This window comes from Pelobates fuscus, chromosome 2 (assembly GCF_036172605.1).
Source record: "Pelobates fuscus isolate aPelFus1 chromosome 2, aPelFus1.pri, whole genome shotgun sequence".
In the NCBI taxonomy this organism is placed as follows: domain Eukaryota; kingdom Metazoa; phylum Chordata; class Amphibia; order Anura; family Pelobatidae; genus Pelobates; species Pelobates fuscus.
In genome coordinates, this window is record NC_086318.1 from 225,109,016 (window position 1) to 225,215,056 (window position 106,041).

At 42.7% G+C, this 106,041-nt stretch overlaps 2 protein-coding genes and 3 non-coding genes across 5 annotated transcripts; 1 reads left to right on the plus strand and 4 right to left on the minus strand.

Moving 5' to 3' along the window:
• The first annotated feature begins 35,864 nt into the window (after positions 1 to 35,864).
• Positions 35,865 to 74,053, plus strand: ACAT2 (acetyl-CoA acetyltransferase 2). The gene is made up of 9 exons (XM_063443221.1): positions 35,865 to 36,020; positions 39,244 to 39,378; positions 39,567 to 39,748; positions 43,110 to 43,227; positions 45,949 to 46,092; positions 46,565 to 46,687; positions 49,813 to 49,967; positions 55,395 to 55,505; positions 73,683 to 74,053. The coding sequence occupies exons 1-9, from the start codon at positions 35,966 to 35,968 to the stop codon at positions 73,854 to 73,856; spliced, it is 1,197 nt and encodes a 398-aa protein (XP_063299291.1). The 5' UTR covers positions 35,865 to 35,965; the 3' UTR covers positions 73,857 to 74,053.
• A 798-nt stretch (positions 74,054 to 74,851) lies between these two features.
• Positions 74,852 to 90,419, minus strand: TCP1 (t-complex 1). Its single transcript, XM_063443219.1, has 12 exons — positions 90,230 to 90,419; positions 86,165 to 86,250; positions 85,023 to 85,151; positions 82,291 to 82,388; positions 80,967 to 81,077; positions 80,630 to 80,811; positions 79,318 to 79,444; positions 78,795 to 78,970; positions 77,578 to 77,701; positions 76,692 to 76,884; positions 76,240 to 76,403; positions 74,852 to 75,203 (listed from the first exon to the last, which is right to left on the minus strand). The coding sequence occupies exons 1-12, from the start codon at positions 90,291 to 90,293 to the stop codon at positions 74,990 to 74,992; spliced, it is 1,668 nt and encodes a 555-aa protein (XP_063299289.1). The 5' UTR covers positions 90,294 to 90,419; the 3' UTR covers positions 74,852 to 74,989.
• Positions 79,093 to 79,223, minus strand: LOC134593897 (small nucleolar RNA SNORA20). Its single transcript, XR_010090308.1, has one exon. It is a non-coding gene; the product is annotated as a small nucleolar RNA SNORA20 (small nucleolar RNA).
• Positions 83,634 to 83,769, minus strand: LOC134593898 (small nucleolar RNA SNORA29). Its single transcript, XR_010090309.1, has one exon. It is a non-coding gene; the product is annotated as a small nucleolar RNA SNORA29 (small nucleolar RNA).
• Positions 88,102 to 88,237, minus strand: LOC134593899 (small nucleolar RNA SNORA29). Its single transcript, XR_010090310.1, has one exon. It is a non-coding gene; the product is annotated as a small nucleolar RNA SNORA29 (small nucleolar RNA).
• Positions 90,420 to 106,041: the final 15,622 nt, after the last annotated feature.

A 106,041-nucleotide genomic window follows, 5' to 3' on the forward strand; every position in this document is an offset into this window, starting at 1 on the left:
TTTAAGTTTTGGTTTCAGTATTTGTGAGTTAACTGAAACAAACAAGCACTTTCTATTTTAACATGTTCTCAGAAAGACTGTAATTGATTTCTCTTCTCCGATTTGCTAAATATGAGACCATCTGTCAGCATTTGCACTGTATGTTTTTCATATAAAGTTATTAGTAGTCCACATCGGCTAATACCAATCACTTGGCAGCACAAAACTACAGTTTTTATATATATATATATATATATATAAAACCAATTATTCGTTACAAATAAGCAGCAATTAGCATGTATAATTTGCATAATATTCGGACAGAATTATGAGCGAATTCCTACTATGAGTGACTAAGAATCAGACTGTAGACAAGAAAAAGAGGATCTAATTGGCCAAGTTACTTTTTGAAGTGGGCAAAATTGCAAGGCTGATGTAATGTTGGGGGATTTGAAATATTTATTTTCTTTTGAGTTAATTGTTTGTGTTTTATATTGTTAACATGTATTCTCTGTAAAATGCAATAACCCCCCCAAAAAAAACATTTAATTTTTTTGGAAACTTTTCTATGGATACCACTGCTCCCATCTTACATTCATCATGATTAGGCACAATAACACTGTTTTAGCACACAGTGGTGTGGCAATCTTCTGCATCATATTAAACAGAAGCACCGGGTGAGAAGGTAAGGAGATTATCCAAAGTAAAGACATATTGTGAGTGATCTCAACAGCATACAGAATTTGTGGTGCAAGGAATGCCCACTATGGGAGAAAATTGGCAGCAGTTAGTATCCAGAAGACAACAGATTGAAATCTATAATATAACCGACCTATCTCTGGTGTCACTGTGTAAAGCAAATCTAGAATAAAAAAAAACTCACTGCCATTTTGCGTGTTTTTTTTTTTTTTTTTTTTTAATATAGGGATGTTGTAAGTGCCAAAAAGTACAAGGCTGTATTCCTGGCACTATCACTCCCCTGCCTCCTACCCTCCCTGGTGCCCCCCACCATGGTAAATAAATGGGTAAAGACCTTTATTTACTTACTTGACCCCAGCCCTGATGTCCCTCTGAACTGGGTTGGCGCTCTGCCTCCTCCAACATCCCGCAACAGCCTCCCCATAGGAAAGCATTGAATCAATTCTTTCCTCTGGGGAAAAATCTGATGCAGAGCGTGAGGACGTCCAGCTTCAGATACCGGACCAAAGGTCCATTCGGATCGAGGAAGTGCTTCCAGAAATAAGTTTTCTATCTTTCCCATGACTCTTTTCTAACAGCAATTTTATGCACTTTGGATCAGACTGTCCTGGCTAGTTATCCTTATCATTGCTCACTATTTCACAATTATCTGTTGCTTTGATCAGTTATGGAAACTAATTCAAGATTAATGATTAACAGGTTTAGTCATTAAAGTGAATGTAATTTTTTTTTTCAAAGTAGCATTACTAACTGATTTTGAGAATGTTTGCCTAATTCAACGTCGTCGTCCCCCTCCCCAAAAAATAGTTTGTAATGACTTTTAATCCAGCTAGCAGAGCAGATTTTCTTTGGCTGTCCAGTCAGACTTCCCAATGCTGCTTAATGAGAAGTCTTTGCAAAGCAAGTGCACTGGGCAACTGCCTCCATTTAATTTTATGGCAAAACACTAAGACTCATAAAGCTTAAAAGAACCTGTATTCTGAACGCCATCATGTCCCACTTTCCAGCTCTAAATAGACCCCTTCCCATTTGCTATAAAATGTAGAATAACATTTTTACTTTTCCCTTCAGATTAGAGGCAGTGCTTAACAACGGGGATTTCTAATCTGGAGGGAAAAAACAGGCAGGCAATCCCCAAAACTTTTTCAAATCCCTCTCCCACATACATCTTGTCCTATAAATTGCCACTTACCCCAAACAGCCCCAGTTCTTTGGCAGAGGAGGGTCTCAGATTTTTCCCCTGGAGCAAGTTGAGATGGCTGAGGCTCAGGAGGCTCTGGTCCTTTTTCGGATGTCCTTCCAGGGGTAAGCACGCAGGACGTCTTCATCCCCCTGTGCTTTATTCACTGCCGCCTATACCGTGCCGGGTGCCAGGCAGACGATGGGCGCATGCGTGCGTTAGCTGGGAGGTCCTGACGGTGGAACGCACGTACAGGTTGCGATGCGTTCCACAGTGGAATTGTGGCACCAAATTTTTTTTTACGATATGCTTTCCAGGACTTAGTTGCTGCTGGTTAATTAGTCTCTCTAACACTTTGCCATGTGCACTCAGAATCTGTTGCAAGTGTGTTCTCATCTGCCCTCCAACACACTTTGAGGCCATTTAAGGTAAGACTTTTTGCTTTTATCTTAAGTGAGTCTAGCCTGAATTATGGAGTTTTGATTTTGTTCAGCTTTTCTTTCTCTCTTTTTTTCTTCAGTATGTCTAATCCTGAGACTGTGGAGAGACCTTCAGAGAGAGGGAATTGTTCTGCGAAATCCAAACATTTAAGCTGCGCTGTATGTTCCCAACCCATGCCAGATGGATACAAGCGCAAAATCTGTTACAATTGTACTAAAGAGGCTTCTGAGAAAGCAAAGTCTGCAACAAAGATTTGTTGAAATGCATACAGCAGCCATTCAGTATGCTCAGGCCTCTGCTTCCCTGGATTCTACAGTATTAAATCCGTCTAAGAAAAGGCCTAGATCCTGGGAATTGTCTGACGTAAGCTCTGCTTCTTCTATGTCAGAATCAAGAAATGAGGATTCTAGTGATTCTTCCGAGGAAGAATTTTCTTTTCCAGAGGAATCTATTGGAAAATTGGTAAAGGAAGTACAGTGCCTGACGGGTGATAAGGAACACTACAGAAGCAAAGGAAAGAAATCCAAGGTTTTTCAGTTTCATCCACAGTTAAAGGATTTGATTCTAAGGGAATGGAAATTCCCAGAAAGAAAGCAGTTTATTTCTAAACACTTTAAAGCGCTCTTTGCCATCAATTAGGATCCTGAGTGCGTCCTGGATCTTTTACCTTCAGTAGACGTCCCTATAGCTCAGCTGGGGAAGAAAACCACGTTACCTATAGGGGATTTAAGTGACTTAAAAGATGCTGTGGAGAAACGTATTGATTCTTCCTTAACCCCTTAAGGACACATGACGGGTTACATGTCATGATTCCCTTTTATTCCAGAAGTTTGGTCCTTAAGGGGTTAAATAAATTGTTTCCTCAGCATCTCAATCCAAAGCACTGATTGCAGGTACCTCAGTGGCAAAGGCACAGAAACATTGGCTGGAAGAATTAGAAAAGATTTATGCGGGTGAATCCGAAGAAGTTCCAGTCAAGTTGTTGCAAAATATCAAGATGGCATCTGACTTTCTAGTTGATTCTTCTTCAGAAAGTCTGAAGATCTCAGCTAAGACAATGGGTTTACCCACGGTGGCAAGAAGAGCAATTTGGTTAAGAAACTGGTCGGCTGACTCAGCATCCAAAAATTCTGTGTGTGACCTTCCATTTGAACCAGGCAGACTTTTTGGTTCTAAACTGGATGATCTTTTGAAACAAATGAAGGATGGTAAAAAGGCTTTACCTTAAGATAACAGGAAGCAGAATTGGAATAAAAGATTTTTTAGAGTCCAATCCACTTACAGGGGATCCTTTCGGAAGAACACTTACAGGGGTCAACAAAGGAAGGTGTTTTATTACAGGAGAAAAGATAAGTTCTCTGACAAAAGGAATAGAAATTTATGATGCCATTCCTGTTGGAGGAAGATTCTTTCATTTTCTGGATTACTGGCAGAAAACTATCTAGGATCGCTGGGTTCTTTCAGTAATAAGGAAGGGTTACTATCTGGATCTATCAGAGATCCCCCCCCAAAAATTCTTATGCTCTACAGTCCACTCACCTGCGAAAGAAAAAGCGCTAATGGGAGAAGTGTCAAAGCCTCTTCAAAAGAATGCCATAGAAAGTGTGCATCTAAAAGACAGATTTCTGGGCACTTATTAAAGACTTTCTGGTTCCAATGCCAGACGGTTCTTTCGGACCCATTCTAGATCTCAAGACCGTCAACAAGTTTATTCTAAAAAAGAGGTTTCATATGGAAACAAAGTCCGCAACTCATATTATTCAACCAGGAAATTGACTGATTTCTCTGGATCTAAAAGACACCTATTAACACATTCTCATCGCAGAACCCAGCAAAAGATTCCTAAGGTTCGCTATCAACTTCTAGAGTCTGACTCTTCATTACCAGTTCAGAGCACTTCCCTTTGGTCTGTCTTCAGCCCCAAGAGTGTTCACAGATTCTGGTAGTCATTTCAGCAGATTTAAGGGGAAAATGCGTCAATGTCATCCCTTATTTAGATGACTGGCTTTTGATTGCAGACTCCAAAGAAAAACGTAATCTAGACCTCAATACGGCTTTAGACACTTTACGAAATTTATCAACCAAACATGATTTTTTAAAGTCTGAATTGGTCCCAGTTCCTGGGTCTGATTTAAAGACACACTCGCTATGAAGATCTTCCTTCCAGAAGAAAAAAAGAACAAAGATTGCTCTGGCTATTCAGAACCTCAGAGAAAGAAGTTGGTGCTCCATCAGAGAAGCAATGCGTTTGCAGGGTCTTTTCACAGCCTCTATCCCAGCAGTCAATTGGGCAAAGGCCAGAATAAGACCCCTTCAAAGAAACATTTTAAGCTGCTGGAACAGGCAAACGTACAGCTTGGACAGGCCTATGAAACTCAACAGTCAGGCGCTGAAGAGTTTTCTCTGGTGGACCTCGTCCCGTTTCTTGCTAACAGGCCTCTCGTTCAAAATGAAGGCGGTCAAAGTTTTAACAGACGCCTCAAGTCGTGACTGGGGTGCTCATTTGGGAGAAAAGAAGAAACAAGGAGTTCGGCAAGTAAAAGATTTAAGAAGTTCATCGAACTACAAAGAACTGAAGCTGGCTCTCATTGCTTTTTGGAATCAGACCCAGAATCAACATGATCAGGTCAGACAATTCTACAACAGTAGCTTATATAAACAAACAAGGAGGAACAAAATCAACGAGTTTGGAAGATATGTGTTCCAGAATCATGCTCAGAGTTCCACCTTCTGTCAATTTCAGCAGTTCACTTAAAAGGAGAATTCAACGTACTGGCAGATGCTCTAAGTCGTCAACATTTAAAGCAAGCACATTGGTCCCTTTCTTCCCAGATCTTCAGTCAAATCACAAAGAAATTTGTTTATCCAGAAATAGACCTTAAGGCTTCAAGATCAAACAAGAAAACAAGATTATTTGCATCTCTAAACCCGGCAGACAGACCAGAGGTCATAGACTCCCTTTCAATTCCTTGGAAGTTCGGCCGGCTTATGTGTTTCCTCCTATTTCTCTTATTCCCAGAATTCTACAGAAGATCAGGATAGAAAGGGTGAGAATAATCATAATTCTCCCTTGGTGGCCAAGAAGAACTTGGTTCTCAGTTCTCCTAAATATACCCGGATCAACCTTCCCTGGAAAACTTCCCTGTCAGTGGACATACTGGAACACTCCATGGTATCACTTCCGACTCTGAGGAAATTCAAATTGACGGCATGGTGTCTGAATACCAGATTTTAAAGAAAAAGGGTTTGTCTCCTGATGTTAAGATTTGTATTGCTGCTTTAAAAAGAAACTACGGGGGGCGGAGCCTGGCAGCGAAACGGGCCGGTCGCCATTGCCTGCGAGCTCCGACAACCACAGGCTCAATCCGACGGTTATCGGATAAAAGCATCACCATCCACCGGCGCAAATAACACCATTGCACGGAGGGGAACCCCCGGAACCGACCGATGCCATTCCGGTACACCCCGAAGCAGGCAAAGCCCAAAACTAGAGCCCGGGCCTACCTCCCATCAGCCCACCGCGGCCTGGATTATTTGTTTGACGGGGACTTCCTGGACGACGCGTGGGACACGTCCCAGCACAACTCCAACCACGGAACCTTCGGAATGGGGCGCAAATCGCAGAAACCCCAACCAGGTACAGCACAGCCTGATATCAGCACACTGCTACTAAAACAAACACCCGCCAAAATGGTGGCCGTACAAGGCCCTGTTCCCCCTCCAGAGCCTCACTCAGTGGAACATAGCCCTCAAGGGGTTAAACAGTCAAACCTCATACCCCAGCAGGTTACCACTGAACTTGCCACTAAACAAGACCTACAGCACATGCAAAACATGCTGCAAGAAATACAAAGCCTACTGGCTGCAGATCTGCCCACCCTCAAAACCAGCATGCAACAAATCACTTACAAAGTACTACACACAGAGGGAGAAGTAAAAGGGATCCAAAAAGAACTCACCTCACTGCAGGAATCCCTTTCCCAAATGCAACATACTCAAAGAAACTTGGAGGTACAGATGGCAGCCCAAGAAGACAAACTCAGAAGCAACATCAAAATACGTGGTATCCCTGCATCAGTCTCCAGGGAAGATCTACCTCACTATGTGCGACGTCTCATGCAGTCCATACTTCCCCCCCCGGGGTGGCAAGGAAACTCACCTTTGCCGTAATATACCGACTACCCACTCCAACACGGGCATCCACACTCCTCGCTGGAGACTTAATACTCCGCTGTGCCCTTCCCCAAGACAGGGGACACATAATGTCGGCACTCAAGGGCAAGACGCCACTCGACTTTGAAGAGTCCCAACTGACTTTTTACCAGGACCTGACTAGAGCCACTCTCCAATGGAGAAAAACCCTCAACGACTACACCAGCCAGCTACGCTCAGTGGACATACCATACCGGTGGGGAAACCCACGCCACCTCCTGGTTACACACCAAGGACACACGTACAAAATCACTTCAGGAACTGAAGCTGCCTCGCTACTATCAAAACTGGGTATACCAACCAAGACCACCCAGATCGCTTCTACCGCTTGGGATCCAGAGACGATCGAACCATTCGTCCCGAGGACACAGAGAATGGACACCCAGGCCACTTGACAGGATGGTGGGGAGAAGTCTCCTACCCCAACCTGCTCACAGGCTAAATATTGTAATTTGCCGTTTACCTATGGTTTTTCTCCTTTTTCTTCTACTACTTTTTACCTTCTAATGTTAACGTTCTGTTGATTTCTCCACGACTTAAGTGCCGCGACCCTAGTGATGACCTAAGAGCATGCCAGGGATGGCGCCGGCACGCTAGTGCACCAGGAGAATGTGTGCTGCACCAAGGCACACACCTTCCCCCCCCCCCCACAGCCCCTAGGTTAGGGCTACTACACCTCAAGAGTAGTTTAAACAGACCAAACAGAAACTTCTAGACAAACTACTCCCAAGACGAACCGACCGTCACCACAGACCACTTACCAGAACCACAGATACATTCAGGGGACATTCCCTCCTTATAAAACCTCGACTCCAAGCCTAACGCTGACTTGGTACAAACCACCCAATCTAGGCCCTAGGAATGGACGCCCACAAACCAAATAGTACACCACACCTAGTATTATACCAACCCACTTCCTAGGTCTTACGACGTTTCCTAAAATATAAAAATTGTGCTAAATTACAACATATGCGCTGTAACTCTGAAACTGATATATACATGTTAATGTCCAATATTGCATGTGGTTACTTTACCCTATGTTAAACAGCACGCAAAAATAAAGAATTTTAAAAAAAAATAAAAATAAATTACTTCCAACATTTATTCCAGAATATGGAAGGTTTGTTCTTTGTGTGTTAGGGTCAAAGAAAATCCAGTGTCCGCTTCCATTCCAAACATTCTTAGTTTCCTTCAGATGGGCTTTGCGAAAGGTTTGAAACCAGCCACACTCAAAGTCCAACTTTCAGCTATCCATTTCTTTTCATTCAGATGTCTGGCTTCAAATATTCTAACCTCCAGATTTTTCAAGGCGCTGTCTCGTTTGGTTCCTACCATCAGGGAAACTTGTCCTCCTTGGGATCTTAATTTGGTTTTATCAGCTCTCTGCGAACCTCTGTTTGAACCTCTAGAAACGTCTTCTGAAGGTTTTATCATTCAAGACTTTGTTTTTGGTGGACATTACCTCGGCTAAAAGACTGGGAGAACTTCAAGCTCTTAATGCAAATTTTCCTTTTTTAGTCTTCCATCAAGACAAAGTAGTGATAACCCCTTAAGGACACATGACATGTGTGACATGTCATGATTCCCTTTTATTCCAGAAGTTTGGTCTTAAAGCTGGATCCTTTTATCCCCAAGGTATATTCTTCCTCTACCATCAACCGAAAATTGATTTTACCTACTTTTTGCCAACAGCCTTCTAATGCGTTAGAAGTTAAATTCCACTGTCTGGACGTTAAGAGATCTCTGCTACAGTACCTGGAAAGTACATGTTCTAATAAACTTAATTTTGCAATTACCCGGCTTTTAAATTTCTTCGGCTGTTTGGGCTAAGTGGCAATTTATAGGACAAGATGTAATTGGGGGAGATATTTTGAAAAAAATTTGTGGATTGCCTGCCTGTTTTTTCCCTCAAGATTAGAAATCCCTGTTAAGCACTGCCTCTAATCTTCAGGAAAAATAAATTTATGGTAAGTAAATATTTTTGCTTTTGCTCACCTCTCCTCCTGTAATGTCAGGCATGGCCTCCTTTGGAGTGGTCAAATTCAATGCCATGCGCAGTGAGCACCACACCTGCATTAAACATTTTCTACAACACTGAATCAATGCTTTCCTTTGGGTCTTCTGTGTCTCATGACAAAGTTGTACTCTGTGCATCAGAAGCGTTTTTAGTAGTCATATTGACCGTCACTAAGGATGGACTTCTGTGATGTAAGCAATGCAGTTTTTTAAAAACGGCAAAGTTTTACTTTGCAGGGTTAAGTAGACAAGGACACTGCACCCAGACCACTTCTCAAATATCTCAATGAAGTGATCTGGGTGAATAAAAGGGTTACTGTAACCTTTTTTTTTTTCTCTCTGATCCACCAATAGCAGCAAAGAGGAAAAAGCACATGCAAAAAATGCCATGGGAAACTGCACCATCCGCAGAGTTTTCTCTTTCTCTGCTTCACAGTTCGGATAAGAACTTGGTGATCTTCTATACATGCTGTTTGTTTCTGTACTGTATTCCATGTTTGCCATGTGATTGCCTTTTGTGGTTCTTTTACTTTTTTTCCCTCTCCCTGTTTACTCCTGCTATTTTACTCTGCCTGGGATATCCAATTTTTGCTTTGATTATACTCGTGGGGGGTGGAGGGTGGGGGGCAACTAAAACTGCATCTTCCAAACATAAGCATCTGTTGACTCCAGAAACTTAAGTGACAACTATTCTTATTCTGTACCTGAGAGCATGCTTTGATCATGCATACAAGCTTTTCCTCGTCAGACAGTGGTATGAGACACAGGTTATGAGCGCAATTGTGCTCTGGCCAAGACTGATGTAGACTCAAATGCCAGCTCTCATGTAGTTGATGTATCAGCTGATATTTCGGAGGCATGTGTGCCCCTAAGAAGGAACATAATGTCGTCCCTCCCAGCATTTTCTTTTGCCCTTTACTCGCTTTTGTCCCTCCCTTTATTTTATTTCTCTTCTTGACAGATTTCTTTCTGGCTATGGTATGTATATTGTTTTTCTTGTTTGCCGATGTTATTGTGCGCTTTGTCCTTGTTTGGTTACAGTTTTGCTTTGACGTGTCATGTCTTAATGACTTGTACTACAATATGTTATGTCAGACCTGCTTTGTTTATCTTATGTATGCATGTCGATGCTTGCATTTTCTTGACTGTATTGTTTTTCTTTTGTTTTTGCAGTTTGATCATGCCGTGCTGGTGAGTTTGGAGGCATTCCGGTTCCTATTGTGCAAAAGGGTCAATGGTTTCATTTGTTGGCAGTGCCCTCATCCAAGTTGTCGTGGTTTCTGTATTGCACTGCCCATTAGTCTCCCAAGGCTTTGGCTGATGACTTCAGAGTTGACTGTGCTGACCTGGTTTTATTTGTTCATCAGAGAAAGGAAATGCTGTGGATGATTCTTGGTGTTATACTGGGCTCTTTACCATAATTGGTTGGCAAGGGGGTTACCTCTGTGAAGGTTTTTCTATGTTTTTACTTTGCTGCTATTGGTGGTTCAATAAAGAAATGGTTAAACAATACTCTGTGTTATATAATCATGACTTACTGTCATGAAATGGCAAATTCATGTAATGTTAACTCCACTGAGCTAAACAACCAGGGAGTAACATCAGGATCTTTATTTATAAATGTGCCAATTCTACTGAAATAAACTTTTTTTTTTTTGTAAAATAAAAACACCCTTTAACCCCTTAAGGACCAAACTTCTGGAATAAAAGGGAATCATGACGTGTCAGACATGTCATGTGTCCTTAAGGGGTTAAACATATAAAGCATTTCAGCAAAGTTGAAGTGTTTTAAGGTTTTGGAGTGTTCCTTTTAAAAGATGACTGACAGGGTTATTCAAAGTGATAATTCAAAATTAATTCAAAGGGAGTTTTAAATTTATAGCCAAATTAGCAGAACTGGAAGTGCAGCTAGCTTAGAGAATGTTTAAAGTTGAACTATTCTTACCTTGAATGTGAAATTAACTTTGAATTATCACTTAATTGACTTTGTGTGTTACTTGTAAATTAAATCATAAAGCCTGCCTAGAAATTCTGCCTTACGTGAAGGAACTAATATAGATTTCTTCCAATTTGTGCAGATGCTCAGACTTTGAAGAAGATCCAATTTCAAAGTCACATTGTTAAACATAACATCATTGAAGTCCAAAGGACCCTGTGCCTAATATGGCAAAACTTAGGTGTGTGTGTGTGTTTATTTATACAAAAAAGATAAAGGGAACACAAAAATAAAACATCCTAGATCTGAATGAATTAAATATTCTTCTGAAATACTTTGTTCTTTATATAGCTGAATGTGGTGACAACAAAATCACACAAAAAAAAAAAAAACGGAAATCACATTTTTCAACCCATGGAGGTCTGGATTTGGAGTCGCATTTAAAATTAAAGTGGAAAAACACACTACAGGCGGATCCAACTTTTATGTAATATCCTTAAAACAAGTCAAAATGAGGCTCAGTAGTGTGTGTGGCCTCCACTTGCCCTTATTACCTCCCTTCAATGCCTGTGCATGTTCCTGATGAGGTGGTGCATGGTTTCCTGAGGGATCTCCTCCCAGACCTGGACTAAAGCATCTGCCAACTCCTGGACAGTCTGTGGTGCAACGTGACGTTGGTGGATGGAGCAAGACATAATGTTCCAGATGTGCTCAATTGGATTCAGGTCTGAGGAATGGGCGGGCCAGTCCATAGCATTAATGCCTTCGTCTTGCAGGAACTGCTGACACACTCCAGCCACATGAGGTCTAGCCTTGTCTTGCATTAGGAGGAACCCAGGGCCAACCGCACCAGCATATGGTCTCACAAGGGGTCTGAGAATCTCATCTTGGTACCTAATGGCAGTCAGGCTACCTCTGGCGAGCACATGGAGGGCTGTGCGGCCCCCCAAAGAAATGCCACTCCACACCATTACTGACTCACGTCCAAACCGGTCATGCTGGAGGATGTTTACAAAAAGATATGGAAGGGCTGCGCCAAATAAGGGTAGATAGTCCAGTAAAGTATTGATAGGGTGCCAATAGATGGTCTAGGATACTTGATAGAGTTCCTCTGTGGATGCGTCTAGTGTAGACCGTTCCGTATATGTAAATACAAGAGAGGTAGAGGCGACTAATGGTATAGTATGAAAGTTCAGGGTGTGATAGGTAACAAAATGTAGAGAACTCACATTCAAGAGAGCTATGGCCAGCTCTGGTGTGGATTGCGTACAGCGGTATAATCCCCGCTTATAGGGTATGTAGGGAGGGGGTCTCCGTCAACACCGTCTGGTAGTCCAGAACTCGGAAAAGAAAGACAGAAAGCGACAATAGTGCTCTCAATTTTGATGTGGTTCAGTGTGCAGATAAGGAGAGGTAAAAAACTCACATTTGAGGGAGCTATGGCCAGCTCTGGTGTGGATAGCGTACAGCGGTATAATCCCCGCTTATAGGATTTGTAGCGGCGATACGTCCGTCAGCACCGTCTGGTGATCCAAGGCTCCAATATAGAAAAATAAAAAGCACTATTGCTGCTTTTTATTTTTATTTTTCTATATTGGAGCCTTGGATCACCAGACGGTGCTGACGGACGTATCGCCGCTACAAATCCTATAAGCAGGGATTATACCGCTGTACGCTATCCACACCAGAGCTGGCCATAGCTCCCTCAAATGTGAGTTTTTTACCTCTCCTTATCTGCACACTGAACCACATCAAAATTGAGAGCACTATTGTCGCTTTCTGTCTTTCTTTTCCGAGTTCTGGACTACCAGACGGTGTTGACGGAGACCCCCTCCCTACATATCCTATAAGCGGGGATTATACCGCTGTACGCAATCCACACCAGAGCTGGCCATAGCTCTCTTGAATGGGAGTTCTCTACATTTTGTTACCTATCACACCCTGAACTTTCATACTATACCATTAGTCGCCTCTACCTCTCTTGTATTTACATATACGGAACGGTCTACACTAGACGCATCCACAGAGGAACTCTATCAAGTATCCTAGACCATCTATTGGCACCCTATCAATACTTTACTGGACTATCTACCCTTATTTGGCGCAGCCCTTCCATATCTTTTTGTATCTATCCACCGAAGGACCCGAGGGGTTTCCTTCATTTGGTTTGCTGCCTACCTTGACTAATTTTGTGATTACTAGCGCTGAATTCTTTTTGTGTTTATGCTGGAGGATGTTGCAGGCAGCAGAACCTTCTCCACGGCGTCTCCAGACTCTGTCATGTCTGTCACATGTGCTCAGTGTGAGCCTGCTTTCATCTGTGAAGAGCACAGGGCGCCAGTGGTGAATTTGCCAATCTTGGTGTTCTCTCGCAAATGCCAAACGTCCTGCACGGTGTTGGGCAGTAAGCACAACCCCAACCTGTGGACGTCGGGCCCTCATACCACCCTCATGGAGTCTGACAGTTTGAGCAGACACATGCACATTTGTGGCCTGCTGGAGGTCATTTTGTAGGGCTCCAGCAGTGCTCCTCCTGTTCCTCCTTGCACAAAGGCGGAGGTAGCGGTCCTGCTGCTGGGTTGTTGCCCTCCTACGGCCTCCTCCACGTCTCCTGATGTACTGGCCTGTCTTCTGGTAGCGCCTCCATGCTCTGAACACTATGCTGACAGACACAGCAAACCTTCTTGCCACAGCTCGCATTGATGTGCCGTCCTGGATGAGCTGCACTACCTTGAGCCACTTGTGTGGGTTGTAGACTCCGTCTCATGCTACCACTAGAGTGAAAGCACCGCAGGCATTCAAAAGTGACCAAAACATCAGCCAGGAAGCATAGGAACTGAGAAGTGGTCTGTGGTCACCACCTACAGAACCACTCCTTTATTGGGGTGTCTTGCTAATTGCCTATAATTTCCACATGTATGTGTGTGTGTGTGTGTGTGTGTGCATGTGTATATACGTGTGTATATGTAACTTGGTACACTGGGTTGTCTACATTTGAAAATGGTATTCCATGATGGGGTTTTTAACTGTCAGTCATAATACTGTTTGCTTTTACTGCAATAAAATACACATATTTGTATTCAGCAAAGTCTCACATGTAAAACAGTACCCCCTATGTACAGGTTTTATGGTGTTTTGGGAAGTTACAGACATTTGAAATTGAAATTCGCCACATTGGTTACGTTGTCTTTATAGTAGCGCAGGAATGAAATTTACACCCATATTGGCATACCATTTGCAATAGTAGACAACCCAAGGTATTGCAAATGGGGTATGTCCAGTCTTTTTTAGTAGCCATTTGGTCACAAACACTGGCCAAAGTTAGCGTTAATATTTGTTTGTGTGTGTGAAAAATTCAAAAACGCCAATTTTGGACAGTGTTTGTGACTAAGTGGCTACTACAAAAGACTGGACATACCCCATTTTGAATACCCTGGGTTGTCTACATTTGAAAATGGTATGCCATTCGTCACTTTGTCCTGGAGAGGCCTGCTTGCCTGCCTCCTCCCCTGCGACTATGGCCCCGTGGAGACTTATACTTGGGAGACTTCGTTGAACACAAATATGAGTGTTCTAAATTAGTAAAACATATTCTGACGATGAAATCATCAGTAAAATGCAGTCTTTGTTTAAAAAAATGCAAAAAAAGGAAAAAACGCAAACTTTGGCCAGCGTTTGTGACTAACTGGCTATGACAAAATACTGGACACAACCCATTTTGAATACCCTGGGTTGTCTACTTTTACAAATGGTATGTCATGATGGGGTTCATTTTCATTTCTGGGCTGCTATATGGTCTCAAAGGCAACATAGGCTCAGCAAACCAATCTGGCAAATTTCAATGTGCAAACATAGAAAAGGGGAAAGCCCTACATTTGACCTCTGTAAGTTTGCAAAAGCCCATAAAACCTGTACATTGGGGGCACTGTTGTACTCGGGAGATGTTGCTGAACACATATTGGGGTGTTCTTTGTCAGTAACACATAACAGCAACTGAGAATCCATGCCTAAAGTATAATGTGAGAGAACACAAAAAATGACTACCCAAAAGTTTGACAAAGACTGGTGGTAGAATTAGTGCATGGAAAGTGTTAAAATATCACCATTTAAAATACCCTAGGGCAGGGGTAGGCAACCTTCGGCTCTACAGATGTTTTGGACTACATCTCCCATAATGCTTTTACAGCCATATTGCTGGCAAAGCATCAAGGGAGATGTAGTCCACAACATCTGTAGAGCCGAAGGTTGCCTACCCCTGCCCTAGGGGGTAAATTACATTGGCCGGCTAAAAAAATGTCCCAAATAGGACATGGGTGCATGATGACCAGCTGAGAAAATTCCAAGTTGATAAACTGGAAAGCGCACCCTCCAAATAAGGTCTTTGAGCCCCCAGAGAAGCCAATACACCTATATATGGGGGATATCACTATACTCGGGAGATGTTGCTGAACACATACTGGGGTGTTCTTTGGCAGTAACCCTTAAAGTTCTCTGTACATGTATTCTTAAAATGCTATGTTGGTCAAAAAAAATCATCATGAAAAGAGTCAATATACCGCAAGTTTAAAGGACCACTATAGTGCCAGGAAAACATACTCGTTTTCCTGGCACTATAGTGCCCTGAGGGTGCCCCAACCCTCAGGTCGTGGGGGCCTAGACCTTGAGCTGTGTATGGGACCCAAAAAAATTGAGCTGCTTCCCGTTCCCCCCAGAGAGCCTATTCTACACCAGACCACTGGGGCCAGACTGCAGCCACAGCCCATCATCATCCTCATCTGGTTGTAAGAAGTTGTAAGAAATCTAGTATATTATTAGTGACACTAATCTTTAATTTACCTCACATTAAAGGGACAATATAATCCCCAGTACCACTGCAGCTTAATGTAGTGGTTCTGGTGTCTATAGCCTGTCCCTGCAGGCTCTTTAATGTAAACTGTGTGCAGCACTGGCGTTGGTTCATATGGCAGATCATATGGGTGGTGCATTGTGATGTCACATGGTGGGCAGCGCATATGGGGTAGGGCGGAAATGTTTTCTATTGCCTAGGGCATTGATGGCGAACCTTTCTGAGCCCGAGTGCCCAAACCGCAATACATGCCAACTTTTTTTCACTCAAAGTGCCAACATGATAATAAACCTGAATACTGAGGTTTAGGTTTAGAAAAAACTACTCGTACAGTTAACAACTTTTGTTTTAAAAGAACACAACAGAGAGTTAAATTATACAAATTTTAAATAATGATATAAATCGAGCTTACATTTATTAGTATCTCCAACAAATGCAATACATACACACAGACTGCTGAACACATTCACACACCAACTGCTCAATACATACACACACCAAGACACAGACAGACTGCTAAATACACACACAGTCCGCTAAATACACGCACACTGCTGAGCACGCAGTCTGCTGAATACACGTACGCAGTCTGCTGAGTACGCACGCAGTCTGCTGAGTACGCACGCAGTCTGCTGAATACACACACACACACACACACTGCTGAATACATAAAGACTGCTGAACACACACACACATATACTGCATTGAGGGGTGCAGTGTATGTGTCTGTGTAATGCTGTGTGTGGGTGGTTGGGGTGCTGTATGTGGGGGGTAGGGTGCTGTGTGTGTTTGGGGGAAAGGGTGCTGTGGGTGTGGGAGGTAGGGGTGCTGTGGGTGTGGGGGGGTAGGGGTGCTGTGGGTGTGGGGGGTAGGGGTACTGTGTGTGGGAGGGGTGCTGTGTGTGTGGGGGGGTAAGGGTGCTGTGTGTGTGTGTGGGTAGGGGTGCTGTGGGTAGGGGGGTAGGGGTGCTCTGGGTAGGGGTGCTGTGTGTAGGGGGCTGTGTGTCTGGGGGGGTAGCGGTGCTGTGGGTAGGGGTGCTGTGTGTAGGTGGGTAGGGGTGCTGGGGTAGGAGTTGGTAGGGGAGTAGGGGGGCTGTGGGTAGGGAGGTTAGGGGTGCTGTGGGTAGGGGGGTAGGAGTGCTGTGGGTAGGGGTGCTGTGGGTAGGGGGTAGGAGTGCTGTGGGTAGGGGGGAAGGAGTGCTGTGGGTAGGGGTGCTGTGGGTAGGGGGGTAGGAGTGCTGTGGGTAGGGGTGCTGTGGGTAGGGGGGTAGGAGTGCTGTGGGTAGGGGGGTAGGGGTGCTGTGGGTAGGGGGTAGGAGTGCTGTGGGTAGGGGGGTAGGAGTGCTGTGGGTAGGGGTGCTCTGGGTAGGGGGGTAGGAGTGCTGTGGGTAGGGGTGCTGTGGGTAGGGGGTAGGAGTGCTGTGGGTAGGGGGGCTGTGGGTAGGGGGGTAGGAGTGCTGTGGGTAGGGGTGCTGTGGTTAGGGGGGGTAGGAGTGCTGTGGGTAGGGGTGCTCTGGGTAGGGGGGTAGGAGTGCTGTGGGTAGGGGTGCTGTGGGTAGGGGGGTAGGAGTGCTGTGGGTAGGGGTGCTGTGGGTAGGGGGGTAGGAGTGCTGTGGGTAGGGGTGCTGTGGGTAAGGGTGCTGTTGCGAAACCGACCTCGCCACGTGTCCTTGGAGGGGGCTGCTTGCCCGCCTCTTGCCTTTGGACTATGGCCCTGGGAGATTGGGCCCTTTTTCAAAACGTATTCGGCCCTAACAGAGTGCATGTCACTCATTCTGGCCCTTTAAACACAGTGGGGGCCATTCGGTACTTGCCCTGTGTGAGCAGTGATACCCCCAGATAGCTATGCCATGGAGCCTATTCATATAATGAAAGACTATGGGAAAGACTTTGGCTCCATGGCAATTAAACTGTATTTGTGTGGTCTGCGTGCCATTCACCTAATAATGTGCACGCGGACCTGAGCTATCTGGGGATATGTTACATGTCTGTGTTTAATCTATAAAAAGTAACTTTATATATTTTAAAACATAATCCTGTATTTAGGTCCCCACATGTGTAATGGAGTTTTGTCTTTGACCTGGGAGATAATTGGATTACTTCTCCAATTATCTCCAGGGCAGAAGGGAGGAAGCCATGATGCATTGTGGGGATGTTTTACTTTTACTGTTTGAGCCAGATTTTGCCATGCTGCCAGCCAGGGCCCAAAAGATACTTTTACTAACTTTTGAACCCCTGGTCTGATTCATGCCATTTTTAAAAATGTTGTTCCCCTGAATGGATTGATTGTGGATATGTATTTTTATGTGAATGTGATGTATGGTTTTAAAGTTACAGAGTATGTGTGGAAACTGTATTTTTACTGTATGTAGTAATTATGTTAATTGCTTATCTGAGGGGAGGGGATGTGTGGGTTGTACTGTTACTTGATTGGTTGTTTTATGCCTACCCCTGGGTGTGTCCTGTATGTGCACAACTGTAATAAAAAGCAAAGAAAAGAAAAACGTTACCTGTGCTTTCTCCTTAATCCCTATGTATATTTAGACAAATGGAGGTCATTTAGTTGCTCCAGTGGCCATTGGAGGGAATGCCCGCCTGCCACGTCAAGGCAGACCCCCCTAAGCGGGTCCTAACACTGACCCTTCAGCCTGCTTCCTTGATCTTCTGGCAAAGATATCTCTAATGAGACAGAAAGGGGTATTTTTTATATACACCCCTATACTTATTAACCCTTAATAGGGAACACATGGGATGGGTAGCAGCATTGTAACCAGGCTGTGTGATACAAAGTAAATACAAATACAAAAAGAGAAGTCCTGCGCTTAAGCAGCAAGGACTACAACACACATCAGCCCCAATATATAGTAAAAACCAAAGAAAAGAAAAACGTTACCTGCGCTTTCTCCTTAATCCCTATGTATATTTAGACAAATGGAGGTAATTTAGTTGCTCCAATGGCCATTGGAGGGAATGCCCGCCTGCCAACGTCAAGGCAGACCCCCCTAAGCGGGTCCTAACACTGACCCTTCAGCCTGCTTCCTTGAGCTTCTGGCAAAGATATCTCTAATGGCCATTGGAGCAACTAAATGACCTCCATTTGTCTAAATATACATAGGGATTAAGGAGAAAGCGCAGGTAACGTTTTTCTTTTCTTTGGTTTTTACTATATATTGGGGCTGATGTGTGTTGTAGTCCTTGCTGCTTAAGCGCAGGACTTCTCTTTTTGTATTTGTATTTACTTTGTATCACACAGCCTGGTTACAATGCTGCTACCCATCCCATGTGTTCCCTATTAAGGGTTAATAAGTATAGGGGTGTATATAAAAAATACCCCTTTCTGTCTCATTAGAGATATCTTTGCCAGAAGATCAAGGAAGCAGGCTGAAGGGTCAGTGTTAGGACCCGCTTAGGGGGGTCTGCCTTGACGTTGGCAGGCGGGCATTCCCTCCAATGGCCATTGGAGCAACTAAATGACCTCCATTTGTCTAAATATACATAGGGATTAAGGAGAAAGCGCAGGTAACGTTTTTCTTTTCTTTGGTTTTTACTATATATTGGGGCTGATGTGTGTTGTAGTCCTTGCTGCTTAAGCGCAGGACTTCTCTTTTTGTATTTGTAATAAAAAGCAGGCTGGGTGGGGCAGGGCCGGGCGGCCATGCCAGCAGGCTGCATATCACAAGGGCTCCCGAGGAACCGACAAAATCAGGGTATATACCCACCTTTGGAAATGTATAGCAAATAGACAAAAGTGGAAACCACCCAGAATACGTATATTAAATAGAATACAAAGGGACAACCTGGTATAGGTCAAATATCCTTGAATGGAATCTGTGTGAAAATTGAAAAAACTTTCATAGCGTAAAAAAGTAAATATAAATAGTGTTTAAAGTGAGATAGGAAATGCACTCACAAACAAACGATTAATCAGGCCTTTCACCCTCTCAGGGGTAGTGTGATGAGCACAGATATCCTCCGACACGATATATGTGGATGTAAAAAATGCAATATAGTGAAGTATGTTTTAGAAATATATAAATTCACATTTATTCATTGCACTTACAAATTAGCAGCATAAAAAAGGCATCTCTCCATAAACATATGGAACTCCTAGTGGTGATAGTCGAGTATCCACAATCCAGAGTCAGGGAGAAGATACAGCATTCAAATAAAAGTAAATAAAAACAAATATAAATACAAAAGAAGTTCTGTAATATCCAACGCGTTTCGTCCTATTGAATGTCGGACTTCTTCAGGGATAATTGTAGATCTACTTCTGAGGGTTTTTATACCGTTTAAAATCATCCGGTACACATGTGATCAAACATGCGTTCCACCGTGAACCGCAGGAATCCAGCGCGTAATGCAAGGAGCTCATCAAACAGTTCCGGGTAATATTGCGCATGCGCGTAATGAACGCGCATGCGTACACTGAAAAGACCATAGCCTGTAGGGGACAAAAGGCATAGAAAGGCGAGAACGCCTGAGAACAAAAACCGAACACATAAGCATCTAATGAAGTGACAAAAATAGGCTATATTATTACAGTATATACTCCATAAATATATCTCTGCACCTTAATTTATATACACACATATTATTTGTATTACAAACATAAGCACAAAATTAATATAAAATATACTGCATAATATATAATATATATACATGCAACCATATGTAAACACAAAATTACAAATGGAAATGGATTTAAAATCCAACTAATATGAACCAAATTAAAGGGTCATGTGGCCCCATTATAAGTGTTTGTGTGCAGGATTTATGCATATCAATTTAATTATGCATATCAATTTAATAATATATCACAGTATACGTGTATTTTCGTAGTGTATATACTTTGTTTCTTTGTTTTAATATATACCCACCTTACCCAGCTTGTATTGACCCGGGGGTCCATGGCATGAGGCCCTGGAGTGTCCCGGTGCAGCTGGAGCCCCCACTGCAGGGTGGCTCTAGGTCCTGGTGAGAGACTCTGGGACTCGGAGATTGAGGCCTACCCGGGGGGAGAGTGGGGCAAACGGCCGCTGCCTCGCCCTCTGTCCTGACTACAGAGAGCCACCGTTCGCCTGGCACCTGCCCGGACTCGTTTCCCCCCCCCCTGTGGGCCGGGGGGGTCATCCCGGTCCCCACCAGGCAGGCTACCACCTATGCATCTCACCTGGGCGGCCCGAAGCTGCAGATAAGAGGCTCGCACGCGGTCCCCTTAAAATGGCCGACAGCTGCACAGTAATTTCCCGACGGGGATCCCTCTGAAGTGTGCCGATACGCTGGCACAGTGCTACACAGCCGGAGTTGCCATCGCGGGAGGTCCCTGAGGGCTCCCGAATCCCCGCGCAACAACCCTGTAACAAATGTGCCTCATTCACAGACCGCACGCACGGTGCAACAGCCAGCACACCAAGGCTTGACAGACCACAGAGGCAGAGCAGAACGGCCAACATGGTGCCCCAACGCCAAGACGGATCTCCTGCTCACCTCCTATCCAACTGCAACGAAAAGGCCCATGAAACGGAGACACCAAGCTTCCCACCCCGGCTGACCCAGAGGACTAAAAGGGACAAGCACACTGAAACGCAGCTGCAGCCCCAGAGAAAACCACCAAGAAACTTACAGCGCAGCATGGTTGGTCAGAGCTCAACGTTATGATGCCTGCTCTGGCATCACAGAACGAGCAGAGCAGTATAATCTTCTAACCATGAGATGGCAGAATTGGGATATGCCAGTCGGGAATAATGTTTGATTACAGCCAGTTATTTGCGGATGATTTGTATTCCTCAAAGGACTGCGACAAACCAGACGTCAAACTGTCTAGCATATCATACAGTATAATCCTGTTACCCATATAGATGACACTAACTTAGCACTGTTAAACGAAGTTAAACGATGTCTAGCTTACTTTACTCTAGAAATCTCACTATTTAGCCACGTTACAATCATAGCTTATTACTATAATCTAAAGTTTCTTCGACCTGACATGTATATGCTTAGCAAGTAAAGTCATGATTGACGATCTTTGTAGCGTGTACCTTGCCTGCCGTTTAGGGACCTCACCTAAAAATGTTAGTTAACTGCTCAATCTAACCCATACTGCCTTTCTGTTTATATGCTATGTCTACATGCCTGTATTCTTCATGTTAAAAAAAAAACATGTGCTGCCTACACTGTAAAATAATATCAAGAGTGTGCAGGAGCTGTCGTGGCTCTGCATGCCGGTTGTAAACCTGTGCACATACAAAAATAAAGAATTAAAAAAAAAAAAAAAAGCAGGCTGGGTGTTCCAGACCTGAGATTCTGCTTGACCCTCAAACCGATGTGTCGTCTCGTTTTTGGGGGAATTGGATTGTATGCTGACTGCCAGGAGTGTAAGTGGATTATATGCTTTTCCTGTTCAGCTATTCCAGGGTTCGTGTGTTTCCAGTTCGGGAGTTGGAAGATTTGTACAGTTTGCTGTGAGATTGGTGCTTGCAGTAGCTGCTGGTCTATGGAAAGGGGGGATATCGCCTAAACTGGGTTTTATCCTCTTGTAAGCGAAACGGTCCGTTACAATTGGTGGCAAGCGTCGGGATCGTTCCTACAGCCAGAAGGACAGCTACAGAACACCAATTCCTTGGAGTTACAAATTGAGGGCAACGTTAGCACTCGTGCAGCGCCCCTGGCAGCAGAGGTATCCAGCGACTTGGAGCAGACAAGTATGGAAGGCTCTGACGCTGAAGATTATGGGCTGGCCGAGGTGAGGCAGCGAGTGGCCCAGTATGGGGGTTATGTATCCATGGAGATATTCCAGGGGATCTGGAAGCAGGTCATGGCTAAGTGAAACTCAAGGATGGACGGAGAGTATGCTCAGCGGAAAGAGTGTTACAGCAGCAGAGTGGAGGCTGCATCCGAGGAGGTTAGCCGTCTTCCCCTGAGGCGGCAGTGTGTAACCCAGGGAGCTAAAGGTGCCGTCCTTCATCCCCAGCGGCAGAGTAAGTCCCAGGGAGCTAAAGGTGCCGTCCTTCCTCCCCAGCGGCAGATTGTATCACAGGGAGCTAAAGGTTCCGTCCTTCCTCCCTAGCGGCAGATTGTATCACAAGGAGCTGAAGGTGTCGTCCTTCCTCCCCAGCGGCAGATTGTATCTCAGGGAGCTGAAGGTGCCGTCCTTCCTCCCCAGCGGCAGTGTGTGTCCCAGGGAGCTGAAGGTGCCGTCCTTCCTCCCCAGCGGCAGTGTGTGTCCCAGGGAGCTGAAGGTGCCGTCCTTCCTCCCCAGCGGCAGTGTGTATCCCAGGGAGCTGAAGGTGTCGTCCTTCCTCCCCAGCGGCAGTGTGTACCCCAGGGAGCTGAAGGTGCACTCCTTCCTCCCCAGCGGCAGTGTGTATCCCAGGGAGCTGAAGGTGCCGTCCTTCCTCCCCAGCGGCAGTGTGTGTCCCAGGGAGCAGAAGGTGCCGTCCTTCCTCCCCAGCGGCAGTGTGTACCCCAGGGAGCTGAAGGTGCAATCCTTCCTCCCCAGCAGCAGTGTGTATCCCAGGGAGCTGAAGGTGTCGTCCTTCCTCCCCAGCGGCAGTGTGTACCCCAGGGAGCTTAAGGTGCCGTCCTTCCTCCCCAGCGGCAGTGTGTACCCCAGGGAGCTGAAGGTGCCGTCCTTCCTCTCCAGCGGCAGTGTGTACCCCAGGGAGCTGAAGGTGCAATCCTTCCTCCCCAGCGGCAGTGTGTATCCCAGGGAGCTGAAGGTGTCGTCCTTCCTCCCCAGCGGCAGTGTGTACCCCAGGGAGCTGAAGGTGCCGTCCTAACTCCCCAGCGGCAGTGTGTACCCCAGGGAGCTGAAGGTGCAATCCTTCCTCCCCAGCGGCAGTGTGTATCCCAGGGAGCTGAAGGTGCCGTCCTTCCTCCCCAGCGGCAGTGTGTACTTCAGGGAGCTGATGGTGTCGTCCGTCCTCCCCAGCAGCAGTGTGTAACCCAGGGAGCCGAAGGTGTCGTCCTTCCTCCCCAGCGGCAGCGTGTACCCCAGGGAGCTGAGGGTGCAATCCTTCCTCCCCGGCAGCAGTGTGTAACCCAGGGTGCTAAAGGTGCCGTCCTTCATCCCCAGCAGCAGAGTAAGTCCCAGGGAGCTAAAGGTGCCGTCCTTCCTCCCCAGCGGCAGATTGTATCACAGGGAGCTAAAGGTTCCGTCCTTCCTCCCCAGCGGCAGATTGTATCACAAGGAGCTGAAGGTGTCGTCCTTCCTCCCCAGCGGCAGATTGTATCTCAGGGAGCTGAAGGTGCCGTCCTTCCTCCCCAGCGGCAGTGTGTGTCCCAGGGAGCTGAAGGTGCCGTCCTTCCTCCCCAGCGGCAGTGTGTGTCCCAGGGAGCTGAAGGTGCCGTCCTTCCTCCCCAGCGGCAGTGTGTATCCCAGGGAGCTGAAGGTGTCGTCCTTCCTCCCCAGCGGCAGTGTGTACCCCAGGGAGCTGAAGGTGCACTCCTTCCTCCCCAGCGGCAGTGTGTATCCCAGGGAGCTGAAGGTGCCGTCCTTCCTCCCCAGCGGCAGTGTGTGTCCCAGGGAGCAGAAGGTGCCGTCCTTCCTCCCCAGCGGCAGTGTGTACCCCAGGGAGCTGAAGGTGCAATCCTTCCTCCCCAGCAGCAGTGTGTATCCCAGGGAGCTGAAGGTGTCGTCCTTCCTCCCCAGCGTCCTTCCTCCCGACACGGAAGCAGAGTAGGCGCCTGCCGTTTCGGGCAGGCAGGCGCCTACTCTGCAGTGATGGCAAACCTATGGCCGCGTGCCCACAGAGAGGGCCCGGCGTGCCACCTGTGGCACGCGTGCCATAGGTTCGCCATCACTGGCCTAGGGCCCTGCAGAATACAATACTAATCACAAGGAATGTACTAAAGGGTACAGGGAACAGAAACCACAATAGGGCACAGAATCTAGGGCCAGGTAAGTTTAAATACCTTTATTTTTAATGTAATTGGTCCACGTCATGCCTGCGTCCCAAAACGTGCGTGTATGGGGGCGCCGAATGACGTGGGCCAACGGGAGCCGACCGCAAGGTTAGGCTCCCATTTCCCCTTGAAGAAGTTGCTCGCAACGCGAGCAGAGTTCCCAATACTGTACTGCGTGTCAGATTGTTCGGCGCGAGCGGCCCGCCAAGAGCAAGGAGCTTCCGAGCCACAAGTGGTTTTCCTGGAGGCAGGAGTGCTGGAGCCGCGTGCGGCTCAATCATTAGACCCCTGCTGGCTCGAAGACCAGGTAAGTACTGCTACAATCAGACTGCCAATCTTGCCACCCTACCATAGTAATCCGGGAAACCATTTTACAAGATTGCTCTCTTTGGCTGAAAGCACTTAGCTGATGCTCTCAGCCAACAGAACACGGTCCTGTATGGCGCTGCTAAGCTTATTAGAGCTAACCAGATTCTCAATGAGATTCTGAAAACATAGATTGGAGTTGCAAGCATCCAACAAAGCCCAAGTATGTTGCCAAGCCATTCTAAAATGCTTTGACAAATTACATTAGGTTAGTAGAAGTGCACTACTGACACCATAACCACTACAGTGGGCAGTAATGGTTTTGGTACTTAAAGTGTTCCTCTACATATACAGTTGCAAGAAAAAGTATGTGAACCCTTTGGAATGATATGGATTTCTGCACAAATTGGTCATAAAATGGGGGGGCGGAGCCAACGGCACACCGAGGCAGTCGCCATCTCTGAGCGCTCTGCACGACCGGCACTAAAGAACCCCAAAAACGGGTACACCCGAAACCCATCGACCCAAACCAACGACGGGTACAGCGTCTAGGCACCCTGCTGAACACGCAGATGCCTTTTTTTCAACCGTCGGGCACGAAGCGCCGGAGCAAGGGGCAAGGGGCCTATCGCACACGCGACCAATACCTCACCAGGGAGCTGACAACGTGGCTGGAACAAAGCCCGCAATTAACAGAGGTAGACTCCCCGGTAACTGCGGATATGGGACGGAGGTCCAACAAACTGACCGCAAGTACCCCCACACATAACAGGGACATCAGCGGCATGCTGCAGCACCACCCGCCCGCACAGGCCCAGGCTCCCAAGGCAACCTCACCTAAGAGGTCTGACGATGAGGACTCAATACACAGCACTGCTGAGACCACTGCAGGCACCTCAAATGCACAAGCACATAGTGGAATAACCCCAGCGACGAAAATGGACATTCAGACCATGTTAATGGGACTCCAAAGTAACCTGCAAATTATGTGGCAAGCTGACCTGAAAGGGCTGGCAGCAGAGGTACAGACATTGTCGGCCCGAACACAGACCACGGAAAAAGAAGTGAAAGACCTGAGCCAAGCCCTGAACTCACTGACAGACAAGGTGGCCCAGTTGCAAACAACACAAGCTTCTGTCGCCAAGCAGGTAAACATCCTTGATGATAGGGGTAGGAGGAAAAATATCAAGATCAGGGGGGTCCCAGAATCAATACCATTGGACGAACTACCCCATTTTGTAAGATGCTTGGTGGCCTCGCTCATCCCTAACAAGCAGGCGAAGCACTTTACATTTGACGGAGTATACCGTATTGCTAAACCCCAAATAGCACCCAAGTCGGCCTCACGTGACATAATCCTACGCTGTCAAAACGTCACAGATAAAATAGCCCTAATAACGGCCATAAAAGGGAAAACGCCATATGACTTTGAAACTCACCAAATCACGTTCTTTCAGGACTTATGCAGAGACACACTAGCATGGCGCAAGATTTTGCAGACCGTAACCACCACCCTGCGCACAGCGGGTTTGATATATAGATGGGCAACCCCCAGAACGCTATGGGTGACAAAAGGAGAGCAGCACTACAGAATCGCCAACGAGGACGAAGGGCGGGCATTGCTGCACACACTGGGACTCTCCAACAACGCTGCCGGGGAAGACAACTCGCACCCAGAACCAGTCCCCTGAAACCTGGACTGTTCACACGCCAGACCTCCAGTTCTTGTTATTGTTAAAAGTTTTATTATGCTTTAATCTCCTGTCTCACGTACTATACCAAGTTATGTATAACATGTTTACAGTCAGATCCATTTCTCTAACGAACTTAGGTCGTAATTGACCCTGTGCCTTAAGGCGACACGGCAGCAGAATGCCGTATACCCCCCCCCCCAATGTCTCAGGGTTAAGAGGCATAGCAACCGTTGGAACACATTACGCCCTGAATGGTCCAATCTTTCACTCAAACAGACCTCCACCACCATCTTCGAGAACCCCATCTCCACACGGCTCAGACACAAATATCTTGGGTTATAGACCACCCACACATAGACGACACTCGAACCCCTAGTCCCTACCCTAGTACACTCACCTATGCCTTCCCGAGACTAAAGGGGACAGGTGGATTCATAGTGCAACCCCCATACCAGAACCATTTCGTCTTAGGTGCAACACCCTACTTTCCCACTAGACATGACACACATAGTCCATACTGGTATCGGCGACCATGTCGTTATAACTATTTAGCCTTATATGAAAAAATGTGTATGACTACTCCTAGCCCCAATGGCAGAATATATTGATTGTTGAAACGCTTTGTACGTTTGCTGTTGTGGCATGTTTCAAACTTGTAATATTGAATCTACACTGAAAAATAAAGATTTACAAATTGGTCATAAAATGTGATCTGATCATCATCTAAGTCACAACAATAGACAATCACAGTCTGCTTAAACTAATAACACACAAAGAATGAAATGTTGCCATGTTTTTATTGAACACACCATGTAAACATTCACAGTGCAGGTGGAAAAAGTATGTGAACCCCTAGACTAATGACATCTCCAAGAGCTAATTGGAGTGAGATGTCAGCCAACTGGAGTCCAATCAATAAGATGAGATTGGAGGTGTTGGTTACAGCTGCCCTGCCCTATAAAAAACACACACCAGTTCTGGGTTTGCTTTTCACAAGAAGCATTGCCTGATGTGAATGATGCCTCGCACAAAAGAGCTCTCAGAAGACCTACGATTAAGAATTGTTGACTTGCATAAAGCTGGAAAGGGTTATAAAAGTATCTCCAAAAGCCTTGCTGTTCATCAGTCCATGGTAAGACAAATTGTCTATAAATGGAGAATGTTCAGCACTGCTGCTACTCTCCCTAGGAGTGGCCGTCCGGTAAAGATGACTGCAAGAGCACAGCGCAGACTGCTCAATGAGGTGATGAAGAATCATAGAGTGTCAGCTAAAGACTTACAAAAGTCACTGGCAAATGCTAACATCCCTGTTAGCGAATCTACAATACGTAAAACACTAAACAAGAATGGATTTCATGGGAGGATACCACAGAGGAAGCCACTGCTGTCCAAACAAAACATTGCTGCACGTTTACAGTTTGCATAAGAGCACCTGGATGTTCCACAGCAGTACTGGCAAAATATTCTGTAGACAGATGAAACCAAAGTTGAGTTGTTTGTAAGAAACACACAACACTATGTGTGGCGAAAAAAAAGAGGCACAGCACACCAACATCAAAACCTCATCCCAACTGTGAAGTATGGTGGTGGGGGCATCATGGTTTGGGGCTGCTTTGCTGCATCAGGGCCTGGACGGATTGCTATCATCGAAGGAAAAATGAATTCCCAAGTTTATCAAGACATTTTGCAGGAGAACTTAAGGCCATCTGTCTACCAGCTGAAGCTCAACAGAAGATGGGTGTTGCAACAGGACAATGACCCAAAGCATAGAAGTAAATCAACAACAGAATGGCTTAAAAAGAAGAAAATACACCTTCTGAAGTGGCCCAGTCAGAGTCCTGACCTCAACCCGATTGAGATACTGTGGCATGACCTCAAGAAAGCGATTCACACCAGACATCCAAATAATATTGCTGAACTGAAACAGTTCTGTAAAGAGGAATGGTGAAGAATTACTCCTGACCGCTGTGCACGTCTGATCTGCAACTACAGATCTGCAACTCTGCTGCCAAAGGAGGTTCAACCAGTTATTAAATCCAAGGGTTCACATACTTTTTCCACCTGCACTGTGAATGTTTACATGGTGTGTTCAATAAAAACATGGCAACATTTCATTCTTTGTGTGTTATTAGTTTAAGCAGACTGTGATTGTATATTGTTGTGACTTAGATGATGATCAGATCACATTTTATGAAAAATTTGTGCAGAAATCCATATCATTCCAAAGGGTTCACATACTTTTTCTTGCAATTGTATATTCCCACTGAACTTTTGCGGTTTTCAGCTGCTGGCACTGGACTATCAAAAGGCTGCTATCTGGACTAGTGGCTGGCCCTAGTTCCAGGGAATTGTCCCATGTCTTTGTGGGCACCAGCCAGCCTGGGCCCACACCTTAGCAGGTACTGGATGTCTAGCTCGTAGGGAAGCCAGGCATTGGCTCCTGTTCTTGACAAGTGCTGGATGGCTGCTCTGTGCCAGGTGGGGGCCAACTTGCTGAATAGGTGCTGAAAGACTGGCCTGGATGTGTGACGGTCAGCTGATTGGCTCCTGGGCTGGGTGGTCACAAGCTGTCTGAGTGTGGGCCAACTGGCTGACCTGAGTGATGCTTTCCTTTGGAGAAAATCTGACGCCGGAGGTCCTCATGCAGAGCGTATATATATATATATATATATATATATATATATAAATAAAAATATTTAAAAAAAATTATATATATATATATATATATACATATATATATATATATATATGTGTATATATACACATACGTATATATATATATATACATATATTAATCCTACATATATATTTATGTAATATTTTTACATAATTAGGTATTTTAATTAATTACAATTAGTGGGACCTGCCTGACAACCCATGCCGAAAGTATAGGGAATTTCATTTGCTAGCACTATATTTAACCCTATAACTTTCCAAGACACGATAAAATCTGTACATGGGGGTTACTGTTTTACTCGGGAGACTTTGCTGAAAACAAATATTAGTGTTTCAAAACAGTAAAATGTATTACAACGATGATATCGCCAGTAAAAGTGAAGTATTTTACATTTTTCACACACAAACAGCACTTACACTGACGATGTTATTGCTATGATACTTTTTACTGTTTAGAAACACAAATATTTGTGTTCAGCAAAGTCTTCCGAGTACAACAGTAACCCTCATGTACAGGTTTTATGGTGTTTTCAAAAGTTACAGCGTCAAATATAAGGCTTGTGTTTCATTTTTTCACATTAAAATTCGCCAGATTGGTTACGTTGCCTATGAGACCCTATGGTAGCCCAAGAATGAAAATTACCCCTATGATGGCATACCATTTGCAATAGTAGACAACCCAAGGTATTGCAAATGGGGTATGTCCAGTCTTTTTTGGTAGCCACTTAGTCACAAACACTGGCCAAAATTTTCATTTTTTTCATTTTTCACACACAAACAAATATTAATGCTAAACTTTGGCCAGGGGAGCACTCAGCCCGGTCAGTCGCATCCCTGAAGCGCTCCGACAAACGGACGCCTAACCACCACCAAAACCGACCAAATTAGCTGCCAACTGCTCTGCAAGCAGCACTACAGCACCCCAACACCAATGGGGAAGAAAACGAAAAAGCTGCGACCGGATCGGCCGCGGCAATCCGCTGATATCAGTGAGCTTTTCCGACGGCCGCATGGAGCAATGGGGCCCAAGATGGCGGCCGATATGGATGAACTCTCCGACAGCACGGATGATTTCCCGCTACACTGCACGGAGGCTCTAGAATACCGAGAGCCGGCAAAGCCAAGCCAGCCAGCAGGGGGACACCCGGTGACCACAGAGATACTCACCTCGCTCCTCTCAGGCCTGCGCCAGTCTCTATCGTCAGAAATCTCCCAAGTGAGAGAGGACGTCAGAGAGTTCACCGCCCGGTTAACCACCGTTGAACAACTCACCCAAACACACACATCCCAGGTGGCAGATCTCCAGACACAGGTGAGGGAACTTACCACAGCCCACACTGCACTGTCCCACCAACTAGCCGCCATGGAAGACAAACGTAGATGGAAACACATTAAAATCCGAGGCATAGCTGATTCTCTGAACCAGGCAGAACTACCTCACTTTCTACGCAGGCTGTTTGCAACCCTGCTGCCCGCCAAGCAAGCAAAAGGGATACAGCTGGAGGGCATGTTTCGGTTACCCAAACCGCCTCAACTCACTGGCACTGCTACCGGGGACCTCCTAGTCAAGCTACTGAATGGGCAAGACAAAGCTGCGCTCATGGGCGCCATTAAAGGGAAAAATCCCTATAGCTTCGAGGGCATGGACATCACATTCTATGCTGACCTATCCCGCACCACTCTGCAATGGCGGAAATCCCTTCGACCACTGACAACTGCACTGGCGGCCAGAGGGACGACATACCGCTGGGGACCGGCCCATGTACTTATAGTACAACACCAGGACGCTGAATACAGAGTCAATTCCATAACAGAGATGGACACTGTGATGGCAAAACTGGGCCTCCACAACCCCTCTCCAGCACAAACGATCTGGGACCCAGCCAACATCGTTCCGTTCGTTCCGGCTCAAGGGGCGCACAGAGGAAGAAAAACCCGTGAACCACCACCGCCAGTCTGACAAGGCTCACAAGTTTAATATGTTTTGCTTCTTCTGTTTATGTTTACCCTTAGTTTCTCATTCTTATGTCTAACATTACTATTACCGGGATTGCCCGGAAAGCTGGCTCCAATATATCACCCACCCCCCCAACTCCAAACCGTACACAGCAGGCTCTAGCTCTATGACGAGGAGTTGTAATATACGCCGTCCTAGGCACTACGCTCCTGACTAGTACCTATGTTGGCTTAGGCCAGGTCACGGCTTATCTCAATCCTAACATACCGACCCTCTAATGGTCAACTACAGTAATGCCCACACACCTGAACCAACATGGGTATTTTCCCCCCCCTACCCCAAGATGGCACACTCCCTGAGAGCGGTTATTGATAAGGCACGCTCAGCATAAAGCGCTCACCGCGGCACCACCGCTTTAGATAATGCCACCAACCAAGTGGAACTAGAGCTTTTATATAAACCTCCTAGCCAATGTCATACTTTAAGTTCCACTAACACTACGCGCTCAACGACAGTTCTTATCAATGCCACATAGACGTCACATAAATATGGTAAACACACCTGACACAGCTATCGCAACATCTTTACTTTACAAGTTCAAGTTTTCCTGAATGTCTAATCTACATAAATAAAAAATGTGCAGTAATAGCAAATGTCATACTAATGTTATACTTGTCACAGTCGCGCTTGACCTAGCTGTTGTGGCTAATCAAGCAAAATGTACAACTTGCACAACAAAAATAAAGAATTCAAAAAACTTTGGCCAGGGTTTGTGACCAAATGGCTACTAAAAAAGACTGGACATACCCCATTTGCAATACCTTGGGTTGTCTACTATTGCAAATGGTATGCCATTATGGGTGTAAATGTAATTCCTGGGCTACTATAACGTCTCAAAGGCAACGTAACCAATCTGGCGAATTTCAATTTCAAATGTAACGTGCTATATTTGACCCTGTAACTTCCCAAAACACCATGAAACCTGTACGTAGGAGGTACTGTTTTACACGTGAGACTTTGCTAAATACAAATATGTGTATTTTATTGCAGTAAAAGCAAACAGTATTATGACATTGACAGTTAAAATGTCATGTAGAACTAAAAAATAACAAAATAGCGAATACAAATATGTGTATTTTATTCAGGGCCGGATTAAGAGCCCAGTGGGCCTGGTGCTGACAATTATGATGGGCCTATTTACAGAATCTTATCGACCAAAAACACTTAAATGGTCATACCTCCCAAGCGTCATGTATCTGATGGAGATGGTGTTGGAGGGAGGCTCATAGGATGCAGCTATAAGAAAACATATACTCTATGCTAATCTCTCTCTCATTTATGCTTTCATCTTTCCAGTAAATCCATACCCCCTAACAGCAGTGTCCAGTGAAGCAGGAAGTCAATGGGCAGGGTAAAAGGGTGGGCCACTGGTGCGAATCACGTCACCAGACCTGCCAAAAGGGGAGAACATGCCCAAAAAGGGGGCATGTCTGTCCAAAGAATTTGAAGGACAGCCTGGCATGAATGCATGTCAGGCTGCCCGCCAATCCTGCAGGCTGGCCAAGTAAGGGCATACTATGCAGGCAGCATTCTGAGCTTGACATAAATGCGTCTAATGATGCGCTCACTCCATGCTTTCTAAGGACTGTCCCCTAGCACTCGCTGGTCCACTTGTCTCCTTATCTTCTTACTAGCAGGCAGAAGTTCCTGATATACAGTCTGAGACAGAGAAAATGTGTATGTAGTGAGTGTAGAAGAAAGGAGGGGACATACCACAGTGTTAGAGAGACCAACAGCATTACCTAAACTAATTTTATTGTCAGCCAGTCCACACAGGTTTTGTTCCCATACATCCCTCTTAAGCTTCCAAACTTAAAGGGACACTATAGTCACCAGAACAACTACAGCTTATTGTATTTGTTCTGGTAAGCAGAATCATTCCATTCAGGCCTTTTGCAGTAAACACTGTCTTTTCAGAGAAAATAACTCCACTGGCCACTCCTTAGATGGCTGCTAGAGGTGCTTCCTGGGGCAGTACTGCCTAGTGTGCAGCACTGCCATTCAGTGTCTCCACCCTCTGCATGCAGACACTGAACTTTCCTCATAGAGATGCATTGATTCAATTTATCTTCATGAGGAGATGCTGATTGGCCAGGGCTATGTTGGACTTGTGCTGGCTCTGCCCCTGATCTGCCTAGTTAACAGTCTCAGCCAATCCTGTGGGCAAGTATTGTAATTTGCTCAGACCACCACTTCTGATGATGACAGCAGACAGTCAGTTCAGAGCCAGAGCCAGCAGTTGCAGACTTGAATACAAGTTATATTTTACTATACTTAGGGAGGCAAGAAGGGGCCAGGGTGGTGGTTTTAACATATTAGGGTCAGAAATACATGATTGTGTTCCTGACCCTGTAGTGCTCCTTTAAGCAAGAGTATGTGAAGAGTAGTTAGGGTTGCCACCTTTCTTGGGAAAAAATACCAGCCTTAATCATTTGTATAATCACAAGGAGTGACATCGTAGAAAATTCTGTAAAATCACCAACAAACTACTCACAGTTTGATTCTGCTGTATAGATGGATTGCTCCCAATGTCTCCCTGTCTCCCAGTGTCTCAGTCTCGCAAGTCACCCAGTGTCTCAGTGTCCCTATGTATCACAGTGTCAGTGTACCCATGTCGCCCAGTCCCCTAGTCTCCCAGTGTCCCCATTTCTCCCAGTGTCCCAATGTCTCAGTGTGTCCCCATGTCACTAGGATACTGGGGACACAGTGAGACCTGGGGACACTGAGAGACATGGGGACACTGAGAGACCCGGGAACACACAGACATGGGGACACTGGGAGACATGGGGACACTGGGAGACATGGCGACACTGAGACATTTAGGGAAACTGGGAGAAATGGGGACACTGAGACACTAGGGACACAGACACTGAGACATGGGGACACTGAAACATTTGGGGACACTAAGACACTAGGGACACAGAGACATGGGAACACAGACACTGGGAGACTAGGGGACACTGGCTGGGAGACAGACACTTGGGGACACTGGGAGACATGGGGACAGTTGTGGACATAGACATGGGGACACTGGGACATATAGGGACACTGGGAGACATGGGGACACTAGGGACACAGAGACATGGGAACACAGACACTGGGAGACTAGGGGACACTGGCTGGGAGACAGACACTTGGGGACACTGAGAGACATGGGGACACAAACATTTGGGGACACTAAGACACTAGGGACACAGAGACATGGGAACACAGACACTGGGAGACTAGGGGACACTGGGACATATAGGGACACTGGGAGACATGGGGACACTAGAGACACAGAGACATGGGAACACAGACACTGGGAGACTAGGGGACACTGGCTGGGAGACAGACACTTGGGGACACTGAGAGACATGGGGACACAAACATTTGGGGACACTAAGACACTAGGGACACAGACACTGGGAGACTAGGGGACACTGGGAGACTAGGGGACACTGGGAGACTAGGGGACACTGGCTGTGAGACAGACACTTGGGGACACTGGGAGACATGGGGACAGTTGTGGACATAGACATGGGGACACTGGGACATATAGGGACACATGGGGACACTAGACACACTGAGAGACATGAGACACAGACACTGGGAGACTTGGGGACACTGAGACACTAGAGACACTGGCTGGGGGACATGGGGACACTGGGAGAAATGGGGACATAGTGTCTCTGTGTCCCAATGTCTCAGTGTCTCTTAGTGTCCCAGTGTCTCCTAGTGTCCCAGTGTCCCCTAGTGTCCCTGTGTCCCCACTATGGGAGGAGGGGAGGGGGGGACACTATGGGAGGAGGGGACACTATGGGAGGAGGGGAGGGGAGAACACTATGGGAGGAGGGGAGGGGGAGAACACTATAGGAGGAGGGGAGGGGGAGAACACTATGGGAGGAGGGGAGGGGAGAACACTATGGGAGGAGGGGAGGGGAGGGGAGGGGAGGGGGAGAAAACTATGGGAGGGGGAGAAAACTATGGGAGGAGGGGAGGGGAGAACACTATTGGAGGAGGGGAGAGGGGAACACTATAGGAGGAGGGGAGGGGGGAACACTATGGGAGGGGAGGGGGGAACACTATGGGAGGGGAGGGGGGAACACTATGGGAGGGAAGGGGGGGACACTATGGGAGGAGGGGAGGGGAGGGGGAGAACACTATGTGAGGAGGGGAGGGGGGAACACTATGGGATGAGAACACTATTGGACAAGGGGTTGGGGGTTAAAGAACACTATGGGACAGAGGGGGGTGGGGGGGTAAAATTCATTATAGGACAGGAGAGGGGAGTGGGTGGTAAGGAACACTATGGGACAGGGGAGAAAAAAAAATATTCTGAACAAACTTTCCCATAGTAAAAAACACTATGGGATAGTTTGTTCAAAATATTTTTTTTTTCTGGGTTTCCTCCTCTAAAAACTAGGTGCGTCTTATGGTGTGGTGCGTCTTATGGAGCGAAAAATACGGTATGTTCCATACCTAAATATTTGATGTTAAAGCCCTGTTTCCCCTGGATAAAATGATATATAATAAGGGGGGTGCATTTAATATGAAAGAGGTGAATTACGGTTGGACAGACATGTAGCGCAAATGCCAGGTTTTGTTTACATTTTGTTTTGTTCACAACGTGTACATTTGGCTCAGTCCTTAAGGGGTTAAAGCAGGCTTCCCCAAACTCCGGCCCTCCAGATGTTGCTGAACTACAAGTCCCGTGATTCTATGAAATAAATAGATAGGCTGAGAATCATGGGAGTTGTAGTTCAGCAACATCTGGAGGGCCGGAGTTTGGGGAAGCCTGCTTTAAAGTGTCCCTGTTTGTCCATTACAAATGTAGATAGGTATGTTCCTTTAAAATCAGGTAAACTGGCAGGTTTTACTGTAGTGCAGTTCTCCCTCCGCGCCTCTAGTTGGCGCTGTTTGTGTTCTCTGCATGTTGTATGAGGTGTCCAGTGCAGGAAGCAGGCTGAGCTGTACAGTATTCATTGCGGTAGATTAGTGAGCGCAGTGTGCATGATCATTCAGAGCTCAGTGTTCAGCTGTCAGTGCAGTAAGGCTCAGCAGACCTGTTGTGGAAGATGAGTTTAGCACAGGATCCAGTGGTGATTGTCTCTGCAGCTCGCACTGCCATAGGTATTTATTAAAATTAATTTATATAGTGACATACAACAGCTGTGAATGATAAGAGTAACCTGTTCATTTTATAAAGCTTTGCTTTAACATTCTTTTATAATGAAGTATTTCAAACTAGCATGTTTGTGCTTCTATATGTGATTTGCAGTGTCTGTTTATATATTTCGCATTTAGTTCTCTCTGCCTTTCTCGTTTGATTTTCTTTCCCACCTCGATATTTATACCTTTTATATGTTTATCTTATTGTTATGATATGTTTATCTTGCTTATAACCTAAAATATATGTACACCATAATCGCTAGAGTAAAATAAGGTTTATTTTTTACGTAGTTCTGGATTTCCACATTAATTTGTACTTTAGCATAATTAAACATTGTACATGAACACCCTTATTAGACATGGAACTATATCCTATAATAATTACATCAAACAATTATCCCAGTGTTTGTTTCATTTATTTACACAAGTCATTCTTCATAGGGAACCATATTTTCACATTACTATATATGTTTTATTTTTTTGTGTTCACATTATTATAACTATATTCTATTATGTGCTTTGCAAATGTTTGCTGCTTTGAAATGCATTGCAGTAAATGTGCCAAAGTTTAGTTTATTCAAATGAACAGATTTTAAAATGATACATTTATGGATGTGCATGATCATGTTTGAAAACACACACACACATATATATATATATATATATATATATATATATATATATATATATATATATATATATATATATATATATATTATAACCCAGATCTATATTGCACACTTACTCCCAGCTTCTGGCTAGTTGAATTGCTGTGTAATGTTGAGCATATTGTTGGTGACTAGTTTATGGGCTGAGACTCAGAGTGGAGCTCATGAATATTCAGCAGCTCCATGTATGAATAGAGGGAGGGTCAGCCTCTCCAGGTCTTCGTGACATTATCTTCTCTTACCCTGATTGGCTGCTGCTTGTAGAACCATGTATGGGGCTTGTTTCTTATTGGATGGCTCGATGGCAATGTTCAACAGTGTGTTCTGATTGCTTGTCTGACATAAACCATATCACTCTCAGTAGTTGGTGCCAGCTCTATTCATATAAGTTGTACTTGTAATGACTAGTTGTATCCACACGTGTGTGTGTGTATATATATAAATACATTCATTTCTTTCTCTTCATACTCTCACATTTGCCTCTAACAGCATTTATGTTTTTCAAAGTTATTTATATTCATCCTATAGACTATAAGCTCGTTTGAGCAGGGTCCTCTTCAACCTATCGTTCCTGTAAGGTTTTTTGTTTTTGTTTTTTTGTAATTGTCCTCTTTATAGTTAATCCCCCACCCCCCACTCTTATAATATTGTACAGTGCTACATAATCTGCTGGCACTATATAAATGGCAATAATAATAATTAAGTGAACAAGGAATGTATATGATTTATTTAGAGAACACACAATAAAATGTTACCCTTTTTTTTTATAATTGTATGACCTTTTTATATGCTTAATATGCTCTTTTCGCTGTTTAATGTAGCCTGTATTAGCCCTTTTGCTGTGAATTGACATTTACTCAATTAAAAAAGAAATTAAATATTGTTTGAATAAAAAGAATAATAGTGCTAATGTCAATGCATTGTGAAAGCATGCACTGAAATCGTGTCAGCATACTGTGTGTTGGGGTCTGCACATGTTGCATATGAGCACATGGCAAAGGTACCATTGTACCCTGTACCCCAATAATGTCTGAATGTAATTTTCTTTGCATGGCAAATATGTATATTCTAGCTCTAAATGTTGTAGTCCGAAACATTGTGACAGCCAAGCAAAAAGTTTGTGAAAACATTTGACATAACCCCTAGGCCAAATGTAAATTTTAGCCATAATATTTCTAATAACAATAATCCCTAGCATAAGCCTAACCCATAGCCATAATTCCATAGCTACTATCCCAAACCTAACCATTAGCTATTATACCCATAGCCTAAAGTGTAAACTTAATTGCAAATCATCATTCCTGTGACCTGTAGCTACAGTACTCCAAAAGCCCTAGCGTAGCCTTTACCTTTGAATTCCATAATGCCAAATAACCCTAATATTCAAGTTTCATAACATAATCTAGCTTCCACAAACACTAGCCTGACATCTAGCCTTTGCAATTATTAACTATAGGGGGATAGTTTTGAAAGTGTTCTGTTCCAAAATGTTGTCTAATGTACTATATGTAGGGCAGTCACAATGGAAACCAGTGGGCCCAGCAGATCTCTTTCAATAGTAACTCCTCCACTTTTCCATTTTTCACCACTTTTTAGAACAGAACTGGCTGAATGCAACACACATCCAGAGTAGATGGTGAAATGTTAGCGCAGGGATATCCAGCATTCGCGTCCCCACATTTCTCGTAGTACATTAAACTACATTCCTCATAGTGCGTCATTAAATAATTTGCTGCCATCCTATTGGACTTAAAGGGTTACTCCAAACACCATGACCACCTTATTGGTTTGAGCTGATCATGGTGCCTGGAATTTGTATGTTCAGCATTTTGCATGAAATCCTGCACATAAAGTCTATAATCCCTCTGCTGTCGAAGGGGTAACTGCCTCCTGAGGCGTCATAGTTGTGTAATTAGCCAACCCAAAACTGGAGTTCCATGCTGCCTATTGTCAACTATGTGCATATTTCTAGGCCCCCTTACTATGGAACTTGTAGCATCATAACCACTAGAGTGGGGAGGCGCGATCGCGGTCAAGTTTTGTCACTTCCCTCTGCTGTTGCTGGCGACGGCTGTGGGAGTAAGACATTGGCTCACTCATCGCAAGATAATATCGATGGATTCCCTTATGGGATCCTCTACTGAACTCACATATGTGAGAGTACAGCACTGAAGTGTGCTCCTGGCAGGTGAAGCACCAGAAGCTGAAGCTCGAAGATGGAGAGGCAAACGGGAAACAGCATCAGGTAAGTAAACCTCCTCTTCTCTGCACCCCTGGGGCACCACACACCAAGCAGCAATGTCACCATTGAGGTCTTGGTAAAATATGTAAAAACTAAAAAGTTGACAGAGCTGCTTTAATGAAGCTGAAATGCATTCAAGTTTTATCTGTGCACTGAGTGTCTCTTTAATGGGTACATCTGGTCTGGTAGACTCTTGTTCATATGTTCAGATTTCTTGGTCATGTGTTCAGTTTGCTTTGATATAATTCTAACCGAATACCAATTTCTGTTTTAGGCTCATTTAATGGTGCTCTGTCGAGCTTACCTGTTTATGATTTGGGCTCTGTTGTGATCAAAGAGGTTTTAAAGCGAGCCAGTGTTAAACCTGATGAAGTCTCTGAAGTAATATTTGGCCATGTTTTGACTGCAGGTATGTGTGTGATGACCTGTGATGTGTGTCTAGTGTAAGCTGACTTATCTATATAGCTATGCAGTAAATATATTTTATGGATATGTTACTTTTTTGTTATTTTATAACTGGTGTGTGTTGGTGGTCAAACCAACATAATGCTCAGAAATATCAACTATAGCACATTTTTTCATTCAATTAATTTTCAGGTACTGGACAAAACCCCACTCGTCAAGCCAGTGTATCTGCAGGTATTCCCTACAGTGTTCCAGCCTGGAGCTGCCAAATGATATGTGGATCTGGTTTGAAGGCGGTCAGCCTAGGGGCTCAGTCTATTATTACTGGAGAAGCAGATGTCGTGGTAGCAGGTGGAATGGAGAACATGAGCCAGGTGAATAATTTCTGTAGAAATGTTTACACATTTTGTGTGATGTAGCTGGGAGTTAAAGAGGCTCACATAGATGTGTGTAATAGGGGCAAATTTTAACATGATTTGTTTTTTTTCTGTGTGGGAATTCCACATTCAAAAGGAATATGAACGGTCGTGCTCCACATGTTATTTTTTTATAGAGCTATTATATAATTATTATTGATTACTTCAAAACTTGCCACGATATCTCAGCACTGTACAACTGGTACACATGACATATAAATATGTGACGCTGGAGGTTTAAGTCTGTGAATGTCCTTGCTGTTTAAAGCAGTGTTCCTCAACGTTTGGACAATGACCGAAGCTAAGTCACCAATTTCTTTTCATTTGATCTCTGTTATTTGGACCAGGTACATCATATTAGACAATCTTCAGCCTGTAGCAGTATTGTATTCCCTAGATCATTTATAGAATGGGGACAACTGGCAAGTGTATAGTTACACAAGCTGTGACAATGTAAAAGTAGTGATCTGTGGATAATAGATATTCAAGTGCACAATGCATTTTATCAGAATAATATGTGCAATATTAGTATATTGTTCCTACAGAAAAACACTCCAACCATTAGAGCTTATATTTTCAATTTTTTTTTTTAAGGATAACCGTAATAGGCACCGTAACAATTTAATTTTATTGAAATTGAGTTCTTCCATTTCACATTGTACTATTTAATGTTAAACAGTTTTTGATCGGCTTGAAACTGAGCGAGGGACCCCATCTACTCAAACCCAAGCCTCTCTCTGCTGCTTTTGCTAATGCTTCCTTAGTATCCTGAGCATTGATGAGCTGCAGTGGTAGGCTGAGAGTGTCTGCTGAGCCCTCTCCGCCCATTACTGCTGCCCATCACTCCATTTCCCTACCTTCAGTAGGGGGGCAAAGCCACAAGGCCCTGAGACCCTCATGCAGTGTCAAGCTAAGTGAGATTGATTTAACAACTAACAGTGGGACAGTGCCAAGGGACTCCAGGTTCCATAACCACTTTAAAGAGACACTCCAGACCCTTAAACAACTTTACCTTGCTGAAAAGATTTGAGTGGAGAGTGTGTCCTCTTTTTTTCATTTTGTAAAAAGTGCAGATTTTAATAGAAATTTACACTTTTTTTTTATAAATAAACCTGGTTATACCCCCTTGGCTTTCAAGCAGACAACAGGCAATGTTACTAACTGGTTCCGTTAGCTCAGTGCAGCTGACCTCAGGAGACAGCAATTGCCCAGAGCACTTGACTTACAAAGACATCTCATTGAGCTGCATTGGTAAGCCTGTGATTAGACAGTCACAGAAAGTCTGGGTGGGGTTTGAAGGGGGGTGAGCTTGCAAAGGCAGCAGACAGAAGATCTGCAGGTTTTGCAAGCTGTTTTAGGTATATCCCTAATGGAAAAAATACATAAATAAATTAATGCACTTTTTAATTTTGGGTAGATCTACTAAACAGTGATTTTTATATTATATGTGGGTAGTGGAGTGCCCCTTTAATGAGGAATAACTATGGTACCTAGAGTGTTCTTTTATTTAAACCATACACAAAGAAAAACACAATTAAAATTGTAAAAATTTTTGTTTAGTTTGTCACTAGCAGTGTGGCTCATTTTGCCTTTTGTCCTCACACAATCTCAGATTGCATTGGCAGGTGCAGTTTATGGTTTTTCTTGACTGATTACATTGGCTCATTTCACGTTCTGTCCTCACACAACCTCAGAATGCATTGACAGGTTTAGTTTGTGTTATGTTGTAATACGTATAAACATTAACACAATGTGGTTTTAGCCCAGGTCGGTTTTTTTTGTGTTTTTTTGTGTTTTTTTTTTTTTTTTCACAGTTTGTGCTTGAGGTTAGTTTAGTAATATAAATTTGGGTTACAGTAGTCACAGACCTTGATAATATTTGTTCATATTAACACTGTTTAATATTGCGGTAAATGGCATTCCAAGTATGTCTGACGGAAGGAACTGCTCATATATCTTCCCTTTCCAATAACTCATGTGCAATGGGTTAGGCATTTAAATATGATAGACGTCCAAGGCACTCTTCAATACCAGTACCCAAGTCCCTGACATTAATAGACTCCCAACTCTGGCATTAATAGCAGTTTTTAATTGCTGAGGGATGCCCTGTCTCCAGGTAGAGTATAAGTCGTTCCACCCCCACACACCATGCACACCTCCAATTGTTCCAAGGGATGAACAGTCCCTAAAGTTCTACATATGCTCTTAAACATCTGTGGGCATAGTGATTTTCCTCACATTGTTTAAGAAATGAGTAGCCATCTGAGACAGTTGTCATGGCACACAGTGCTACTCACCTGCTGCGCCCTAAAGGCAATATTGTGGTGGCTGACGCAATTCGTGTCTCTCTAGTCTTGTATGCTGCTCCCCTGTCCACCCATTCAGTGCGAGGGTCCGCAGGCACCACATCGCTACGGCAAGATGGTGTCTTCCATGCGGACTGTGCGGCAGCAAGCAGAGACCAGGGAGAGACTGGGAGAGGTGGTGCAAGGAAAATGATGCAAACCAAGATGGTGCTGAGTCTTTGAACTGTTTATAGGTCCACAGTGTTCCGCCTACAGGGGAATGGTGCTGGTTATGTGACTCTCTCAGCCTATTTAATCCCAGAGTAACCCCCTAACAGTGCTTGGTTGTTCTAAGCTTCTAACTGGGCTTTCTCGTTGCCTGCCTTGTCGTTTGGACCGCCTGATCATGCCTCTTGTCTACTCCCTCTTGGATACTGTTGCCTGGTACATTTTCCTGACCTATCAGGGCCCTGTTTTCACCCTCGGGTGCTCCTGAAGTTTGTGATTTGTGATTAGAGATTGCTGTTCTGCTGAAACTGAGTTCCTTAGCAACAACTGAACCCCTCTCGGGCTGTGACAACAGTCTTCCAGAAAGACTGGCAAGTATTGTTTGAGGGATTCTTGAAGCTTTCCAACTCATAGTTTGGCACGGTTGGTTCCTTTTTTTTTTTTTTTTTTTTTTTAAAGAGTATACCTTACTAAAGATCTCATTAGATTACCAAAGCAAATATCTCCAAAATGGGTGATTGTGAAAATGGTCCCCAAGATGGCCAAAAGAAAGACACCAGCTGCTGTGGAACTAAATATCCTGATTCTTAGTTTGCCCTAAGGTTGGCAAAGAATTATGGATTTGTAGTTCTACAACAGTGTGGGATATTCTTTATGGCCAAAAGATTTTTCTCCTTTCAGCATAATTAGTGTCCTTGATTCATTCAATAAGAATTGTTTTACTTACTGTCTTCATGTACTTAGTTACAAAAGTACCAAGGTTAAAAAAATAAAAAAATATAACCAATTGTGATTATTTCCTGCAGGCTCCTCATTTAGTGCACATGCGAGCTGGTGTTAAAGCTGGAGATGTTTCTCTACAAGACAGTATACTTTGTGATGGTCTCAATGATGCCTTTTACAAATATCACATGGGGATAACTGGTGAGCGACAACACATTGCATTTTTTGTTTTTATTTCTTAACCCTTCCTACATCATGACACATGCGTGGTCTTTGGGAAGTCTTTCGGCTTCTTGTGTCTAACTAACTTCAGTCAAGTTACTACAGGCTTTGAAATGTTGGCATATCTGGCAAAGGTACAATGAGATGCTAGTTAGATGGAAGTGATAGCTTCTTTGTGTCTTTTGTCAGTAACCAGTTTTAGAAAAAGGGTCCAGACACTCCAATGTCTTCAGGCACCTTTTTTTGGAACATGTGGAACACTGCAACGTTTCGACTCAGAATGGAGTATTTGTCAAGCACTTATAACCTCTCGCTAATATTTTCAAGTACAAGGAAAGCATGTAGGCAATTTTGCCTAATCTCATAGGTACCAGGCATCACCTATTGCGTTCTGAGAGAAACTTTCTTTAAAGTAAGCATTCGGTCAAACTGAACAGGGAGATTTTTGTTCAAACGCCTCCCAGATGTCAAACCACACTGGTATCCCTTGCCAAGATTCCTGGCCAACCGCCTCCAAGACTCACTTGCGGCCGGGACAACGCACATAGGCACTGAGCGTGCATAACGCGCTAATAGAAACAGTTATGGTAGAGCAAGTGTCTCATTCTCCCCGTTAATCCCCAAGTTCTTTCACGTTAAACCTAGAACAACTAAATACAAGATGCTACTGCTTCCTGCGAATACATTCCACGACTAGCAAGAAAATCCCGTAAGGTTGCGAATATACCACATAAGGTCAACAGATTACCTAGCCTTGTAAGTTCCTATCTGCTGCTAATGTGGATGGCGGCCAACAGACCCACAGATGGTACTAAATAATGAAAAGTTGAATCCTAGCCTTCTGTGTACATATCTGCTGCTACTGATTGATTGCTTATAATAGCGAGCTATACCCACCGTAGTTCTGTAAGATCTCTTAGCAGACTCCAAGTCATGTCTCTGTTATGGCTGTATGCTATGTACTACTGTATGCCTATCATTATTGCCTTTACTATCCTGCATGTTATGCACAACATGAAGTTTATCTATGTACTCTTCTTAATTGTGCACCTTACAATGATACACAAAATATAAGTAAGGTTGCAATGGTCTCACGTATCACCCAGACGGCTACACTGTTCATAGCTACCAACTGATGCACCACACTTCCCCATCCTAAGACCGATGATCTCATGAGTGTGCAATATACACATACAGCGATATTTATGCCTTCATTACAAGCCTACGACTGGCGTTAGAATGGTACAGCTAGAAGTATGCTTCTTAAAGTGTCTCAGAGTGCTTTAATGGCCACCATCCTGCCTGTGGACCACTTTTATTGTATATTTAAACATAAGGTTGGTTAATTCAACAGGGAAAAATAGCCTGGCCTCTAAAATTGTCAGTGTTGGCATTTAACATGTTGTGATAATATAACCAATTTTGGTTTTAAGAGAAAATGGATCAACTCTATTTTACAGAAATTTAGACATTCCTGAAATGTATATTTAAAAAATAAATAAATATGACCTGTTTTAGCAGTGCATAAATGTAAAGGAGCTCACCCAATAAAAATATTAAACCTACAGCAGCTGAGCACATGGAACCAGAGACTCTGGATCTTTCTTGGTTTTTCATGTATTTAGTAGGTTAGCCTCGACTGACTAATTTCAACCATAGCAATTTGTTGACCTGCTTACTTTGAGTTCTATTCCACTTTTTCCCCACAGACCTCATATGAAATGGCAGCTGAAGAGCTTGAGCTATGCTTCCATCTGTGGATATTAAAGGAACACTATATGGTCAGGAACACAGACATGTATTCCTGACCCTATAGTGTTAAAGCCACTATTTAGGTGGCTTGCCCTTATTAGAAAAGTTGAAAACTTACCTTATTCCCAGCATTGCCTGGGTCTGCCGATGCTGGCCCTGCCCCTGATCCGACTCCTTGGTGACATCATCAGAATTGCTGCTTTTAAGCCAATCCAATGCTTTCCTATAGGGAAAGCATTAAACAGCTGAAATCACCAAAGAGGTGGGATGGGGGCATGGCCAAACACCGTTTTAGCCAATCAGTACCTCCTCATTGAGATGCATTGAGGAAAATTCTCTATGAGGAAAATTCAGCGTCTCCATGCAGAGCGGGGAGACACTGAACGCCAGTGCTGCCTACTTTGCAGCACTTCCCCATGAAGCACCTTCAGTGGCCATCTGAGGAGTGGCCACTTGGAGGTGTCCCTAGGGGGCAGTGTTTGCATTGAAATGCCTGAAGGGAATGATTATACTTACCAGAACAACTACATTAAGCTGTAGTTGTGCTGGTGACTACAGTGTCCCTTTAAGGCTGTCAATTGAAGTTATTTTAAAGACTAGATTATTAATCACGTGCTATTGAAAATAGATGCAGACAGTTTATATTTTTTGTGTTATTCTCAGTGTAATTCCAAAACTCTCATTCTTGAACTGTATTTCTTTCTTTAACATTCTAATTTTTTTAATGATTCTGGACTTGACTGCATCAAATTTCAAGATTTGTTGTTTTAAAGTACATTACTTTATATGGCATTTCCTGTAGTTCTAGGTTCTGTCTGATATCACACCAGTGTAACATTGTTTTGAAACTTGTTTCTTTTATATTACCTTCCTGCTTGTTATGTTAGCATAATTGCTTTTTTCATTTTACCTGCAAATTAAATATTTGCTTTTTCAATCATTCTTTAGCTGAAAATGTGGCGAAACAGTGGAACATATCCAGAGAGGAACAAGATAAACTTGCTGTTGAATCACAGAATAGAACTGAGGCAGCACAAAAAGCTGGTTACTTTGACAAAGAGATTATCCCAGTTGCAGTGCCCTCCAGAAAAGGTGGGAATCTTGGATTTTCCAAGACGTGTTTATCTAACCTGCTAATAAATGTTTACATTGTGCTAGTTTCAAGAATACTTGATGCTATTGTTCCAGCTAAGGCCCCGACAAACCATGAGCCTGTAAGCCTCACCTGGAAACCTTTGCAATCTAATGCGTTGTGAGTTTAATATTGAGAAGGATCTCATACGTTCAATGTAAAGTCTCTGTAGAGCTAGCGGTATCAACTAAACCTGATCGAAAGTTGAAAGTACTGATTTCATAGTTGAGGTATTTAATTTTAAACCCAATTCTGCTGGACGGCTGTACTTTGGCTGATATGCTCAGTATGTCATGTAAGAGACAGCGTCACCTGGGGAGATAGTGAATGTCTCATGTGGTTGTGGAGTTTTAGCACTCTAACATGGTAGTGAAATTCTGAGCTTCACGAAAAGACAGTCGAAACACTGACTTCCCTTTAAAACATTTCTAGGCCCAGTTGAAGTGAAAGCAGATGAGTTCCCACGACATGGAAGCAATTTAGAAGCAATGAAAAAATTAAAACCATATTTTCTGAAGGATGGAAGTGGCACTGTAACTCCGGGTAATGCTTCAGGTAAGCGATATTGTTCTTACTGTGCACTGCAAGAAATGAACAATCGTGTAATACAATATGAGACCCGATTATATGCGCTGACCGTTTATTTATTACTCTGTAGTGGTGGACAGTCTTCTTGCCCATCCCTCTTCCTTAAAGCTATAAATAAATAAGAAAAAAATAGTTCAGTGAGACAGTTCCTTGCCTCAGCTCTGCTTTACCCACTTATCAGTACTGATTCTCTCCAGGCCCAACCAGTGCTTCTTTTAGAGAAGCATAGCGATGAAAGGCTTATGAGCAGAAATAACCGTGCATCCAGCTATGCTTCTCATAGAAGCCCAGACTTTTGCTTTGTGCCCCAACACAGAGTAAGCATGCAGAGCAGTCTGACAGTCAGGAGGGTGCATTGGCGTTGGTTTATAAAAGTTCTAGATTCTCTTAAAATCAACACTTTCATAAAGTGAAAAGGATGGGGCAACTATATGCATACTTGCAAAAACAGAATATTTAAGGATATCATTTTTCAATATAAGGTAAATGTTTCTGGATCCAAGGATTAATCTGACTGCCATTCTGGAGTCAAGAAGGATTTTTTTGCCCTATTTTGTTGCAAAATTTGGAAGTGCTTCAAACCCGTTTTGTTTGCCTTCTTTTGGATGAACGGCAAATAACAAATATGAGAGGCTGAACTTGATGGACACGTTTCTTTTCAGCTATGTAACAATGTAACTATGTTAGTAGCTAAAGTATTACAGTTAGCTAAAGTACTTTTCGGGATAGAGCGTGTTTTTAAAGCAATAGTGATCTATAGCTGCAATATAAAGGCACATGATTATCTATTTTTACCCTTATTTATTAAAATATAAAATAAATATATATACACACACTCCAGGCATAGTGCAGTAATATGCTTTACGAGAACCATCAGATTAGCTGGGAGATCATCAGTATTGATGATATTTTGGCAGGCGGAGCAGAGCTGCAGTAAAAGATTGTGGCTAACAGATAAGTATTACAGGAATGGCGGAGCAAAGGGGGCCCAGGAGGTGAAACACCAAAACATCATGAAACACCAAGACTTTATATGTTAACACATTTTCTTTCACGATCTAGGTGGTAGACTAATAAAACAAACTGAAAATTATAAGTAAAATTCATTTGTAGATATAGTAACAAATGTGGTGATTTATACCTGATGACACCAATAGTATCAACATATACATTGTCTCAATAGAATAATCATAGCCTAGGGATAGGACACTGATTGGTTAGATCAGTGTCCCTCTTGGAGTGGACGTGGAAAGCATAAGAGAGAAAAAGCAGGTACATAGGGGAAAAAAAAATATTTACCTGCTTGTGTGAGCCTTCAGAGTGAGGCAACTGTCTCATTCAAAGCTTAAGTGATGCATGTCCATTTAAAGGGACACTCCAGGCACCCAGACCATTTCTGCTCATACCACTACTCCTAACCCTGCAAGTGTAATTATTGCAGTTTTTTATAAACTGCAATAATTACCTTGCAGGGTTAACTCCACCTCTAGTGTCTGTCTACTAGACAGCCACTAGAGGTCACTTCCTGGTTTGTAGCAAGGATTTTCCTTGCTAGAGCGTCTCTGGACGTCCTCATGCTGTGTGAGGACCTCCAGCGTCGCTCAAATCCCCATAGGAAAGCATTGAAATTCATTTTCAATGCTTTCCTATGGGGAGCGCTAATGCGCGGCATTGCCGCGCATGCGCATTAGGTCTCCTCGGCCGGTGGGCGGGATCAGTCTCGCCCACCGGCCGAGGGAATCACAGGGAGGAGCGGCGCGGAGGAGGAGACAGCGACGAGGGACATCGCCGCTGCCTCAGGTCAGTGACTGAAGGGGTTTTCACCCCTTCAGTAACCGGGGATTGGGGGGTGGGAGGGAGAGGCACCCTCCAGTGCCAGGAAAACGGATTGTTATCCTGGCACTGGAGTTTCCCTTTAACCCCTTAAGGACCAAACTTCTGGAATAAAATGGAATCATGACGTGTCAGACATGTCATGTGTCCTTAAGGGGTTAAAGGACCACTATAGTGCCAGGAAAACATAATCGTTTTCCTGGCACTATAGGGTCTCTAGGTCCCCCCCCCCCCCACCAGTAGGGACCCACTCCCACCGGGCTCTAGGGTGAGGAAGGGGTTAAACAATCACCTTTTCTCCCTCGGCGGTGGGGACTCTCTGCCTCCTTTCCCCGTCATCGGCTGAATGCACATGTGCGGCAAGAGCCACGCGCGCATTCAGCCAGTCCACAGGAAAGCATTCTAAATGCTTTCCTATGGACGCTGGCATCGTCTCACTGTGAAAATCACAGTGAGAAGCGTGGAAGCGCCTCTAGCGGCTGTCAATGAGACAGCCACTAGAGGCTGGATTAACCCATAGGTAAACATAGCAGTTTCTCTGAAACTGCTATGTTTACAGCAGAAAGGGTTCATCCTAGATGGACCTGGCACCCAGACCACATCATTAAGCTGAAGTGGTCTGGGTGCCTATAGTGGTTCTTTAAGGCCTCAATTTAATTATTTGGATAAAACTTATCACATTAGTTATCTGCAGAATTAACCATTAAAGTTCATGGGAATTTTTGTAGAAAAATAATTTGAAAAGTTATTCTAGCAGACTATGATCATTTGAGAAGCCTATCCATAATAATGAAATTAAAGGCTCAAAGTCAGGCATAAAATAATAATAAAAAAAACACAACCAAGATGTTTCTCGAACTATGGCCATCTTTTATGCACCTCTATATTTCTGATACAAAATTACTTTTTACTGGAATTTTGTATCATTATTATCAATTTTTTTTATTTATAAAGTGCCAACAAATTCCGCAGTGCTGTACAATGGGAATAGTGGGTTTATTCCATCCTATTGCTTTACAATGTGTTCTAATATATTTTACATTTGTAATGCAGTCCATCATCTCCACTCAAAACAGATCTTCAGGTGGTAATTGCAGCTAAATTTGCTATATCTGGTTAATATAAAATATATATTTAACTAACTAACCGGTTTAATCCCTCGTGTAAATAGCAGAAGGGTAAAGGAAATTCATTTTTCTGTCTGGAAATTAACTTTTTTGTTGTTGTTTCAGCATAATCTAATTATTCCCTTTCCTCAGGTATCAATGATGGAGCAGCTGCTGTAATTCTTATGAAGCAGTCTGAAGCTCACAGAAGAGGACTTTCTTCTTTGGCACGGATTGTTTCTTCTGCTCAAGCTGGGTTGGATCCATCCATTATGGGAGTTGGGCCAATACCAGCAATTAAAAAAGCGGTGAGTGTTTTTTCAGCAAACGTTCTCCACTGCATCTTCATAGACTGCCAGGTTTTAGTTATAATGAAAATCTTGAATGTTTGTCTTTTAAAAAATAATAATAATTTTTCTATCTTTTTAATTTAAAATTATTAATATTATTAAAAAAAATAGAAAGAAAAGATACGCCATCCCTTTTGTGGCATTTGCATTACTAATAAAAGTTATATGTGGATTGTGCTGTTTCTTATTATTGATCGATAAAAAAAAATGCATCAGCTGCATCATGTGCAAAGCTGTTGATGGCATTAATAGTTTGGCACACAATTAATTCTTAAAAACTTAAAATGCATTAACTCATGCACCTGTGATCACATATATATATGTGAAATAAAGAAAGTGCCTAAATGACTGTTTATGGGAAAATGTTGATGCCAATACCTGCACATGCAATGATGATTAAGTATGTCTTTTGCTTTCCTTATGGACGGTTCAATTGTTACAACACCAGCATTGAAAAAAGAAAGTACAAACTGTTTTAATTCTGTGCTTTTACATATAAGAACATATTACCAATCACCTGTTCCCTAGCAGGTCTTAAAATTAGGTGAATACAACATCAGATGAAAAACAACACATTACATATTATATTGTCATGATTTATTAAAAAAAAAAAAGCCAAAATGGATAAACTATGTGTGAAAGCTAAGTACACCTTATGATTTAATAGCTTGTAGAACCTCCATTAGCAGCAATAACTTTAAAGGGACACTATAGTCACCAGAACAACTACAGCTTATTGAATTTGTTCTGGTGAGTAGAATCATACCCTTCAGGTTTTATGCTATAAACACTGTCTTTTTTACAGCCTAGTGATAACTTCACTGGCCACTCCTCAGATGGCTGTTAGAGATCCTTCCTGGGTCATGGCTGCCTAAAATGCATCCAAACGTTCAGTATCTCCTCCCTCTGCATGCAGACACTAAACTTTCCTCATAGAGATACGTTGATTCAGTTCATCTCTATGAGGAGATGCTGATTGGCCAGGGCTGTGTTTGAATAATGCTGGCTCTGCCTCTTTGTCAGTCACAGCCAATTCTATGGGAAAGCACTGTGATTGGATCAGCCCACCACTTCTGATGATGTCAGCAGACTGCTTGTTTTTTTTTTAGGCAAACAGCATGCAGAGTTACAGCTTCTGGCTTGAATACAGTAAGATTTTGCTATATTTATGGAGGCATTAGGGGCCCAGGGGAGCTAGATAGTGGTGTTAACACTATAGGGTTAGGAATACATGTCTGTGTTCCTGACCCTATAGTGATCCTTTAAGTAATCTTTTTCTGTATGACTTTATCTCAAATTGTTGTGGAGGAATATTGCCCCCCTCTTTTTTATAATGTTGCTTCATTGAGGTTTGCTGGCATTTGTTTATGAACAGCTCTCTTAAGGTCCTGCGACAGCATTTCAAGCGGGTTGAGGTCTGGACTTTGACTGGGCCATTGCAACACCTTGATTATTTTCTTTTTCAGCCATTCTGTTGTAGATTTTCTGGTGTGCTTGGGATCATTGACCTGTTGCATGACCCCATTTTGGTCAAGCTTTAGCTGTCGGACAGATGACCTCACATTTCACTCTAGAATACTTTGGTATATAGAGGAGTTCATAGTTGACTCATTGACTGCAAGATTCCCAGGTCCTATTGCTGTAAAACAAGCCCAAATTATCATCTCTCCACCACTGTGCTTGACAGTTGGTATGCGGTGTTTGTGTTGATATGCTGTGTTTGGCTTTCGCCAAACATGGTGCTGTGCATTATGACCAAATGTCTAAACTTTTGACCTTATAACCCTTCCCAGTTTGATGAGAAGTACAATTGCTTCACTAAGACCATTGTTGATGTATTTCTGTATTAACACACACCTGAATGCTCAAGACCAGCAAACTTCTTAAACTTTGGCTTTTATAGAGGTGGTCTCACTTGCTGATGATCAATTAATCATTTGATTAGCAGCACCTGTCTGTTACTTGGCCTCTTAATTCATATGGAAACAGTAAGGGTGTTCTTAGTTTTTAACACATTGCTTCACCATTTTGGCGTTAGTTTTGTTAAATAAATCAGGACACGGTGTAATATGTCATGTGTTTTTGTTCATCTGAGGTTGTATTTACCTAATTTTAAGACCTGCTAAAGAACAGATTGTTGTTAAGTCCTGATATGTAAAACCATAGAATTCACAGAGGGTGTACGTTTCCCATGACTGTATGGACATTGTCAATGATTTTCTCTGATCATACTTCTTTTAAAACTGGATTTCTGTAAGGTAAATTAACTTACTAAGGCCCTGATTTTTAACATTTTAGGATAAATGTATAAAATGAGTTAATATGAAAAATAATTAAAGCAACCCTATATTCACCAAAACAACTTTAGCTTAATGAAGCAGGTTTGGTGTATAGATCATGCATTAGAACTTTTCTAAATAAACAGAAACAAAAGTGATTTAACTCCTAAATGGCAGAGAATTGAGCAGTGAGAAGCTTGAGCTTTCTCTGGTGGTACAGTCAGCTGTTTTATAATCACTACCATGTCATCCTAGGCCTTAATACTTTTTTTCAAGGTGCAAGCTAAGACCGGTAGAATTTACTGTTCTTCATATTGTTATAGACAACAAACTATGCAACAATGTGCAATGTCAATCAGCAGTGGCCAAGGCCAGTAAGGTATTGTCATGCATGAAAAAGGGCATTCATTCTCGGGACGAGAATATCATTTTGCCTCTTTATAAATCACTGGTAAGACCACATATTGAATATGCTGTGCAATTTTGGGCACCTGTTCTAAAGAAGGATATCATGGCACTAGAAAAAGTGCAGAGGCGGGCTACAAAATTAATAAAAGGAATGGAACATATCAGCTATGAAGAAAGGTTAACAAATTTAAACCTATTTAGTTTAGAAAAACGTCGCCTGAGAGGGGATATGATAACATTATACAAATATATTCGGGGCCAATACAAACCATTGTGTGGAAATCTATTCACAAACCGGACTTTACATAGGACACGAGGCCATGCGTTTAGACTGGAAGAAAGAAGATTTCGTCTAAGGCAAAGGAAAGGTTTTTTTACTGTAGGAACAATCAGGATGTGGAATTCTCTGCCTGAAGAAGTGGTTTTATCAGAGTCCATACAGATGTTCAAACAGCTACTAGATGCATACTTGCAAAGACAGAATATTCAAGGATATAATCTTTCAATGTAGGGTAATAACTGCTTGATTCAAGGATAAATCTGACTGCCATTCTGGGGTCAAGAAGGAATTTTTTGTCCTAGCTTGTTGCAAAATTGTGCTTCAAACTGGGGTTTTTTTTTTTTTTTTTCCTTTTGGATCAACAGCAAAAAACAGGTGTGAGGAAGGCTGAACTTGATGGACGCAAGTCTCTTTTCAGCTATCTAACTATGTAACTATGTAACTATATATATACTATTATAACATTGTGTGTAATTTCCTAATGTCACATGCTGTTATAACTGCCTTTTTACAGTACTTGCTCTGGGTGTTGTAGCATTGCACGTCTGACTGTATTATTTTCTCCATGCACAGCAAAAATTAAGATTTAAAAAAAAAAATAATAATAAATCCCTGCCCCAGTAAGCTTGGCCTATCATTGAAGCATATGATGGGTCCTGGGGAGAGGCCAGGCTTTTGTCAAACTGCTTCAAAAAAAGTTTCAGAGAAAAAACTGGGGGAAGACACCCATAGACTGACAACACTGTAACAATGACATTGAGATGTTAAAGTTATGGTGCTTAAAGTAGCCCTTTTAAAGGGCGACTTTTAGCTTATTTATGAAAACTATTTGCTATATAATCTGATAGAGACTTAAAAAGGTTCTGTAACATTTTCGGTTTATAGCACAAAGCTTTAGAGATATGACTTTGTTTTATTTTTCCCTCAAAATAAATGGTAAGGTAGTGTTTATTTTTAACACTGTGTTCTTTTTGTTGCTCAGATTTAGGGTCCCTTTTTAAAAAATAAATAAATATGAAAGACTGTAAAGTAACCTGTAATCCAGCACCTGGATGGACTCTGCCAGGCAGCTGCTCCACATATTCTGAGATCATACTGACGGATAAGTTGTGTCCAATACAATGCTTCTAATAGAGAAGGTTTAGGCACCTATGGCACATGTATAACAATTGCATCTCCACAAGAAACATTCACAGCATGCATAGTGTTGTGTATGTGAGGAACTTAAAATTAATAAAAAGGTCTTCAATGAGCAAACTAGTTTCGTGGCTATGTGTCTGTAGTCTGACAGCCACTGGAGGCTGTTTATGGTCAAATTTAAACAATGTCAAACTGCAGAGACAGGGTCTCTACCCCAAAAAACACTTCAGTATTATGTTGTTTTGGTGTTTGCTGTGTCCCTTTAACTTCCTGTCAATAAAGAGGCTTCTATTGGCATCTTTTCCTACTTGCTTCTTCAGTATGATAAAATTCCCCCTGCTAGATACAATCATCTTATCCCAAGAGATATTGTGAAACAACACATAAAACATTGTTTCAAAACATGACGGAGCCTTTAAATATACATTGGATACATAACCAGAACTTTACCTTTTTAATTATGCTGTTCCATCTCAACAAAGCTTTCAAAGTAAATTTTAAGCATGCTAAACAATGGAAACCAATCAGGTTTGCCGTTTTCTCATTTCTTTTGTAATTTCAATCAAATACATACATAGACATGCTGAAAAAGCTTTTGTTTAAATATGTTAGATCATACCTGATCTTGCATGACCGGAATCCACGAGACGCACCAATTTATAGCCATCCCCTAAGATAGCCTAAACACACTGCAAACGAGCGCAGTCCCGGGAACAACTAACAATGGGGAAAGACCCAAAAGAGAGTTCAATCAGTTTATCTAACCTATGTGCACTTAAGCGAGACTGCTACACCACAAACGCGATAGGCAATGAGGTGAACCCCTAGTTACGGCTCGCTACCGCTTTACCTACTGCAAAGTTACTACTCACATGAGTTACCAACCGGATCCCAGGATCCACAACTTGTATAGAGTACAAACGAAATTAGCCATTAGAGCTAGGGTTCGCTAAACTGTGTGCCCATCTTCTTATCTCTTTATCAATGTGTATTATTCCGCTTTACTGGATTACGAAAATATGGCTGTTTTAGGTAGGAGTGTACTAAAATTCGACTTGTTAACTTTGATTTGTATTACCCCCACAGTGCCTCTTTCTCTTTTCTGTACCCCATAATATGATTGCCATAATAAAAACAAGATTTACAAAAAAAAAAAAATGTTGGATCATATAAGATGTTTTTGGGAGATTGTTTTTACCTACTTGATAAATATCAAATTTTGATATTGTATTTATCTGAAAACCTTTTCTTAATCTATTACACCTCTCTTCCCTGTAGGTTGATAAGGCAGGATGGAGTCTAGATGATGTGGACCTATTTGAAATAAATGAGGCTTTTGCTGCTCAAGCTTTAGCAGTGACTAAAGAGTTAGGACTAAACCCCAAAAAGGTAAGTTAAAATGGGCCTTTATTGCCCCAATCAAAAATATTCACATTGTATATCACCTTTTGATTGTATACTCCTATGAGTAGCTTTGCTGTAGATATAACTCAAAAAGCTGAGCTGTGCCATCAAAGAGCAGGAGTTCGAGACATGCAACAAGTGCAGGTGGACCAGTCCTACTAGATAACTAGATAACAAAAGGCTACATTGTGTACTGCAACAGGTGAAAGTCCAGTCACATTAAACCTAAAAAGTCCTAACCTAAAACGGGGCCTGTGGGAAATCCCTAAAGATATATATATATATATATATATATATATATATATATATATATATATGAAACCTTGCACTCCTACTCACATAGTAATTTTCTTTCTCAGCCATTCGTGCTCGATTGCACTGATAAATAAACACCAAAGATAATCAGCACTCCCAGGATTTGTAGAAAAAAAAAAAATTCTTATTTATTCCAATCGTCAACGTTTCAGTTCCGCTTGGGAACTTTCATCAGGACAGCAAGCAACCGGAACTGAAACGTTGACGATTGGAATAAATATTTTTTTTTTTTTACAAATCCTGGGAGTGCTGATTATCTTTGGTGTGTATGTATGTATATATATATATATATATATATATATATATATATATATATAATAAATACACAAGATCCAGCGCACTCTCCTATCTACTAAACAGCAACTTCAATGTTGACAGATTTTATTAGTTTGTAAAAGTTTTTTTTAAAAACACCTAATCTAGGCAAAAAAATGGGGATTTAGTTACATTATATGATCATACATTGCATAAGCCTGCCACAACGTCAATGTACCCCATCTTTGGCAGGTCCTACTCTCACAGTCTAATGTCTGCTCTTATGAGATTAACCACTTACTTGGGAAAAAATTCCATCTGAGGCTCTCTGCAGTACAAGGCTAAATAGGGACCTGAGATGAGGCACCTGTAACAGGGAGGGGTGCAGAACCAAGGAGTTGGCTAGACTCCCAAATATATATAGGAAACATGGGGGGATGGTTGCACTCACCTAAACATGCTTAAATGGGGTGCTGCTGGGGGCCATATTATACAATAAATACACAAGATCCAGCGCACTCTCCTATCTACTAAACAGCAACTTCAATGTTGACAGATTTTATTAGTTTGTAAAAGTTTTTTTTAAAAACACCTAATCTAGGCAAAAAAATGGGGATTTAGTTACATTATATGATCATACATTGCATAAGCCTGCCACAACGTCAATGTACCCCATCTTTGGCAGGTCCTACTCTCACAGTCTAATGTCTGCTCTTATGAGATTAACCACTTACTTGGGAAAAAATTCCATCTGAGGCTCTCTGCAGTACAAGGCTAAATAGGGACCTGAGATGAGGCACCTGTAACAGGGAGGGGTGCAGAACCAAGGAGTTGGCTAGACTCCCAAATATATATAGGAAACATGGGGGGATGGTTGCACTCACCTAAACATGCTTAAATGGGGTGCTGCTGGGGGCCATATTATACAATAAATACACAAGATCCAGCGCACTCTCCTATCTACTAAACAGCAACTTCAATGTTGACAGATTTTATTAGTTTGTAAAAGTTTTTTTTAAAAACACCTAATCTAGGCAAAAAAATGGGGATTTAGTTACATTATATGATCATACATTGCATAAGCCTGCCACAACGTCAATGTACCCCATCTTTGGCAGGTCCTACTCTCACAGTCTAATGTCTGCTCTTATGAGATTAACCACTTACTTGGGAAAAAATTCCATCTGAGGCTCTCTGCAGTACAAGGCTAAATAGGGACCTGAGATGAGGCACCTGTAACAGGGAGGGGTGCAGAACCAAGGAGTTGGCTAGACTCCCAAATATATATAGGAAACATGGGGGGATGGTTGCACTCACCTAAACATGCTTAAATGGGGTGCTGCTGGGGGCCATATTATACAATAAATACACAAGATCCAGCGCACTCTCCTATCTACTAAACAGCAACTTCAATGTTGACAGATTTTATTAGTTTGTAAAAGTTTTTTTTAAAAACACCACCATATATATAATTTGTGCTCGGAATTTCTAATACGTAATGGAATGTAGAAGTAGAAGCAAAGTTGGTAGAGGTGGGCCGAAACCAACGGACGAGAATTCAAAGAAAACACACTTTATTGCAAGTTTATACAGCGTGGGTACTGACAGCTTGTAGGGAGCTTTTACCCTGATTGAGGTATATATGTAATTGAACTGAGGATTACCTGTGGCCCCATCACTTAGTGATGTAGACTGGGGTGTAGGAGCTTGAAGCTGCTGCTGCAGCACTTTTGTGAAAAAGAGAGACCAGCGAAGGAAGCCATGATGTAGCTCACCTTAATGCGAGGTTTAGACGTGAAGTAATGGATTAGGACTGATAGTGTGTGGTTGACCTTAGAGACGTAAAAGCGGAGTGACAGCATAAGAGGTATAAGTAAGATGCTTGACTTGTAGGATTAGAGAAAGAGTCAAAAATTAACATAGTTTAACTGCAAAAAGTCTTGAATCAAGCAAACTCTACTTCTGCCATGGTACAATATACAAAGCCCTGGCGTGAGTGATAGAGTAGTCGTGAAACTGTGTGAAGCGTGCGTACCTGTACGAGGTGTAATTGTGTGCTTATTCCAAGATAAGCTCATGGAATGGTGGTATCCTGGATGGTAGGTAGTTGGTCGTAGGGAGTGCCTGAAAGAAGACCTTAGATTGGGTGTAAAAGAGTGTCAGTGGCTGTGTTGTGGACACTAAGAGTGTAAAAGCAAACTAGAAAGAACTGAGAGGTTGCTGTCAGCCTATGAATCAGCCACAAAATGGTTAGTGAGGATGACCGCCCTTGTTAATGATGCCGCAGGCTGTGGAGTTGTCAGAGCAGCACTTAACTGCCTTGCCGGTCTAAAGATGACCCCATGTGAGGGTGGCCGCCACAATGGGGCAGATCTCTGACAAATTAGAAGTCTCTCTAAAGGCCGGCAAGGCATCCGTCACAGTGGGCCATGCATCCCTAACCAGTGGTTGCCGAAAATGGCTGTGAACCCTGTATGTGCTGCTGCGTCTGTGTGAATTGAAAGTGGGGGAATGAATGAAGAGATCCTGATCCATGGCCAAAAACTACTCCAAGTGTGTAAAACTGCCCTGGCTGGATCTTCCCGAATGGTTGGGCAGGAGTAGGCACCTCGTGGAGCACATTAAGTAGCCCAGGGACAAGAGACCTACTCTGCGGAATTATAGCCTAGTGACAGAGGGACCCCGAGTGTTGTGAAAAGGAGGCTGTGGTGTTGTGAAAAGGAGGCTGTGGTGGTGTGAACCTGTTAAAACAACAACAAATTCATCCAGATAGTGGATGACTAATGGACACCTGAATATTTTTAGAAGCGGCCAGCAGAGGGTTTGTGCGAAGATGTTGAATACTTAGTGCTGCTCCGAGAGCCCAACGTAGGCCAGGTGCCATAGTGAAGGGTGAATAGGTAGTAGATTAAAGGCCTTGGATAAGTCTGTCTTGCTCAACCGAGCCTTACTACCTGCTGAAGTGATAGCTTGCATGGCATTGGATGTAGAGTGCTGTGCAGAAGAGGTCTATGATCAGACGTATTATAGGGTATTGTGAATGGCTACCTCGATGGGATTGGTACGCCAAGATGAGAAGTGTGAAGACCGGAAAGAGGTGATCGTAAAACCAGCGCATGATTGCCGTGGACAGAATGTGGTCCACCGTAAGTGGGTCAATGGATGCAGATAATAGGTTAGGGCATACAAGTGTACCTGTGGGAATGGCGATAAGGCCGTGTAAAACCCCTGTGAGATACCCGGCACCAGAATCTACCAGATGCCTAGCTGGGTGTAAATGCAGAGTGTAATCTAGGATAACAATGTTAACCTTAGTCAGGCGTATCTTAAGTGACAGACGGGCTGTATATGTGGACTAGGTGTGGGCTCTGGAGCAGATGTGCGATACCCTACATGTAGTGAAATAGCATGCCCCAGCATTAAAATGATGCACCCGAGCCTTACCCAGAAATGAAATGGTCAGCCCAGCTTGTCCCTCTGCCCGTCTCCCTGTCTAGTGCGTGGGGTGAAGGAGTGGTGAGAAGTGGAAGTGGCTGTCTCTATGCGAGAGGCAATGACAAACTGAGGAATGGAAAGCTTTGTTAAATCGGTGGTCTCACTCTTTAGGACTACTGAAATGTCACCATAAATATAACCTTTGTACTGTAGGGTGTCTTGGGAAGTTAAGTAGTGATGTTCGTTCAACGTCCTTTCCATCGAGAATTTTCTTCTCCATGGAAATTGGAACAGAGTGGGCCGGTGAGACGTATGGAGTAGTGATAGTGGGTGGTGGGGGACGGGGAGGGCAAATGAGGGGTAAGCCAGACTGTATGGCCGAGATCTCCAGGGGAGGGCTTGCCGGGCTTAACGAGACACCTGGTGTGGCTATAGCCGATTCCACTGACCAGCCTGTTGATCGTTTGGAGGCTGGCCGGATAGCGACCGGGGTCTCCTGAGTGGAATCTGAGGATTAAGCTGGCGGCCCTTGTGAACTAGAGCCGGGCCTGGGGACGTTAGCCTGAGCCGTCGTGAGCCTGTGTAGTTCTGCTGGAGAGGGGATACCCCTGAGTCTGAGCTCTGCTGATATTTTAGGAATGGTCCAGAATCCCAGGTAACTGAGGGTAGAAGGGGAGAGGGATTCCTTTAGAGACCCAGGCCTGACTGGCGTGCTGGGTATTTTGTCCAACAGCAGACCGAATATTGGGATGGATTCTTGTGACATTCTGAAAAAGGAATAATGATTTGGATAAGTAATGTGTCTTAGAGGTGTGGATGAGACCTTCGGAGAACTGGCCTGCTAGCTAGTGCCGAGGCAAAGAATTTACCTAGAACCAAGTGACAGGTGAGGCCCTGCTAGTGCCAAGTGGCGGAGAGAGGCTCTACCTATGATTTGGGCCGAGGACATTTTTGTGGCCACTTGAACGTAGTACAGGGTGTTGGCCTCTCGGTGACTGTAAGAGATTCAAAAAGTGTGGCCGTGACTTGGGAAGCCCTAACTCTAATTTGGTTGTGGGGCTGAACCTCCGTGTATGAGGTGGGGGTGTAGACCTCGCGGGACCGTGGTATTACTTAGGATAGCTAAGGCCAGCGCCTAACCCTCAATACCAGTTCACTAGCCTGATGGGGCTTGTCTCCTTGAATGGTGTAATGGAACGTATGTATATACTTAACCTTAAGTATTGTCCTATCTTTGGTCAATGCGCAGGAGGATTATGATATATTCTTGGTTCTGCAGGGAACGGGTCCGAGGAAGATATCCTAAGGGTAATAAAGATGCTAGAGGGCCTGCGGCATGCCACTGGTATGCCAAGTGTAAACAATTTCAAATGTATGGGTATGGTGTAATCGTGAAACTAACGTAAGAACCCGTGTACGATGAGGGACCTGAACGTTGGTCCGTAAGTAGAGACAAGCCCCCTGGCATCCCCTGATTGGGGATTTTACATGATATGAAGGCGAAGTGAGGCCTTAAGGAGAACGTAATCATAGTGACGAAGGTTTAACAATACCTGAGACTGAAATGCAGGGAACCAGGTAGTCTTGTTGGTGGTTGATGCCATGTAACTTGGCGAAACTGCAGAAATGACACAGGTCTGAGACAAGAAATGTAGAAACAATAGACAAGAAATTAACCGTTTAAATACGTAGTAGCAAGATGGTATAGGTTTGTGTGATTGATGTTTTAAACGCCGTGAGGAATCTCCGATCTGGCCAGTTTGAAGTTTAGAACCCACTTTGGGAGGTGGGGAGGCTGAATGAGGCCTCGAGGGGAAAAAGAGAATTGGTAAACCTTCTTACCTGATACAGTAATACAGGATACTGGGATACCACTTACCTTGAAGACTGTTTGGAGGAAAGTAGTAAAAATCTAAAAACATATGCAGTCTAAGTGTAAGGAACGAGTATATAAGGACTTTTAAGGAACAGAGGTTTTAAAAACGTGCTAATGGTCTGTAATGAGCCTGGTGAAAAAGGACTGTAATGGCTTAACCTATGAGCGGAGAGACCTTACTTGCGTAGAAGAATAGTACATTAGGGAAGGTACGATAGACTAAGTCCCAGCAGAGTTGGATAACAATGCCTGGAGGTGTATTTTATTAACGTAACTTATAAGTGAAAGTGGCCAAACTGTGCCTTTAAGAAGATTACCCTGTAAAAGATAGGTGTCCCATAATTATGTGACCATGGACGGGAATTAGTGAAACACATTAACCAGTATGACTTTAAGAGCCATATAATAAAACACACAAATTCATATAGGATAAATAATGTGAGTGCTTAGTTTAAGTGAATGGCATAACTAGGTACATTTACAGCAGATTTGTGAATTTAAACACTGTAGCTTCTTGCGTTCGGTTAAAGGAATGAACAGGAGAACTGTATAGAGAAAGATCTTCTGGAGCATACAAACTGATTAAAATGAAAGCCAATTGTATATGTGGTCGGCTGAAACATCGAACTAACTGATTAAATAGTCGAACGTAAGTTTGTTTAGCGCAGTCGGTAGTTAGCTTATACGAAAATATATACGAAAGGAGTGTGTACTCTGCGGTCGGCTGTTGCAGAAGTACACGATGCAGAAGTACACGAACAGTGTAAGATCACGAACGGGTAAGTAATGAAGGGAGCCTATCCCTGCGTTTTTAGGCCTGAAAGTGGGATATAGCCGAACGTCATTTCCCATGTTTATGCTTATGTGGACGTGCCGGTCTCGTGACCGGACGCCGGGTAGCGAGTAGCGAAGTTGGGTAGAAGCCGGTGGACGGGCACGGAAGATGGAAGCAGGAGCTGCTGACTGGACTTGGCGGGAACGACGGACCGGAAGTGCAGGTAACTATGGAGACGACAAACCGCTTGCACGACAAAGGTAAGTAGGGGGGTAGGGTTTAAATAGGATCATTACTACTCCCACAAATTCAGGCCAACATATATATATATATATATATATATATATATATAGATGATTATTTTTTTTTTTTTTTCATTTAACATTTTTCTTACATCCCACCAGTAGACCCATATCAAAGGAACACTCTTTGCACAATAATATTTACAGCTCTGTGTAGTGTTATTTTTAAAAATTCTTTATTTAGTACTGCACAAGCAATATAAATTCAGCATACAATTTTCACGACAGGATGTTTTCAAAAACAGTAGGTTAGGGCAAACAGCCCGAACAAAATAACAGAATAACATAACAATATTGCAACAGTGGTGGGTCCAAGTACCACTACACACACCCCTTCGGATGCCACCCCTCACCAACAATAATTTTAATATCCCAGAGACATTCATCTGTAGCACACCATCGGCATCACTCGAAACATATATTTTGTGCAGTGAAATATCTCAAATGAACAAGTTAAAGTGCAGGAACTCTTAAGAGTTGGCATTAAATAGCGTTTTTGAGTCTACCCCCTCCACCTTGTTTTGAAGTTGTAGTCAAAAATTGACACACCTTGCAATTATTTATCTTATGTCACTTTTTTGTACACTTTGAGGTGTATACTATTTATAATATTTTTGCATTATGCATTGTTCATTTTTGTTTGTGGTGTTTGAAAAAGGTGGAATTATTAGTTCCACAGTGTTAACGCGCTGCACATTATTTTTAAGCGCCAATCATTTCACACAGTTTACACAATATGTTAAATTCCATCTGCACCATATGACACCCACCCTCCCACCTAGTAAGCAAACATACACCAAAACGGTCCGCCCCCTTGTGGGGATATTTATGGGATGATAATAGTAAACAGTTGAGAATTGCCCACTATTTCAATTCTCAGATCCCAAAGATCGTTATCGTGCAAGTGAAATGTATTCCATATAAATAAAATCACAATTTGTTATAAAAATAGATACAATTTATTGTGACATTTTAAATAATAATAAAAAGTAACATGCGTGACAATAATCAATGAATATTCAGTATAACATGAGTATGCAATAACAATATGGTAATGTAATTTCCAACGGTTAACACAGCTTAGAATCTACAACATTAGCTGTCAAGAAGATTTATGATGGGCTTCACAGAGACAAAGAAAGTTTCACATAGAGACAGAGCTGCAGCGTAAAGCCATAAAAACATTAGCTGACAGTTAAAATAACCCTTTCAATGCTGGCTAGACCTCCTAGGTAATTAAGATCTATCCTCATATAATTTTAAATAAAATAACAATTAAACCAGTACATTAGTCACTTCCTGGGACCATCCAATAAGAGAAATCTATCAAATTCTATAAGCTGAATTTTAACTTGCCTAAACAGATATTTTATCTTATTTTAGAGCAAATCAATACACCTGGATAAATATCACAATATGCCAACATGTGATATGTCACATAAATACATATTTATTAATTTCTAAGATTTCTAAATATCGAAATCTGATCGTGATTGATCCAGTCATATATTATGCTATTAAATATTTTAATTAAATTAGATTAATTAAATGAAACCAGTATATTTACCAGTTAAAGAGATGTTCTCAGGTAGCTAAGTGTCAAGGAATGTTTCTTTCTCGCTCTGACTCTGCTTGCTTCTTACTTAGCCTGCTTACAACTTTCTCTGCATTCCCCTGCATACCTATCTCTTCCCTTTGTCTTAACTTTTAAAGGAAAAGATTCTCTGTTCGTCACTAGGTAATAGACCAATAGAAACACTGGGGTGTGGTTACCTTCTAGATAACAATTTAAGTATTTGGTCTATAGAGGGCAGTCTCGTCCCACTAAACATACCTATCCAGGAAAGAGTTAAACTTTTCCTGGTGGCTTATTTTGACGTAATTTACCTCTATAATTTAAGTTTTCTGTCAGATCAAACAGTTTCTTTGAATTTTCTTCAGACTATGTGTCTCCAATTCCTGCTGTAATTTCTAAAATTGACAGTTTAAACTTAATTTCAACTTCTAAATTACAATGGGAATCTTGTGAAATTTAGAAAGTAAAATTAATTACTAAGTCTTATCTGGTCACTGGTGTCTGGCTTTCTTGTGTGAAGCTAACATTAAGAAAAGTATTCCACCCCCTTCTCTGTTAGACTCATTGTATCACTTGGTTTGTTTATACAAGCATTCCTTAGCTCTGGCAAAGTGGTTAGTTACAGAAAGGATATAAATTTTGTGTCTCTTTGTTAGCTTGAAAATAACAAAATGGAGTCTGGTCTGTTCAGAGTGACTCAGAATATACACTTTTAATTTCCCTCATAGCACAAAATGTCTGCCGATATAAATACCCTGACACCCTATTCGTCATCATTGAGTAAACCTTGACCCTGTACCTCACAGTCAGCAGACACATTCCAGCCAATCAGCAGCAGACCCTCCCACCTCCTGGACAGCATCCATTTTACATTCATTGTGAAGCTGCATTCTTAGTGAGAGTAGGGACAGTGTAGCTGCTGCTGATTTGATAGGGAAATTTATAGTTAGGCTAGTGTATTCGGTGTCCACTACAGTCCTGAAGAACTCATCTGATCTCTGCTGTAAGGACAGCACCCCAAAAAGCCCTTTTTAGGGCTAGAACATCAGTCTGCTTTTTCTTTTTTCTGTGTAATGTAATTGCAGTTGCCTGCCTGCCAGCCTGTGTGTCAGGCTCACAGCATATACTGTGCCCACTTGCCCAGTGCCACCACTCACTCGTGTCACAATAGCTTGCATTGAAAAAGGAAAAAAAAAAAAACTTTTTTGACTAATATAATAGCAGTCAGTTTCCTTCACGAGTGTGCGTTTCAGGGCCTGCCAGGGCACAGTGTCACACCAGTGCAACTCATATCTGGTATTGTAGTACAGTAGTGTAAATTTTTTTTTTTTTTTTTTTTTTTAAATACAATTTTTACTAATAGATTGAATAGCAGTTAGTTGTCTGCCAGCGTGTGTGTCAGGCTCACAGCGTATACTGTGCCCACTTGCCCAGTGCCACCACTCATATCTGTTGTCATAGTAACTTGCACGCATAGCACCAATAATAAAAAAAAAAGACAGGCAGAGGCAGGCCACCCCGCAGGGGCCGTCGTGGTCGTGGTGCTGTGATTCCCTTTGGCCCTAGAATAATGCCCAGTGTTCAGAGGCCACGTACCCTGAACTTGAAAAGTTCTGAGGACATAGTTGACTGGCTAACACAGGACACCCAAACTTCTACAGCTTCCGCTCGGAACCTCGACGCACCATCCTCCTCCAGCTTAGCTTCGGGCACCTCTCAAGTTACCACTCGCCCCCTTGCCGCCGCCGCCGCCACCACCAACAACACTAGCACCACAGCCGCTTCACTTGGTATGTCAGAGGAGTTATTTACACATCAGTTGGAAGAAATGAGTGACGCGCAACCATTATTGCCAGAGGATGTAAATAACAGGGATATGTCTGTCAGGCAGCATTACACACGTACGGTGTGATGATGATGATGATGTACCCACTGCTGCTTCCTTTGCTGAGTTGTCAGATACAAGTGAAGCGGTTGATGATGACGATGCGTCCGTGGATGTCACGTGGGTACCCGCTAGAAGAGAAGAAGAACAGGGGGAAAGTTCAGAGGGGGAGACAGAGAGGAGGAGACGAGTTGGAAGCAGGGGGAGGTCGTCGCAAGGAGCTAGTGGCACAGTCAGACAGCATGCATCGGCACCCGGGGTCAGCCAGACAGCACGCCAATCAACGCATGCTGTTGCCACAACCAGAATGCCTCTTTGCAGAGCTCAGCAGTGTGGCATTTTTTGTGTGTGTCTGCCTCTGACCACAACGATGCCATTTGCAACCTGTGCCAAAAGAAACTGAGTCGTGGGAAGTCCAACACCCACCTAGGTACAACTGCTTTGCGAGTGGCACATGATCGCACATCACAAACACCTATGGGATCAACATATGAGTACAAGCAGCACACAAACTCAAAGCTGCCATCCTCCTCCTGGTCCAGCATCTTCAGCCACGTTAACCACTGCTGTTCTTGCTCCCTCTCAACCAGCCACCCCTCCGTCTCTCGCCTTGAGCAGTTCCTGCTCATCTGCCCACAGTCAGGTGTCTGTCAAGGACATGTTTGGGCGTAAGAAGCCAATGTCACAAAGTCACCCCCTTGCCCGGCATCTGACAGCTGGCTTGACTGAACTCTTAGCCCGCCAGCTTTTACCATACAAGCTGGTGGAGTCTGAGGCGTTCAAAATTTTTTTAGCTATTGGGACACCGCAGTGGAAGGTACCCGGCCGAAATTTCTTTGCACAAGAGGCAATCCCCAACCTGTACTCGATTGTGCAAAAGGAAGTAATGGCATGTCTGGCACACAGTGTTGGGGCAAGGGTCCATCTGACCACTGATACCTGGTCTGCAAAGCATGGTCAGGGCAGGTATATCACCTACACTGCGCATTGGGTAAACCTGCTGACGGCTGCCAAGCATGGAATGCGTGACTCTGCGGAGGAGTTGGTGACACCGCCACGACTTGTAGGCGGGCCTGCTGCCACCTCCTCTACTCCTCCTACTCCATCCTCTTCCATAACCTCCTCGGCTGAGTCCTCTTCTGCTGCTGCGTCTTGCTCCACATCAACGGCACCCCCCCCAGCTGCCCAGGTACTGTTCCACATCCTGGATACGGCAGTGTCACGCCGTCTTGGGGTTGACTTGCCTGAAAGCAGAGTCACACCGGACCAGCACTCCTGTCCGCCCTGAACGCACAGGTGGATCAGTGGCTGACTCCGCACCAACTGGAGATCGGCAAAGTGGTTTGTGACAATGGAAGAAATTTGTTGGCGCCATTGCATTTGGGAAAGTTGACACATGTGCCTTGCATGGAACATGTGTGTAATCTGATCGTACAACGCTTTGTGCATAAGTACCCAGGCTTACAGGATGTCCTTAAGCAGGCCAGGAAGGTGTGTGGCCATTTCAGGCGTTCCTACACGGCCATGGCGCACTTTTCCGATATCCAGCGGCGAAACAACATGCCAGTGAGGCACTTGATTTACGACAGCCCGACACGTTGGAATTCAACACTCCTAATGTTCGACCGCCTGCTCCAACAAGAAAAAGCCGTTAACGAGTATTTGTATGACCGGGGTGCTAGGACAGCCTCTGCGGAGCTGGGATTTTTTTTGCCACGTTACTGGACGCTCATGCGCAATGCCTGTAGGCTCATGCGTCCTTTTGAGGAGGTGACAAACCTAGTCAGTCGCACCGAAGGCACCATCAGCAACATCATACCATTTGTTTTCTTCCTGGAGCGTGCCCTGCAAAGAGTGCTGGAATCAGGCCGTAGATGAGCGTGAAGAGGAAGAGTTGTGGTCACCATCACCACCAGAAACAGCCTTATCAGCATCGCTTGCTGGACCTACGGCAACGCTGGAAGAGGATTGTGAGGAAGAGGAGTCCGAGGAGGAATGTGGCTTGGAGGAGGAGGAAGACCAACCACAAAAGGCATCCCAGGGTGCTCGTTGTCACTTATCTGGTACCCGTGGTGTTGTACGTGGCTGGGGGGAAGAACATACCTTCAGAGAGATCACTGAGGACGAGGAACAGGACATGAGTAGCTCGGCATCCAACCTTGTGCAAATGGGGTCGTTCATGCTGTCGTGCCTGTTGAGGCACCTTCGTATAAAAAGGCTGAAGGAGAACGACCTGGGTGTCCACGCTAATAGACCCCCGGTATAAGCAGAAAGTGCCTGAAATGTTACCGAATTACGGCAAGTCGGAAAGGATGCAGCAGTTCCAAAATCAATTAAAAAGTTTGCTTTACACAGCGCACAAGGGTGATGTCACAGCACAATGGGAATCTAACAGGTGAAGAGGTGAAAGTAATCCTCCTCCTCCCACGACCACGCTGGCAAGGACAGGACGCTTTACAGACGTGTTGTTGATGGAGGATATGCAGAGCTTTTTAAGTCCTACGCATCGCCACAGCCCTTCGGGATCCACCCTCAGAGAACGACTCGACCGACAGGTAGCAGACTACCTCGCCTTAACTGCAGATATCGACACTCTGAGGAGCGATGAACCCCTTGACTACTGGGTGTGCAGGCTTGACCTGTGGCCTGAGCTATCCCAATTTGCGATAGAACTTCTGGCCTGCCCCGCTTCAAGTGTCCTGTCAGAAAGGACCTTGAGTGCAGAAGGAGGTATTGTCACTGAGAAGTTGCCTAGGTCAAAAAAGTCTAGATTACCTCACCTTTATTAAGATGAATGAGGCATGGAACCCGAAGGGACTGACAATGGGCTATACATTCGACTAAAAAAGGCCTGATGAGGGCGACTACTTAACACACCACTCTTATCTGGTGGCACATTAGATTGCATGCGCAGTGCCCCAAATTTGAAGTAGGAGGACCGACCAAGCATCTTTTTCCATCTCCCGCTTCCTGGGTGGAGGAAGAGAGACCTTCAATGACATCAGTGAGGACAAGGAACGGGACAGGGCTAGCTTGGTATCCAACCTTGTGCAAATGGGGAGTTTGCGGTTGTGCAAATGGACTGTTTGCGGTGCGTTAAACGGGGAGTTTGGTCTGTCACGGTGAAGCGGGCGTAACCCATACACTACCTGATCGATACAACATCATACCTGATGTTTTAAAGCACGTTATTCCAAACAATTTAGGAATGTTAGGTGATTTATGCCCTTTATGGATTAAAACCAGACTCTGCATTAACTATGTAATTTTCCATGGGAGTTTTGCCATGGATCCCCCTCCGGCATGCCACAGTCCAGGTGTTAGTCCCCTTGAAACAACTTTTCCATCACTATTGTGGCCAGAAAGAGTCCCTGTGGGTTTTAAAATTCACCTGCCCATTGAAGTCTATGGCTGTTCCACCGGTTCGCGAACATTTGCGGAAGTTCGCGTTCGCCGTTCGCAAACCGAAAATTTTATGTTCGCGACATCACTACCTGCAAAGCTAGGCAGTCCCGAACTATAATACCGGTCGGTGTACCTCATGGGAAAATTCTCAATGATAAAATTCCATAAAACATCAAACAAAAGGGGCAAGCATATAACCTAAAACAATCTACAATTAAAATATAGTTGTAACGGACCGTTTCACTTACAAGAGGATAAAACCCAGTTTAGGCGATAATCCCCTTTCCAGATGCACAGGCAGCTACTACAGACACCATTCTCCCGACTGGAACCACACGAACACTGGAACAGCTGAACAAGAAAAGCAGACATCGGCTTACACTCTTGGCAGTCAGCATACAATCCCATTCCCCCAAAGACCGAGACGACACATCGCTTTGAGGGTTAAGCAAGACTCTGGACTGGGACACCCAGTCTGGCTTTTATTACAAACAAGTACATACAGGACACTCCCAGGGGGAGGATGAATTTAACCAGTCACATGGATGTACCTCCCCCACATTTCCTCCCCTTAGATTAGCACTTAACATAATTATACCGTACACCCTTTTCCCCAATTCCTGGATGTACCCCAAATACATATGCTACACCTCCAAAACAGGTATCCCCTGATAGCCCTTATTCAGGGGGACAACATATCCAAGAATCAGGTCATTCGGATGAATGGTTCGGGAGATATGAGGTTCCAAAGATTTGACCGACCGCATGGGTAAAGTATCCGAAAACAGTTCCATGCATTTTGGCCCTGCGGTCGGTCACAAACAAGGGAATGAAAACAGACGAATTGCCTGTGTTATAGAGCCTGGAGAGGGTTTGAATGAATTCCCTTGTTTGTGGGGTTCTTTCTACCGAACGGCTGGTCATTCGGTAGTTTTTAATACGAATTTCTGGAAGTATGGAGGTCTCAGCGGTGTTTGCCTAGTCAAGTGTCCGATTTTAGTTCCAGACACTCGACGGCAAAACACCGCTGTTCGGTAGTTTAAGATGGCCGCCGCCACGTGTTTGTTTCCCGAATGGCGGCCACCCAGAGGACAAAGAATACATTACACTGATTGCCAATTACCCGTTTGCAACATTGTTGCAAACGGTAATTGGAGGCACACTTAGTCCTGGGTGGTCTGGTTGTTCAGTAGTTTCCTCAATACAATGAATGGAGTGATTCTACCGAACAATCAGATGAATGCTGCATACATATCCCAGGTTAAACTGCATACAAAAATACATACATGACATTAAAGTATTAAAGGCAGGATTACTGTACTACGCTCCACAGTCTTAAAGGTACAGTATCCCAAAAGTCCCCATAGATCCACGGATGGCCCTTAAAGGCCCAGTAGCAGTAATATACATTATTACATGCCCAAATATAGTTTTTCCAGTACAATATGTCCAGGGGCCATAGTCGCAGGGCAGGAGGCTAGCAGCCAGGCCTCTCCAGTTCACAGTGGCGAAGCTGGTTTCGCCACAATAGTGTAATATGATCAAGGCACAATATAATAAATAGTGGACTATTACACTCACAAACGCAAGTAGTTAGCAGGCAGGGCAAATAATCACTGTGTTCGTAATCTTTTGCGTTCGAGCTCCCAGTATTCTCAGTAGTACATAGAATGGAATAAAGTGACAGACCGTGCAAAACTTATAATATTAAAAACAACATTTTAATAATATTGCACTCTCAAATTTCCAAAAGGATAAAAGGCACATCAACAGGATCCACTGCAAAGTTTGTTTAGTTAGTGGAGGAATCCCATCACACTGTAAAACAATGTCAAAAACAAACAATCAAGTTATTGTATGGACTTCCTCAGGAGTAGTCAAATTAGTCTGCAGCCTGACTAAAGAGGTGAGAAAACAGGATACTAAAATAGATAGTACAGTTTAGGAGTAAGGATACCCAGCCATATACCCATATGATGTCCCAAAGTAACTTTCTTCTGTGTAATCCATTGTAGGCACATTCCCAAATATCAGAGTATAGCAAACATTGGTGTAAGAGAGACAAAGCACATCAGATACCACTTCAGCAGTTGGAAGACTCCTCAGCTAAAATCCAGTATTTTGACACAGGGGGTTAGGACCTTCGGAGGGTAGTTGAAGTTCTCTGGTACTTAGATGCTTAAGAAGTTTGCAAATTTGTGTTGATAACCTTGCGGAAGAGGGGCTACAGTTTTGCCGTTATCGAAAACAAACATTTTAAAAAAGGTACCCCCATGCAAATGGGATATTGTTGGAGAAAGGATCTGTGCAATACTTCCATGCCCTGAGTTTCTGCAGCATAAGTGGGGACATGTCTTGAAAGGTGGAAGAGGGCTTATCCTTATATGTGAGTACCTTTATATGCAATACCTCGGCATCATTTGATGGCATCCCTGATAGAATAAAGAAGGAATTTTACTATAACATCCCAGGGCTGCTCACCTTCTCTCCTGTGTGTGGTCAATCTGCCAGATGTCCTCTGGTATCTCTGGAAGCAAAGGCCAAAATATATCCAGTACAATAGGGCCCAGCGCTTCCTCGTGTGTCTTCTTGCATCGTGCGCATGTGGATGTTATTTCTTTGGGATCAATTTGCCAAGTCTTCCGCTTCCTCTAACATAGCGCATCTGTCGGTGTGGTCAGTGGCATCATTGTGGGCAACTACACTTCCTACACTCTGGACTCCAACTCAGCAGTAAGAGTTCACTGCGCCTGAATTTCAGCTTCCACTTCTGATGCCCTCTGTTTAGTCTCCCCAGCCAGGTGCAGACTTTGGGAAGTATCAGAGCAATGTACCTGATGCCTCAGCGTTGTTTTCCTACGAAGGCCTTCATTGGCTAGAGGAGGTGATATCTTGGGTGGCTGCCAGAAAAATTTTGGCAACTGAGGGGTCTTTATGTTTAACACGATAATGAGATGGTTTCAGGTCTTGTATGTAAGCATCCTTCATTCAGGGTAAAATAGATTTAGCCAAAAGCTTATATTTTGTGCGGTTTGCTACATGATGGCCAGAGCTTGGCAATCAGACGATTATTCTAACTGATGTCCATGTTGACGACTAATGTTTTTAAAAGTGAAATGAGGCTTTCTGTAGTATAGTGGTTTGACAAGAAAACTGGGTCTCCACACCCAAATTCAAGCCCCTCCGGAGCCAGTCACCAACAGTGGAAATCGCACAATTCAACCTTGTTTTAAAATGATTAGGTGAAAGTGCTGGGGGAAAAAAAAAAAAACACTGTGCAGCACTGCCACATGAAGCATCTCCAATGGTCATCTGAGGAGTGGCCACTGCAGGTGTCCCTAGGGAGCAATGTAAACCCCACCTTTTCTCTGAGGCAGTGTTTACAAGGGAAAAAAAAAAAAAAAACTCCAGGGACGGGCAACAAGCACCAGAATAGCGGTAGTTGTTTGTGACTATAGTGTCCCTTTAACAATTGTAGACCATACATTGGTGCGGACAACAAATGCTGGATTAAATGTAATAATTTTTGTGAGGGATAAGGATTCTTTGTATACAAAATTGTGTTATACAAATCTTTGTAAAGTTGGTTGCCCTACCCTCCATTTCCACAGTATGTTCTTGACCACTGCATGCTCATTGCAGTGATTGTGGCACTTACTCAAGTAATGTATACATGGTAGTGTTACACTAATATTCCAGTCATATACAAACTTGCAACATAAGTGCAATGGTACCAGTGCATACAACATAGCCACAACCATTCATCTGTTAACTGTAGGATTGAGATTTCTGCTTTCAGCAATCTGTGCAATAGTTAGGGTACCAGAGGAATGCTAGAGAGCATCAATATAGCATCATAATCCTTATGACATAAGGATTCCTTCCAGTAACTATGTATGTGCATGTGCAGAGCACCAGCTCTAGAAGGGTTAATATATTGTACCTGCAGCAGTTCTAGTAATGGAAGAGCATTCTCTCTGAAAGCTCAGCTCTCTCAGATTTCTATTTAGTAACAGTATGTGTGAATGGAGGCCATGTTTTGGTTGAAGATTCAAGACATTGGTGTCACTTGCCAGAAAGTTTGTGCATAACACATACCATTTATTGGCCTAGTGTTTAACCAGACTAATAGCCAGTCACCCATCTTTTTGCAGAAGTAGGGAGTGGGGGTCTAACATAATGCCACTTGGAAGAAAACAAAAAATAACATATGATATGCACCGTAAGCCAATTGGGGTGGGGGAAGATTTTGGGATTAGTTATAAAACTGGAGGATATCGCGCAGGTATTTTATTATCTATTTGTGTCAAATTAAGTTTAATACTTTTTGTATTTCAGGTTAACAGTCAAGGTGGAGCAATTGCCCTTGGTCACCCTCTTGGAATGTCTGGGTGTCGCATTTTGATTACCTTGCTATACGCTTTGGAAAGAACGAGTGGAAAGAAAGGAGTGGCTGCTCTTTGCATTGGAGGTGGCATGGGAATTGCAATGTGTGTTGAAAGAACATGCTGAATTAACCATTTCCCAGCTGAAATTGTCTGTGCATTATCACCGTATAATTTCACTAATTTGAAACGAGATGCAAGACATTTAAAGCTATATGGAGGATTTACCAAAACATTCCACATATGATTATTCTGCATGGGTGTTGCTAGCGCAACACAAGACCACAAATCCAGTTGTTTAATAAATGTTTTAAGAAAAACTAATATCTGACTAAAGTCATGGATATATTTATTTAGAATGGAGGTGTCTTACACGGTTTGTAAACAAAGTTCAGCTTTAAAACAATCACCGAAAAAAGGTAATTACACAGCTATTTGCTGCTTGTGATGTCACTTAAAATGCATTACTTTCTATACAAAAGTTTTTGTTTTTAGTAAAAACTACCGTACCACTGTTGTCACTGTATGGTTTTTGAAGTGAAGGCTGGAGATAGCTTGTAGTGTATACTAGATTATGCAAACATAACAGCTTCCATGAAGCATCCTAGCCATGCAAATTAGGATGCTACACAACTGTAGCCCTGAAACAGGCTTCACTGCCAGAATGTGCCTATTTGTTTCCCATGAAGCAAGGTAGGTTGGATCTCCCCTGAAAGACTGAAAACTCATATTAAAAGTAGTCTGCTGCCATTGTCTTTGTAAAGACTCTCCACAGTGACAGCTTGGGGTCTGGTTGCCAAGCAAAGGTAATATATACTTACCTAAATCTGTCCCTCATGGATGTCTCCCTACTGCTGCCATGTAACAGACATCAGTGCTGTACTTCACCCAGTGTCAACATGCTGAGAAAGGTTCTACTTGGTCCTAGTATATCTTTTGGCTGGATGACATTTCAGTGAAACACAGTCAATCTATTTGCCAAGTCTGAATTTTCACTTTGCCAAGGGCTAGTGGATGTTTTGAGGCCTGAGTTCCCTTTCTATATTGTCACAGCAAACTGGATTTGTAAAGCTTCCATTTGGATGCAAATATTACTGAACCCAAAAGAAATACCAATAAATATAGGTTGCCAAGTTACTTTTATTAAAGTGAGTATATTTAGGGGCAAGACCATACAAGTGCAAGATGAACAATGAAAATGTATTACTTATAAATTAGAGTAATATTGAAGAAAAAAAAAAAAATCTCCACTTGGCCAACTTAACCTTCAATAGACCCAGACTGAACTGCTTCGTGGTATTTTCCTTTATCCTCTTTTGGCTCTGGATGCAATTTAATTAGATCATCAATTCGCAAGATAGTAATTGCAGCTTCTGTTGCAAATTTCAAACTCTTTGTCTTCACCATTGTGGGCTCAAAGACACCAGCTTGCTTGTTATCCCGTGCTTTTCCATTAAGTAAGTCTAGACCAATCCTGCAGGAAGATAATACATGAGAAAACACACTGGCATAATCACGCTGAGTTGCTATTTTTCCTCGTTACACTTCACCCAGTTACAGCACCGCTATAAACTTTAAGGTTACAAATCTGCAATTTTTCATTTAGGAGTAATATTCTGAAACTAGACACCATACCCATTGCTGAATGTAGAGTCTTGAAAGCAAGATTAATCCCAAGGCTTTGTAATATTCGCCTCCTTGCTGACATCAGAATTAAATGATTTTGGCCAAAGCATTGGATTGGCTGAAATAGACAGGGAAACGGGAGTAGGGCCAAACGCTGGCTGAGCCAATCAGCTCCTCCTTAGAAGTCAATGAACCAGTGCATCTCTATGAGGAAAGTTCAGTGTCTCCATGCAGAGTGTACAGCACTGCCCCAGGAGGCACCTCCAGTGGTCATCTGAGGAGCGGCCAGTGGAGGTGTCCCTAGAGGGCAATGTAAACACTGCCTTTTCTATAAAAAGACAATGTTAACATAAAAATCCCTGCAGGGTAGGATACTTACAAGAACAAATGGTGACTATAGTGTCCCTTTAAGTATTTTCACCGACTATTCACTAGTGCACACAATCTAAATTTTACTTATGTTTACAAATATACCTTTATCTATAAATTACAATTCTTAGTTATAAGCATTTTTTAGAAGACTTTTATATTTTGTGTAAACTTGCTACAAAAGGGTAAAGTGACATAAAAATATTAAGAGTGTTCAGTTGCCCAAATATGCCAGGAAGAGTGCTTGTAAATGAATACAACTTTAATTTCAAAACTGTACTGTAGAGGCAACATACATTGATGGCCCTTAAACTGATCCCCAACATATTTGAAGAACCCTACAATCTTATTATATTTGGCAATGTATGGTTTTACCTCATAATACAGTGCCATTGTTTCAGTGTCAATTATAAAGGCTTTTACCTCAGCTGCACTATGCAGATACCCAGCAAAAAGGATTATAGTTTTTTACATGTACATGCAATTCCTTGTTCTCCTGTTATATCTTGACTTACCACTTCAGGTTCTTGCGCTCTGGGTTAACTTGTGCTTCATTGTGGAAAGCACGAAGCTTTGCAACTAGGTCAGTGGAATCTTGAGCAGCATTTACAGCTAGCGTTTTTGGAATAACAAGAAGGGCTCTTGCAAATTCTGCAATTGCCAACTGTTCCCTGGATCCCTAAAATTGAAAACATAAAAATTTATCTGTACAATTACTGCAGGCTTAACATAAGATTGTAAAGTGTATATTTATTGTAAAATCCACAAACACCTAGATGAACTTTTGTTTATACAACATAACATGGGTTGGATGCCTAGAAACATGTACCGCTCCACTGAATATGCTGGGACTGTGGCCTTGCAACTAGGTCATTACCTGTTAAAACATGCTCATTAATTTATGAATAAATGTTGGTGTTTGATAATGTTTAAACTAAGCCATATTCATCTATTTGTGTATTCTTACCATGCTAGTGGCGTAATTCTCAAGGTAAATGGAAAGAGCAGCTTCAACTGCACCACCTCCAGGTACAACAGACTTTGACTCTAATACTCTCTTCACCACACACAGAGCATCATGGACAGAGCGCTCCATTTCATCACACATATAGTCATTAGCTCCACGAAGAATGATGGATGCGCATGTTCGTGCTTTAGTACTGAAACAGAGGAGAACATAGCAATTACAACAACCATTTTCTCACAACCTGCATGCCTCTTGCACAATAGTAAATTTCAGTGTTTAAGTTACCAAAGTACTAAGCAGACCTATACATTCATTGATTTGTCCAGCATAGAACCACATTTTATGTGTTAGATTGATCAGTCCACATAAGTACAAATTAAATAATGGGGCTCTATACCAGACAAATTGACAAATGCATGTCTTGTACCAAGCATGACAAGGGGAACCCCCACATGTTCATCATTAGCATTATAGTGAAAAGTATTACTCTAAAGTTAAACAAAACTCAGTTTTAATGTTTAGAATGGTCTTTTAACCGTTTAGATGCCAGATGGCATTTTCTTTTTTAAATTGTGACAAGTGCTTTCCACTAATCACTGATGTCCACAGATTTGCTGGCTTCTAGATTAAGGGACAGCACCCCTTTAATGGCAAGTTATCAATACATAAGACAGTTTGACAAATTACACTAGGAGGATTATCATCAGGTAATGGCTGGGAGGATACGGGTGTGTAGCCTCTGAAACAGGAGTAGAACACAAACAAGTTCATCCAAAATTTCAGAGACAACGCAATACTTTTACCCACGCGTATAACTGCACATTGCACAGACAAGCATGGCAGCAATAAAATGGGATTACTTTAAATGTGAGTGAGGTGCACTAACTTTTTAACTAGGATCAGCTCGTCATCACATATTCTCTCTTGCACAACTTCTTCTGCTTGACCCAACATTGATGCTTCATAACTTTCCTCGCCCTCCAAGTTTGCAAGTGTTGAACAAATTGTTGCTGTAAAATCAAATTATGACAAATGTTTAATACAATTTTGTATTCGCTCATCATCTGTGCTTCACGATTTATGTAGCCACATGTTCCTAGTTTCTAAAAAATTCTAAAGCTTGCACAGGCATTTCCCTCCAAAACCAAGACAATGCTCTACCAAAAGTGAACCTATCGTTGTAGGTCTAATTTTTTCCTTTCTAATGGCAGACCTGCACAACTTGGCAGTAGGTAGGGGCCCAAAATTATAAAAGCCAAGCTTCTTCGGGCCGCAGATGGGTTTCAAGCATCTAGCACACAGGCAGGCATACAGACAACACAGACATGCAGGAATACAGATACACACAGGTCAAAATATACACTTTTATAGCCACTATCCAGGTTCCTACCTTTTGGGTGCTGGAGAGTAGCTTCCCTTGTGTTCAGTCTGCAGACTGATGGTGTTGGGAGTTATGAGCTTGCTCTTGCAGCCTTCACCCAATCCTCTCCTGCCTTCTCCCTCCATTCAGCACCTCCCCCTAACCACTCTCCTCACAGCCTCCTCCCTCTCCCTCCTGGGTGGCTTCAGTCTCTGGGTGGAAGTGATTGAAAGCACTCACTTCCTCCAAGGCTGTCGATAAGCAAGGGGCCCGGTCGCGCTGTTAAAGTGCCACAGTGCCTGACCGGGCCCCTCCTAACACATGCCACCCCATGGGCCTACTAATCGTGCGAACCTTGGTGCAGTGTTCCTCATTGACTGCCTAAAATCGCGCCATGTTGTGCAGGTTTGTCTTATGGGATATCCAACTGAGCCCTTAGCTGCGCTTCCACTCATCATATTAAGAGGAACTGCTAAATAAGTCAACAGATGAAAAACCATGGGCTTTGTGCAACAGTATACAAAGCTTCTAAAACAGGCTTGTCCAAGTTGTGTGACTTGCATACACATGCACAAATCTCAGATGGCAAAGGGGAAAGTAAAATTCCTCTTTATGTCACTAATATATGTTAATGTTTATAGCTGAAGGGAGATAACCTATTGCACCATAAACTTTGCAGTTTTTAACTTTGCAACTCTCCTGCCCCCTCAATAAAATAAAGAGTACTATTAACATTTACTTACCTCCAGTAGCTTTAGCAATGCGTTTCAAGTCCTTTTTAAGAACTCTGCGTACAGCCATTGCACCCACATCCACAAAGTACTTGAGGCACATGTCATCAATTCCACCAGTTGTAAGTATAACATTAGCCCCTGTGGCCAGGATCTTCTGAATTCTCTCTTTTGTAATATCAGACTCCCTAGAATGTGTGTTAATACAAGTGTCAACACATAATAAAACCAGATTGCATGAGCTAAAGAGAAGCATTTATTGAAGCCAAGCAGCACATGCCAAACTACAACTGTAAATAACACTTATGAATCATGTTGGGACTCTGCTTCAGCAGCAAAACAACAAGTATTTGCAGAAACAAGCAGAAGACACATTAGTTTATCCCACGCGTATAACTGCTCATAGCATTAAAAGTATATGGCAGCAAATAAAATGGGAAAAAAAGTAAGTCAAAGGATGTTTGTATGAGAAGACAGAAGTATTTAATCTGATATTATTCAATGATATTTTATTATTTGTGTGTGTAAATTGCACCTTTGTCTGATCTGGTCCAATTTGCTTGGATCTGAAATAATCACGTGGACACCAAGCTTCATTTTAGTTTTTTGCAGGCTGAAGTCAAGGCAAGCAATTTTTGCATTTACAATTCTTTTGTTCATTCCTAAAGATGAAAAAATAAAATACATACAAATCAATGTAAACATTAAACTCTGATGTACTCACTTAGTCTACACAGGTTTTCAATTACCATATATCCATACACAATCTATACTCTATTACTTAATATATACATATATATATATATATATATATATACACACACACACACACACACACACATATATCTTTGGAGTTCTCTCGATTGTTTTACTGTTACTCATTCTGAGGACTTTTTTGAAACTGTTGCTTAATATTGATATTCTAAAAGGTGCAAAGTTACATGCATCACTTGACAATTATTGTTTTGTTTTTAAAACCAGCAAGCAAACTCTTTTAAACAAATATGCAAACCAAATCAAATAAAACTTTTAAAAGTATATAGGTTAAAACATGTGTAAATGTAGGGCACTGATTGTTTAGATCAGTAACCCCTGGAGTGGTTGTGAAAAGCATGAGAAAGAAAAAAGGAGGTAAATATGGGGGGCAGGAGGGAGGGAAAACATATTGAAGGGACTTTTTTCTACCAGCAGGTAGACTTGTCATTAAAGGACCACTATAGGCACCCAGACCACTTCAGCTTAATGAAGTGGTCTTGGGTGCCAGGTCCCTCAAGGATTAACCCTTCCTGCTGTAAACATAGCAATTTCAGAGAAACTGCTATGTTTATATTAGGGTTAATCCAGCCTCTAGTGGCTGTCTCATTGACAGCCGCTAGAGGCGCTTCCGCGCTTCTCACTGTGATTTTCACAGTGAGAAGACGCCGGGGTTCATAGGAAAGCATTGAGAATGCTTTCCTATGGACAGTCTGAATGCGCGCGGCTCTTGCCGCGCATGCGCATTCAGCCGGTGGCGGAAGAAGAGGGAGGAGAGTCTCCAGCGCCGAGGGAGCCTGGCACTGGAAAAGAGGTAAGCGATTAACCCCTTCCTCCCCCTCAGCGCCACGGGAGTGGGACCCTGAGGTTGGGGGGCACCCTCAGGGCACTATAGTGCCAGGAAAAAGAGTATGTTTTCCTGGCACTATAGTGGTCCTTTAAAATCAAAAGCTTTTGAATGAGAGTTGTCTCAGAGTGATGCATGTCCCTTTAAAAGTTTCAATTGAGTGCAACAAAGGTGGGAAATAAAAGCCATCAACTGTCAATGCACAAATTTATGACATGAATTTGAAAGCAAAAATTAAAATACATACCCTGTGATCCCACTATACAGTTGAGTGCATATCCATTCACAAGCACACTTTCCTTCTGACTTCGTCCATGGGCTTTTAGAACATTTACAGAGTTAATAGGGTACCGTGCTTGACCCCTTGGATCTGTAAACTTCACAGCAAGTGTTGCATCAACCACCATGCTGGCAAAGAAGTCACTATCACTGAACATTAGAGTAAAGGCATAAACATCCAAATATAATGTGAGAAATAATGGAGATGGCCACACTGCAGTGAATTGACAAAAAGAAACCAACAAAACAAAAAAACAACATAGTTACTAAGTGAATCTTGCATACTCTTTAAGCAAAAAGGATACACTCCAATAATCTTAGAAGACATTGAGGTTTTAGCAGCATTAAGGAGACATTCTCGTCCAAGCTCATCAGTATTGATAGTGAGATTTTCATTGATATATCTTACGGCTTCCCTAAATGAGGAGAATAAACTTGTTATAAAACTATGGGGTAATAGCAACATATTTAATACATTATACAGGTAAAGAAAAAAGGTAAGAAAGTATCTAAAGCTACAGTAAGTTAGAAGAGTATCATGAAGAATCATGTGTGCAATCACGCAGAGTTGTTCTGTTGCTTTGAGTATATACTGTCCACATTCTGAACCAAAACAAAACCATGAAATTGCGCTATAGGTTTGTTCCACTCCAAGTTCCCCATACATATTACATACCATTTTTAATGGACGGAAAGGACTTTAATTTAACATCCTATATGAATACCTAACATAACATGTAAATAAAATGTTAAATATGGGTGAAAATTGGGAGAGAACCCCCCTCCCCCCCCCCACCCAAAAAAAAACATTTTTGCTTATAATAATTTTTTCTACAAAATCGAGAGCAACTGATTACATAAGTCAAATGTGAGTACTGACTATTAAATGCTTAATACAGGGGTGCCCAATAGGTAGATCCCCAGATGTTGTAGTACTACAACACCGATGCTTTGCATGCCTTTAGAATGGAAGCTGTCGTTTTAAACATCTAGGGATTTACCTTTTGTCACCCATGGTCCAATACGTTGAGTATCTAAATTTAGACAGCTAACACTAATCTTACACCAACCATAACCCTTACCCAACTAATACACTAAGCATATGCCTAATCTTACTATTAACAGCAAACCTACACTATATTTATCCCATAACCAGCATTAACACGTATCTTAGCTTAAACTTACCCTACAGCTAACCTATCCCAACACGAACTATAGCCCTACTCTCAAATCCAACCCCAATACCAAACCTAAGACAACCCACTGCCAATATCAATTATGATTAGAAATGGGTTTGCGATTTATCACAGTATATGGTGGTAAGTTGCCTCAATCTGCTGCCGTTTTCAGAATTACATTTTGTATAGTTCTGAATGGAGGCCTGGTTCCCAGCAGTTGACACTGTGATTGGTGCTGGATAGCTGGTAAAGACCAGCACTGGTCAGAATCAGCTGGGGCCAGGCTGACAAATCCTGCCGGAATCGAGTGAGGCCCGGAAAGATCAGCCCAAAGCTGCCTGCACCCCATAAAAAAAACACGACTGAGAAACTTTTCATGAGTTGTAAAGGACCAATAAAGATGCCCAAGAAACAGAACACTTATAGAATAGAAAATAGAATATAAACTCACTTGCAAGCCAGACGGTAGCCCCCAATTATAGACGTGGGATGGATTTTTTGCTTAACAAGCTCATCGGCATTCTTTAGAAGCTCTGCGGCAATGATAACCTTAAAGTAATCATAGATGTTACAAAAGTTAAACAAGTGGAAGTTATAACTATCTGTATTCCACACACCTATGTTGAACAATGCAAAGGTAAGAGAAGCACATCAATGTCGGGCAGGAAACATATGTAACACGAACTGCTAAATGGCACAATGGCCATGTGCTGCACTCCACCCCTGCATACTACTTATAAGCCTAGAAGACAGTTTGCAGAGAACTTCTTTTACAAACTAGAATACCTCTCTTATGAATGTATACACATGAAAGATTTATTTTGCCTTGCAGATCACAATGGAAGTACTAGTATAACAAAATTCATGGTAGGGGCAGACATTAGGATCTTCATTGAATTGCTTCCTGCAGGCATGCAATGGATTATTCCCTTACAATTCCCAATAACTTGCATGCAATAAAAATAAATTTAGCTTATTTTTTCCTAGAAGACCTCATGTTAAGAAGTTGGTTTTATATACAGTGGAATGTTTAATAGCAATGTTTTTATTAGATGTGAGAATTTATCCTAGTTTCGCATTACAGATCTTCCTAAAGTCAGCAATTTTAAAGGACCACTATAGGGCCAGGAAAACACTTGTTTTCCTGGCACTATAGTGCCCTGAGGGTGCCCCCACCCTCAGGTCCCCCTCCTGCCGGACTCTAGGGTGAGGAAGGGGTTAAAGTCTTACCTTTTTCCAGCGCCAGGCTCCCTCGGTGCTGGGGAATCTCCTCCTTCTTCAGCTGTCATCGGCTGAATGCACATGTGCGGCAAGAGCCGTGCACTCATTCAGCCAGTCTCACAGGAAAGCATTCTCAATGCTTTCCTATAGACGCTGATGTCTTCTCACTGTGAAAATCACAGTGAGAAGCGCCTCTAGTGGCTGTCAGTGAGACAGCCACTAGAGGCTGGATTAACCCATATGCTATGCTATGTTTACAGCAGAAAGTGTTAATCCTAGAGGGACCTGGCACCCAGACCACTTCATTAAGCTTAAGTGGTCTGGGTGCCTAGAGTGGCCCTTTAAGGGTAGTCTAAGCACTATAAACAATTATAGCACCCTGTACTAGTTATAGAGCAACTAGTGCTAGTCCAATAATACGTAGTGAATCCATTTGACATTTACACGAGTCCTCTGCACATTTCCGATCAAGCCCCCTCTTCAGATATCCCTAATGCAGAAGTCCATATATAATTATAAAACAAAAACACACTTTGATGCTTTTTTGCATAAACATAATATTCAGGGATATCAAAGTTTATGTACGGCCATTTCATACAGGAAAATAAGAAAAATCACCATTTTCCTTCAGATGACAGCAGAGAATACTTTATCCCATTAGCATAGCCACTAGATCTGTAGAACGAAAAAGTGGTACTAAAATGGGAATGCCTACAAATGCATTTTAACAAGCGAACTCCTTGGAAGAGCAATCAAAGCATAAACACTACAGCCTGCCAGCACCCTCCCAGAGTAATCTGTAAAACAGTTTCATGAACTACTGCAATAGTTTCCCAGTTTTGTTCCAATGGGACACTGACAAAACCTAGACTGTTGGTGTGCCTTAAAGAGCCAGGAGAACATACTATAGTGCCAGGAACATAAAGCTGTATTCCCAGCAAAAATTCCCAGTAAGTAAAAACCCTTTACTTACATGATCCCAGCTCCTATGCTCTGCCCACTCCGATGTCCCACGATCGGGCGCTAATGCCATGAGCACATTAGACCCTTCAATAGGAAAGCATTGAATCAAAGCGTGAGGACGCCCAACGTCAGATACCCGACCAAAGGTCCATTTCCAAACTGGTAGACAGCCACTAGGGGCCGACTTAGTGCTGCAATGTAAACACTGCAGTTTCTCTAGAACTGCAATGTTTAACCCTGCAGCACTAAGTGCAAAAGGGACACTGCTCCCAATAGCTTGCATGCAATAAAAATAAATTTAGCTTATATTTTCCTAGAAGACCTCGTGTTAATAAGTTGGTTTTATATAAAGTGGAATGTTTAATAGCAATGTTTTTATTAGATGTGAGAATTTATCCTAGTTTCACATTACAGATCTTCCTAAAGTCAGCAATTTTAAGGGTAGTCTAAGCACTATACACCATTATAGCACCCTGTACTGGTTAAAGAGCAAGGAGTCCCCAAGCTCTGTCCACGAATTCGTAGTGAAACCATTTGAACACCATTTGACATTTACACAAGTCCTCTGAACATTTCCTGTCAAGCCACCTCTTCAGATATCACTATAGAAGAAGTCCATATATAATTAAGAAAATAAATTTAAAAAAACACTTGGATGCTTTTTTGCATAAACATAATATTCAGGGATATAATTGATATGTATGTAAACAGGTGGTTGATCCAAGGAGAAATCTGATTCCCATTTTTTTGTGTGGCATAATAGGATTTACCTACAAAAATAGTTGCTTTTTGCCTTGTCTTGGATGAACAGCATTAAAAATGGGCTTCAGGATTGAATTTGATGGACTTTAATCTTCTTTCAACCAAGACAACTATGTTATGAAAGTGATATCAATTCTTCTTAGGTCTTGGCCAATTAATTCCATTTATATGAATATTAAAAAAAAACCAAAAAAAAAAACAACACTCTAGAGAGAAAGATCCTAGAAAGAAACCTACTACTGAGGTTGTACCGTCTCCAACTTCATTGTCCTGGAGATCTGCCAGCTCACAGAGTACTTTGGCTGCAGGATGTTCTACATCCAATAGTTTCAATATGGTAGCACCATCATTTGTTATGGTCACATCCTAATTTGGAAAAACAAACAATTTTAGAGACAATCTCAACCACTGTTTCAAACTTTAAAGTAGATCTGTTGTCACAAAAGACGGGAAAACACTTAAAAAATCTTATACATTAAAAAATAAATTAATCACAAATGGAACAGCATATGTGACAAAACCCTACATCTAAATTACAAAATGTTGTACAAGTAGTTAAAATATTGTTGTATTTGTTTCTTAACAAGAGCGCTAGCATAAGGCTTGCAAAATGTAATCCAAAACAGTTCAAAGTAAATTTACAACTATGCTAAGTGTGTAAGCAGCAAGGGTTACTGCGAGCATCTTAATAACCACAGCCTGCTGTAGTGGTTATGATGCCAGGAGTACATTGGCCCAGTTTCCCAGTAAAAAGGCGGACTGTTTTGTAATGGTTTGCCCTCTTACCTGGCTCTCCACTGGGTACCGAGGGTCCTTCTAGCTCTGGTGACTTACATCTGAATTCTAAAGAGCTGCAGAAGACGGATGCATATCCAGTCACCATTCATTGGCTGATAGCATCAGCTAATTGCTCTCAGGCAATTATGCTATTAAATGCATGGAAATATGCACTGAATTGACATTAGCCAGCCAAGAACTCCTATTTCCTAGCTGGCGAATGATGCTGCCAGAGATGAAATAACACCTTCGGTAGCACAGAGGTTAAACTCTGTATCTGTAGTGTTTCATATGGAAAAGCTGCACACAGGCTCTAGGTACCATGATTACTTCAAATCATGGTGCTCTGAGTAACTGTTTAACCCATTGTAAACCAGTGTGTAGTGAATAAACTCCATAAATACCTATCAATTTATTCATAATAGTTTTATGCACAATTTCAGGTGAAGCATGAACTCTGTTAATTTGATATGTATTACAAACTTTAATTTCAAAAGGGCTAAACAAAATTTCCCCTAGGATAGCACTAAACAATGCTGACCATTGCAAAAACAGGACTAATAGCCTTCTTTTGAACATTAAGTACTTGAATTTATACTTACACCAATATCATCTACTAGCATTTTATCCAGACCAACGGGACCAAGCGAACTTTTCACAATATTTGCAATAGATGCGGCAGCCATAACTGGAATGGGGGGGGGGGGGGGGGGGGAAAGAGTGCAGACATGATCATTTCATTACTAGAATTGTTAAAACATTGACATTCTTCACAGGCTTAACTTGATGGCATTTCTAACTTTTTAAATATTTTTCTTTTATTAGGAAATGTTTGGGAATTTAATAATGTTTACTAACTGCCCTTAAAAATTCATTAAATACAAAAGCTTGACAGCAAATCTGACACTCTGCATACAGTGTGGTGATCAGATGGGTCTTTGTAGTATCCCATCAAAAGGTAGATCACTAATAAGATGCCGAAGAAGACAGACCCATTAGACTGTGCACCACTTGCCTATTCAATAACAGACTGTGACAGATTAGATTGCTGCCCCTCTAATTAAACATATCAATTAAAACTCTGAAAACTCCAACTGTACATGTTCTATTCTACTCTCAACCACTCATGAGAGCCCCCTCTCCATACTCCACCTGTTACTAAATCATTAGAGATTCCTCTCCCACAGTAAAAACCACCAAACAAAAAAATAAAATTATATATTCGTTATTAAAATGATTAAGTTAGTGGTACCCACATCAGTCCATCCGTGCAAGCGCGGTGTCTTGGCATTATATCGGATTCTAGCCTCACATCAAGTCTGTTACCAAATCCTTTCAATTCCACCTCAAAAACATTAAACGCATCCGCCCCTTTCTTATGCTAGAGACTACTACAGGAATCAATTCAAAGCTTTAATCCATACCTATAAAGCACCAAAGAATTCTAGCCCCTCATATCTCTTCACTGATCCATATGTATGCCATTCTCGGTCTTTCTGCTGTGCTCATGACCTTCTCCTGGTCACTTTTCACACCCGTATGGCCAACTCACGCTTGCAGGACTTCCCATAGTCAGCTCCTTTCCTTTGGAATAGCCGTCTACCACTATCAGATTCTCAGACTGTTCTTCAATCGTTTAAGAAGTGCCTTAAAAGGACACTATAGTCACCTGAACAACTTTAGCTTAATGAAGCAGTTTTGGTGTATAGAACATGCCCCTGCAGCCTCACTGCTCAATCCTCTGCCATTTAGGAGTCAAATCCCTTTGTTTATGAACCCTAGTCACACCTCCCTGCATGTGACTTGCACAGCCTTCCATAAACACTTCCTGTAAAGAGAGCCCTATTTAGACTTTCTTTATTGCAAGTTCTGTTTAATTAAGATTTTCTTATCCCCTGCTATGTTAATAGCTTGCTAGACCCTGCAAGAGCCTCCTGTATGTGATTAAAGTTCAATTTAGAGATTGAGATACAATTATTTAAGGTAAATTACATCTGTTTGAAAGTGAAACCAGTTTTTTTTTTCATGCAGGCTCTGTCAATCATAGCCAGGGGAGGTGTGGCTAGGGCTGCATAAACAGAAACAAAGTGATTTAACTCCTAAATGACAGTGAATTGAACAGTGAAGTTGCCGGGGAATGATCTATACACTAAAAACTGCTTTAGCTAGCTATAGTAATTTAGGTGACTCTAGTGTTCCTATAAAAGCCATCTTCTAAAGGAAAGCTTATGGCCTCCCACAGTAATCTCTACCTCACATACCTGTTCCTTGCTCTCTCCTAAATGGCAGCACTCTACGCTCTCCTCCAGCTCTGCTTCACTCCCACCTTGTTTGATTGTGATCTCATGTCTTATTGTGTTTTATACCCCACCTCCTCTAGACTGTAAGCTTGTTTAAACAGGATCCTCTTTAACATATTGTTCTTTTAAGTGCCTCATTTATGGTTTATCTCCCCTCCTTATAATATTGCAAAACACTACAGATTATGTTGGCGCTATACAAGTGCCAATAATAAATATTTCTTTTTGCAGGGATATCAAAGTTTATGTACTGCCATTTCATACAGGAAAATAAGAAACATCACCATTTTCCTTCAGATGACAGCAGAGAATACTTTATCCCATTAGCATAGCCACTAGATCTGTAGAACAAAAAAGTGGTACTAAAATGGGAATGCCTACAAATGCATTTTAACAAGCGAACTCCTTGGAAGAGCAATCAAAGCATAAACACTACAGCCTGCCAGCACCCTCCCAGAGTAATCTGTAAAACAGTTTCATGAACTACTGCAATAGTTTCCCAGTTTTGTTCCAATGGGACACTGACAAAACCTAGACTGTTGGTGTGCCTTAAAGAGCCAGGAGAACATACTATAGTGCCAGGAACATGAAGCTGTATTCCCAGCAAAAATCGCTCCCCATAAAAATCCTTTACTTACATGATCCCAGCACCTATGCTCTGCCCACTCCGATGTCCCACGATTGGGCGCTAATGCCATGAGCACATTAGACCCTTCAATAGGAAAGCATTGAATCAAAGCGTGAGGACGCCCAACGTCAGATACCCGACCAAAGGTCCATTTCCAAACTTGTAGACAGCCACTAGGGGCCGACTTAGTGCTGCAATGTAAACACTGCAGTTTCTCTAGAACTGCAATGTTTAACCCTGCAGCACTAAGTGCAAAAGAGACACTGCTCCCAATAGCTTGCATGCAATAAATATAAATTTAGCTTATATTTTCCTAGAAGACCTCATGTTAATAAGTTGGTTTTATATAAAGTGGAATGTTTAATAGCAATGTTTTTATTAGATGTGAGAATTTATCCTAGTTTCAAATTACAGATCTTCCTAAAGTGCAATAGGGACACTGCACCCAGACCACCTCAATGAGCCGAAGTGGTCAGGGTGCCTACAGTGTCCCTTTAAGGACTGGATAGGCAGCTACTGATTTGAACTCAGGTCCACCACAACACCTGAGATATCCAAGACTGTCAGGGTTATTCGATAAAGTAGGTTTAACTGGGAATTCAAGTGAATGTCAAAATTTAAGATAAAATAGCCAAAATTACAAAAATTCTGCAGGCCAGTTTTTTCAGCTATTAAATTCGATATACACTTTCAAAATTCTGACAATTCTCACTTTATTGAATAATCGTGTATGCTTGAAGGGGTTAGTATACTGATCTAAAGTATTTGTTAACACTCCCTCAACCTGCTCTGTGGACAGCCACCTTTTCTAGCAGCAACTTATATATTCATATAATCAAGGTGCTATAATTATGTCGCCAAGAATCTGAGCGGAGTCTCTTGTATTATGGCAAACCATTTCAGGTTAGTCAGACGATACCTGTAGCATTACCCAGGGCCAGTGTCATCATCTACAATTATAACGTAGAAATTGTACTTCGAGTTCGACCTGTGCATCGCTGCAGAATATGCTTTATGAAATAAAGGAATATATAAATACATAGACAGCGGTGATTGAATGAAAGTGCAGAAGGCACGAAGAAGCAATGAATGTATTTAAAATAATTATGCTGTGTGACCTCTAAAAACCCAAAGTTTTTAACGTTGAAGCCAGTTTGACACCCATTAGAGGTGTGGCTTAGACAGCACATAAATACTGCAGTTTCTCAGAAACCGCAATGTTTTATATCTCCAAACAAAAGAGACAAGGGTTGCGCACCAAAACTACTTCATTATGGTTAACTGACCTTGGTGCTTAGTGTCCCTTCAACCAACCTCCACAAGGTTTGACTGCAAGTAATATTTCCAACACATAACTACATTGAGGCATCTCCTAAGAACATCTATTTATTAGAGCAAGCCGTTTGTGTTTGTATTTTATTTATTTTTATACACGGTGAATATTGGGAGCCTACAGAGGTTTATTCACTAAACTCTAAATTACAGCATTTTTAAAACCAAAATTGCAACTGCAGAAATAAAGATCTAGAAAATAATCTCCCACGCCTCCCATGTGTGCCATGTCTGGCAGCATTGCTCGGTTACTCGGATTCGCTGTGTTAGTGGAACAGAGAGGGTAACAGAGTCTGCATGGCGGTGTGTGAGCAGCACGGAGCACGATGCGGCCTGCCTCCCCCCCATTGTGTCTGACAGGCACTGAGGGCCGCACCCCATCCATGAGAGCTCCCTCCGGTATTTACCATTCTGGCTCCTCACTGCCTCCCCGGTACTGCGCTCCCCGAGCACTGCGAGCGGGCCTTCCATGATCGAACGCTGAGGAGACACAACGAGCCGGTAACAGACACAACGTGCTCAGCAACAGACCGGCCGCAATGCCTGCTGGGTAATCTCCACCTCCCCTTGCACTTCCGTTGCTGAATGCTCCCCCCACAATAGGTGTCCCTCCAGTGCCAGGCGAGCCATGGTCTGTGTTACTAATAAGAGTCCACGCAGAAAACTGGCAACGCAAGGGTTACGCATTCTGCGACGCAGAACTGGGGTAGGCGTGGCCAAGGACCCCGGCTTCTGTGGACGCGAAGAATGTTCTAGTAGTGGATGGAGTTGCTCGCGCGCCTGACTCCACCCCGTTGGATCGCGAGAGCGGGCCGCGCGGCGGGCTCAGTCAGTGAGATGTGAGGGGGAGGAGCTAGTGAGGAGAAGTAACGGTTTCCAGATGCGATGTATATAGGGACATGTATGGGTCGCTTCAGGGGGATACAGCCATTACACTGTCTATGGGGGGCATTGGAAAGCAGCTTAGCGGAAGGAAAGGAATCTTGCTTGTAGTTAGTGTTTATTAGTGGCAGGCAGGGCTGGGCAAGCATTTGTAGGCAAAACTCAATTTTGCTGTAATCCTCATACATGTATATTTCCAATAGAATTTGTGGGGTGTTATATTTTGTTTAATGGACGTTTCGGACCCCAAAAGCGCTTAAAATGTCTGTCACCTCAGAACGTTTTGTCTTCTTTCAGAATCTGTTCTTCATTTCTAAACTACGGTCATGGGAAAAAGAAAGCACACCCTCTCTGAAATCCATGGTTTCATCAGAACATAATAACAATAATTTGGTCTTAAAGGGACCCTCCAGGCACCCAGTCCACTTCTGCCCATTGGAGTGGTCTGGGTGCCAACTCCCACTACCCTTAACCCTTTTCATAAACTGCAAAACGAGAGAAAGAAGGCTGTCTCTAAATAGTATGTAAGAAAAAAAAAATAGGTAAGTAAATATAGTTTATTCAGTAAGGCTAAAAACACACAGTAACTGACAAAGTTGCTAGTCACTACTGTCCCAGTAATGGATACCTGGGGCAGACACGGTGGCTGCAACTAGACAAACTACGTAAAGGTAGGTACAAACGGGAAGACAATAAACAAAACGTAAATGGACAGAGACAGGGCAAGAACCACACTAAAATGTAGTAATTAGGTCCCCACAACAAGAATGGTACAGTGCACACGATACTATTGCCCTATTTTGGTTAACTGGCAAGATCGTAAAGTGTAGGTGCAATGTAACTGAAGTGTCAAACGAAATTCATAGTATGGCTACGATGTGCCAAAAGTGCCCCTTTTCCCAAAAATAATAGGGGAGATTTGTGTAATAAGCTAGAGGGTCAATGCAGGGTGGTAGGTGGGAGCTTAATTGTGGGTAAGTGCCCTGTAAGACATAAAAGAGTTGTAACTAGCATCCTCACAGGGAGAGTCCCGCTTGTAATGTGACGTACGCCGGAGTCCCAATGTTAGTGGAGGATATAGTTGTAGGTCAGCATCCTAATAGAAACCTAGTGAAATACATATAAAGAAGAATGGTATATGTATACTAGTATCCAACCCAGGTGTTAGTGGCCACAGTGTAATCTGTACTTGTATCCTGATCTGTGCCTTCAAGGGCACCTAGCTTCTGGTAAGGCTATGGTAGTGCTAGATATACTGTGCCTTTGTGAGCACCTAAATAATGGTCGGAGATATATGTAACAGAGATATCCTGTGCCTTCGTGGGCACCTACGTGGTTAGCAGAGCTCTGCTTCCTAATGACGGCTGTTCTAAACTGTGCCTATCGTGAGCACCTAAATAATAGTCGGAGAATTAACATAGATATCCTGTGCCTTCGTGGGTACCTACGTGGTTAGCAAAGCTCTGCTTCCTATTAACGGCTGTTCTAAACTGTGCCTTCGTGGGCACCTAGCTATAACCGTAAAAATTAGCAAACTAGAATGCTGAGTTGAATCTAATGGTCAGAGTCCAACGATCCTCGGTGTAACCGAGATGGCTAGAATACTGTAGAGTTTAGCGTGTAAGGTCACACGAGAATTCATATAGAGTCAGTAACACCGGATCAATTATCGAGCCCCGACGCGCGTTTCACCAAACACAGGCTCTTCAGGGGGAACCGGCTTCCCGATCGAGGTGAGTTTAAATAACCCGCCTAATTTCCTTATTGGACCAAAGAATGTGACGTCATTTGCAGTAGTTAGACGTACGGTGGCTGAACGCGATCATTACAAGTCAGACTGCGCTGACTATATGATGCCCCGTGATGTTCAATTAATATGTTCTGAAAGTAACACCCAAAACGATGCTGATTAAGTGGGGAAAGGAGATGGTCCATCCTGGTAATTTGGGGAAAATACACCCTAAATAGTGACACATAATAGTGATGGTAATAATAAATGGTGGGAGATATAATAATTCCCCCAGGATGGAGACAGATACCTATATAAGGAAAAAATCCTCATGGTAGTTTGCCAGCTGGTTAAGTTAGTGGCATGATGGATCAGCAATAAGGGTGATATGTATAGTAGTGAATATAGTGCATAGTAGATAGGTCACAATGTTTGGTGGTTGGTCATAAAGGAAAGGCATGTCATTACAGGTGTATCTTTGTAGATAATTTTTAGCTAAGAGATATCCAAGTAATGTAAATGCAACATAAGTGCTTATACATCGTAAATATATTATGTAGTGCTTGACAGCCACTAGAGGGCACTTCCTGGTCTATAGCGCAGGTTTTCTGTGCTATAGCGTCGCTGGACATCCTCACGTTGTGTGAGGACATCCAGCGTCGCTAAAATCCCCATTTGAAAGCATTTTCAATGCTTTCCTTTGGTGCCGTCTAATGCGCCTGCGTGGTATTGCTGCGCATGCACATTAGGTCTCCCCCGGATTGTTTTCCTGGCACTGGAGAGTCCCTTTAAGGACACAGCTTCAGAAGCTTGTCTTACGCTTAAAGGACCACTATAGTGCCAGGAAAACAAACTCGTTTTCCTGGCACTATAGTGTTAATAGATCCCCCCCCCCCACCCTCATGGCCCCCTCCTGCTGTGCTCTAGGGGGAGGAAGGGGTTAAACGCTTACCTTTCTCCAGCGCTGAGGACTCTCCTCCTTCCGATGTCATCAACTGAATGCGCATTCAGTCTGTCCATAGGAAAGCATTCTCATAGTGAGAAGCGCGGAAGCGCCTCTAGCGGTTGTCAATGAGACAGCCACTAGAGGCTGGTTAAACCCATATGTCAACATAGCAGTTTCTCTGAAACTGCTATGTTTACAGCAGGCAAGGTTAATCCTAGATGGACCTGGCACCCTGACCACTTCATTAAGCTGAAGTGGTCTGGGTGCCTATAGTGGTCCTTTAACCCCTTCAGGACGGAGTCAATAGTGCACGTTCTGATCAAAACAAAATGTAAACAAAAACTGGAATTTGCGCTATATGTCTATTCAACCGTAATTGTAGATTATGCTAACGCAGTGTACCTATAATCTTAATTTTATTAAGGATAGGAGGCGAGTATTTAGCATAATCTTTCTTTACTAAAACTCCAGCAGCACAGGTTTAACAATAAAGTTTAGTGAAAAAAACATTGCCATAGGGTATAAAAGGCCCTTCCTCTTGCATCATTTCCTCTTTCTTTGGTGCGAGATAATCATAAACATATCCTGCTATTACAATAAATAATGATAACGACGAAGAATCAGACTGTAAATGATCCAAATCCCGACTGGAAGATTGTCGTAGTGTGTGAAGACGATCCCATGTATTGATCCATGAAGAAGAATCAAACTGAAAAGAAACAAAAAACGTGAAAGGGATTTGGAAATGAACTGTTTGTCCTCATTATTATTATTATTAGCATAATCAATATTACTGTTTATAAAACGCCAGTTTATTCCGTAGTACTTTACGTAAAAGGAATTTATCAGATGAGACAAAAATATTTTAACCGAAATAGGTAGCTATGATAGAGACATTAATATAGTCAAATTGTATGTATTAGGAAATCATAACAGATAGCAGTCATAATTTCAAGATGTGATATGAAATAAACCACGTAATAAAGAGATAACCACACCCCCTGAATTCAAATCTTTTATTGAAGTACAACCCAAGGAATGATAATTAGGGAGGGAAAAAGCAGGGTGGGAAAATACTCGCCTCCTGTCCTTAATAAAATTAAGATTATAGGTACACTGCGCTAGCATAATCTACAATTTTATAACAGGACAGGAGGCTTCATATTTAGCATTTTTAACGCTATGGAACAACACAGGATGTGTGAAGAGTCCGAGGAAGTAGAACACCCTGAAATTCTCTTCTCGTGACCCGGCCAATGAACATCGGCGAAGGAAGATGTGTCGTGAATGTCTAAGACGCATCCATGACCCGAATGACCGATAACCAATCGATCACCGCAACCATATGAGCAATGGTCAACGTGCCCACTCGGTAAGGTGGTGGCCATAACTGTTGTGAAAGGTATAGTATACAAAGGGAGAGAGAGAGGCTGTCTCGATTGTGAGATTCCTCGAGGGTTAGTTGGAGTGAGTATCCAAATCCATAGGACAAACCCGTAGGAATAGAGAGAACCACAACCAAGACCCATAACCGAGTGTATTCCGATACTGGTTCTGGAGCGTATGACGCCTCGCAGCATACGAAAAGTCCTGTCGTGGAACATGAGCCGCCAAAGTCTCCGATGGTATCTTGTGTGTTGTCCGTAAAATGGGAGACAGTGGAAGGGCAGTGGATAGCCCAGAATGGAGTCAATAGGATCGGGAGCCCCTTCGATTCTGCTGTAGTGGTGAGGTGCGTGTCACCCAGATCTCCGTCATGCGATGGTGACCAAGGAGTCCCGTTGTTAGTTGTTGTCACGAAACCCAGTTCATGATATAGGTAATCTTCTGAGGGAACCCTAGTCGTAGGGTAACCTTGCGTGTAATTTAGAAATGGTAAATGTCCTCCGATATTATTAGAGTCCGATACCAGACTCCGTCCAGGTGTTTTGTGTAGTCGGTTGCCGAGATATTGTCCAAATGTAGGAGAATACAACTATCGGATCTGTCCCAGGCTAGCTGTAGGTTGTCGGTAATCTCGACGCCGGCCGTCTCTTCTCCAGATCATGGTTCTCTGGTAGGGGTATGTGCAGCGAGCCTTCCAGCCCTAGAGACTGATTGTCGATTACGTGTGTAGTAAGTAACGTCTTGTAGTCTAGATAGGTGAGGTAGTGGATTCCCTTGTGGCAAAGGGTGCCATGACCGGTTATAAAAGTTTATTGGGTACCATGGGTCGTACCTTAATGATAGACATGTGAATGGATTGGTTTGGTCCCGTCGATGAAAAAACAAAATGGACAAATGGGTCCCTGGTGTGACTATCCTGGACGGGTATGTGTCCATCCAATCCTAATGATTGAACCCACCTAGGTGTGGGGAAGCTGTAGGATGGTGCCAGAATGGTAGTCTCCCGACTACTGTGAGCATAAAATTATCCCCGAGTTAATCAGTGATGTCTGGAGCGAATGCCCAGCGCTTCTTGGAAATAAGCAAGTTTCCTCATATGTGAGATTTGTGGTCCTCCAGTACCCGTAGAGGGGTGATACTGGAAGATGTGGACTTCGACCCCCAATGGTCGACCAGGTATCCAGATTAAGCATTAGTTCATGGAGCTAAGTTACCCTACTGGGTCGTTCAGCCCAGGAGTATAGAGGAATCCTATGTCCTATCCTTCGGCCAATCTAGCCTCCCTACTCGAGTAGAGGTAGCTTCCTTATTTCATAACAAGGTAGACCGCTGCCCATGGTTACACAATGAGAGCGTTGAAACCGGAGAAATGTAAGAGTATAGCTGTTTCTCAGTAATATTCCGTTGTTGGGGTGAAGTGAGTGAGGGCGTGCGACCCGGAGTCGAACACACAGTCTCCTTGTCCTCGGTTTTGTGGCTACAATTGTATGGATCGTGGATGAAGGCCTGGCAACCCCCATTTCGTCGATCTCTGTGTGTTGACTGACCGTGCAGCGGTCAAATCCGTGGAGTCTCCGGAGATTTCCTTAATATGTTGTTTGGATAACTTTCCGGCACATCGAGGTTCTGTTCCCAGGCTTGATGTAATTATTTGGAGGGTCCGTGATGGAATACTTGCACTTGTCCTTTGTATATGGGGGCTTGGCCCCGGGCCTAGTAGCTCATGAATTCATAGGCAGATGGGGTACCATGGTTCACAGTCTCTGCAAGACCCTGACCCAGCCTATTGGGGATTGTTGTCTGCATTGAGGTTGCCACTGCAATTAACCTAGGCTGAAAGTCTTGAGTGAGAGGTCGTCTGTTGACCTTTCCGTCTGTTGAGTATATATATCTATATATATGGACTAGGTACATGTGTAAATGTATTAGGACACCTAGAGCACCAACGGCCATAGTTCCATGTGGAATGCGCATCTGCGAGTGGGGGAATAACCCCAGTAGTAAAGGGGTTCATCCCAAAAATAAAGTGCACAGAAGTCCGCAGACGAGTGTTGGAGCCTGATTACTGCAAAAGGAGTATGTGGATCACCCTAGTCGTATTGTGGGTACCATGCATAGAGTCATATATACATATGATATAGCAGGGGGTGAGCCTGCGTGCACTGCGACTCTTAATGATATAGCAGGGGATGAGCCTGCTTGTACTGTGACTCTTAATGATATAGCAGGGGATGAGCCTGCTTGCACTGTGACTCTTAATTATGTAGCAGGGGGATGAGCCTGCTTGTACTGTGACTCTTAATTGTATAGCAGGGGATGAGCCTGCTTGCACTGTGACTCTTAATTATGTAGCAGGGGATGAGCCTGCTTGCACTGTGACTCTTAATGATGTAGCAGGGGATGAGCCTGCTTGTACTGTGACTCTTAATTGTATAGCAGGGGATGAGCCTGCTTGCACTGTGACACTTGAGCCTGTGGGGGTCGCCTCCTATAAAAGGGGTCACCCCAATAAAAAAGTGCACAGTAATCCATTGGTGAATGCACATCTTTGAGTGTGGGGGTCACCCCAGTAGTAAGGGGGGGGACGCCCCAATAATAAAGTGCACAGAAAATAACGTTTGGATAGTTTTATTCTGGGGACTTCTCTAAGGAAGTCAGTGTCTTCCGTTTCAGTGGCCGTTGCGGTGTCGGTGTCTGTTTTCGGGATCTGCACCAGTGGCAATAGCCTTCTCCACTGAGGCAGCCACCGCCGAATTTATCATTGACTGGAAGTCAGATGGTGGTGATTGTGGTGAGTCACTCAACATGAAGTAGTGGAGTATTCCTCTCTGTGAAAGACAGGAGAATGTCAGGTACTGAAGTAAGGAGAATGTCAGGTACTGAAGTACGTGAGTAGTAGTAGTACAGTCGGCTTCCACTAATGACTGGGGGTCATCCAGTGTTATCTGACCCGAGACCCTCAAGTCGCAAGGGGTCGAGTGGCCTGAAGAGGGGGTCACCCTCTGTGCGACCGGGATGAGCGGTCGTATAAGTGGGCAGCACCCGTCAAGGGTGGAGGGCCTGTTTGGTTTGGGGTTCACCCAACAATATATGAATTGTGGAGCCTGTACATTTGCAATTTCCTCACTCCTTGGTAAGGAGGTGCGTGGATCACCCCAGTCGTAGTGTGGGTGTCCGATATTCACTGCATAGAGTCATCTTGTTAGTGTATGGCAGGATGTTGAACCTGCGTGCACTGTGTCTCTTTGAGCCTGTGGGGGGTCACCCCATCTGAAAGGGGGGTCACCCCTGAATAAATCCAGCACCGAGTGCTGTATGGCTCCGCTTGGGGGTCACCCAGCATAGGGGGTCACTCCTGTTATGGTATTGGCAGGAGCGTGAGTGGGGTTCACCCCCAACTGAGAGGGGTCACCTCTGTATAGACACTCTGCAGCAGTGTAATGGCTAATGTACAGTGCAGTTTGTTATCAGCAATGTTCCACAGTAAATTATTGTTTAATGGAAATACTTAACTATACATATCCAACGTGTGAGTCATAACCGCTAGGGGCGCAAATGGCAGTCGTGGGTCTCGCAGGTGCGAGATCTAAGATGGCCGCCGTTCGCGCCAAAACAACAGCGCGGCTAGCAGTTGTGGCCCGCCAGCGTGGATACGAAAAATACACAGAAATTAATAGATCACAAGATATAAAATCGTGAACACATTCTCTGGTTACCCAAATAGATGATTCCTATTTTATCTACTTCAGTGGGGATAGAACCTGTGAACCATAAGATATGGACAGTGTACTGCTAGTGTATTAGCCCATTGAGCTAACCTAATGCATGAAATACATTGTGAAACATCTATACATATATTGAAAAACCCTGTAGGAGAAATGAGAGCATTCCAGACTGTGTGAATCACGGTCTGGGAAGGTGGCTGGCCGCCCTGGATCTCGCGGTCTGCGATACCCAAAATGGCCGCCTTTCGCTTGCAAATCTTAATGCCAGTAACGCGGATTCCCACACTCCCCCTCCCGCTGACCCTTACCAATGCCCCAGTCCCTGGTTTGATAAGCGCAATCGTGGTAACTTGCAGCGATCGCGAAATGAATGACAGGGAGATAGTGAGAGGGAAGCAAAGGTAGTACAGGTGGGGATATAGGGGAGAAAGGGAAAAATTTAAGAAAATAAATAGTGATAATCAAATATAGAGACAATCCATCAAACCCAGTGTGAATGTAAAACCATAGTAAGAATGGGCAGAGAAAGGAAGCTCTGACAGAGTAAATGTAAATTCAACAGTAAGTATGAGAAGAGAAAGGAAGCTCTGACAGAGTAAATGTAAATTCCATAGTAAGAATGAGCAGAGAAAGGAAGCTCTGACAGAGTAAATGTAAATTCCATAGTAAGTATGAGCAGAGAAAGGAAGCTCTGACAGAGTAAATGTAAATTCCATAGTAAGAATGAACAGAGAAAAGAAGCTCTGACAGAGTAAATGTAAATTCAACAGTAAGTATGAGCAGAGAAAGGAAGCTCTGACAGAGTAAATGTAAATTCCATAGTAAGAATGAGCAGAGAAAAGAAGCTCTGACAGTGTAAATGTAAATTCAATAGTAAGTATGAGCAGAGAAAGGACACTCTGACAGTGTAAATGTAAATTCAATAGTAAGTATGAGCAGAGAAAGGACACTCTGACAGAGTAAATTTAAATTCACCGCTGTCACATTAAGTGCACCCACACATATATATCATTTTGTTCAGGAGAAACAGGGCTTTAATTTATCATTACCTATTCATATATGGAACATAATTTATTATGAATAAAATGTAAAAAAATGTGAGTAAATGTGAGTTTTATGGTGTTTTGGAAAGTTACAGGGTCAAATATAGAACGTTCCATTTTCAAATAGAAATTTGCCAGATTAGTAATGTTACCTTTGAAACGGTGTGGTAGCCCAGGAATAAGAATTACCCCCATAATGGCATACCATTTGAAAAAGTAGACAACCCAAGGTATTGAAAGTGGGGTATGTTTAGTCTTTTTTAGTAGCCACTTAGTCACAAACACTGGCCAAAATTAGCGTTCATATTTGTTTTTGTGTGAAAAAAGCAAAAAACTAATATTTGGCCAGTGTTTGTGACTAAGTGGCTACTAAGAAAGACTGGACATACCCCACTTGCAATACCTTGGGTTGTCTACTTTTGCAAATGGTATGCCATCATGGGGGTAATTCTCATTCCTGGGGGGGGGGGGGCGCAATGTTCGGTCCGCCCCCTATTCGTCATCATTGAGTAAACTTTGACCCTGTACCTCACAGTCAGCAGACACATTCCAGCCAATCAGCAGCAGACCCTCCCTCCCAGATCCGCCCACCTCCATGACGAATAGGGGGCGGACCGAACATCGGTCGCGAACACGCTATGTTCGCTGGCGAACGGTTCCTGGCGAACTGTTCGGGACATCACTAATGTACTTATATTAGTATTAAAATACACTATGTATGACGTTAAATATATATAATATATATATATATATATATATATATATATATTTATTTTATTTTATAACATGTCTAATATTTATTTTTTACAGATCCCACCAGCAGGGGGACTGTCTGACATTTTAGACAGTCCCCCTGCTGGCAGATTCACAGCCAGCTATAGGGGGCCATGTGATCGCTCTTTGAGAGCGATCACATGCCCCCCGTGGGCCTCTTTTGCCGTGGGAGGGATGCCTGGGCTGTGAGGGCTCAAAGCCGTTACGGCGTTCTATGCCGCGGCAACGGCTTTAAAGCCCACTAAATGCGGGACGGCATAGAACGCCGTAACGGCGTTGACGGGTTAATGACTGAGCCAAATGTACACGTTGTGATCAAAACGTAAGCAAAAACTTGAATTTGCGCTATATGTCTGTTCAGGCGTAATTCACCTCTTTCATAATATGTGCGCCCACACTTATTATATATCATTTTATTCAGGGGAAACAGGGCTTTCATTTAACATGAAATATTTAGGTATAAAACATAATTTAATATGAATAAAATATAAAAAAAAATGGGAGAAAATAAGAATTTTTAAAAAATGTTTAGTTCTACGTGACATTCTAACTGTGAATGTCATAATACTGTTTGATTTTACTGCAATAAAATACACATATTTGTATTCAGCGATGTCTCACGTGTATAACAGTACAGGTTTTATGGTGTTTTGGGAAGTTACAGGGTCAAATATAGCATGTTAAATTTTTCAGTTATTTCACATTGAAATTCGCCAGATTGGTTACGTTGCCTTTGAGACCGTATGGTAGCCCAGGAATGAGAATTACCCCCATGATGGCATACCATTTGCAAAAGTAGACAACCCAAGGTATTGCAAATGGGGTGTGCTCAGTCTTTTTTAGTAGCCACTTGGTCACAAACACTGGCCAAACTTAGTGTTAATATTTGAAAATGCAAAAAACTAATTTGAACGTCAATTTTGGCCAGTGTTTGTGAACAAGTGGCTACTAAAAAAGACTGGACATACCCCATTTGCAATACCTTGGGTTGTCTACTTTTGCAAATGGTATACCATTGTCGGGGTAATTCTCATTCCTGGGCTACGATACGGTCTCAAAGGCAATGTAACCAATCTGATGAATTTCAATGTGAAATAACTGAAACGCAAGCCTTATATTTGACTTTCTACCTTTTCAAAACACCATAAAACATGTACATGAGGGGTACTGTTATACTCGCAAGATTTCGCTGAACACAAATATTAGTGTTTTAAAACCGTAAAACGTATCACAACAATTATATTGTCCGTGTAAAAAAAAAATGCCACACAAAAGTATATATTTATATAAAGTAGACATCAAAGGCTATTTAACTAAGGTTAGTTTGACACTTTTTACATAGCCATTTTCATCGCCAATCTCTGCTAAATATTGGAGTAAAATTGTGTTTTTTCTTTATTTTGGCATATACATATATAACAGTTTTTTTGTAATGTGTATTTCGTAAAGCTGGTGTGCGCTATTCATGCATATTTTGTTCATCTACATCTGCTGAGTATAACAATAACCCCATTTTATACCTTTGGCACTTTTCTGTAAAGAGACAAGGCTTTTTAAGTTTCTATAGTTAGAATTTTCGTAGATGGATTTGACAAGCCTATGTGTCATTTTAGGGTATTACAGCAGTGTGACTGTTCAAATAATCCCACAAAGGGCTTTCATTTGATAAAGCAGACACCCCAGGGTATCTTATATGGTGTATATTGTGCCTTAACTTGTCACCATTGTTTCACCAATTTATGTCAATGTTTGTGGTGAGGGGGAAAAAAAATGGCATTTTTACATATATGTTGCATTTTGGCTGAATATTTCTTACACTTAAAGGACCACTTTAGTGCCAGGAAAACAAACTCGTTTTCCTGGCACTATAGGGTCTTTGGGTTTCCCCCACCCTCAGAGTCCCACTCTCGCCGGGCTGAATGGGAGGAAGGGGTTAAACTCTTACCTTTCTCCAGTGCCGGGCTCCCTCGGCGCTGGGGAACTCTCCTCCCTCTTCCGACGTCAGCGCTGTATGCACGGCAAGACCCGCGCGCACATTCAATCAGTCCATAGGAAAGCGTTACTCAATGCTTTCAATGAGACAGCCACTAGAGGCTGGATTAACCCTATTGTAAACATAGCAGTTTTGCTGAAACTGCTATGTTTACAGCTGCAGGGTTAACCCTAGATGGACCTGGCATTCAGACCATTTAATTGAGCTGACGTGGTCGGAGTGCCTATAGTGGTCCTTTAATATGTACCACTGTCATAAAAATCCCTAAATTATGCTCACTTATATCTTTCGAGTTAAACAATATGCCCAATGTATGACCTAGACACTATTTTGTGAAGTTACAGTGCTGTAAAAGAGACGTGACAAGTTAAGGTTTTGATGCGTCCGTGTCCCACTTTGGAGCACTTGAGCAGGCTACATATTACAACTACACCATAAAGGCATACCATTTCTTAACCCCTTAACGCCGTTACGGCGTTCTATGCTGTCGCGGCTTTAAAGGGCTTTAACCCCTTAAGGACCAAACTTCTGGAATAAAATGGAATCATGACGTGTCAGACATGTCATGTGTCCTTAAGGGGTTAAAGCCGTTGCGGCGGCATAGAACGCCATAACGGCTTAAGCCCCCAGGACCTCGGCGGTACTTACCTCCGCCGCGATCCTCTTCTGGAGGGCTGCCTGACAGCCCAGGCAGCCCTCCTCCGGCAAGTGAGGCCCCCGGGGGCCATGTGATCGCTCTCAAAGAGAGATCACATGGCCCCCTATAGCTGGCTGTGGATCTGCCAGCAGGGGGGCTGTCTGAAATATCAGACAGTCCCCCTGCTGGTGGGATCTGTAAAAAATAAATATTAGACATGTTAAAAAATAAAATAAAAGACATTTTATATATATATATATATATATATATATATATATAATATATGTATATATATTATATATACATAACACAAACCAGTGCACTCGCTTATTAACTAAACAGTGATTTCAAATCCTACATAGTACTATTTAAAAACACCTCACCTAGGTAACAAATAATGGGGGTTTGGTTACATTATATGATCATACATTGCATAAGCCTGCCAACTGCATCAAAGTACCCCATTCTTGGCAGGTCCTAATCTCGCAGCCTAATGCTTGCTCTTATGAGATTAATCCACTTACTTGGGAAATGCTTCCTTACTGGGACTCTCTGCAAGTCAAGGCTAAATAGGATCCTGGAATGAGACACCTGTGGCAGGGCGGGGTGCAAAACCCAGGGGTTGGCCTAGACCCCTATAATTATAAACAAGGTCAGGAGGGCTGCACTCACCTAAACATGCATTTATTCACGGATTTATTACAGGGTGCTACTGGGACCAAAATACAAAATACACAAACCAGTGCACTCGCTTATTAACTAAACAGTGATTTCAAATCCTACATAGTACTATTTAAAAACACCTCACCTAGGTAACAAATAATGTAGGACCTGCCAAGAATGGGGTACTTTGATGCAGTTGGCAGGCTTATGCAATGTATGATCATATAATGTAACCAACCCCCCATTATTTGTTACCTAGGTGAGGTGTTTTTAAATAGTACTATGTAGGATTTGAAATCACTGTTTAGTTAATAAGCGAGTGCACTGGTTTGTGTATTTTGTATTTTGGTCCCAGTAGCACCCTGTAATAAATCCGTGAATAAATGCATGTTTAGGTGAGTGCAGCCCTCCTGACCTTGTTGTTAATATATATACATATATATATATGTAACGTCATACGTAATGTATTTTAATTTTAATATAAGTATATATATTAGTATTAAAATACACTTAGAATGACGTTACATATATATATAATATGTATATATATTATATATATATAATAGATATATACACATATATTATATATATATATACGTATAATTACAATAATAAATAAATAAAATAAAATAAATAAATAAAATATTGAAACAATATTTAAAATAAATTATATTTTCATATGTAATTTCATTCTAACTGTATTTTGTTATTAATATATATATATTGGTAACAAAATACACTTAGAATGACATTCTATATATATCTATCTATATATAAAATACAAATAACCGCAAATATATATATAGAGATAAATACATATAATTAAAAAAAAGATTACATTAGTATACACGTAGAATTTAAATACCTATAAATGCATATATATTAAAATTCTACATGTATATTTAAGTAATCTTTTAACATAATTATGTGATTTAATTAATTAAAATTTGATTGACATGCCTGACAACACAATTTAATTCGCAAGCACTGTATTTGACCCTGTAACTCTCCAAGACACCATAAAACCTGTACATAGGGGGTACTGTTTTACTCGGGAGACTTCGCTGCACTCAAATATTAGTGTTTAAAACTGGTAAATTGTATTACAGCGATGATATTTTAGGTAAAAGTGACTTTTTTGCATTTTTTACAAACAAACAGCACTTTTATGGACTATATTACACACACACTGGGCAAATATTAGTTTTTTGCTTTTTCACACAAAAACAAATATGAACGCTAACGTTGGCCAGTGTTTGTGACTAAGTGGCTACTAAAAAAGACTAAACATACCCCACGTTCAATACCTTGGGTTGTCTACTTTTTCAAATGGTATGCCATTATGGCGGTAATTCTCATTCCTGGGCTACCACACCGTCTCAAAGGTAACATTACTAACCTGGCAAATTTCAATTTGAAAATGGAATGTAACCCTGTAACCCTGTAACTTTCCAAAACACCATAAAACCTGTTAACCCCTTAACGACGAGTGACGGACGAGGTCCGTCACTCTGGGGATTGCCTTAACGACGAGTGACGGGCCTCGTCCGTCACCCGTTAAAATTAACCCCAGATCGCCGCAATCGCACCGGATCGGGCTGTCAGAGTACATGTGCCCGCTCTGACAGCATGCCAGAGCGGGCACATGTGCTCTCTATACTCACCTCCGCCTCCCTGCACTTCCTGGTTCTGTGTGAAGTGCAGGGAGCCGGATCTTCAGTGATCCTGCCCCCTGGTGACAAAACAATAAAGTTAAATTAAAATTAAAATCCCACCCCCCTTTACCCCCCCTTTACCCATTTTAATATAAAATTAACCCCTTCCCTGCCAATTGATCACTGACTACAGTGATCAATTGGCAGGGATTACATTTTACTATGATCTGATTTTTTTTTTAACCCCTGAGGGTTAATTATTATTTTTTTTAACCCTCAGGGGTTAAATTTATTTTATTAATTAATTAAAAAATTTTAAAGTGATAAATTTAGCTAGCTGGGGAGGGTGGAAGTTAGTGGGGAATTGGGGGATTTAGTATTAGGCTAACTAGGGGTTAACGTTAAAAAAAGTTTAAAAATAAGCTTTAAAAAGTTAAAAAATTAAGTTAAAAAAAAAGTTTTAATAACGTTTAAGTAAAAAATGTAAAAAAATAAACCCTTTACCCAGTCCAAATAAAAATTAACCCCTTCCCTGCCAGTCGATCACTGCCTACAGTGATCAAAATACAGATCACAGTATTATACTGTGATCTAATTTTTTTTTAACCCCTGACGATTAACTTTTATTTATTTTTTAACCCTCAGGGGTTACATTTATTTAATTAACTAATTTAAATACTGTATAATTAAATATTTTGCTAGCTGGGGTGGGTGGGAGTTATGGGAAAATGGGGAATTTACTGTTAGTGCTGCTTACTGCTAGTTAGGGGTTAACGTAAAAAAAAA

What these genes read in the sequence shown, in the direction of transcription:
- ACAT2 (XM_063443221.1), top strand. Translation starts at nt 35,966, where the DNA reads ATGAGTTTAGCACAGGATCCAGTGGTGATTGTCTCTGCAGCTCGCACT. An exon ending in TACCAGCAATTAAAAAAGCG is followed by an intron (nt 49,968 to 55,394) that starts GTGAGTGTTTTT and finishes TCTTCCCTGTAG; the next exon opens with GTTGATAAGGCAGGATGGAG. An exon ending in TAGGACTAAACCCCAAAAAG is followed by an intron (nt 55,506 to 73,682) that starts GTAAGTTAAAAT and finishes TTTGTATTTCAG; the next exon opens with GTTAACAGTCAAGGTGGAGC.
- TCP1 (XM_063443219.1), bottom strand. Translation starts at nt 90,293, where the DNA reads ATGGAAGGCCCGCTCGCAGTGCTCGGGGAGCGCAGTACCGGGGAGGCA. An exon ending in GGCAGTGAGGAGCCAGAATG is followed by an intron (nt 86,251 to 90,229) that starts GTAAATACCGGA and finishes CCCCCATTCCAG; the next exon opens with TTATGGCTGCCGCATCTATT. An exon ending in CTGTATAGTGGGATCACAGG is followed by an intron (nt 79,445 to 80,629) that starts GTATGTATTTTA and finishes TTTCATCTTTAG; the next exon opens with GAATGAACAAAAGAATTGTA.